General features: G+C 45.8%; 8 protein-coding genes and 1 pseudogene across 10 annotated transcripts; 5 read left to right on the top strand and 4 right to left on the bottom strand.

Annotated features, from left to right (window-relative positions):
* Positions 1-51,105: 51,105 nt before the first annotated feature.
* Positions 51,106-53,715, bottom strand: LOC133901658 (glucan endo-1,3-beta-D-glucosidase 1-like). Its single transcript, XM_062343094.1, has one exon. The coding sequence runs from the start codon at positions 53,520-53,522 to the stop codon at positions 51,315-51,317; it is 2,208 nt and encodes a 735-aa protein (XP_062199078.1). The 5' UTR covers positions 53,523-53,715; the 3' UTR covers positions 51,106-51,314.
* A 5,233-nt stretch (positions 53,716-58,948) lies between these two features.
* Positions 58,949-65,192, bottom strand: LOC133902099 (cytochrome P450 81Q32-like). 3 transcript variants are annotated; one of them, XM_062343681.1, is made up of 9 exons: positions 65,055-65,192; positions 63,578-63,779; positions 63,427-63,500; positions 63,298-63,337; positions 63,144-63,201; positions 61,745-62,433; positions 61,337-61,664; positions 59,510-59,868; positions 58,949-59,417 (listed from the first exon to the last, which is right to left on the bottom strand). In XM_062343681.1, the coding sequence occupies exons 6-9, from the start codon at positions 62,350-62,352 to the stop codon at positions 59,159-59,161; spliced, it is 1,554 nt and encodes a 517-aa protein (XP_062199665.1). In that variant the 5' UTR covers positions 62,353-62,433; positions 63,144-63,201; positions 63,298-63,337; positions 63,427-63,500; positions 63,578-63,779; positions 65,055-65,192; the 3' UTR covers positions 58,949-59,158. The 3 variants fall into 3 exon arrangements, with proteins under 3 accessions (XP_062199665.1, XP_062199664.1, XP_062199666.1); XM_062343680.1 differs by having other exon boundaries at positions 61,745-62,454; positions 63,144-63,192; XM_062343682.1 differs by having other exon boundaries at positions 63,144-63,192.
* Positions 65,069-66,707, bottom strand: LOC133902101 (protein PHOSPHATE STARVATION RESPONSE 2-like; annotated as a pseudogene).
* Positions 66,708-75,657: 8,950 nt separating this feature from the next.
* Positions 75,658-81,767, top strand: LOC133902013 (probable acyl-activating enzyme 17, peroxisomal). Its single transcript, XM_062343583.1, has 14 exons — positions 75,658-76,116; positions 76,210-76,339; positions 76,444-76,694; positions 76,809-77,013; positions 77,174-77,214; positions 77,299-77,424; positions 78,680-78,753; positions 78,925-79,145; positions 79,970-80,064; positions 80,175-80,391; positions 80,702-80,827; positions 80,904-81,002; positions 81,090-81,299; positions 81,405-81,767. The coding sequence occupies exons 1-14, from the start codon at positions 75,851-75,853 to the stop codon at positions 81,519-81,521; spliced, it is 2,178 nt and encodes a 725-aa protein (XP_062199567.1). The 5' UTR covers positions 75,658-75,850; the 3' UTR covers positions 81,522-81,767.
* Positions 81,768-82,909: 1,142 nt separating this feature from the next.
* On the top strand, positions 82,910-83,916 carry LOC133902216 (uncharacterized). Its single transcript, XM_062343817.1, has 2 exons — positions 82,910-83,084; positions 83,204-83,916. The coding sequence occupies exon 2, from the start codon at positions 83,227-83,229 to the stop codon at positions 83,476-83,478; it is 252 nt and encodes an 83-aa protein (XP_062199801.1). The 5' UTR covers positions 82,910-83,084; positions 83,204-83,226; the 3' UTR covers positions 83,479-83,916.
* A 4,169-nt stretch (positions 83,917-88,085) lies between these two features.
* On the top strand, positions 88,086-90,725 carry LOC133902103 (protein CHAPERONE-LIKE PROTEIN OF POR1, chloroplastic-like). The gene is made up of 5 exons (XM_062343686.1): positions 88,086-88,244; positions 88,347-88,489; positions 89,508-89,890; positions 90,280-90,356; positions 90,431-90,725. Exons 1-5 carry the CDS (start codon positions 88,189-88,191, stop codon positions 90,579-90,581), a joined length of 810 nt encoding a protein of 269 aa, XP_062199670.1. The 5' UTR covers positions 88,086-88,188; the 3' UTR covers positions 90,582-90,725.
* Positions 90,726-113,309: 22,584 nt separating this feature from the next.
* On the top strand, positions 113,310-117,646 carry LOC133901741 (nucleobase-ascorbate transporter 6-like). Its single transcript, XM_062343210.1, has 14 exons — positions 113,310-114,168; positions 114,645-114,742; positions 114,895-115,071; positions 115,176-115,276; positions 115,392-115,467; positions 115,540-115,599; positions 115,681-115,865; positions 115,949-116,045; positions 116,149-116,235; positions 116,329-116,387; positions 116,487-116,578; positions 116,698-116,775; positions 116,872-117,032; positions 117,121-117,646. Exons 1-14 carry the CDS (start codon positions 114,066-114,068, stop codon positions 117,337-117,339), a joined length of 1,593 nt encoding a protein of 530 aa, XP_062199194.1. The 5' UTR covers positions 113,310-114,065; the 3' UTR covers positions 117,340-117,646.
* Positions 117,647-129,798: 12,152 nt separating this feature from the next.
* LOC133901910 (uncharacterized) lies at positions 129,799-130,921 on the top strand. Its single transcript, XM_062343445.1, has 2 exons — positions 129,799-130,300; positions 130,434-130,921. Exons 1-2 carry the CDS (start codon positions 130,012-130,014, stop codon positions 130,694-130,696), a joined length of 552 nt encoding a protein of 183 aa, XP_062199429.1. The 5' UTR covers positions 129,799-130,011; the 3' UTR covers positions 130,697-130,921.
* A 4,057-nt stretch (positions 130,922-134,978) lies between these two features.
* Positions 134,979-137,164, bottom strand: LOC133901447 (zinc finger BED domain-containing protein RICESLEEPER 2-like). Its single transcript, XM_062342817.1, has 3 exons — positions 137,048-137,164; positions 135,998-136,130; positions 134,979-135,751 (listed from the first exon to the last, which is right to left on the bottom strand). The coding sequence occupies exons 1-3, from the start codon at positions 137,162-137,164 to the stop codon at positions 134,979-134,981; spliced, it is 1,023 nt and encodes a 340-aa protein (XP_062198801.1).
* Between the last annotated feature and the right edge of the window lie 5,511 nt (positions 137,165-142,675).

The following is a 142,675-nucleotide window of genomic DNA, read 5'->3' as shown; positions in this document are numbered from 1 at the left end:
TGAGCACTCCGAGGCTACTCACTGCTCAAGCACAGAAAAAATCCACATAAAGACAAATATCCTTCGTTACAAAGCGACCACTCGAATGTGACCCGGGGCTGGCCCTAGACGACCTCTAGACAATACTCGTAGGACCCAAAAATATCTCTAAGTGGGTCGAATAGGACAGTCCAAAGGCAAGAGCGAACAACATACAAAAATGAATCGGCACAGGCGCCAAGCTCTTCTAAGGTCATCCGAGTACCTTCAAAACCAGCACCGACTACCGACAAGAGGTCGAGGTCAGGGAAGCGGGTGTGGACGCAGGCAAGGGCAAGGCAGGTGCCGGAGACCCCGACCTAAAAAAGGTGGTCACCTTTGCTCGAGGCCACCTGCCTACTCGGAGGCTGCCAGAAACCACTCAATATGACCGGTCACGGTGTTCCCAGGTGTCGGGCGAACTTGAACACCAGCGGACCGGAGCAGGGAGTCAAAGGGGGTAAATGCCCGGCTAAGATGGTCGTAGAATCTCACTCGCCGCTTGCCGCTCTCCTTGCTCAGCTGCTCTAGGTCTTTTTGCGCCACTGACAGATCCTTTCGATAATGGCAAAGGCGGTCGCAGATGTCCTCTCTTTGCAGGACACATTCCCGGGTCACCCGCTCTAGTTCCCTCCGCACCATGAGTAGCTCCTCTCGGTAGGCTGGTCAAGAAATATGTCGTAGGCCACACAGGAGTCAGCTGGTTGAACCTTGCATGGGTAACCTGGGACCAGCACGTGGCTCAAGTGGTCGGAATAACACACCTTGACGGTCGCTCAGCGTACTCGCTCGCTCGACCACAAGCCCCAGCTCATGTTTGGCCACCGCCTCCAAAATACGCCGGTCAGTGGGATCATTGGGATGATGGATTGGGGGCTTGGCAAGAGCCCGGGGGCTGGTCGACGTAGGTGGGGGCTTAGTACGGACGGATGGTTCAGACACTCCAAAAACTCTATGACCACAACAACACAAACTCATCGGGGAACAAAAATGGGAGGCTTCATTAGAATATATTGCAAGACAAAAGTTACAATCAAGTTTTTACTCCTCGGTGGCCTCCACCCAGAAGACAGAAGTCACGTGGTCCACTGCTCCTTGACATTCCCGCTACAGCCACTCCTCAGCTTTGGGCCCGACCACCACGACCCCCTCCCGAATAAGGTCCAGGTGGAAATGGGGGTCATGACAGCGGTAGCACCGAAAAATGTACTCCGCAGTTGACCTCACTGCCTGCGCCACGTCCTTGGAACCCCTCATCACCAGGTGGCTGGGAGCTTAGAAAATTTGTCCGCCAGGACCTTGATGGTGTAGACCCAGGCTCGGGCTGTGCGGTTGTCCTTTGGCTCGGTGGCTCCTAGCCCGAGGCTCCCCAGGGGTTCCGCCAGCACCTTGAAGGAATCTTGGAGAATGCGGAGGGCGATGCATTCGTCCTCCTTGAGCTGGGAGTGCTCAGCGGAAAGCGCAGAGTGTTCAACAGAAAGCGCGACCTTCTCCTGCTGGAGCTTACCACACCTTTGCTGCAGCAGGTGCCTGGCCTCCCTTTCTTGGGCCAACTGATTTTCCAGCTCGGCACACCTGCTGGCCACCGCTTCCTTCTCTTCAACCAGCCTGTGAACAGAAGCAGGGAGGCGGCTGACCAGAGCAAGCAGGTCAGGGGCCGCCACGGACACCTCGACCAAAGCCACGGAAACGGGAACCACCGCTGAAGCCCCAGAGGGAAAAGCCAGGGCTGGCGGAGGCGCTGGGACATCCGACGGGGAACCGTTGAAGGGGTCGCAATGGGAGCTGTGGGGGCTACCACGGGCCTACGACAAACAACAAAGTTACTGGATTAGGAAGGAACAGAAATCCAAAGCATCTATACTGCTGACCGGCACCACTTGTGGTATTGCTACCCGTAATTGCCACCTGACCCCGAGTAGACTGGTCGCTTCTCTGACCTAACAGGTTGGGGTCACGTCCAGATCGGTGGGCGTCCGGGGCAGCGATAGGCGGCGGTGAGGGCTAGTGGCCCTCACGTTCAATCTCCCAGAAGGCCTGCTCTACCTTGTCGATTATCGGCCACAGGACATCTACCTCGGGGAGATGCTGGTTGAGACCATTACTTAGGAAAAGGCTCGAGCAGGAAATTTTGAAAAAAAAAGGCTAAACATACTAGTCTCATACGAGCCCTCTCTGGCAAGGGGAGCTCACACAAGGGGACACATGGTGGGTCACCCTTCCTAGCGGCCACTGCCATCAACAACCTGACCGGCAGGTCGAAGACCCCGTCGGGAAGATCTGATCAAAGAAAATAAGACACTGCTCGACCAACAGACAATGATAGAAGAACAGCTGTGATATTACCTGCGAGCTCTCCCAGTGTCATCATCACTCCCGGTATACAGATATGCCAGGTGGGCTCTCTGCCGTAGGGGACACAGCCGACACTTGATGAAGTCACGGACGACGTCTGACCCTAACAGGCTGGCTTCCGCAAGCGTCTTGACCCGGCCGGCAAGGAACAACAATTCGGCGGTCGGCTTGGGGGAGCTCCCCCGACTCTCCACAAGACGTGCTGGCGCCTCTGGCACGCGGAGGTTGTCCAAGGAGTCGTTGGTCGTGAGGTAGAACCATTCGTCCCTCCAGACCGACCACGAAGATTTGAGGTTCATGCAGATAAGAGCTCACGACACTGTCATGGAGACAAAAGCTGTAACTCCCATTGGTCAGCCCGGGCTGCGCCCAGACCGTGTAGAAAAACTGGAAGAGATTAAGGCATGGCTCAATCCCTATGAAGTTCTCACACAAGTGAGTGAAGATGCTCAACATGATGATGGAGTTGGGGTTGAGGTGGAGGTGGCAGATGTCGTAGAAGGGGATGACGGTGAGGAAGAACTCAGAGAAGGAGGGGATGAGACCCGTCAGGAAGAATGAGGCAAAGATCACGATCTCCCCCTGGCGGGGATCAGGGACATCTCCCCAGGGCGATATCCTAAAGACATGCGGCACGGAAGCAAGTGATTCTCGTAAATCTGCTTTAGCTTCACGGCGGTGCACTTTGACTTTGGGAAGTCAGGCTCCTTTCCGGTGTGCGGCGCCATGGGAGCTCAACAGAGGTTTTCGTAGGAAAGACGGGGTGTGGTTGGAGGCGATGGGCTTTGGCGCAGAAGCTTGGAGCGCGAAGGGGTTTCCAGGGTTTCTGCCTTCCGATTTATAAGATAGGCTTGGTCCCGCCACCTCGAAAACTGACGGCCGTCAAAGTTTTCTCTCCCCCACAATCTCTCTCTCTCTCTCTCTCTCTCTCTCTCTCTCTCTCTCTCTCTCTCTCTATGACGGTTAACCTCCCATCGGGATGCAGTTTCCCAAGCTAGACACGGTGGTAGGCCATGTCACCGACCACTCCCTGGGCAAAGCTCTTGTCCACCCAGGGTCCGAGTGGTACGACTAGGTCTGACCTCAACATGTCGAAAAACAACTAAGCTCATCGCATCCGCGAGGGAGCTTGTGGGCTACTGTCGATGTAAAAAATATAGGGGTCCCCCATCGGGATGGCCCGCCACGGTCAGCTTTGGGCAGTACCCACTTTTGATCTTTGACCTATGACCCCCGCGCAACCAGTCGACACCAGCACGACCACGACTAAAGCCTCCGCAGGGTTCCCCGTGACCAGTCCTTAGTGGTCGCGGGGCAGGTACTCATCTAGGCCAGTCAAATCTCATTTAATGCCGCTACTTACACCGTTTTCCTTCCCCGGGCAGTCCACTCCGGCTGAGGCGGCAGGGTCGGCACAGAGTCACCTTATCCCGTCCCACATACATTAATTGTTGCGAGAGGGGCGCGCATATGTGACAGGGGGTGCAACAGGCGCGCGTGGGAAGTCTGCGATAGGGACCCAGGGAAGGCACAGTGAATGTAGGCTTATAATGATTACTTATATCGTTTCTTAGGACAGGTATGAGTCTCACCGGACAGTATGATGAATAGGACATGAGACCAACAGAGTGTTTCTGATAAAGATGGAGAAGACTGAGGACATCAACGGATAGTCTAGTGATTTGCACTGGGTAATATCAGAGTATTTTCTGCAGAGAAGAATGCAAGTGCAGAAGACTGAAGATCAACCCACCGGATGGTCCGATGCTTGATTTGTGCACACCGGATTATATCACCAGAGTATTTCTTGCAGAGATGACTGCAAGTGTTTAAGAATGAAAAACAACCCACCAGAAGTCCGGTGCTCGTAAGATGAATGCACCAGAGCATTTTACACAAAGAGGCTGCAAAGGCTCGGATGGCTCAAGGTAACTGACCAGAAGGTTCGGTGATGGATTTGAAGATACGCCGTAGTGTCCGATGTTCACAGAGGCATTGAGTGGAGTTCCAATGGCTAGTTTCTGATGTTGTACTCACCGGACGATCCAGTGTTAGTACTAATGTTCTCACTAGATTATCCAGTGTTAATAGCTTTTCTGAGCCGTTGGGAAAACGGCTAATGTGCGAGTTTGAGGCTATAAATATCCCTCTACTAAGTCATTTGAAGCTGTGGCATGCTGCTAGAGTTTAGAGGAAGCTCATACACACTTGAGAAGACATATAAGCTACTAAAGTGCTTAAAGTGATCATCCAAAGTGATAAAGCCAAGATTAGAGTGTTTAGTGCTTATAGCCCTAGAGTGAGTTGTAGCTAGGTGTTGTAGCTTGAAGAAGAAGAAGGGATCAAGGAGTGATCCTAGCTTGTACCGAGAGGTACACCAGCACCTTGGAGTCTTGGTGACTTATTGGTATCTTGGATCTTGGTGGCTCAAGCTTGTTGACCCTCCGACTTGTTGTGGAGCGACGACAAGACACGTGTATGGGGACACAGAGACCCTTGCCTTGGTTGCTCAAGCTCCGAAGTAATCATAGTGGCAAGTGACCAGAAGAGAGGCTAGTGGTGAGACCTTACCTTGGTGGCTCATCCGGCTTGAGACCTTGCCTTGGTGGCTCAAGAGTCATGACCAGGTGCCGACCGGAGTATATTCTTGGTGGAGCTCCAACATGAACTTGGGGTGACATTCATACCATCGATACTACGGGATAAAAATCTCTTGTGTCAAATTTGTCTCTCTACCTTATTTATATTTCCGTATTTACATACTTGCAATTTATCTTGCTTGAGTAGATTGCTGTAGGGACCAATGACGTCCTAAGAGGGGGGTGAATTAGGACACTTAGAACTATTTTGGCTCCAAAAATAACACAAGATAAACCTATATCAATTTCTATCTAAATGTGTTTTAGGTTTATCTAGTGTGTCTACTCTACCGATTAAAAGAGCTTACAGCCTATCTAGGAAGGTAAATTGCAAGAATGTAAATACGGGAACATAAATAAGGTAGAGAGAGAAAACTCGGCACAAGGATCTTTTTCCGTGGTATCGATGGCATGAATGCCACCCCTAGTCCACGTTGAATCTCCACAAAGGATATACTCCCGGTCGGCACCCGATCACGGCCTTTGAGCCACCAAGTCACAAAGATAAGGCTCCACCCGGATGAGCCACTAAGCCACTAAGGCAAGGTCTGTGAGGAACCGTCTAGATAATATTCTAAATAATCACCAGGAGGATTATTATGCATAATCACAACCTTGATGATTAACCAGAATATCATCCCGGTAGTCCCGGCACGTGTTTTGTGCCCAAGATCAGAACACATGCCTTTCCAACATATACATCACAACAAAGCTTAAGAAAGAGCGAATAATTAACATTATATTACAGTTTTTAAGCATGCAATAAGTTATTACAATTTACAGCAAAAGGAAGCTAGGATGAGTCTAAAACCTGCTCAACTCCTAACCATCAAAAGAAACTAAGCAGCGGAAGACTAAAAGCTATGCAACAAAAGGAGGATGGAGCCATATGCTCTTAGGCTCCATCACAAAAGCAAGCCAACTGAGTAGGATGCACTAGCCAAGCCCACCACCACCCTCGGCAGGCGTGAAGTAGCCAAACACCACCTCTTCGTTACCTGTAAAACCTATAGAGCAGCTGAGTACGAAGGTACTCGCAAGACTGAATCCATATAGGGTACATATAAATAACCCGACTCCAATGATCATACATTGAGCTATTAGCAACGAAATGGCTACAAGGTTAAGTACATTTAATATGCTTAAGCAACCTAGACATATGTGTGAGCACCTATACTTAACCAATATAAACTGAAATTCAACAATTGCTACATGAGTGTAAAAGGAACCAAAGTAATATATCAGAGCCAACATCAACATTTTCCAAACCACCACTCGTACCACCATTTACCCACAACTTAACTCTATGATGGTGCACATAGACAGAAAGCATGCTCATGACCGAGAGCGTGGCATTTCGAAATGGTTTTACACCCTGCAGGGGATAGTCCTTTACCCACACAACACGAGGGCCATTCGGCTTGTGCCACCCACTAAAGTGCACACAAGAGGGGTACTCGTGACAACATTTCCCAATAAGCCCCAACCATTTGATACATGCATCGCTAGACGTGGAGGTATCCAGAACTACTCCCAGAGCAAACTAGATACCTCTACAAACCCGCCCGTTCACACCGTCGATGTTCAGGCCCAAATGATCACAGCTACAGAAGTATTAGGCTTACCTTACCATTAGATCAGTATGTGGTGAGTACGGTAAGTGCTTAAGCCAACAACAGCCAATGGTCGATGCTTAACCGATGCAAAGTGGTCTACGGTATCCGGGCTCCCTCCCCGTACTACCCCGGGAACCTCCTCCAAAGTAGATAATACCCCTAACACCGCCCAAATCTCATCCTCACCACTCATCCAACCATCATCAATATTTGCAGTATGAACAATAAGTAAACCTATAGCTCGCGAACGATGAAACAGTCGACCACTCGACTTCTACAGGTGAGCTATGCATTGCTAAGCATCCCGTATCACTCTTTTATTAACAACATTATATGAAGCTCAGGTTACAAGGATACGGATTCATCAATAAGCCAAGGTAGAGATCATGCATCAACATAGGTTCTACCCACATCGATCCGACATTGACTCACTAAACATGCGAATATACAATAAGCATAATTTATCAATTTATACTCCATAATTCATTCAAATGGTGCAATATGCTTAGATGTTTGCCTTGCTGCTCAGGTGACCACCTGACACTCCCCGCACAACACTCACAGACCTCGGGAAGGCTGACATTGCCTTCAACCACGACCGGGTCACGCGCCAGTTCTTCGTTCACTAAACAAGAACGCGTGCAACGATGAGCATGAATGAAGTGCAACAATGTATACCACCATATGCATATGAAGAAAAGTCATGGAAAGTATGCTTTATAATGCATAGACACCTTTTCTAGTTAGAACAAGTCATAAGAAGACTAGCAAAATTAGATTCACCAAGTTTGAACTTGTAAAGAATTAACAGTGAATTAATAAATCTTTAACCTAATTAATTCATCCCAAAATGTGAGTTAATTATTTAACAGCTGGGGGTTTTTAATAGGTAGAGGATGTTATTATGAAACCAACAAAATTAGTTTCATAATTTTTGGAGCTACAGAGAATTTATTATAAATTTAGCAAGCCTCACATCGCCTAATGAACAGTAACTGCGGAGACTCCGCATTTTTCGAAGAATCTACAAAATTTTGCGGAGTCTCCGGACTGCGGAGTTTCTGGAAAATTTTCCGGAGTCTACGGACATTCCAGAACAATTGTTCTTCACGGGGAAAAAGGCCAATTTGATTTGTGAGCTTCTCCAATCTAAAGGGGTACGTTTGAGATAGTTTAGAGAGTCTAGAATTCACCCATCAACCTAGCAACACAATTCATAACTTAAATCTCCCCAAATCCTTTAATTTAGTCCAAAACCTCAAGAACCCATGAACTTGACAACACTAACTCCAAATTCAAAATCTATCCAACCAAAACATGGATTCTTGCAATGGATGCCTAGGGGACTCACCTAAGATGCTTGGCCAAGCTTGGGGACCGTTGGTTGAAGGAAGAAAGCTCGGGAAGAGGAAGAACACTGATGCTTTTTGTGCTTCAACTATGAACATAAAAGACGTCAAAACTAGCTTGAATCCTTCGGGAAAACGAAAATGAATTGGAGGGATGAATAACTTACGAGCTAGTGATCGCATAGACACCACATGCGCACCTCGATTCCTTCTCTTGAGGTGGAATTTTGAGGGAGAAGGAGATAGTGCTTGAGAGAGAGGGAGAGAGGAGCTGCCCCTTTTGCTTGGCCAGTGGGAGGAGCACGGGAGGAGTGAGGGGAGGGCCTGCTGCACGTGAGGGAAAAGGGTGGGGAGTGGTTAGCTAGCTCATGTGGACCCCACGTGTTAGAGAGAAATCCATTTCGACTGTTACGAAGTCTCCAAACTTCTATGGAGTCTCCGCATTTCTCCGGAGTCTCCGAAGTCAGTGGTTTCGAGAAAGAATATGGTTCTCCGGAGTCTCTAGACTTCCTCCCTCTTCTAAATTTCTTTCTCTCATCCGATTGACTCAAAACGAATTGCTCTAGCGTTCCAATTCAAGATTACGCAGAATTAAACATAATGCCTAAGAAGCATGATTATGCTTAATTACGTGATTACGGATTTAGGACGTGACAAGGTCTTACCACTAGCCTCTCTTTTAATTCCTCACCGTCGTGATCACTTCAGAGCTTGAGCCACAAAGGCAAGGGTCTTCACGTTCCTGCACAATCGCCTTGCTGCCGCTGCACACCAAGTTGGAGAGTCAACAAGCTTGTCAGCGAGTCACCAAGACTCCAAGGTGCTGGCATACCAGGAGGTGCACTGTTAGATCACTCCTTAAAACACTCTCTAGGCAGCAATCACCTAGCAACTCACTCTCTAGACCTATAAGCACTAATCACTCACTAATCTTATGCTTAATCACCTTGGATGATCATTTTAAGCACTTCGGTGACTTGGATGTCTTCTCGGGTATATATAAACTTCTCTAGACTCAAGCACACTCAAATTACTAAGTGAATGGGTATTTATAGCATCAAACCCGCGCACTAGCTATGAACCCAACGGCTCTGAAAAGTTGTTAACAACGGATGATCCGGTGAGAACAATAGAACTAACACCGGATCATCCGGTGAGTACACTCTCACAAACTAGCCTTTGGAACCCCACTCAAGCCTCTGTGAACATTGGATACTCCGGTGTATACTCCATCTTCATCACCGGACTTTTCGGTGAGTATATCTTAGCCATCCGAGCCAACATCTTCTCTGTGTAAATTGCTCCGGTGTATTCTCCGACGAGGAGGTCTTCTGCTTCTTTTTCATCTTTACACTGCTCATTGTCCTGTGTATTATCCGGTGTTACCTTGCTTCGTCATCGGACTATGCGGTGAGGCTTTCATGCCTCTGTTCCCCTTTGACAGAGATGCTCCGATGAGTGCAAATACTCGGAACATCGGACCATCTGGTGTAGTTATTTCTCCTGGGACTTTTTTCAATTCAACTAAACTTTATCCCGACTTCAGTAGCTTCTTCATGTATTGTATTCATGAGATCTATTAACATATATTCTTGGCAAATATGTTAGTTCCAATAACTATATTATCATTAATCATTAAAATCACAATCATGATCTAATAAGATCATTTTCGCTATAGTTGCAATCATCTTGAGCGGTAGAGTAGATACACTAGATAAATTTAGATCACATTTAGATAGGAATTGAGATATATTTATCTTGTGAAATTTTTAAAGCTATTAGTTTCTAAATATACTAATTCATTCTCTCATAGGACATCACCGTTCCTCACATATGGACAATCAACCAATGGTTCATTTTCCATCTATCTGACGAAGGATCTACCAAGCTAATATATTCTGTTGCAGCGAAATAAAAGAAAGCCGACAAGCAAAGATCCACCAAGAAAAACCTGCAGTCACACACGAGAGATTTAGACCTCTGCTTAGCCTGTTTAACCCTTTTCCTTCCTCCAACCAGCTACAAGAGGTTACGAGAGCCACACACGAGAGGTTCCGGGAGCTCGCTCGTGCTTTTGTGACGGTGTCACGTGCTTCTTTTGCGTGTGAGGAGCACGAAGAAGTGGGGTTGGTGCCTCGGTGGTCACTGGGTTAATCAACCTGTCGCCGTTCAGAAGTTCAGTCGACTAGTGAGATAGATAGCATAAGAATGTTTAACAATTGGCAGTGATTCACACACGAAGGAGCAACACGACTTTCCGGCGTCCAGTGGCAGCTCGACAGCAGAGGATGGAAAGATACATATTTGTTTGCAATGCAACTGACGCAGGTGGGCACTGTTCTAGTGAGAGAGAGAGGGGCTGCGATTCAGTGCGAAGAGAATCATGATCTGGACTAAGCGACGCGCCCACGATCCGCAGCACAAGAATGAGCACGCCGCGTAACGAAAATGGCATGTGCTGGTGCAGCAATCCTACTTCCTCGATCATTGACTCTGTACATGGGACCAGACAAGACAGACGTGCAGCTCGTTCTCGGTAGTGCCTGTGCTTGATGCGTAGCATACACAGGAGTTGCTGTCGGTGAACAGCTGGGAGTGGGAGCTTGTGTACTGGGAGAAGGGTTGGTGCAGGAGAGCAGGCTTTTGCCTCTCTGGGCTGGGCTTGCATTGTGGAACGAATCACCATGTCATGAAGACGAGTTTTTTTATTTTTATATTTTTTAACATACAAATTTATTTAAATATACATCGGATGAAAAGATTTACGAAAATAGACGCCTACCACCCTCTCATAGGACGGTTAGACCCTTACCACCCCGAAAGAGCGGTAAGCAACCCTACCGCCCTCGCATGAGCGGTATAACCCGTGGTGAACAGTAATCCGAAGTTCAATTTACTCTTCTATCTTCTCTGTTTAAAATAGTGATGTTCTGTTGCTCTAAAAATCCTAAAACTTTTTGTACGTGTTCCATAATCCATGTGCAACCCATTTAAATTGAATTCACCCAAAAATTCTGTGTAGAATTTAAACTAAAAATCTCCAAAAAAAGACTACTTTTATAACTTCTAACAATTGTTAGGGCCTCAAATAAATTTCTAAAAATCTGGTAAAATTCACTAATATTCTTTTTATATGATGTGATAATTTATAAAATTATTTTAAGCCCTAGATTATGTGGTAAAAAAGTGAGTTCCTTTGTAATGCACCATTTATATGTATTTTTATAATTTCATGTGATATTCTTCTTTTAACTTAATTTTAATTCAAACATATATAAACCTAGTGCTGAAAATAATTTTAGAAATTATCACATCACATAAGAAGAATATTAGTGAATTTTACCATATTTTTAAAAATTTATTTGAGGCACTAACAATTGTTAGAATTTATAAAAGTAGTCTTTTTTGGAGAATTTTAGTTTAAATTATACACAGGATTTTTGGGTGAATTCAATTAAAATGGGTTGCACATGGAATATGGAACACGTACAAAATGTTTTAGGATTTTTGAAGCAACAGAACATCACTATTTTGAATAGAGAAGATATGAGTAAAATTGAACTTCGGAGTACTGTTTACCCGATACTGCTTATGCGCTGGGGGACGGCCCGCCCCACTGGAGGCCGGTAAGCGTCTGTGGCTGCGGACGGACTACTTACCACCCTTTTAGGAGCGGTAAGGGCTTAACCGTTCTATAAGAAAGCGGTAGACGTCTATTTTCACAAAAAAATTTATCCAAAGTATATTTAAATAAATTTTTATGTTAGAAAATATAAAAAAAAACTCTCATGAAGGCTCTCACGTTCATCAGGGACAGCCCATTCTACCGCTGCAATACATATATATATATATATGTATGTATGTATATATATATATATATGTATGTATATATATATATATATGTATATATATATATATATAATTTACACAGCTATTTTAAAAATTGTAATAATACATTACTGTCATCCGTTCATCGAGTAAGAGGAAGGTCTCGCACCATAAAAGAGCAACATATTGTGGGCCCTACCTGTTAGGTAATAAAAAAACCAATGACATGGGGTCCCACCTATTCAGCGGGCGATACCTTTCTCATAGTGACAGCGGGTAGGCCCACCCAAAAGGTGTCGTCTATTGTTCGGGTGAGATCTTTTGGATATATAAATCGGCCACGTAGGCCTTGCCGACGTCAGTGTGCCATTTGATTCCAATCCAGACCAGAGAGAGGGAGGAGGGGAGGGAGGAAAAATTGGAGGCGAAGTCATGCTAGAGTAAATAGGTACGTTTTTTGGTCCATTTTTTATTAAACCGGCAGGATAGCTATTAGTGCTAAATTTTGACATATGTTAGAGGTTAAATCTAGGATTTGTTTTACAAAATCAGTGATGAGCCCATGACTCCTCATATTATTTCTAGTTTATTCGGTGAGAAGGAATACGATGCATCAAATAAATTTATTATACAACTCGGTACATTTTCTTTTGCTGTGGAGGATGCCAAGGTGAGGGAAGGTGAAACCCTGGCTGCTTCTGATGTTACGCTGAGCACAAATATTTTTTGAGGAATTAATTTTTAGTGCAAGAACAATGAGGAGAACCAAGCAAAGAGGCCAACAAAGTTTATTCAGGTTGGTGCTATACGATTGGAGCTGTTGACTTAATTATTTTGCAAGTTTGAGTTTAGAGTCAACAGATCAGCTAGCTAGTTTAATTAGAGAAGTCATAATAGGAGTATTAGCAAGGTGGCCATATTATTTTATTCATGGTATGAGTTATGGTTGAGTCTGAATTCTGGTTGAGTACGCTTAATGCATGGATGAGTCAGACTTGTTCGAGTTAAGTTGTCTTTGGTCGTGTCAGGTCATGGTGTTCGAGTTGAGTTATTTTTGGTCGAGTTAGGTCATGGTGTTCGAGTCCAAGTCGAAGTCGAGGCCTACATGCCTATATCTGGGGCGTCATTTCTTGTATGAGGATCCGATTTGTTTTGCATGTTTCATCGAGGACGTTCCTCCTACGAGCAGAATAAATTCAGAATAGAAAGATTTAGAATAAACAAAGAAATGCCCAATATCCTGTTGGAACACGATATTGGGTATTTCTGGCTTTCCAATTGGTTACCTATTTCTATTTGTAAAAATAACAAAGATAAAACCTTGAATAACTTATGATGATCTCTCCAAACAGGAACAAGCTTATCGCCAAATGTCCTGAAGTAGGGTCACGAACAATGAATCTCAAGATGGAACTTCAAGAGCAGCTAGGTCTAGAGGGAAGTTGTGATTCCATCTTAGTGTCCGTCCACCTCAACGTGGGCAACCCAGGGACCATATTCTTCTCCAATCCGAGTTTTTCTCAAGTCTTGAATAAAGTCAAGGACATATTCGAAGAAATTCTGACCATCGGTCGGGATGGTTTGTGGATTTAAAGAATAGTTGGAAAAAAGATTGCGTCCAATAGGATTTGAACCTATACCAAAGGTTTATAAGACCTCTGTCCTATCATTTAGACAATGGACGCTTTTCTCATCTTCTACAGGTTACTTTTGTTGTATGTGTGAGATTAATCTCAAAGCTTGCACAAATTCTGGTACCGTTGTGCTGTTATATTTGATCTTGACAAGACAGATTGTTTGTCATTCGAGTAAAATTCAGAGAAGGAGTTTAGTGTTGATTTGTTGGTACCGTGAAAGAGAGGGCCAAATCAAGGCATCGGCGTCTGTGTCCTCATCACCCGGTAGGATAGGCACTAGATATGGTTAGAATGTAGATATAGGTTTAGAATTAGGGTTGGACATAATTTACCAATTAGATCCTGTTTGTACGCATATTTTAGCAATTAGATGTAGTATTTAGATATATTAGGTATTAGATGTAGGATTTAGACATAGTGTAGGCATAATTAGGGTAGTAGATGTACGATTTAGAAGTGTTTGATATAGCGACTCGGGGATATTTTGTTACAATATAGATTACATGTTGGACCATATTTTTAATGAATTTTGTATTATTGTAGATGTAGTTTTACATAATTTTTTATGTTCTACCATAATAATGTTAGGGATTTTATCGATAGTTGTCAGGTATGTCGGATAAGTGGCAGGTTTAAGATTTTTTATAGGGACAGTGAAATATTATATGGTCTGGAAGGGTAGTACTATCTATATTTGATTTAATGGATAAGGGTATCTTCAAACCTATGCATAAAAGTGTTGGACACTTGTACGCTTGTTTGATGCGGGGTTTCAAACTAGACCCTGATGTTCAAAAGATGACTATTAGCATTGTGAGAAACCATATGAGAGATGGTGTGTACTGGGAGGTGTACCCACTCAGGGAAGATCAAGTGTGGAGGATGTACCTGCATGATGTTGTGCAAAGAGGTTGGCCACCTTTGCTGCTTGTGCAATAGAAGAATAAGGAGGCAGTTGGGAAGATGTAATGTGGGGGTACATGGAGGAGGAGAAAGAGTATGATGAGGATGAGAGTAATGAGGATGTCGATCCAAATGTTGCACATTCATCGGATTATCCGACTGGTGAAGCAGAAGAGGAGGAATAAATCCCTTCTCTAATTGAACAGATAGAGTGGGATGATCTGGAGGTTGACGTATCTCCTGAGTATGACATGTCGGATGATAAGGACGATACTCCTATTCCTGCAAACTAGAACAATCCCAACTCTAACAATCTTGTGGTGAAGGAGAGGAATCAAGTGCCTTGGGAGTATACACAGAAAAAGGTGATCGAGGGTGCTAGGTATCCTACCAGTCAGGCTATGAAGGATGATGTGACTCAATGGGTGACATCGCTTTGATAGCAGTTTTATGTTGTCAAGTCAAGCAGGAAGGAATATAATGTCAAGTGCATGAAGAAGGGTTGCACGTGGCGGGTGCAAGGCTTTAAGGGGAAGTGGGTTTTTTATTGGGAGATGTAGATTGTGGTGGACCACACTTGCATGATGGACGACAGCCTAGCCATATGAATATCACATCAACCTTTGTCGCAAATGTGATGTATGCCCAGATTGTGAATAACATGAACTACAAACCAGGATCCATAATTAGACATATCGAGGAGTATAAGTAAACTACCAACTATAACAAGGTATGAAGAGCGAAAAGGAAGGCAATTGAGATGAGGTTCGGGACCTACAAAACGTCATATAACAATCTTCCACACTTGCTACAGACCATTGATCAAAGGAACCCAAGGACGTATTACGATATGGATAAATGCACATTATTGTCCTAACATGGCAAGTATGTCCTGAAGCAATGCTTCTTCGCATTAGGACCATGTATCAAAGCTTTCGAGCATTGTTGGCTCATCCTCTGCATTGACGGTACTTTCCTTACCGGCATGTATATGGGACAGATCCTGACTGCTATTGGGGTTGATGGGAACAAATAAGTGCTACCATTAGCATTTGCATTTGTGGAGAGTGAGAACACCACCAGGTGGTATTGGTTCCCGCACCATGTCAAGATGATAATTATTAGTGCTCGGCCGAACGTGTGCCTTATACATGACCAGCATGTAGGGATACTCAAGGCTATTCAATGTCTGTAAAATGGAACAAACGATGGCATGATGGGACTTGTGTGGCCAAATCTGTAAAGTATGTGGTGCATGAGGCATTTTGGTGCAAACTTCTTCCACCATTCAAGAACAAGAACCTCATAAATATGTTCAAGAGGTTGTGTGGTCAGAACGAGCAGCAAAAGTTTGATGCTCTTCGAAAGACCCTAGATGAGCTCATGAAGAAGCAAACATAGGAGCGTGCATGGAGGCCTATGAAGGGACCGAAGGATGAAGCAACACCTCTTGAGTCCCTGCCAATGGACAACAAAGCTAGCATAACATGGAGGACCCGGTTATCTACTAGGTCATTAGCGAGTGGAATGATAATGAGCTGAAGGAGAAGTGGCTTTGCTCTATGACACAAACGAGCTACGTACGGTATTATGACTACAAATGTAACAGAGGTTTACAAGTGGGTGATGAAGGGTGTGAGGGGGCAACCGCTGGTGGGGATTGTAGAGTTCATACTTTAAGGGACATGCAAGTATTTCAGGGAGCGCTATGCAATAGCTCACCCGACGCTAAATGATGCTCGTCTAATTTATACGACGAAGATGACTAAGTATAAAGAATACAAGACAGAGAAGGCAAAGACGCACTAGGTGAAGGACATGAGAACTGCACAACACAGATACGAAGTTCTATGTAGGGACAAAGAAAGGAGGGGGCAAGTGTGAGAGTGTTATCCAGGAGTGCACCCTTTTCAATGACAGATGTGTTAGCAGCTACTACAAGCCGATGCTACCGCACAAGCCATGCTTACATGTGATTGCCGTGCGTGCTATGATGGATATGAGGACTTAGAAGTACGTCTCCGACTACTTCAAGAACAAAGCTCTATTCAACACCTGGAACCATGAAGTTTTTGGTTTCATGATTTATGGTTCTTTCACAAAAAACCTGACCCGATTGTGTGTTCATCCCTGATCCTTAGGAGATGAAGTAGAAGAATGGATGACGCGGGACTACAAGACTCTATAATGACATGGACGAAGCAGAAGTTGATCGTCTTTTGAAATAGTGCAGCAAGTGTAATGAAACATGACACACTTACAAGAAATGCATTGTTGGTGTTCCAAGTATCAACCCCGCGGAAGCATGTTCTTCCGGCTCAGCTGCATATGGGAGATGTCTTCGTCGATCGTCGACTTCCTCGACTCATTAAGTTCGATTAATGTTGTAATTCGTTATGTGATGGATATTCGTATGCACAACATTGTAGTTTACTATCGTAGTATTGAGATTGTCACTATGTTTGAGGTTGTAACATGTTATATTTTGATTCGTTAATATATTTTTGTACGTTTTGAACAAGCTATTATCTCATGTTATATGTTGCATGATTACTTGTTGCTCTTTGTTTGTTTTGCTTATCAAACTATAAATAACTTGTGAACATGCATGTATGGCGCAACTAGAGCTGCTTGACCCTCAGCTGGATGTTAGGCACCGTTCGTACCACATCTTTGTGCAGGCTGAGGAGCTCCTGGTACTATGATCCCGTGTGCTAGGCGAGCTCATGAGGGTTGACAAGCATTAGATCCTGAGGTTTGTACCATTTGAATGTAACGTCTCATACGGCTTGTTATCGGTATTGCTCGCTAATTGTATTATGTTTTCAAGTTGCATGGTTCTGGGCTACTTTAAAGTGTTAGCTGGTGAAGGTGGACACGTTCGTGGGGGGGCTCGGAGGCACTCGTGCGGTTCAACTATGACAGGGCTCTGCTCGCGACCCTTGCTAACGGGTGGTGCCTCGAGACACACATGTTCCACCTCCCGTGCAGCAATATGCACCCACGCTCGAGGACATCTCCCTGCTGATAGGCCTGCCTTGCATGGGTGCCACTATTGGAGTAAAGGACATGGGCATGGCGTGGTGTAATGAGTTGTTGGGACGCTTCTCCGTCGTTCAACGGAGGGACGCCCTAGCCCCATTCAGGGCTTTTCCAGGATCCAAGAAGCACGACCCAACGAAGGTCTTTCTCATTCAATTTGTGGTAAGTTTGTCTTGTACTGTTTTGTCATCTCTATTATGTTATTAACTGATGAACACATTTGTAATTGTTCCTTCTTTGAAAGGCGGACAACATCTACTCACTTGTAGGCAATGAGGACGTCTCCTGCCACTTGGAGGCGTACCTCCTATGGTTGTTTAGGTAGATCATGTTCACCGAGATTCACAGTAATACAATCTCAAGGAGCATGATTCCCTAAGCCAGAGAGGTTGCTGACATCAACCCGGGGGAGGTCCCACAGTACAGCTGGGCTTCTGTTGTGCTGGCTACGATGTACCACAGCCTATGCAACGCATGCACGAAGACTGATGACAACGCGATTCTCACTGGGTGTTCCTGTTGCTTTAGATGTGGTCGTACAAGCGCTTCACCGTCAGCAGGCCCCTTATGAACCATAGCGCATACAAGTTCCCTACCGACAGTGTCGAAGGCTCGACCATGGGCTTGTTGTGGTGCAGACGTAGGGTAAGAGCTCTGAACTATGCACGTATTTGTTCATTATTTCCTTTTTTTGGTTTCTCTAACTTAGCTTGGTTGCACAACAGACTTGGTCTAGTGTGCATACACATCACACATACCCGGATTTCGTTTACAAGTTCGATGAGCTGACAGTGAACGACATCCATTGGAGGCCGTACATGGAGGAGGTACTTCAATGCACTCCGCTTGGACTTTTGGTGTTGTGCTTGCAGGATGGGAGTATTGGCTCATGCGGTGCGCCCTTGTCTGCAATATCTACATCGAGGAGTACTCACTGCACCACATGATGAGACAGTTCGAGAAGTTGCAGGCGTTCTCACTCGCGCTGACTAGGACGATGCCTAGCAATATACATAGGTGCGTAACATTGTAATTACCTTTTAACTGGAGACATTTCACCTTTTTCATGTGCTTATGTTTTTATAGGTTGACGTACAAGGGGGCTCATAGCATGAGCATGTTTGTGTCACGTGTGCACACATAGATTTTGACCAAGCTGTCAAGAACGTCATGGAGGAGGATCGATCGCACGCTGAGGAGGCGTACATGGAGTACTTATCCTGGTTCATGGCTCGAACGCGGATCTGAGTCATGTACACACCGACCGAGCTTCCACAGCACATGACGAATGCTCGTGACACATACCCAACGCACAGGGACCAGGCGCGTTCACTTGAAGTACTTATAGTAGTACGTGACTCCTCATTTACTACACTTGTTCTTACAAAAAACTGTATAATCAAATGAAACTTTTCTTTGCTAAGGGACATTATGCACCAGGTTGAGGTCGAGGCACGGGCGATGAAGGTATGGATCGATAGTGGCCTCGAGGTCCCTAGGGCTAAGGTGAGCATGGAGTTAGGCCGGATTATCCAGGAGGTGAACAAGGCCTTTAGATTGCTCAGCTGTAGGTCGTCCTCAGACGTTGCGACAAGAGCACGAGTGTCGCTCCACTCCCGTCACGCTCATTGGCCACGTTCATCGAGCCGTTGCACCCACCCGCAAGTTCGACCTTTGTCGCTGAGCCATCGAGGCCGTTTTCCAACCCGACATCTAACCCCAACTACGGCGGTGCCTCAGCGAGGCAGTCCTTCTTCGGGGCGAGTGACCCAAACTATAGTGGTGCCTGGGCTAGGCATTCTTTCTCTGGCACCGGTGACCCCCGCTACAGTGTCACAACGTCCGGGCCAACGTTCACCGATGCCGATGACCACTTCTACACTGGTAGCGGGTCTACACAACCTTCCTCCACGGACTTGGGTCATTTGAGTTCTCCTGCCCCTAGCTCAGGTACGATAGTCGCTTCGTGAATAACCAATTGTTACGTATGTCATGCTTTATCGGTGCTAACATATTTTCTTCATTATTCCATGTGCAGAGATTGATGATCTCGGGGATGTAAAGGCGCAGGGTAGCTACATGGAGTTACTCATTAGGGATGGTAGTCAGGTCCCTAGGTACTTGTACATCTTCAGACAGAGTGATGAGCTCAGTGCATCGTAGCTACCTGGCACGCTAATTACGAGGACATAGCCCTCCCAGGATGACTACATCACTCTACCACCCGCTGGATGGCCTGGGCGGACGATTGTTCCATCAGACCCATTGATGTACTTAGCTGAGAAGGTGAGAGCGCAGAGGCGCAGGGTCCCAAGGGCGGATGTGACCAAGAGGGTCGTTCCCAAGAGGGTATGTAACCTATAGGGTACTATGTTATTGTTACTTTCATGGTGCTAAATTATTGTCAGTGTTATGGTACTATATTAATATCATTGTAATCCTACTTTCTTCAAACTACTATGTTTTTGTTAGTGTCATAATATCTTTCATATACCGTATTTTTGTTTTGCGATTCTATTCAAACCAATGAGTCGTACCACAAGTATTTCATAACAATCATAATAAACATATCGATCTAACGTACAATGGCATATACGATACCTCTAGTGGTGTACCAGAGTTTCACCTAACATACCTTAGGGAATGTAAAAGGGCGAAGATCAATGGGACGATACCCAAATTACAACATCGTCTTGATAGTGGTTCTAATTGTACTAACTTGGAGTGAACTGCGAGTAGGCTCCTGATTTCTAATAATCTCTAGCACCATATTACACTGACGAAGGAGGAGGAGCATCCCTATTGTGGCATGGGCAGGTGCACCATGGATCGATGAATACAGAAGGGTCCTCCATGTGTATTACAGGAGGACTCGTTATATTCTCCACCTCGCTCTGCAAGTCGAAGATTTGGTCTCACAGGTGGTGGACGTAATATTGGATGTCCTGCAAAACATGAGGATCAACCTATCTCGTGTATTGGCAATTGTCGGGGTCATCGTCGGAGGCCTGCAGAAATGTAAAGGTCATAGTGTATAATGTTTTCAAAAAAGGATGCAGACGGTCATGGTGATATAGTTCTCACCCTACCAAGAGGACATCGGAAGAATCGACACCCTCCATGAATGCTCTCATCGTACATCTGAACAATGAAATTGTAGCCATGGGAGCAATTGGGCTAGGGCTCATTCCAATGTTCGTAAATCCTTAGGTGATTTGAAGGACAAAAATCACTACTATCCTGCAAATAGAAGTTGTAGAGAGGCTCTTCATACTCAGTTGAACTAAATGAACCCTCCCATCTCACCGCCGCCCGCACTGCCCCCTTCTTCCTCGCCCCCTCATGTCCCTACCACCCCCCTTCAGACCTAGCCTTCTTAGAACTAGCCTTCTCAGAATTAGCCTTCTCATTAGTAGCCTTTTTAGAGCAACCTTTTCAGACCTAGATTTCTTGGAAGTAGCCTTTTCCGACCTACCTTTTTAGATGTAGGTTTTTCAAAAGTAGGCTTTTCAGAAGTAGGCTTTTCATAAGTAGCCTTATCAGATGTAGGCTTTTCATAAGTAGTCTTTTCAGTTGATATTACCACATCTTACTGCATGATTAATTGATTTCCCAAGGCCAATTTCTGTGGACTTAGTCCATGCACCAGCCCAAATGCGATGTATAAATAGATGATCTCCTGGCCACATGTACAACCAAACTAATAGCCTCAACCTCCATAACTCCGATGAAAATGGCATCGATCCTTTCCCTAAGAAATACTTGGCGGATACTATGCCTGATGGGGTCAAAGTGACCATGTGCTAGTGTGGAAACCTTTGTAGGGTCATGAAGTACTCTGAGATCTCCTACACCTATGGAAGGAGGATCTTCATGTGATGCAACTACTGGTACGATCTACCGCAGAGAAGCACCAATGTTGGCTCCCGTCACTAGGTAATAACTTCTGGCCAAACTACTTCAAAAACAATTAAGATTTACCACTTAACATTTTGGTCTTCATTACAGTCCCGCCACCATGTGACTTCTTACAGTTGTTGGATACTGAGCAGTTAAAAGTGGATGTGCTCCTCCTTCACACTCAGCACCGCGCCGCTTGGAGACACTTCCATGAAATGTAAGGTGATGAGAGGAGGGAGGCTACGAGCAAGCGCATTCAGGAGGAGCAGTAGAAGATAAGGGAGGACCATAACCACATGATGATGGAGGCCTATGAGGCAGAGAGAGAGGAAGCGCGAGAGGGCACGTCGAGCATGTGAGGCAAGACCGGAAGCGACGAGGAAGGAAAAGTGCCTACGTTGCACTCAGTAGACCACATGTAGCAATCCTGTTGTTTATATTCCCTAAGGCATGTTACGTTTAGACACGGTACTTGTTTAGGTTATAATGATCATGTACCATACATGCCATCGTCAGTGTATGTCGCAGTTTCCATTAAATTCACCTTGTTGTCGCCCGTTCACTGGGTAAGACCTAGGTCACCGGATGACAACAAGGTCTTGCCCAGTCAACGAGAAACATGTGGCATGTCCCCAGATTTTATATTACCTGACAGGCGGGGCCCACAAGATGTCGCCCGTTCATAAGGCGGGAGACCTTGCCCTCACCCGATGAACAAGCGACGATAGTATATTGTTGCAATGATTTGAAATGGCCATGTAATACACACACACACACATAATCACCGTAACCATCGGCTGGCCCATGTAACACTCTAATTTTCAAATTTTTGAAAATAGTTATAAATATCTATTGTTTAGATTTATGGTGTTCTTCTTCATCTCAAAACCTAAGGTGAAAATTTACTTTCTAAATTAAATAATTAATTTAGGTTATATTTATTTTTGTGTTGCATTCATGCTGGTATAAGAGCATTAGAGTTTTATTGTGTGAAAAATAAATTTTTGAAAACAGCGAGGTGCACTGTTTAGTTTTTTTTTTTTGAAAAAAGTTGAAAATGTTTCATAAAAGAAAACCAATTTTTCCTTCCCGGGCCAAAATCCCTTCTTCCCCCTCCCCCTTTTCTTTTCTTTTTTCCTTTTCGGCCCGCTTCCTTTTCCTTTCCTGGCCGAGCCCATTTCTCTCCCTCCTCCCCCGCCTCCCTATCGTGTGGGCTGAAGCCACGCCCGACCCAACTCCAGCGCGTGCTTGCTGCTGCCCCCACACGGTCTCCCTTCACGCGTCGCCGCCAGGTGGGGCCCGTCCTCTTCCCCTATCTCCGACCCAAGCACGCCACATCGCCTTGAGTCCGAGCCAGGCAAAAACATCGTCGCCCTCCCCGAACCCAAATCCCAACGAACTCCGCCAAATCCGAACGCCCCACCTATGCAGGCAGCAGCAAGCACTTGCCGCTATTGCCGCCTCAGCCAAACTTGCCCCTAGCCGAAATCCACCGCACTTTGTCCCGTCCGGCCCACCTGCGAGCATTGTCGCCACCTCCTGAGTGCATTAGTGCGCTCGCCTTCACATCTCAGTCACCAGAGCATCGCCGTCGATGAAGAACCGAGAGCCCTCGACGTCCCTCCCGCTGCAGACCTCCTTCCTGTGTCGCGCCACCCAAGGTATGCCTTCAAATGGGTTTGTCGTGCCCCTCCTTCCTGTTCCGGCACTCGCCGTCAACCATAGTCTGCCAGAGCACCGTCCCGGCAAAATTCCGGCAAATTCGCCGATGCTATTCCCCTCCCGCCATCATCTTCTCTCTGCCACCAGCTTCGGTTGCATCTCCTTTCACCTCCACCGTCCGATCTCTAGCCGATGGTCAAGATTAGATAGACTCTTACCCATTCACCAACCTATAGTGTGATGCCACGTGTCGCGTAATCTAGTCAGTCGCCACCTGTGCGCCATGTCGTCCACATCATTGCTACCTCAGGCGTTGTGCCGATGTGTCTCACCACGTTAGCAGAGCCTTTACCCAGTCAATTTTTATTTATTTTAATTTGGGAAAATTTGCAATTCTTCATCTAAACCCCTAAACTTTTTTGTATTTATCTAAAAGCCCCTATCTTTTTATAGTTTAGTCCCTAAACTTTTCCATAATTACAAAATGGTCCCTCTATTTTTACAAAGGACCCTAACATTTCTATTTTATTCAAAATAGATCATTTTCTTTTTCATATTTAACCCTAAATTGTTCTGAGTGTAACTTTCTCGTTCTAGCTCCGATTTAGATGATTTTCGCGCTCGTAGTAGTGTGTACTATCTTTTAGTACCTTTTTTTTTTATAGATGTTAGCTATTATTTGGTGTACTGTTCTTAGATAGTTTTGTTGTGTATTTTTTGGTGTGTATCAAGAGCAGACGAGGAGCAGTTCAAGAATCTCCAGGACCAAGTATGTCGAGACCGGTCTAACAAACCTATCTCATCTATGTGCTGAGCCTAGGAATCAATCCCAACACATAACAACTTCATTGATGATAATCATTACAATATCTATAACTTAATTGACAAATTGTCTTACAAAAGACCTTCAAGGGTTGAAGAACCAATTAACTGCAGCGGATCCTAAGCGTAGTCTTCATCTTCACCGATAACTCCATAGGAGAATCGACGGAGAACACCTTCTTAAATGCACCTTCCACGAGGTCTTCAAATTATTTTCCAACTGAGTGTTTGTTATAGCAAGTATGAGCGCATGTTGTACTCAGCAAGTTGTGAAGGAATAATATGCATGTGAAGGTTTTAACAAGGATAAGGCTAATATGGCTCTTTTGTAGAAAAGAGCATTACGTATAAACTTTTGAAAAGCAATAGTAATTAAATAAATGTCTGTAAATAACCGACCACCTTAAGATTCCATCCATCCTGACTTAATCAACTGACCACCTCAATCAAGATACCAACCACCCAGGTCGAACAACCAACACCTCAAGCATTGCTCCCACCGCTAAGGTTGAACCACTGGCAAACCAACCTCAACCATGATTCCCACCATCATGATTGACCCACACCTCAACTATGGTTTCCACCACCACAATTGACCATACTAACCAAAACATCAAATTATAATCACGATAGGTTTTTCGTGCCACTTATTACCATGAACACGACTCAATATTCAGTTTTAACTCTGCAGATGTTGTACTTTACCCACAAGTCATGATTTTATTGCCCGCAAGCAGGTGACTAAGTCACCATTTTGCCCATGTTAGCTATACACTTACACACTTTCAAGGTGTGTGGTCAAGAGATCACTACAAAATCTTTACAATGCCCCTCTCAGCACATGTCTACCTACTAAGGTTTCACCGCCACGTGATTCCACCTCAACAATAAAAGTCCCCTCTTGCGCCTTACGAATCTAAGCAAGTCCTTCCCTTCCATCCCTCGTACCATTAAATGGTCTATAATATGCTAAGAGTAAAGCAAATTACTTGCCTAGGCCCATCTCATATCAGGCTTGTGGTTGTACTGTAAATATAGAAAGGTTACCTCATGAGCCGATCTTTTGATTTTGAGCAAGACTACCACTTTCTCAACCGTACATAACATACCAACCTTATCATACCACTTGCTCAAATCCTTATGCCATGTTGCTACAAAAATTATTACATCATATTTTATCGTTGTTGCATAGGACTATTATCTATTTCATAGAGCAATTATCGTGATTACCAATCCAAAGCAAGGCTAAGCATCATCCATCTTTCCATAACACAAAACCGTATTATGGCGACAAGGAAGATAAAGGAAACTAGGGTAAAGCGTGACTCTTGGGTTTCCATATTATTAGCATACATGTTTATTAAATAAAATATTTTAAAAACTAGAATAAATATGTTCAAGAACACAACTTGCCCTCACTCGATTTAGTTGGGTCTTCAGGGAAATCTGGTCTTGAAGTCCTTCTAGCTCCTCCAGAAGGTTAGCGTCTACTCGTGAAAATAAGCGAAAAAGGCAACACATAAACACCAACATTAAAAAAGAACCAAATATCTCAAAAAAAAACATCATCACATACAAAATCACACTTTTTCAAATAATCCGACGAAAGAATGGGTCAAAACGGAACTACAGTTAACAAGTTACGATTTTCTAAAGATCAAAACAGGACTAAAAAGATTAACTATAGATAAAAAAAATTATGTTGCTTGGAAATTTTCTAGAATTTTTCTAAAGTCGTGTATGATTTTCTAGCATTCTCTAAATTTTTTTAGAATTTATTAGCATTTACTTTAATTATTAAGCTATATGAAACATTAAACATAAGTAAATAATACCATAAACATTATTAAACATTGCTAAAACTATATTCAGATTTTATCCTATTTATAGAATATTTTTTATTCTATAAAACACTATTTAAACAACAGAAAAACTTAAATAGAATGAACAAACATTTATTTAAATTATAAAACTATAACAGAATTAAATAACATTACAAAATTATTATAAACATCATGAAAACATTTTACAAATGTGTATCCTCATTTAAGAATTATTTTTGTTGTAGAAAATATTTTTGTTGGAATTATTCCAATAAGAAAACATTAGATAGAATTACTAATCATTTATTTATCAAAGAACATTAATATATTCCTAACAAATAGATTACTAATTTTACAAAGTTATTGTATTTATTTTTACTAAAGAAAATAATATTATAACTATTATCTTTACCAAAGAAAACATTACTTAAACTATTTACTGATTAACATAAACAATTACTATTCATAAAATATTATATGAATTATTTCTCTACTGGAAAAAACACTTTATTGTATAACTGATCTCATATATGACGTCAGCAGAGCGCAAAATAAATAAAAAGGTATTTGATGCTGACTGGATAGGACACGTCATCCTTTATGGTGAGATGGAGCTGACACGTGGAGCGGTGTGATGATATGGCATGATGACACGGCTAGCTGATTGGGTCTAAATATCTTTGAATCTGGGCTTCTAATCTTAGCCGTGCATATTAGATCAGATGATAGAAGCTTACCCTCTCGGTCTCCGGTGGTTTTGAGGCATCAGCGAGCTCCTCTGTGGTGGCGCATTCGCCGGCGGCGGCCAAAACAGCACTCCGGTGCTCCCCTCGCTCCGACGTTCGGGGAAAGGGAAAGAGGGGCCTCGGGCGAATCCGTTTCCAAGGTTTGTGGGTGGCGGAAATCTCCGCAGGGATCGGGTGACGGCGATGGGCGAAGGAGTGCCTCGGAGCTCGTCGCAACAGAGTGTCCGACGCCGGATTGCTGATGAGAACCCCCAGGGGAGCTTCCTATTGCTAAGGCGACCCCATAAAGCTACTCGGCGACCTCGATTTGGTTCGGGTGGCTTAGATTGGTGCGATGGTGGCGGAAGAACTCCGACGAGGTGTGTGCTGCGGTACGGAGTTCCCAGATGGCGAAAGCTCTGCGCAGAGGCTCAGGAAGGAGGCAGTGGCTCTAGGAAGGGCAGGGGTACCTATTTATATCGGATACTGAGGTGGAGTCAGCGATTGGCACGACTTGATTTGCGGCGGCCGGAATCTTAGCTCCAACTTGGCTCGCCCATTAGAACTCGGCTTACTTAGAGAAAGATGGAGGAACATATGAGAAGTCCGTTTGAAAACTCTTCTACAGGCTTCTTGAAGCTCGTCTTTCCTTATCTGCAACAGATTTGGCAACTTGAAGATGGTGGTGCTGGGTCTCGTGCAAAAGACGGACTCCAATCCGAGGTTGTAGACGACCTGGCTTGTGGGGTCTGGCTGTCGGTGACCAAAAGAGAGAGAGAGGCAGGGAGGGCTGGGCTGGCTCGGCTGGGTGGATCGAAACAGGGAAAGGGAGAAAAAGGAGAGGTGGACTTTGGCCTTTTCAATCTAAAGCTTTTCTTTTATCTTTTCTATTTCTCTTAATGTATATACACATATATATTTATACATATAAGCATGTATACCATATATATATATATAATATATTAGCTCACAAAATCAATCAATCAATCAATCAAGCAATCACATATATGTGTATATGCATAAAGGAACACATACACACTTAGGAATTTTATTTAGTTTTTTTGAAAACTCATTTATTTTCTTTGAAAATGTTTTAAATTTTCTTGGTTTTACAAATTTGGGCTGTTACAAAATCTTTGAAGAGTCTGAGCAACAAGTTGGAAGCAGGGTTCAAAAAACCGTCGGTAACCGCCCAAAAATCGTGGCTACCGACCTTCTCGGTTCGGTCCGGTTTCAGAAACCGAACGGTAACCGAAATATGAATTTAAAAAATTCGAAAAAATAAAAATTTAAAAAAAAATTCAAAAAAAATCTTAAAAAAAACTAGACACAATTCTAAGACCTTCTGTGAAAAACCTTTTCAAAAATAATGTCGTTTGCATCATATTCTATAGGGAGAAAGTTTGAAAAAAATGAAAAAAATTGAAACGTGCGGCTCAGTTATTAACTCACGTTAAGGAAAAGTGTAACATGCAAACACATATTTTTCTTGTATAAAACATATTTTAAGAGAATCTTTAAAATTGATTTCACTTTATTTAGAGTTTTATTAAATTCTCTATGATTTTTACAAAGTTCACAAGCATAAAGTGAATATGTTAAGAAACATCACTGTAATTAACTTTTTCATGTATACTATTATTTTTTCTACGTAAATCATAGTATAAATAAGCTAATGAAAGTGGTTTCACTAATTTTTGAGGTGTGATGGGTCAGTTATGAATTAATCTAGTCGCAACACATTTACACAATCATGCATGTTACAATAACTAATTCATGAGTTCATGTATTTTTAAAAGACATAGGATCATGTAAGAAGACTAACAAAATTAGTTTCATGATTTTTGGATTAGCAAAGAGTAAACTATGCATTTAACTTGGTTTAACAAATACAATTTCTCACAGAAAATTTTGAACTTTTTTATGAGTATAAATACTTTTATCATGTAGATCATATTACAAGGAATCCAAAAAAATTTGTTTCACTTGATTTGAAGCTCAGATGAATTAGTTATTGATTTTACAAGGTTGAGCCCTTTTTTGGGTTTTTTGTTGAACTACGCTGAAATTCGATAAAACCGCTCGATAAATCAAAAAAACCAAGCGGTTACCGACCCAAACCGCTCAATAATCGACCAATTCAAAAATGCGAGAAAATCGTTCGGTAACCGACCCAAACCGCTCGGTAACCGACCAAAACCGAGCGGTTACCGAACAGCTAAAATCGCAATTTTTTTTTCCAAAATTCAAATTTTGCCAAATGAATTTTCTCCGATTTTTTTTTTTGAATTTTTGACCAGTAACCACGGTTATCGCGCATTTTCGGTTACCGCCGAGCTCCGGTCGGTAAATGGAACCTTGGTTGGAAGAGACAAGTGTTCTTGAACATTTTAGTCCAGATTTTAAATACGTTCTTTATTTCAAACATACATGCTGTTAATTCTGAATCGTATTTACTTATAGTAGCATGTTCCATATATCCCTTGTTGCCTTAGTTGTCAGTAGTGGTTATGTTGGGTAGCTTATGTTTAGCCTTGTACAAAGGTATAGTTGAGTTGTTGGTTAAATATGACTAATGAACTATGCAACTAAGAGTTAGAAATTCTGGTAATTATTGTAGCAACATGGAACATAGGGATGTTGAGTAGAAGGTTAGGTGAGGATGGTGCGGGAATGCACAAGTGCATGAAAGCACTATAGTTGGTGGTAGTGTCTGCTCAAAATCCTAATGACCGGTTCGTGGAATGGGTAACCCCGATTAATAGTTCAGCCACGATGCTTATATGGGTACGGTCTGATCAATTAATTAGTAGATCCTCAATATAATATAGGCCAATGGTGGTATAGGAAGGAAAGAGTGATTCTTTCTAGAGCTACAAGGCGTAAGAGGGAGCTTTTGGGTGGTGCGATGCCACTTTTATGGCAATAAAATCTCAGCAGACTTATTCTTGTTGGGAGGATGTTTTGTAACGGCTTTGTAGTGAAACCTAACTGCACACCTTAGAAGTGTGTAAGTATTGTGATGGCATGAGCATATGGGAATCACGACTCGTGAGTGAAGTTGGACGACCTCTGCAGAGTGTAAAACTGGTATATCAGTCGTTCTCACGGTTAACAGTGGCATGGTCTATTCACATGATTAGTTGGTTTGGGTTTTGGTTTGGTTGATGGTTGGTTACCTGTGATGGATAACAATTGGTGGTTGTTTACCTGTGATAAGTAATAGTGGATGTTTCTTGGTTACCTACGATGGGTATCAAGTTAGTTGGTTTGGAAATGAAAGTGGTATGGTCTATTCACATGATTAGTTGGTTTGGGTTTTGGTTTTTGTTTGGTTGATGGTTGGTTACCTGTGATGGGTAGCCGTTGGTGGTTGGTTACCTGTGATAGGTAATAGTGCATGTTTCTTGGTTACCTACGGTAGGTATCAAGATATTTCTAGAAATGAAAGTTTAATGATGATTCACATAGTTAAATATGATGTTTTTATAACTCTTGTGTTAGCATAGTTGACATTTATGAAAATTGTATCTGTTATAGTCTGTTCCTTTATTCAAGATTGCATGTCATTTATTTTTCACACTTGCAGAGTAAGATATGTACTCACACTTGCTATTTTTATATAAATGTACTTCAAAACGCTACTCAGACAATGAAGGAGAACCAGACTACTTCACGGACGAAGATGAAGACTGCTAGACTAATAGACCCCCGGTCGATTGTCTGTGAAAGATGGGAGCTTCACTCTGTTTTGCTAGTGTGTTTTGGTTAAGACCTTACAGTCCTTTCTATTTATTTAAGTTAAACGTTATAATAATGACATTGTGTATGATACACTAATGAAGTTATTGCATGTATGAAACTTGATTCTAGCATATATGTAATTTACATTTGGTTTTGATCCTTTATAAAACCGGGTGTGCTAGCCTATTGGTAAGCCACGGTGTAGTCCACATCACTGCTAAGCATCGCACTGTGTCACAGTACTCTCGCGAGGAAACTAGGCCATCCGACCCCCCCTATCTGCTCCATCTCCCCCCCCCCCTCACGGTTTTTTGTATTTTTACATTTTGAATATAAAAAATTGCAAAATATAAGCATCCATTTTAAAAATTGTAGAATTAGGATACTATCACACACTCTTCCAACGAGCGATGGGTTTTAAAAATAAGCATGTCTGCTTTCCAACGGACGACATGTTTCAAAGTAAAAATATGTCCACCTTCCATTGCACTCAAACTTCAAAACAACTGAACAATGGATGTCCACCTTCCATTGGACTCAAAATTCAAAGCAACTAAACATTGGATGTACACTTAAGTCTTAACTACTATGATTATTCAGAGCTTTTCTTTATTGGGGGACTAAATTGGATTGCTTGATCATGTATATGTACTGCAATGATAATTATGACTAAGTAAAGTTGGAAAGAAATGAAGTTGATAGTTTTGTCTCTATCCCAGGAAATTTACATACGCCAGAAGGTCCGATGTAGAAAAGGATATGCACACCGGATGGTCCGGCGATAAGGCATAAAGCACACCAGATTATTCAAGGAGGTGGTGCTCAGAAGATCAGTACACTGGATAGTCCGGTGATGTACCCTTGTGAATGCCGAACTAATTCTTGCAGAGAAGAAGTTTTCAAAGAAAATCAAACTTTGAATACTGGATGATCCGGCGATGGAAGTATTGAACGTCGGATGCTTTGCCGGAGCAATTCTTCCTGAGAGGTTGCAAAATTGCTGGTCTGGAGGAGTTGCATACGCAAAATGGTCCGACGATAGGAAGTGTGCACACCGAAGAATACACTGGAGCATTTAGTACAGAGAGGTTGTAGAAGTTGCTGACTTGGTGGTTTGCACAAGCCGGATGATCCGGCTCTGAGGAGGTGTGCACGCCGGACCATCTGGTGTTCACGTTTTCTTTGATATGTTCTTTAACTGAGGATTTTGATTATGGAGTAATCTATAATGGAATTGGGGATATGTGTTTGCTTGTCTAAAGTTGTGCAGATGATGGATGCAACTTGGTGACCAACGGTGAGATGATCGGGGCCAAGCGGGGTCCTTGGTGCCAGACGATCGAGGAGGCCGGGCAGAGTCAAGGGTGGTCCTAGCTATACACGTGGAAGTCAAGTAAAGCATGGAAGGACTGATGAAGACGGCGTGTTGACAAAGTCAAGCGAATAGGATGCCGATGCAAGTAGCAAGGCGACCCGAGAGATCGAGGGCGGGAGAGACTTATCGACGATCAAAATCGCAAGACATAGTACACATGTCAATATCGGGATGCTTGCTTGAGGTGAAAGCAAGCAATAATGAGTCATTCTTTGAGAAGCGTGTGAAGCGGTTTCACCGTTTGGCCTCAAAACTGTGGAAGGGAGAAGTACATGTGGCATCATCACAAAGCTAGTGTCGAGGCGAAGCTAAGTCATGAAGATGTCATGGCCGTCCGATGGATAGAGGAGAAAAATGATAAAAATATCCTTGATGGTAGGTAGAAGTGTACTACAAGATAGGAGTATTTTAGGAAAAAAAACTAGAAAACTTAAGGATCAAGGAACGTAGGCCTATAAATAGATGATAGGACTATAGGAGAGGTGGAACTAGCCTCTTGAGCCCCTTGAGCTATCCATATAAGAACCTTGTGCTAGGGTTTTAGATGAGAGGAAGAATAATGCTTAGCCTATGTATTAGGTGAGAGCTTTATGAAAAAAAAATCTTTATAATCTGCCTAAAATAGGGCTAACCTTTGGAAGTAATGGAGTTTATTTTTCTTCTCATTGTTGTATTCATCTCCTTCTAATTTTTCTCTATTTGTTCTCTTGCAAGTTTGCAAGTTTTTCGGTTTTCAGTTGTGATTTTTATTTTTGTGCTTATGCTAAAACTTTCCACCTTGTTGGAGTCATTCTTTTCGTTGCTAGAGGCATAAAATTCGCATACAAACATACACAATGGTATTGAATTTCCTTGCCTCTAAACCATCAACTTAGAGAGTTTCTTCCCCTAGTGTCTATCTTTTTGGATCAAAATGTTTATTTCTTCAAGTTGCAATCTTTTGTGGCTATGATGCGTGGAATTAGTTTCAATAGAACTTAGGGTTCATATAAAACCATGAGAGCCATGATTTCAATTACGTTCTTTATTGCTACTTGCTTCTATCCATATTTTGCTTCTGCTTAGTTTTGAGGCACGTTGAGTGAAATAAAAGAGAAGGTCATCCAATTCAAAAGAATTTGGTAAGGTGCCTATTCATCCCCCTCTAGTCACCGTTCATAGTCCTATAATTGGTATCTGTCGGTGTATTAGGAACCAGGGGTCCCTGAATCCCGAGACCGGGCCGGCCATCCGCCACATGTCACCACGCCGCGAGGTCCACCCTGCAGGATAAGAAGAAACTAAGTCCCGGGGGAAGGTGCTCGGGGCCGTAGCCTCTAGGTTCCCGAGCACCCCAGTTCCCCGATGATCCGCAGAGTCCAAGTACCGGAGCGAAGTGCTCGGAAGGATTCTCGCCTACCCCCGAGTACTGTATTCCCCCGATGATCCAAATAGCCGAAGTGCTCGGGAGAGAGTGCTCGGGGCTGCACGTGGCAGCCCCCGAGGACTCGGTTCCCCGAAGGTCTCCCCTAAGTGCTCGGGAGAGAGTGCTCGGGGCTGCACGTGGCAGCCCCCGAGGACTCGGTTCCCCGAAGGTCTCCCCCAAGTCCTCGGGAGAGAGTGCTCGGGGCTGCACGTGGCAGCCCCCGAGGACTCGGTTCCCCGAAGGTCTCCCCCAAGTGCTCGGGAGAGAGTGCTCGGGGCTGCACGTGGCAGCCCCCGAGGACTCGGTTCCCCGAAGGTCTCCCCCAAGTACTCGGGAGAGAGTGCTCGGGGCAGCCCCCGAGGACTCGGTTCCCCGAAGGTCTCCCCCAAGTACTCGGGAGAGAGTGCTCGGGGCTGCACGTGGCAGCCCCCGAGGACTCGGTTCCCCGAAGGTCTCCCCCAAGTGCTCGGGAGAGAGTGCTCGGGGCTGCACGTGGCAGTCCCCGAGGACTCGGTTCCCCGAAGGTCTCCCCCAAGTCCTCGGGAGAGAGTGCTCGGGGCTGCACGTGGCGGCCCCCGAGGACTCGGTTCCCCGAAGGTCTCCCCCAAGTGCTCGGGAGAGAGTGCTCGGGGCTGCACGTGGCAGCCCCCGAGGACTCGGTCCCCCGAAGGTCCCACCGGAGTGCTCGGGAGAGAGTGCTCGGGGCTGCACGTGGCAGCCCCCGAGGACTCGGTCCCCCGAAGGTCCCACCGGAGTGCTCGGGAGAGAGTGCTCGGGGCTGCACGTGGCAGCCCCCGAGGACTCGGTCCCCCGAAGGTCCCACCGGAGTGCTCGGGAGAGAGTGCTCGGGGCTGCACGTGGCAGCCCCCGAGGACTCGGTTCCCCGAAGGTTCGCGCAAGATCGTCCGACGACCCAAAGGGTCCCATCGTCGGGGTGTCAGCCAGTCAAAAGCCCAATACCGCATTTAATAGGCACGCACGGCCTGACATCCTGACATCCTGACATTCTCAGCTGCCCACGCCCCAGGGTCAGACCCTGCCATGTACTGGCAGGGGGGCGTGAGTTCATTAAATGCACGGGTCCCATTCCATTTCATCCGGGTGCCTCGGGATAACGTTGCCAGAATCGAAGCGCTCCGCCCGCCACCCTGTCCTGGCAGAAAAACAAGACAAGGCGGGCGCACCAGACACCTCTGAGGCTGCCCGGTGGGCCCCCTTAATGGCGCCCGGGGGCATCCACAGTGGCGGGTGGTCGGATGCGCGCCGCATTTTTTCACCGCCCCTGTCACTTCGCCAAGACGAAATGATGACGCCTTTCTCCGTGGCACCTTGGCACTCGCACCCTCTCTTTCCCATTCAGGATATGTCGAGGTCGGTGCGCCTATAAAAGGAAAGGATGGAGAACACGTAAAAGGGTGGAAAAGAGGAAGAGGACACAGAGGCTCACAGAAAAAAGCCCGACAACGCACACACTCGAACCAGTTCAAGCCAAACTAGAACACGAGAGCCTCAAGCTCTCTGTAGGCGTCTCTCTCTTGTAATCAGATACATCCTTGAAGAATTCCCTTCAAGGATAGATATAGCACACACACAGGAGTAGGGTGTTCCGCCCCCGTGCGGCCCGAACCTGTATAAACCCCAGTGCACCCATCTTTCTCGCACCCGGACGATCATCTGCCACCAGCCACTGCATTTCTTTCCGTTTCCCGCTTATTTCCCAAACAAGCTCGTTCAGGATCATCCCCCCGGCCGAATCTCTAAAAAGGGGTCTCTCGGGATCCCTGCGACAGGAGTTCATCCTCCGACAGCTGGCGCGCCAGGTAGGGGGGAATATCCCTGGATTTGTTCGTTTGCTTTTTTCCACAGGAAAAGATGACTGGTGGGCACCGTCTCCAGCGTTCCGGCTCCACTTCCAATGACGAAGTGCTGCCCGACGCTCGGGAGAGCCCAGTTGCTGCGGCATTCCATCAGCAGCCGCTATCCACGTGCGCGGTTTTTCCCGCTCCAGGGAATCAAGGCGCTGGGCCCAGCAGGGCCGCCGCCGCCGCTGCTGATGCACTTTCCGACCCCCAGCAAGAGGTCGGGACCCCGGCCACCAGGTCCGCCTCTGGACCACGTCGGGTGCCATCCCGGCGCAGGCTCGCTTTCAGCGAGGCCGGCCCGGGGAGCGCGCTGCTTGCAGCGCATGCTCTCCTCAGGTACCCGCCCGTTCAAGCCACGCCGAATACTCCGGAAGGCCGGTGGATACAAGATGTCGTCGCTTTGGTGGGCACTGCTCGCCGCCAGGTGCAGGCCGGGAGTCCTCGCACCCTTTCCCAGCGTGGTGCCGCCAGAGCCGGTTCCTCAACGGGCAACGCCTGCACGGGCCGAGGGGCCTCCAGGCGGAGTGCCGCCCCCCTGGCCGTGTCCGAAGCCCGGGACCTCCGCTTGCGCCTTGACGAGCGGAGGGGCCACGAGGACGCCCGAGTTACTCTCGAGCGCCAGCGGGAGGCCCGGCAGGGGGTCGGGGCAGAGGATCAGGCTTCCTCTCTCCCGGCCCAAGGCCACCGGGAATCCCCGGCTCGCCGCCACTCGCCACCGAGGACCCCCGCTCGCGCTGCGGGGTACGGCACCGGCTGCCGTGCCTTCACCGCCGAGCTCCGTCGGGTCAGGTGGCCTTCCAAGTTCCGCCCCGAGCTGCCGGAGAAGTACGACGGGTCCATCGACCCCGTCGAGTTCCTCCAGATCTACACAACGGCCGTCCAAGCGGCCGGAGGCAGCGAAAAGGTGATGGCAAACTATTTTCATGTTGCCCTGAGGGGCTCCGCCCACTCTTGGCATATGAACTTACCCCTAGGGTCTATCGGCTCCTGGGATGACCTGTGCCACTAGTTCGTGGCCAATTTTCAGGGCACGTTCACGCGTCCCGGTTTGGAGTGCGACCTTCACGCCGTCCAACAGCAGGAAGGGGAGACGCTACGGCGCTTTATACAGCGCTTTAGCCAGGTGCGCAACACCATACCACGAGTGGCCCCCCATGCTGTTATTGTTGCTTTCCGGCAGGGCGTCCGCGATGAGCGGATGCTCGAAAAGCTAGGTACACACGAGATCGAGACCACTGCGGAACTCTTCGCACTAGCCGATAAGTGCGCCAAGGCTGCGGAGGCCAGGGCGTGGCATGCTCCTCGCCCCGCCTCCGACCAGCCAAGTTCTTCCCGCTCCGACAAGCGGGAAAAGAAGAAGAGAACGAAGCGCGAGGCCGCCCCCGTTGAGCCGACCCAGGTCCCTGCTCATAAGGTGCCGCAAGAACCCGACCGCCGGCAAGAGCGCCGGCCGGGCGTCGACCGACGTCCCTCCAGGGCCCCTGCTAGGGCTCCTCCTCGGGCCTCCGTGCCCACGAGGGCCCCGGCACCAGCTAGGGCACCGGCTCCAGCAAGAGCCCCGGCCCCCGGCCGAGCTCCTGCTCCAGCGAGGGCCCCCGCTCCCGCGGGGCCCGAGCCAGGTAAATGGTGTCCCATACACCAGACCAGATGGCACGACCTCACGGAGTGTCGTACGGTCAAAGGACTCGTGGAGCAGCGCCAGAGGGAGCGCGATGAGTCCCGTGGAGGAGGCAATACTGAAGTCGCCCCCGACAACGCCGAGCTCGGCTTCCAGGAGCCCGAGCACACCGTCGCCTTCATCAACGGGGGCGCGTACACGCCTTCCTCGCACCGTGGCATCAAGGTCATGCGACGCGAGGTGTGCTCGGCAACCCCGAGCGAGGAGGCCGCAAGGCCCCTAAGGTGGTCGGATGCTTTGATCACGTTCAGCATGGCTGATCACCCCGCCAGTACTGCAGCCGTGGGGCGACTACCTCTGGTAGTGTCCCCCACTATCTGCAATGTCAAGGTCGGCAGGGTGCTGATCGACGGTGGTGCCGGCCTCAACCTCCTTTCTAAGGAGGCTTTTGAGAAGCTGCAGGTGTCCTCTAGGCGCCTAAAGTCGTCGCTCCCCTTCTGTGGAGTGACCCCCGGGCACTCCCTCCCCCTCGGGCAGGTCGAGTTGCCTGTAACGTTCGGGAGCCGGGACAACTTCCGCACGGAGTGCGTCCTCTTCGACGTCGCGGAGCTCCCTCTCCCTTACAACGCCATCCTCGGGCGTCCGGCGCTCGCCAAGTTTATGGTGGCCGTGCATTATGCATACCTTACGGTTAAGATGCCCGGCCCCGGGGGCTCCATCTCCGTGATCGCCGACTCCGGCGGCGCCGTCTCCTGCGCTGAACAGTCATACATGGCTCTGGTCTCAGCGCAGGCCGAGGTCAATGGCTCTACAGGGGGCCCGGGACCCTCTTCATCCAAACCCCGACTCGCTGCCGACGCCTCTGTTCCAACGAAGGAGGTCGTGGTGAGCGAAGACGCTACCTAGGTCGTCCGGATCGGCGGTGACCTGGGCAGCAAATAGGAAAGCGCGCTCGTCACCTTCCTCCGGGCTAACGCAGACGTGTTTGCCTGGCAACCGTTCGACATGCACGGGATCCCTAGGGAGGTAATCGAGCATCACCTGGCGGTGCATCCGGACGCCCGCCCAGTGAAGCAGAAGGTCCGGCGGCAGGCGCCAGAGCGCCAGGAGTTTATCCGCCAGCAGGTCAGCAAGCTCCTCGACGCCGGATTTATCCGAGAAGTCCTCCACCCCGACTGGCTAGCAAACCCAGTCATCGTCCCGAAGGCCAACGGCAAGCTCCGCATGTGCGTGGACTACACCGACCTTAATAAGGCTTGCCCTAAAGATCCCTTCCCCTTACCTCGCATTGATCAAATTATAGATTCAACTGCGGGATGCGATCTTTTATGCTTTCTAGATGCAAACTCTGGGTATCACCAGATTCGCATGGCCGTAGGGGACGAGGAAAAAACTGCTTTTACCACTCCGGTGGGGACTTATTGCTACATGTCAATGCCTTTCGGCCTGCGCAACGCTGGATCCTCTTTCCAGCGTGCTATTCGCATTACCCTTGACTCGCAGGTTGGTCGCAACGTCGAAGCTTACATCGACGATCTCATGGTCAAAACCCGAGACCGCGCCACCTTGCTCGAGGACCTTGCCGAGACTTTCAACAGTCTCCGCACTACCCGCCTCAAGCTCAACCCGGAGAAGTGTGTCTTCGGGGTGCCGGCGGGCAAGCTCCTTGGTTTCTTGGTTTCTGGCCGAGGAATCGAGGTCAATCCAGAGAAGATCAGGGCCATCGAGCAGATGCGACCCCCGGCTCGACTCAAGGAGGTCCAGCGTCTCGCCGGCTGCATGGCAGCCCTCGGGCGCTTCATCTCCAAGCTCAGGGAGCGGGGGCTCCCCCTCTTCAAGCTTCTGAAGAAAACCGATCGTTTCGACTGGACTCCGGAGGCCGAGCAGGCCTTCCGCAACCTAAAGAAGTACCTCACTTCGCCACCCATGCTAGTGGCTCCCTCTCAAGGTGAGCCCCTACTGCTCTACGTTTCGGCCACACCTCAGGTCGTGAGCATAGTGCTGGTGGTGGAGCGCGACGAGTGTTCAGGACCAGGTGCTGGGTCCCAGTTCCCAGAGGTCCCTGACCACTCACCTGTCCTCGCGGCTCCCCCTGGGCAAGGGGTCGAGCCCGAGCACACTGCTCCTCCCAACCAGGGAGTCGAGCCCGAGTGCCCGGCCAGCCCCGACCGTGCCGCCAAGCCTGGGGGCTCCGGTAGGCCCCCGGGTGGAGCCGCCGTCCGGGCTCGCCGGGTGCAGCGACCGGTGTACTTCGTCAGTGAAGTCCTCCGGGAAGCCAAGACAAGATATCCCCAGGCGCAGAAGCTGTTCTATGCCGTGCTCGTCGCTTCCCGGAAGCTGCGCCACTACTTCCAGGCGCACAAGGTTTCGGTGATTACCACTTATCCACTGGGGCCCATTCTCCGGAACCGGGAAGGCACCGGGCGCGTGGTCAAATGGGCGGTAGAGCTGGCAGAGTTCGACCTACACTTCGTCAGTCGCCAGGCAATCAAAAGCCAGGAGCTCTCCGACTTCTTGGCAGAGTGGACGCCCGTTCCCTACATCGTCCCGGAGGAGATCTCTGCCTATCCCGGGCACGACGCGCCTGGGTACTGGGTCATGCACTTTGACGGCACCCTCTCGCTTAAAGGCGCAGGGGCCGGAGTGGTTCTCACCTCCCCAACAGGTGAAGAGCTCCGGTACGTCGTGCAGTTGCAATTCCGCGCATCCAACAACATGGCGGAGTATGAAGGTCTCATCGCCGGCCTCCGGGCTGCGGTGGGGCTCGGGATTCATCACCTCCTGGTCAAAGGGGACTCCCAACTGGTCGTCAACCAGGTGTCTAAGGAGTACCAGTGCACGGATCCTCAAATGGCGGCATACGTAGCTGCAGTCAGGAAGCTCGAGAGACGCTTCAACGGCCTCGAATTGCGGCATATCCCTCGCCGCGACAACGCTTTGGCCGATGAGCTCTCCCATCTGGCCTCCTCGCGTGCGCACGTCCCTGCCGGAGTCTTTGAAGAAAGACTCGCACGGCCTTCCGTCCTGCCTGCCGAACAGGATGAAGGGGAAACCTCGAACTCAATTCAGGGGACCCCGGCGGTGCCCTCAGTGGGAAGCCCCGTCAGGGCGCCGCCGTCCGACGAGTGTGCTGCACTCGCCGAATGTTCTCAAGATGCCTCGTGGATGTCTGACATCCGAGGGTACTTGAAAGAAAAGTTCCTACCCGGGGATGAGGCGTCTGCCGAAAGAGTTGCTCGGCAGTCCAGACGCTATGCCATAGTAGATGGGGATCTCTACCGGCGTGGCGCAGGAGGTGTCCTCCTGAAATGCATCTCCCGGGCAGAAGGCGGCGATCTTCTCGCTGAGGTCCACGAGGGCGAGTGCGGTGGCCATTCATCGTTCCGCACGCTGGTCGGGAAGGCCTTCCGGCAAGGTTTCTACTGGCCTACAGCTCTCCAGGATGCTTCCGAGCTGGTTCGGCGCTGCAGGGCGTGCCAGTTCCACGCAAAGCAAATTCACCAGCCGGCTCAGGCTCTTCATACCATTCCCCTGTCATGGCCTTTCGCGGTCTGGGGTTTGGACATTCTGGGTCCATTCCCCCGAGCAATCGGGGGCTATGCATACCTATATGTCGCCATCGACAAATTCACCAAGTGGCCGGAGGCGGCCCCAGTCATCAAGGTGACCAAAAACATGGCGCTCCAGTTTATCCGCGGTATCACCAGCCGCTTTGGCGTCCCGAACCGAATCATCACCGACAACGGCACCCAATTCACAAGTGCCCTGTTCGGAGACTATTGCGAAGACCTTGGCATCAAGCTCTGCTTCGCCTCCGTCGCTCATCCTCGGAGTAACGGGCAGGTCGAGCGCGCCAACGCGGAGATACTGAAGGGCCTCAAAACCCGGACCTATAACGTGCTCGCCAAGCACGGGAAGGGATGGGTGGACGAGCTGCCAGCCGTGCTATGGGCTAACCGGACTACGCCAAGCCGCGCCACCGGGGAGACTCCGTTCTTCCTCGTTTATGGCGCCGAGGCAGTCCTCCCCTCCGAGCTCACTCTGGGCTCCCCTCGAGTGCATGCATACTCTGAGGGTGAGCAGGAGCGGCAAAGACGCGACGACGTGGACTACCTGGAAGAGCGCCGGTGGCGTGCCGCCGTCCGGGCGGCTCGATACCAGCAGAGTCTGCGGCGTTATCATCTGCGCCATGTCCGGGCCCGATCTCTCGAGGTGGGGGACCTAGTTCTCCGACGCGTCCAGTCGCGCGAAGGAATGAATAAGCTGTCCCCTGTGTGGGAAGGTCCCTTCACCGTGATCGCGGTCCCGCGGGCAGGTTCTTTCAGGTTAGCAACGGAAGAAGGACAGCCACTCCCGAATCCGTGGAATATCGAGCATCTCCGACGCTTCTACCCATAGATGGTTGTGCTCGCAGCTCAGGTCGGCAAGGCCGGGGGCTTCTCCCCGTCCAAGCAGTCCAAGGGCTCCGCCCCTTGGGTAAGTCGCTATCACCCAACCTTGTAAATATTGTACATTCGGTATTTCAATAAGCAATCGCTATGTCAAAATATTTTTTCTGGATTCCGTATGTTTAATCTGTCTGGTGAGGTGCTCGGTTGTGCGAGAAAAAGTTCGCTCTCTCATTTTCCCCGCTGATAAAAGAATCTCAATCGGTATGCATGCGAGCAGTCGCCGCTGACTTACGTCCGGCGTGGTAGGCTGTGGTGTTCGGTGTCGTGGTAGGCTCCTGGGCACTACCGAGTTTCGGGGTGCTCTGTGTAATCCCATCGCTCGAGCTGCTCAAGTAGTCCGGAGCCCAGGCCCCAGGAGCGGGCTGTCGGTGCTCGGTCTGGTTTGTCATACCCGGGCGCCACCAGACCATAGGACCTCTGGGTTATGCCTCTGTCCGCTTTTGTCCGCCGGTTCGGGTATTCAAGAGGTCTCGGGTCGAAAATGAGAGTAGTCTATAACAAGTACCGCACTAGCAGAGCGCGCCAAACAAAGAAATTCTATATTCTCTCTTAAGTCACAGGCTGGCGATCACGAGCAGTTCGGCCGCGAGGGCTTCACTGCCCTGGTCTCTGGTCGGCCCCAAGGGTTCTCGGGTGATCCTACCACTTAGGCAGGGTGGTCGAGATCACCCGACCCCAGGAGCCTCGTACGCCTCTGGGCGCTCGGGCGCTCCATTGAAAGAATCAAGTCCCCGGGCACCCGAGCTCGGAAGCACATCCCTCCTGGATCGGTGGGCCGGAAGGCCGACAGCTGTCCGGTGAGTGGTTACATTCGGGCAAATCTGCTTTCAGTAAATTTATGTTCCCGAGTCATTCTCGAGGGCTCTCGCGCTTTAATCTGTTCGGCGAGGTGGTCTCCTCGCACGCAAAACCCTGCCACGTGTCTACTTTTTTCCTAGAATGACAGAGCGGTTTTTGTAGAAAGGAGAACCGCGCGTGCGGTAGTATCTGACCAAAGCCCTTCGTGGTGGTCGTGGTGTTCGGTCCGCTTTTAAGGACCCCGAGCACTACCGAGTCCCCGGGTGCCCTGGGTAATCCTATCGCTCGAGCTGCTCGAGTAGTCCGGAGCTCAGGCCTCGGAGGCGGGCTGTTAGTGCTCGGTCCGGCCCGTTTTAAGCCCAGGCACCACCGGACCACGAGGACTCTTGGTCACATTCTCGCCCGCACGTGTCTCCCTTCTACTAACTGAGTGGTCGCAAGGTGAAAAAGTGTTCACTAGGCACGGCGTGTTCCGAGCAGGATCGATCTATCTCCCGGGCAAGGAAGTCTGTGTCTTTGTTTCTTAACTTAGGCAGTGCGGACTCGCAAGAGCTCGAAGGCCGACTACGCCAGAAACAGCGATCAGGACAACTTCATCCTCAGGGACGGGAAGGTCGGGAACGGCCCGACTGAGTACTCCCCGGGACTTCAAAGTGAAACACCAGAAGAAACATCAAACACTCAGAGAAACTGGAGTTGCGAGCCCAAGGAAAAGTTGCCATTAATATTCACAGGATATATACAAGGCATTTTCTAAGGGTTCACTCCTATCGAGACAACAAAAGAAAAAAGGCTACAAAAGATCTAGTCGGCGGCAGAAGCGTCGGCTGAATCCTCTGAGTCGTCCCCGGGGGCTGGCGGCGGCGGCACCTCTCGCCTAAAGCCGGCCGCCACCATGGCGGCGGTACTCCGGACCGCTACCCGGGCGGCCTCTCCCTCAGCCTCGACCACTCCCTCCCGCGCTGGCTCCAGCGGGAAGTTTGGGTCCCTACTTCGGTAGCAGGCCAGGACGTGCTCGGCCACTGCATGTGCCAAGCCACATCCCTCCCGGGTGGCAAGTTCCTGGACTGCCCAAGGCAGGGCCTCGAGGCGCTCGCAGACCTGCTGCAGCCCCAACACTTGTCATGCGGGACCGTCGCCCTTCTCACCTTCAACGAGCCGTCCGAGACCACCCTTCTCTACGGCCCGCCACATCCGCCGGAGTATGTCTTCCAGCATATGCTCGAGGTTGACCCGCGAGACAAAAGCGGTCTCGAGCTTCTCCTTGGCGGCCCGCAGCTGCGCCTCAAGTCCCTAGTCCCCGGCCTGCTTCGCCTTGGCCACCATCTCGGATAAAGCGCGTTCACGGGCGGTCAGTTCCGCCTCGTGCTTCGCGTTCTGCTCCGCCCTGGTAGCCGTGGCCGCTGCCGCCGCAGCAGCCTCACCCTCTCGATGACTCAGTTCGCCTTCTCGGCGATTCAGCTCGCCCTCCTGCCGGGCCAGCGCATCCTCCTGCTGGGCCACCGAATCCTCCCGAACACCGAGATCCGACGCCGACAACTCATTGTCCACCTCCCGGATGGAGACGTCCTCCTCCCAGCGGCGGATCTCTTCTCTGATCTTCCGGAGGTCGTCTTCCCAGCGCTGGAGGTCGGCACGCGTCTTCTCGGCCGCGCCCTCCCGGCGGGTCAGCTCGGCTTGCCGCTCCTCCGCCGCCTGCTCCCGAGCTGCAACAGCCACCTCCCTCTCCTGCGCCTGCCCCATCCTGGCAAGGGCCTCGGCAGCTTGCTGCTTCGACGCCTCGGCCAGGCGGGCGGCGTCTTCTCGTTCCCGCGCGGCTTCTGCCCGCACGGTCTTCAAAATTTCTTGTTCCCGCGCGGCTTCCGCACGGATGTCTTCTAGGAGCTTCTGCTCCCGCGTGGCCGCCGCACGGGCCTCCTCCTGGGCGCCCGTCAGGTGCGCCTTCTCCAATGCCAGGCGGGCGCGCTCGGCCTCGAGCTCCCTCGCCTTAGCGTTCACCGCTGCGCCCAGCCGCCCAACCGCTACCTGGAAGCCTTCGATGGCGGCCAGGAAGGGATCGGCGGGCTGGCCGGGCGCCGGTGGGGCCCAGGCCTCACCGCAGAGTGCCTCCGGGGGGTCCGAGCTCTCTACAAGGCCCTGCCCCGTCATACGCCTCGGGCTCTCCGCGCCCGGGGTAGGTTCCGCCGGCGCCGAAGACTCGGACGGCGGCCGCGTTCCCGCATCGGCCGCCCTGTCCGCCGGCCCCGGCAAAACATCCATTTCCACCGTCCTCCGCCCTGGGCTCTCCACGCCCGGGGTAGGTTCCGCAGGCGCCAAGGATTCGGACAGTTGCTCCGTCCTCCTTTCGGCCGCCGCCTCCGCCTCCCTCCCAGTGGCCGCCACGACAATAGGCGCCTCCGCTGTTCCTGTGCCCGTCTCCGTCGACACAGCCGGCGGGATCGGCCCTGGCCTTGGCACCCGTGCCTTCTCCGTCGCAGTGGCGCCCGCGGCCGGCCTACGGGAGACAGATGAAAAATGTCGAAGCTTAGTTCGGGTCAGAAATGCCCAGGAAAAAGCAAGAAAGGAGACTCACCGATACTGCCACTTAGCCGCTGGGAGCCTGAAGTCCGGGTCCGGCGCTGTTGGTCCGGATTCCTCCCGCCGCCTCTTCCGCTGGGGGCTCGGCTGAACCCCTGCGCGGGCCTCGGGCGCCGCCGTGCGGGCCTCGTGTGCCGCCGCGCGGGTCTCGGTTTCCGCCATGCAGGTCGCGGGCGCCGGTGCAGGCCCCATACGCACCAGGCGCGGCTCCAGCACTGGAAATGCCGCTGCTGCCGTGGGCGACGGCGGAGAGTCTGGCACCAGGATCAGGGCCCGGGGACGCTTCCCCCGATCTCCCGGCGCCACCTCTTCGACAATTTCGGTGGCGCCCTCCTCCCTAGGACGGCGGTTGCCGTCTGCGGCGGCCCCTTCGCCAGCCCGCGACGAGCTGCCAGCGACCTCCTCGCCAAGTAGCTCCTCCAGCCCGGGGAGTTCGGAGGCCTCGGGACTCCGGCTTCTTGGCCGGTCCACCGGCCCCTGGGCGTCGAACTCCGGTAGCCCCGCCATAATGGCCACCCGGTTGGGGTTGGCGCAGAGCGCCATCTCCGGCCACGGGAGCTCCGTCCGGCCCATGTCCTCCGTTCCGGTGATCACCCTTGTCATCCCCCGCAGTTCCGCCTGCCCCAGATCCCAGCTCGCGCCGATCTGGGTCCTGGTGATGTCCTCCGGCCCGGTATAGAACCAGCTCGGCCGGGCCCGCTCTCGCAAAGGCGCCAGCCGACGGCGCAGGAAGTCCACAACCACCATGACGGAGGTCAGCCCGGACTCGCGCAGCTCCAGGATGCGCTCCAACACCGGCTTCAGCCTCGCGTCTTCTGGTGGCGGCGCCTCCCACGTCGATCGCCGAGGTTCCACCGCCGCCTGCGGCAGCTCGAGGCGCTCATGGGGGTCAACGTCGACGAAGAACCAGTCCCGTCGCCACTCCTCCCACTTGCTGCGCAACACCTGGGGAATGTAACGATCCCCCAGGCCGTCCCGGAGCTGAAGGTTGCAGCACCCCGCGACGTCCGCCGTGGAGTGCCCCCTCTTCTTCCCCACCGGCCGAAGGACGAAGAAATGGCGAAGCAGCGTCGCCGACGGCATCACCCCTACGAACATTTCGCAGAGATGCGCGAAAATCGCCAACACCACCACAGAGTTGGGGCTTAGGTGCACCAGTTGAATGCCGTACGTCTCCAACACTTGCAGGAAGAAGCTGGAGAACGGCGGCACCAACCCCGCCGCCACAAAGGAGGTGAAGAGGACGGTCCGCCCAGGGACGGTCGTCGCCGGCGTCAGGCTCGCCGGCCTCACCACCACAGCACCTTCTTGCCCCTCCGGCACCAGCAGTTTCCTGATTTTGTCCGCCGCCTCCTCGTTCCTCAGACGAGACTCCGGCAAGATGCTGGCCGAAGCCTTGTCCCGGTGTCCTCCTCCAACCCTCGTCATCTCGGCAAAGATGGAAGGTGTCTTGGTGGTGGAGAGAGAGAGAAGGAAGGATGCTCCGGTCGCCTAAAAATTTCCTAAGGGCTTCGGAGCACAAAGAAGGCAAGAGCACAAGTGCAAGAAAGCGTAAAAAGGGGAACGGACCGATCCATTCCCCCTTTTATATCTCAAAGTTCAAAAACTGCCGCCCAAACGGTTCGCTCGGTGAAGCGTCGCCTCGATCGACGCACCTGCCAGGCGAATCTCCCGCCGATCGCGCGATGCCAGCGGCTGCCAGGCGTATTTTCCTCGATCTGCGCGGCGACCGGGCGTGCCGCCCGTATGGTCATCATACCCTTCAGAAGTTGTGTGGACACGCGTCCACTCATTTTCCCGTTGGGGCATACTTGAGGCCTGGGTCCGCAAGGGCCACCTCTCGAAAGGGTGACGCATGGCGTCTGCGCTAGCCTCGGCCTCGGCCGCGACGAAGGGCCCATTCGCAGTCTCCGTCCCGTCGCCTACCAATGGACCCGGGGGCTACTGTCGGTGTATTAGGAACCAGGGGTCCCTGAATCCCGAGACCGGACCGGCCATCCACCACATGTCACCACGCCGCGAGGTCCACCCTGCAGGATAAGAAGAAACTAAGTCCCGGGGGAAGGTGCTCGGGGCCGTAGCCTCTAGGTTCCCGAGCACCCCAGTTCCCCGATGATCCGCAGAGTCCAAGTACCGGAGCGAAGTGCTCGGAAGGATTCTCGCCTACCCCCGAGTACTGTATTCCCCCGATGATCCAAACAGCCGAAGTGCTCGGGAGAGAGTGCTCGGGGCTGCACGTGGCAGCCCCCGAGGACTCGGTTAAGGTCTCCCCCAAGTGCTCGGGAGAGAGTGCTCGGGGCTGCACGTGGCAGCCCCCGAGGACTCGGTTCCCCGAAGGTCTCCCCCAAGTCCTCGGGAGAGAGTGCTCGGGGCTGCACGTGGCAGCCCCCGAGGACTCGGTTCCCCGAAGGTCTCCCCCAAGTGCTCGAGAGAGAGTGCTCGGGGCTGCACGTGGCAGCCCCTGAGGACTCGGTTCCCCGAAGGTCTCCCCCAAGTACTCGGGAGAGAGTGCTCGGGGCAGCCCCCGAGGACTCGGTTCCCCGAAGGTCTCCCCCAAGTACTCGGGAGAGAGTGCTCGGGGCTGCACGTAGCAGCCCCCGAGGACTCGGTTCCCCGAAGGTCTCCCCCAAGTGCTCGGGAGAGAGTGCTCGGGGCTGCACGTGGCAGTCCCCGAGGACTCGGTTCCCCGAAGGTCTCCCCCAAGTCCTCGGGAGAGAGTGCTCGGGGCTGCACGTGGCGGCCCCCGAGGACTCGGTTCCCCGAAGGTCTCCCCCAAGTGCTCGGGAGAGAGTGCTCGGGGCTGCACGTGGTAGCCCCCGAGGACTCGGTCCCCCGAAGGTCCCACCGGAGTGCTCGGGAGAGAGTGCTCGGGGCTGCACGTGGCAGCCCCCGAGGACTCGGTCCCCCGAAGGTCTCCCCCAAGTGCTCGGGAGAGAGTGCTCGGGGCTGCACGTGGCAGCCCCCAAGGACTCGGTCCCCCGAAGGTCCCACCGGAGTGCTCGGGAGAGAGTGCTCGGGGCTGCACGTGGCAGCCCCCGAGGACTCGGTCCCCCGAAGGTCCCACCGGAGTGCTCGGGAGAGAGTGCTCGGGGCTGCACGTTGCAGCCCCCGAGGACTCGGTTCCCCGAAGGTCTCACCGGAGTGCTCGGGAGAGAGTGCTCGGGGCTGCACGTGGCAGCCCCCGAGGACTCGGTTCCCCGAAGGTTCGCGCAAGATCGTCCGATGACCCAAAGGGTCCCATCATCGGGGTGTCAGCCAGTCAAAAGCCCAATACCGCATTTAATAGGCACGCGCGGCCTGACATCCTGACATCCTGACATTCTCCGCTGCCCACGCCCCAGGGTCAGACCCTGCCATGTACTGGCAGGGGGGCGTGGGTTCATTAAATGCACGGGTCCCATTCCATTTCATCCGGGTGCCTCGGGATAACGTTGCCAGAATCGAAGCGCTCCGCCCGCCACCCTGTCCTGGCAGAAAAACAAGACAGGGCGGGTGCACCGGGCACCTCTGAGGCTGCCCGGTGGGCCCCCTTAATGGCGCCCGGGGGCATCCACAGTGGCGGGTAGTCGGATGCGCGCCGTATTTTTTCATCGCCCCTGTCACTTCACCAAGACGAAATGATGACGCCTTTCTCCGTGGCACCTTGGCACTCGCACCCTCTCTTTCCCATTCAGGATATGTCGAGGTCGGCACGCCTATAAAAGAAAAGGATGGAGAACACGTAAAAGGGTGGAAAAGAGGAAGAGGACACAGAGGCTCACAGAAAAATGCCCGACAACGCACACACTCGAACCAGTTCAAGCCAAACTAGAACACGAGAGCCTCAAGCTCTCTGTAGGCATCTCTCTCTTGTAATCAGATACATCCTTGAAGAATTCCCTTCAAGGATAGATATAGCACACACACAGGAGTAGGGTGTTCCGCCCCCGTGCGGCCCGAACCTGTATAAACCCCAGTGCACCCATCTTTCTTGCACCCGGACGATCATCTCCCACCAGCCACTGCATTTCTTTCCGTTTCCCGCTTATTTCCCAAACAAGCTCGTTCAGGATCATCCCCCCGGCCGAATCTCTAAAAAGGGGTCTCTCGGGATCCCTGCGACAGGAGTTCATCCTCCGACAGTATCAGAGCTAATTTGATCACCTATTAACCTTAACCGGCTTTGTGATCCATATGCGATAATGGAGAGAAGTGGAAAGATTTCACTGTTTCATGTCCATGATTTTTCGTATTGGAAGGTGCGCATGGAGACTTACCTTCAAGGAAGTGTGATATAGGAAATAGTATACTCCATCTATGAGATTTCTACTGCTTGCACGACTCAGATTCAAATGGAACGGCATGAGGCCAACAACAAAGCTAGAAATATTTTGTTCACAAGCCTGAGTCAGAATTAGTTTGACAGGGTTCAACACCTATGTACTACCCGTAAGATCTGGATTACCCTTAGTGTCTTTCATGAGGGTATCAACCAAATCAAGGTTAGGCGTCAGAGCATATATAACCAGGAATATCAAATATTTGTGCAAGGGTCTGGTGAATTCTTAGATGCTATGTTTGCTCGATTTGATGGAATTATTAGGAACCTTAGATCCACTGGTGTTTTGCCCTATTCTGACCATAAGAGAACGATCAAACTTCTTTATGCTCTTGACCGTAGCATATGGGAAGTTAAGATCTCGAGCGTTGAAGAGTCATCCAGTTATGATACATTACTTGTGATGAACTCTTCAGCATGCTCAAATCCATCGAGATAGCCAAAGCGGCTTGGATAGGTCTTAGAAATCCCCTGTCTCAGACCATAGTGTTGGTTTTCGAACCTAGTAGTGGCAATCAGATTGGAGCTAGCTTTTCTTGTGCTAATGCTTCACTGAGTGAATTTACTTTGTCTTCCTTGGTTTCTATCTTAGAGGAGCCGGTGGATGTTCTTGATAATGAGGATCTTACACTAATTATGAAGAAGTTCACCCGCTTCTACAACAACCACCGATATCGGAGAAGGGGTGGTTCTCGGGCCTACTTTGAGTGTGGTGATACCACCCACTTCAAAGTGGACTACTCCAAGCTCAAGAAGAGGAAAGACCTCAACCACGACCACGATAAGCATAAGAAGTCTAAGAAACCCTTCTTCAAGAATCGTGATAAGATGTCCAAGAAGGTGACCAAGGCGGCTTCAAGGGTATTTATGGCGGCGCTCAACGACATCGACACTTCCTCAAGCGAGTAGGAGAGCTCAAAGGAGGGGGAACCGCAAGTGAAGAACAAAAGGAAGAATAAAGACTTCACTGGCCTCTGCTTCATGATGGACTACAACTATAGCAACCCCGAGTTTGACTCCTCTGAGGTACCACTCACCTATGATCAGCTTTCCGTTCAAGTTGATACCTTGAATGATATACTTGTTAGCTAGGATAGATTGCTTAAGAAAGCGGTTCGTGAGGTTAAGGATAAGAAAGCGGTTTGTGAGGTTAAGGATCTCAAGTCTAGGCTAGAATGTTCTTCTTCTGAGTTTGAGTTGCTTAGGTTTAGAGCCAAGGTTGAGGATGAGGATTGTGAGAGTTGTTTGGTTATCATGAGTGAGCTTGCCAAGCTTTAGACTGTGCATGTTCAAGTTGCCAGTCGGCTTGAGACTACCGAGAAGAAGCTCCTTGAGGAGTCTAGATCTATTCTCTTAGGTACTTGCAAGAATTATTCTTTGCTCTCAAAGGATGTTGATGTTAAAGCTAAGTGCATAAATGAGCTAGAGTCAAGAATGAAGAGTGTTGAGAGTTCCACGGATGTGCAGCCAAACTATCCTACCTGCATCATCCTTAAGGACAAGCTCAGTTGGGTTAGAGGGCAAATTGAAAATCTCATGACTGAGAATAAATATCTCTTTTCTCTTGTGGAGAAGTGCTCAGAAGGTAAGGGCAACATAGATTTGATCTTGGCCAAGACCAAGATATGTGCTGATAAGGCTGGGTTACCTTTGATTTTAGACTTTGAAAGAATTGCTTACACCAGTTCTAATAAGACTGTCTTCACGTACGAATGTACACAATTAGGTATTAAATTCTCTTACCTCTAAACCATTAACTTGAAGAGTTTCTTCCCATGTTGTCTATCTTTTAAAATGTTTCTTCTTTCAAGTTAAAATATTTTGTAGCTATGACTCATAAAATTAGTTTTAATAAAACCTAAGGTTCATATATAACCACGAGAGCTATAATTTCGTTTATGTTCTTGATTGCTACTCGTTTCTTTTTAGATTTTGCTTATGTTTAAGTTTTAAGGTATGTTGAGTTAAATAAAGGAGAAGACTATTCAATTAGAAAAAGTTTGATAATACATCTATTTACCCCTTTTAAAGGTCATTTTTTGTCCTACTGAAAGAAGCTTAGCTGAGACAATCATTTGGCTACCGGTATAAACCAATCTGGACAAAGGATTCGAGTGACCAATTGATTCCAACGGGCAGGTTTATTTTCGAAATATAAAAATAAAAAAATCCGCGGCCGCCAAGCACCAGGCAGCCCTAATGAATGCCTCCGCGGGCCGCGCACGCCAACGCGGGACGCAGCAACCGGACCGCAGCCGCGTGCGTGTGACGCGTCTCGGCCGCGTCGCAATCCCTGCGCCGAACGTGCCCGGCCGTTCCGGCGCTTGCTTTGTCGGGCTTGGCGCGCGCTGTCGACGACGACTTGGCGACACGAACAATCGTCTGCTTCCACTTGAAGGCAACGAAGCGGATGGACAACAACCCCTTCTCATTGGGCTTCAAATCGGACCGCCACACGTCTCCCTCTCCAGTTCAGCATCATGCATACAGTACAGGGACGAAAAGAGGTCGCGGAACAGCTTGCAATGCCATCAGCAATCCGGGAATTCCACAGAGAGAGAGACACCTGATTTGCCAAGCAGAACAGCTTGCAGGCACCAAGCAGCAAGCTAAACATGACAACAGAAACACAGATTGATTTCATCGTCAACTCACGGCAGTAGCTACTTTTATTCAAGTAAAACGGGATAAAAGTGTAGCATCGTGACGTATGTGTAAATAAAGCACAACGAAGAACAACCACTCCATCTTCTCACTGTACCGACTCAATTGTCCCTTCACTGGAACCAGAACGCCTGCTCCCCAAGCAGATATGAACATGAAGAGCGGTCACTCTGTTGAGCACTTTCAGTGGCAGTACTGGCGGTACCAGCAGCACCGGCTGAACCCGGCAGCGCCATCTCCGACCACGCTGCCGCGGCTGTGGAGCCACCACAGCAGGTTCGTCAGCGTGTTGCCGTCGTCCTGGCCCGTGAGCGCCCGGGTCTTGGCCAGCGCGGCCTCCTTGTCGTAGATCCCCTCCAGCGCGTACACGAACCCCTTCCACCCTTCGCCGACGCCGTCCCTCGACAGGGCCGGCAGCGTCCAGCTCACCAGGTCCTTCACGAAGGCAATGTCCGGGAACAGGGCCTCGCTGATGGGCAGGAGCGGCAGGAGCTGGATGCCCAGCCTGCACTCCTTCCACTCGGGCGGCGCGAACCAGAGCCCGCTGTCGCGCTTGTTCGCCCACAGGACGCCCACCACGCGGTTGTTGCCGCTGAAGTCGTCCTCGTAGATGCCCTCGCCTGCACGGACGTGCCACCACGTCTGCGCCGCCAGCATCTCGAGCGCGGTCAGCGTCGCGCCGACGGAGACGAGGTGCGTGTCGCCGTAGCTCAACCCGAGGAGCGCGGCAGAGTAGTAGGCGTTCACGGCCTCGCTCGTACTCTCCTGGTTGCGCCCGTCGGCGAACTCCGTGAGGCCGCCGGCCCAGGAGTGCAGCTTCCAGAGATCGAACGTCCGCAGCCTGGTGAAGCTTGCGCCGGCCTTGCGCGATAGTGTCATGAAATCGGCGACCATGGAGTAGGCCTGCGGCATGTACTTTCTCCCCCAGCACGGGTCAATCTTGGCAAGGACCGCAATGGCGTATAGGAAGTACCCCAGATGGTAGTGGTGATCGTTGTAAATGCCGAACCCGAAGTCCGCGCCGGAGTCCTTTAGCCCCTGCAGCGTGACAAGGCCGCCCCATTTGGAGTCGTAGAAGAACCCGTTCCCCAGGAAGCTGCCGTCCAGCCACGGCGTGACGGTGGCCTTCAAGAACCGCTGCACCGCCGGGATGGCGTCGGGGTACCCGACCTCCTCGGCGATCAGCGCCAACCTCGCCGCCCTGGCGATCGCCTTCCCGTAGAAGTAGGACGAGGTGGTGATGATCGGCGTGGAGGCGAGGCCATCCACGTCCTTGCGCAGCGCGGCCACGACCTCGTCGACGCCGTCCTTGCTGACGCCGCGCGCCGAGTGCCATGTGGGGGACACCGGGTCCGTCCTGAGGACCCAAGAATCGCCGACGACGCCGACCAGGTCACCGTCGATGCTCCGGTACCGGAAGTCGTCGAGCACCCGGACGGCGCACTCGTCGGCGAGCAGCCGGAGGTGGAGCGGGTGGGCGAGCATGAGCAGCTCCCCCGGCCCTTCCTTGTGCCAGGTGTAGTCGACGCAGAACGGCCTGTTCAGTGCGGCCTCCCCGGCCGTCGGGTAGCAGCCGCTGTACCGGTCAAGAACCAGCTCCATGGACGCGTCCGGCAGGTAGGCGACCCGGATGGCGCCGGCGAAGCCAGGCGCCGAGAGCTGCGTGGTGCCGGCCTGCGCGAGGCGGATCGGCGCGGACGCGTAGAGGAGGAAGGTCTGGCCGCTGTTCATCCGGAGGCGCCACTTGGTGCCCGTGTCGCCGCAGGGCGCGACCTCGATGAAGGCGTGGACCGAGGACACGGAGATGTCCACGGGGCCGGCCCCCTCGGCCGTCGTCACGGTGACGTAGGGGCATCCGCGGACGAGGTGCGCGCGGAGGGACGGGGAGACGTCGAGCGTGACGGAGAGGTCATCGAACGCCGCAATGCGGTGGCGCTGCGATCCGCTCCCCGCGGCGTCCGAGATGGTGAGGTCGGCGACGAAGGTCTGGATGACGAAGGAGGGGGAGTGGTTCCGCGCCGGGTAGCAGACGTCGAGCGCGGCGGCGCCGGGGGACCGGACGGAGTACGGGTGGATGTACTCCGGCTGGTCGCCGTTCTTGAGCGCGAAGTTCTGGAAGAAGGAGTTGGTGGGGAGCGGCGCGGCGAGGAGTCCCGGCGCGAAGAAGCGGGCCGGGTCCGGGAGCACCGTGGACGCCGCGCGCGGGAACACGTGGCCACCCGGGGCCGGTGCCGGCGGGCGGTGATCGCCGTGGTGCGGCATGGGCGGCGGCGGCGGCGACGGCTGGATCGAGACGGGAGGAGTGGGCCTGGGCTGGGCGAGGGTGAAGGGGTGCTTGCAGGTGAGGAAGCGGCAGAGGGCGTGGCCCAGCTTCTTCTTCCACTTCCACATCTCGCCGGCTCGGGCTGCTGCTTATGTACTGGTCGTGGACTCGAATGGGCTCGGCTTGATCTGAGTTTTTTTCTTAATTTTCCGGGGTTGTTTTTGTCAATATTTTCGATGACTTTGACCGGGCCAGTGCTCAACTAGGAACGATCTGACAATCCAACGCATCCGAGGCGACACGTCGGAGCGCGTTCCTGCGTGCACCAATAAGAAACTATATATATAAAAAAACTACAAGTTCTTAATTCTGATTGATGGACAGAGATGATTACCGGCTAAGCGTAGGAAAAGTATACTAATTTGCTTTGTACCAACTGTTGACCTTAAGCGAAGCGACTACGAACACGTCGCTAGAAAGAGACGTACGCGTAGAGCAGAGGAGCAGGTTATGGCCAGGTACCTTGCGATCGGAACCTGGAGGCACGCGAGGCGATGTGACGGCGGCGTGGGCCTCGATGGAGGAGTGGTTGCGAGCCGTGGCTCGATCTGTGGCCGCCGAACAAAGCTGGATGAGCAAAGGGTGGGTGGGCAGCTGCCGGAGGTCAGGTATGACGGGCGCAAGTGCCGGGAAGGAAGCACTTGTCCCGCGTCGTGGGATTGGCACCGGCACCGGCGCCGGACGGGACGAAGCGTGCTCTCGATGTGGTCTCCGGGGGAGGCAAGGGATGGCGGGCCTGCCGTCGCGGCAATTGCTTGTTCGCTAAGCGAGGGCAGGGCAAAGCTGTTGGCGTTCGGTCGTTACGAGTACTTGGTTCCAGGACAGGTCGGCTGCTTGTTTGCGAAGGATTGCTCCCTCGTTTGCGCAGTTAAGTTTGCTCCAAATTTTGCTAATCAAATGTTGTTATTTAAGTACTTACAAAACACGTCTAGGATGTCATAAACATTACAAACTAACAATTGAAACTTAAAGGAACATGCAATATGAGGAATATAATTGAAATACGGCTGCTGCTTGACCTGATCATTGTGCATTGTAAGTTGTAAAAAACTAACAACTACCATTAGTTAATATTCAGTAGAATGTATGCATTCACACTTGCACATTTATATTTATATAATAATCTCAATCAATGTATTCATAACACGTGCAATAAAATATCTGATTGGTTTATATGACAATCGGAGTGTTTTGTTCACATGTGGTCTAGGGGCTACTCTCATTCTGGCTCAATTCCTCTTGATCGCTTAGTTTTCCCCTTTCACAATCTCTAAATAGCAAGCGTGATTCTGGCTCAATTCTTGATCGCTGCTCCTTTCTATGTATTTGTACCACCTAGTTACCTTATACCTCTCTCTCCAATCATAGCTTATTTAGTTTGCGTTACGACATCAAATAGTTGGTCGTGTTTTCTCTGTCGGCACAAGTATCTTCCTACGTCTATTGACATATCCTCTGGTTGTTACACATCTTCACTTGAACTCTTTGTGTTTGTTTTTTTTTTCTCTGGGTATGGTTGATTTTCCCCAGTTTTTCGGGTAAGTTTGGAGTATTTTTCGCTGGTTTTGTCAAAATTTTGGTTTTTGTTTGACCGGGTCAAAGTGTCGTAGACGACGCCTTGTCAACATGGCGCCAAGATCTGGCAACGCTCCGGCTGTCCGGCAACATTGTCGTAGACGTCGAGAGCGTGTCCCTGCGTGTAGCAGTACATTAGCGACACACTAGAGCATGTTTTGTACTGGTTTCTGGATCTAATCGGGAACTAAGAACATGCAGATCGAAAGCTTGCGACGGGCACGGCATGTCTCGGCGTACCTCCCGCGTTTATCACGACCACGCGCGGCGCCACCGAGATCTCCAGTGGAGGAGAAGCAGCGCAGCGAGGAGGCGAAGGGGGTGGTGGGTAGGTGAGGTGGCCAGCATCCATCATCACGTCGGATACGGACGGCGCGCGCGAGAGACCAACCAAGAAGAAAGCAAGCTCTCGCTTGTCCCGCGCCGCAAGGCTGGCAGTAGCCCCGCGGACAGCAAGGGATGGCCTTACCGTCGCGGCAACTGCCTGCCTGCTTGCTGTCTTGGTCGCTAGGCGATCGGGGGCAAGCTGGCCGGCCGGCGACGGCAAGGCCGTTGGTGTTCGTTGCAAAACGGGTCGTTTCGTTGGGCGCGGCTGCAAGGAAGGAAGCCATATTACGCGATGCTGCTTGTCACTTGAAGGGGAAATCCATTCAAGACCGGTGGCACGGCTCCCTCAAATCCGTATCGACACCGCAGAAACGCACCGCTGCAGCTGTCATCATGTATACGGCATGAAACATTTGGAAGGGACGCAACCAAAGAGTGTTCGACGCTGCATCCCTGCCTCCACTTCAAGCCTTCAGCTTCGTCAAAAGAAGAAATCTCGCTAAATACGCTGATCATAGAGTCTATGTAATCACAACTCATGGAACCATGGATCTCTGCTTCTACTTAAATGAAAGAGCAGCGCTTCTGCTCATGGTTTTTTGGGGAAAAAACTTACAAGTTGTAAGATGTCTCCACGGATAAGAGTCGGGAGATGGAGCTTACAGAGCATGTGTGTGAACTTCCTACACAGACTGCCTGCGACTCCAGATAATCTGTTCTAAGCCGTCAGGCATATGCTGCATATCTAGGAAACAAAGCACGGATAGAAATTTGTTTAGCCCAAGTTAAAATTATGGCAAACCTATCTACAGGTTTGCCGAGACTTAAAATTTCGGCAACACTTTTCCGGCAATAAAATGGAAGCCACAAACACAGAGATAGATATATATAGATAACAGTATCAAATATCCTAATAAAAGAGTAACATGTTTCTAACCTATACGAACGCCATGACAAAACACTCATACAGCAAAACAACTCAAAGTTGTAAAATTGTCATCCAGATAAACAAAAGATAGAGATGACCATACAAAAGTCGTTATGTTACCCATCCTACATGATCATCATCACTTCATGGTGCACCTAAAAAGATAGTAATGATGAGATTCGAAAATCTCAGCAAGTGAATTGCTTTAACAATCAATTTAGCTACAGTAAATTAGATATTTATCTTTAACAAAGACAAGAAGCTGAATATGTTAACATTGTCTTAAAAAAACTAACTAATTAAGCATGACAATAAGTCATAGCAACATGTTATCATCCACTAGCTTGCCTCAACATAGCAACAACATCTAAGACAATATAAAAGACTTCCTTGCAATATGAAGCACAATATTGATGCGATTATATAAAAGAACACCATATGAATATGTATGTATGCACATAACATGCTCTTTCTCATCCTCACTCCTTCTCGAGCAACGTAAGGGTGTACACCATACTCCTTAGGTAACATGCGACGTTGTAATGGTATGATCGCGAACGCTGCGGGACAAAAAATTTCATTGCATGAGATGCATATGTCATATGTCATACGTCATGCATAAATGAAAAATATAACTTTGAACATGTGTATGTACTTCAAGAATTGCATACGATGACAATGAACAACTGCAAAGCGACATAACCCGCTTCCTCTATCTCATAATCCGAGAAATCATCAAATCTTCAGAAGGAATAAAGTAAGTAACATGCTCACATTTAATTTAATAGATTATTAGAAAGTGCGGGAATTAAAAGATGGAGGTAACCAAATAACAAGTTAAAACATATCATGTCCACTACATTCACTTATCTTCACCGATGATGAAGACGGGCACTATTTATGTCTCAAAGCAGCACCACCTGAACAAGTGCATAATTAGCACCAAAAATACCACAACAACATAAGCAAAAGAAGGCACACACTCTTACGCCTGAAATCCCGCATACAAGACATCACCGAAATCTATAGAAAAGCACCTACCACATTGCTTGCATGATGTTGAGTGGGAATTTCCTCTAACTAAGTCAAAGACGGAACAAAAACATCACGTGGACTAACTCTTGCCAGACAACACCACCACTTTATCACCTTATCAATTACTCATAAACCGCTTGACCAAAGAGAACAAGACTAATGCCATCGAAAAGACTAATGCCATTGAAAAGATATCGACGAGAACTACAACTTTCATTTTAACCTTAAGATCGAATTTGACACCTATTACCCTCAGCTTTCAATTTTTGTTATTGCACGCAAAGCTGATTGACCAAATCCCAAACCTCAGGACTAAAACTTTCATATAATTTAATCTACGATCATCTAGGGACTACACAGGGACTACCCTTGACACATGGATCATGATTTGGCGATAAATTTGGTGAAAGCCCTAAAGGTTTTCTTCTCTTTCCTTCTTCTCTTCTCTTCTTTTCTTCTTCTTCCTTGCTCCCCCTCCCCCCTCACTACTCCTTGGCTCCTCCATGCTTCTTGGCCTCGGCTTCCCCCGACCTTGGCAGGTCGATAGTGCACCGGCGGGTGGCCAGGAATGGCGTGACACAGCGGTGGCGGCCAACGGCGCCGGCGGACAAGTGGGTGTAGTGGCAGCAACAACTAGGGTTTGGGCAGTTAAGTAGTGTTAGGGTGGTGACCAATCCCATCCCGATTTATTATTTTTTATTTTCTTTTTCATCCAATGGTCTAAATTTATTGGACTCACTACGGATTCACCAGGTGTACAAATGGAACGTTTAGATAGCAAAATGGAATCGTTTTGACAATAACTATGTATCTGTGGTCTCCAATCATCGATCCGAGCAACGGATCAAAAGGTCAAATTTTCCTCTCTCGTGAGTCTTGCAGTCAACGTCTTAATTTGTAAATATTCGGTATTACAGGAAGGTCTAAGATAGCATCCAAACTTCGATAAAATAAAGGATAACTAAGAACGTACATAAACAGAGCCAAATCCGTTGAACTCATCATAGCCGAATCAACACGATGATGGGATTATTCAGTTACATATTGAACAACGGATCAAATGCAATTTGCTAATCGGATTGGGAATGCCATCAGTTGCTAATTAATGACGTCACCATACAAGATCCTTATATGTGGGGCCCCAGTAACGAAAAATGTAATGTACCTCTCTGCCATATATTTCTCTTTTAAAAAAAAAATTGAAATGGTGGTAACTCCTCAGTGTATTTCCTTTTATTGTTGTGCCGTCTTTTTTTAAAAAAGTTTTCCTGCAAACCATTTTTGTTACATTATTGTTGAGAACATCGTCTTGAATACACCATCTCTAATAGAAACCGGAATATGCTTGACGGCCAACAAGTTTTTGATGGTTACTACAATGCCATCAAGGAAAATGGTAATTTTAATTGTCAGTTGTGGTGAAACTCTCGGGATAATCGTTGACGGTGACGGTTTTGCCCATCAGGGATATTCTCGTTTCCAGTAGAGTGAACAAATAAATAGATTGTTTGGACATGTAGCAGAAGTTGCTTCCGTAAATAGCGCAGCAACATCATGTCAGTAGCGGAATCTCCCTCGGTTAATAATACATTCTGAATGACCAAGTGAGAAAAACTTTGCTACGGAATCACATTGGAACCTTGTGTTCAATATAATATATGTTACGATGAAACATTTTCAGGACTAGTTCCATTCTGTTTTGCAGTGGATTCTTGGAGGCATTACTTGGATGAAAAATTTATTTCACATTACTGAGATGCACATACCCACATCTATTTGACATGCGATGACCTTAGAACACAAAGCTAAACAAAAAGAACAATGTGTTCCACAACAGTACTATATCTCCGAAAGAAGATTAATCGCAGAAGTGCGGGGTTGATAGAAGGCATCCAAAGGCACCTCCTTTGGCATAGTTAGGCCAGAGCCCTCTGTCATGTCCACAAGCTTCTCTTCCACTCTTTCCCAGTCGAAGCACTGGATCATAGTCCCAAGAGCAAGACCTACCATCTGCATGCCCAAGTTCTCTGCTGGGCATCGTCGTCTGCCCATACCAAATGGGATGAACATCTTACCTTCGCTCTTGTCATCCTCAAATCTATGAAAATAATGTGCAGAGTAAGATCATTGCTACCAAAATAAGTGTTTTGACAAACTATAGGTAGTAGAGAATAGTTCCATGCAGAGTACCTTTCTGGAATGAATTTTGTTGGATTATCCCATAGCTCAGGATCCCTGTGAATCACAAATGTATTTACAAGAAGAATCGTCTCCTTGGGAATATGAAACCCATTGACAGTGCAGTCAGTAGAGGATTCATGAGGAACAAGAAGAGGTGCTGGCGGATATAGACGAAATGTCTCCATGATGATGCACCGAAGGTATTGCAGCTTTGGGAGATCGGTCGCTTCTATTAGGCGTGCTGGTTGCCCTATGCATGCATCAATCTCATCCCGAGCTCTCGTCATCAAATTAGGGTTGTTTAGCAAGAGGGACATCGCCCACTCAATTGTATCAGCTGAAGTAGTTGTTCCAGCTTCAAGGGAGCTCTAAATAAAACATAGAAAGAAAGCTTGAATGTGTCTCTCTCTTTTTCCATTCATCGAAGGAAGGCTCATAGATATTTTAAAAAACTTCAAGAAACACACAAGGTGTAAGGCTGCAAAGATCAAAGAAAAGGGGAATTCTCTCCCCACGATTACATTTAAGGTAAACATAATTTCGTAAAATTTCAAAGACAGGTGAATAAAAACACCCAAAAAAATTTGTTGACTTCGAAAAACTAGAAGTCTTCAAAAATTTCACCACAAAGATTTTTAATATAATTTTTGAATTTCTGTTGTCCGAAAAGGAAAGCAACAATTAGCTAGTAGTTGCAACATTTGTGCTGGCACTCCCACACTGCAAAGTCTAATGCTTGCCATAAGGACATATTTGTATTTCTGATATTGACATGGTTGTGAGCATTGCGTTTCTTAAATCTAAATTTTTATATCCTAGGTTAAGATCCATTCACATATATTTCATGCTCGCCGACAAAACTAATTTTGAGGTTTTTGTCAATATTTCAATCCCTCCCTTTCAAAATGCTAGGGAGAGACTTAATAATAAATTTTATTATAACATAGTGGTATTAGGCGACTTCATTACAACACACATGTATGTAGCATATTTTTAATGTGGGTGTGTGGGTGTGTGGGAGGGGCATGGTTATAATGAAGTGGATGGGTGTCTACATGTGTACTCCACTCGTAGCCTACTAATAGATAATTGGGTTTTGATAACAGTAACCAAAGGAAATCTAAAAGAGTCATCCAAATTTGACTTTGATACCAAGCGTGATTCATGCCTAGTGTTGGGGTTCACCAAGAGTGACCTTATATTTGCTTGGCTTGTGGTAAATCAACAATGGTGACGGTGATGGTGGTACTGTTAGCTTTGGGACCAGCGACGGATCTTTAAGGGGAGGAGCTTAAGCCCCCTGACTATCACTCCCCTATAGTCCCCTCCCCCCTCCATTTTTGAGGATGAGAAGAAGAGGGATATAAGGTGAGGAAGGAGGGGGAGAAGATCAGTCTCTCCCCATGACTTGTTGCGTCCGTCACGATCAGAGACCAGAGGTTGACCATGAGTACGGTAAGCAAGCAGAAGCTTGACAAAAGTGAAGTAACAATGAATGAGGTTGCTGGGGGCAAAGCCACCGGAGATTGGGAAAAAGTTGGCGTTGCAGCATGGGAGAGTGACTAGGAAATGCAAGAGTAGGGAAAGCGAACAAGCCCAAAATGGCAGCCCTGCAGCAGCGTTCGCATAGGTAGAGAGCTAGGGTGAGGGATTTGGGAGATATTGGAAAATGGGTTTAGATCCATAAACCATAAATCTTATGATTTTAAGTGACAGATAACCATGTGCGTTAGACATAAGCAGTTCCATGTGGATAATCAAACAAGCTAAGACTTGAATTTTCTATAGAAGATTCCTCACAAAAAATGTTTTCTTTTAGAAGGTGACTATACTCACGATGCACAAAGAGCGGATGAGCTGGTCCGGGCAGGCCTCGGGATCCTTTTTCTGCAGCGCCAGCAGCATCCCTATCATGGTCCTCCTCTCCGGCGCGCCCTTCTCCATCTCCTTCCTCTGATCCTCGATCAGGCCCTGCAAGAACCTCGTCCGGCTCTCCCGCAGCTGCCACAGCCGCCGCCCCACCCCACCCATGTCCAGCCACCGCACCGGCGCTGGCAAGAAGTCCCACACCGTCGACGCGCCGCTCAGCGCCATCGTCTCCTCCACCATCGCCCTGAACCACCGGGCCTCCTCGCTCACCTCCGTTGTCTCCTCCTCCCCATCGCTAGCACGACACAGCATACAAATGCATGATGCATCGGGTGATCGAGACGAAGTAAATGTATGCATATCGATGGATCTTACGCGGCGATGTAGTATGTCCTCGCGCACATCATGCCCATCATGGCGTTCATGAGGAGCTCGAACAGCCGCGACTTGAGCTCCACCCGCGCGCGGCCCCCTGGGGCTCCGCGGGCCGTGCGGTAGAGGTGCCGCGCCATGGACCGCGCCTCGCGCGCGTGGACGTCGGCGAACTGCTGCACTCGGAGCGCGGAGAGGATCTCGGTGACGGCGATGCGGCGGACGTGGCGCCAGTAGGGCCCGTAGTTGGCGGTGCCCATGGTGGTCCAGTCGTAGGAGAGGATCCTGCCGGACGGCAGCCGCGGCCGGTTGGCGAACGCGACATCGCGCGCGCCGAGGCACTCCTCGGCGGCGGGGGCGGAGGACACGACGACGACGCGGCGGGAGCCGAACCGGAGCCTGAAGACGGCGCCGTGGCGGGCGGCGAGGCTCGCGAGGGTGCGGTGAAGGGGCTTCTTGAAGAGGTGCAGGTGGCCGACGACGGGGAGAGCGATGGGCCCTGGCGGGGGCGGCGGGTTTCGGCGAGTCCCACGTCCAACGGCTTGCGCCAGCGTCAGCAGGGGCAGGAGTACGAGGAGAGTGATGGCGACGATGCTGATCAAGGTATCCATGGTGGACTCACACTACTCTGAGTGAGTCTGAGAGGAAACTAAGATCCATGGATCTGCTGCTTTTTTCTTGATCGGGATTCTCTGCAGTTGCCACAGAGAGAGCTACAGTAAAGTATATTATGATACTTCAGATAACCTGTTGATTTCGAGTAGATGGATAGGATAAACTGCTACATTGCTGCTACAGTCATAATTACAAAGAACTGTAGCATTAAACTCATATTATTATTTAAATAATGATCCTCTGTATTAATCGTCATTAATGCAGAGGATCAGTGTATTTTCCATGTGTGCTTGGTGGCATGGTTGTTGTGCAGCACCTATACTCATTTATTATGCAGAAGTCGATGGATCGAGCACTCGAACTCCAGGACTGACGCCCGACACCAATGGAGCCAAAATAAACTCTGAATCCATGTCAATGTCATAAATTTGGAGTTGTCGTCGAACGTCTTATGAAAAAAAAATGGAGTTGTCCAACTAAATAGCGAAAAGAATTTAAAATATCTGAACCGAAAATAATTTATTATGCCTGTTCTCCAACATTTTTGCACACTAGTAAGCTGCACGTGCTCTGCACGTGAAGGCTTAATGTTAGCATTATATTTGATTGTATGAGCAAATGTTTTGGTCCAAATGAAAAATGGAGAATTGATCTACCATATGTTATTTGAGTTGTGGGGCACTTTATATATAGAAACAAAACACAGGTCGTATTCAGTTTTCTCGTCGTATTGACATCAATATTATCAACACAAGCTAAATCAGTTTCATGTAGGTTGTAGACTTACCCTTTCAGGTCAATAGATGGTATCTCATCTTTTGATGCCACCTTCTTTTCTGAAGAGCCTAAAAATCACAAATTGGTGAACATGGTAAACTCTAAAGAAATCGCAGCAAGAAATACACAAAAACAGAACATATGGGAAGTGGAACATGTCAGACCTTCAGATAATTCTGGTCTGTATCGGGTTGTTCTGTATTTCTGAAAAAAAACAAGTTAACTCAAAATCAGATAGAGAATGATTTTTTTTCTATTTCAATAATTTCGAGCAATACAGCAAAATAACAGACCTGGAGATGACTTTTTACATGATAAATGGTTAAATTATCTGCCTTCATTAGCTTCAGCACACCCATAGGAGTTGCTTCTGCAATAATTAAGAAAAATGTCAAAATGAATAGGTTCAATCATGGGAGGAAAAAGTTGTATCCGAGCACGCACTTTCACTACCACCGAGTTGATTGACAGCATCCACAATGCGCTCGTGAAGCTCAGGAGTCCATCTCATGCGTGGCTTGGCAGTATTGGAGCCGGTACTTGGTGAGGATGCCGCAGCTGCCAAAGGTTGTCCAGATTGAGTCGAAACTGTTTGTTGGGTAGCTGACTGGTGAACTGAGATAGATAATTGCGCAGGTGGTCCAACCTATGTGAAGCATCAACAAAGCAACACTCAGTCCCATGATTAAAACATATTGAGCTGAACAAATCCGCATAAAGTTTGTAAACAAAGAGCATGGTGCAGTTAAGGATAGCAACAAAAAAGTGACCCTGCCAAGACAAGATTGATTTTTACCTTACCTGGAAATTGAATGTATTTTTTTTAGATGGAAATTGAATGTTGCACAAAAAGAGGTAAGCTTGTCCCTCATTTCAACTTCAAAACTAATTTGAGAGAAACACTGAGCTCAACCAAGTTTGACATGGATAAGTTCATAAATTGTGTTTGTTAAAACTGAACCGTAAGGCAGCAAATAGTCGAAGCCAATTCAAGCAAAGCAACTTGGCCATATTGGTGTTGCCGTTTGCAACAACAACAAAACATTTTAGTTCCAAGCAAGTTGGAGTAGCCTAGAGATGAAACCCAACAAAGAGGATATAGAAAGTAAAAAGGTAGTAGTAATAATAAAATAGTAAAAGGAGATTGATAGCCTAGGTCATGTTTCGGGCACGTGGGTTGCTGATTTCCACACGCTCCTATCCAGGGATAATGCCATTTGCAAACACAAATAATTAAGTTCAGCAAACCTGGAGCCTGCTTAAATTTTCCTCAAGTGAAACTCCGAGACGTGAGCTTAGACAAAAGTGAAGCTAAAGTCAGTAGTGAAACTCGAAGCCTGGTTGGGATAGTTTGAGATTTATTGACAACTCTAGATGCAGCTTAGTCATCATGTGTGTTGCTTGTTATATGAAACTGAGAAAAATATCAGGTAACACATGATGCATCATCTCATCCTGTGATGCATAATCAAGCATTCGAGAACTGTCTAGATGTCAAACAACAACTTAGCTGTAAGGATGCCTTGTTGAAAACTTTTTGTTTAGTCAGAGTCTAGTAGGGAATGGTTAAAGTAGGAAAAAAATGCAGATACTGTATGGCTTGCATGTCACTTCTAAGAAACGTAAAATATATGATGTGAACCACTATCTTTAATGGGAAAGCATCAGTGAAAAGAGGAAGCTTTTTATGACTTCCATATACACAAGCAAACATGACGAATAATAAGTTTGCAAAATACATTTTATGGAAAATAATAGGTCTTTTAGAAAATTAACAATGTAGTCACAGACTTGTTGATTCATCATCAACCAGCTGACAAAGAAGACTACACAATGAACTATTGTACAGTTAGGAAATAATTAACGCAAATGGGAGTTCACATTTCAAAGAAGAGCATCAATTACTTCTCGAGCCACTCACCAAATATGGCAGAATCAAGCAGCATACTGTTGGATTTCAGTAGAAGCTTGGTTATCAGCAATGTCCTTCCAATCATCATTCATAAAATCAATCCACCATTCACTTTGCTTAGTAAGATCATCTGATCTGAAGCTCCAATAGAAGTGCTCCCAGTTAAATTGATCCCACCAGGGACATCTCCAGAGTATCCGGGCATGCTATCAACTGGATCAGGGCACCAGGCTGATCCGACATCTCTTGGAAAATCGGTTAGGGAAGGTTCAAAGCCTCCATATTGTGATCCGTAATTCAGCGCTGAAGAGCTTGCAGTACTTGGTGCTTGAGAATTATAAGGATTGGCGCTCGAGCATTGCTCAGGGTTAGCCGGAGGCGAACACAAAGGCCCAACAGATCCAGTACTGGAGTGAAAAGATAGGAGCAACAGTAGTCTGATGAGGTGGTAGTGGGGCGCTCCTCGACTCTCTCTCCATCAAAACATTCTGCGCATCAGGAAGCCTTGGGAAGCTTTCATCCAGAGATGCTGGTATTGTAGGCAGAGATGCTGGCACAGTTACAGGAACTCCAGAACTGCAGAGGCGGTTTGTGGTTAATCTCTCCATCTATAAATGCGCACAAACTTCGGTTACCACTGACACAATGATCCAGCTCCTCCTCACCTAGGATCAACGCATCTGAAATGGAAAAGAGATCTTTGTTTATCATGACAAAGAAATCTTTGACCATAAATTGAAGCATAAATTGAGCAGGAAACTGAAAAATCCTCCTTTGAGGAACTCTCATGTCTAGTAAAAATGTAAAGTGGAGTAAATTGCACGTGGCACCATCCAAATTGACTTCACAGAACACCAGTTCTTATGTGCCAGTGCGCAGGGGAAGAGCACGACCATGCCGGCGGTCAAGGATACGGCCGATTTACTCAGCGAAAATTGCGATTCTTCCTTACAACTCTACAAAATACAAGCCTAATAGTATATCCACTTTCCTCAGAAATATACCCTCCATCAAAACTGAATCGCACGTCGTGCAAATCCTCCTACGCAAAAAAAAATGTTCAAAACGCTAGGCATATGAATCCAACCAATCAGTCGGTAATGACAGGACCACCTAATCGACAAGTCCACAAATTCCACTGCCCCCACGAGCCCATAGTCCCTGCGAAGAACTCGCGCCTCATACCAATCCATCCTGCAATCTTAGACTAATCATACCACAGCTCCCGGAACAGCCGAACTGCGCCACCGCCCTAATCGTAATACAAAATTCGACTCCCCGGAACAGCCGAAGCAATCCAACCAGACGGAACCCAACCGGACCGAACACAATCGAATCCTGAGGCCTGAGCCTACCCGAGCGAGGAGGAGACGGGTAGCCCGAATCTCAGGTGGAGAGAGTGAGAGAGACGCCTTACCTCACCGCCGCTGACGCGTCGCGTCGCGAGACCGGCGGGTCGAGACGGAGGAGGAGCAGGCGGGCGAGGAGGAGGTCGGGGCGGCTCGGCGGCGCTCAGCTGCTGCTCCGGCGTGGGTATCCGACGGTTGTTTCTTCTCCGTGGAGAGATCCGACGGTTCTTCTCCGCTGGATTCGCTCGTGTGCTGGCCGTCGGATCTAGTCTCTCTGCGTATCCTGGCCGTTCTTAGTTGCTTTATAGTAGTAGAGAAATGCATGAATACTTAAAATACTTAAGCACATGAACACAATCCATATACGATTAAAGGATCCTACCCACATCGCTTCCGGTAATGCCAACATAGCACGTCTTAGTAAATGGGAGAAAAAATTGAGATACTTCAACAAAATATCAGAGGGGTTCAACGGCAAATTGCAGCTCAGAGCTGGTGCATGGCGCCCAATTCCTTGAAACTCCCCGTCCTCTCCTCGAAGCAATAACGAGAGACTGAAGACAACAATAGAAATCAAGGAATGCCAATTCCTCAGTTACATACATTTGAACAGCAGATCAAATGCAAACAGCTCAATGGAATAGATGCATTAGTAGTTGCTACTTAATAATGTCACTGTAATCACTTCCTTGCAATTGTTGTATTTATGCAATAAAAAGTTCAGGCAGTCTCCTTAAAAAAAATGATGTCACTGCACTAACTTAAAAGTTTACAAGAAACCTGGCAAAGTCATGGGGTTCATGCTAGTCGCGTTTCAACTTTCCGAATTTCAAATACCAGCTTTCTCCACAACGAGATGACGAAGTTTTCTGTACGATCATCCAAAAAGGATTCAAGGAGTTCCATCATTCTAGGTGCCATGACATGTTCTTTGGTCGATGAAATAACATAATCCACAAAATTCTGTAAATTCCTCACCAAAATATTCAATGGTCTTCTTTGAAACAAAAGGCCTCATTCTCTTATGCAATTTATACTGTAGAAGAAAGGGTGAGAGCAGTGCAATGTAGTTAATATAGCACAATCGATTAGGCAAAAATTGGACAGTTCTCTTTGCACCTACTAAAATGAAACATGGTCTTTTAAGTGCGGATTTTTTATTAAAAAATAAAAACGTGGATAATTCAATCTCACCTTATCGTAAATTTTCCAATTAACATCATATGCAAATAGTTGGTCCTTTGTTTTAGGGACCGTTCCAAGCAATTTTTTTTTTCAGCCATAGCTTTCTTTTCCTGACTTGAGTGCACTTTGCCTTTCTTTCTCCTGAACATTGATCTCTTTCATTTTCTCACTAAGCGCTGGAAGACCACATCTATCATTTAGTTCTCTCTCTCCTCCATCCTTCTATTGAGACTTCTCTTCGTTAACTTTAATTATGCCTTTAGCAAACTGAGATGTTGCCGTGAATTTGGGTGTTTTAGTAGAAGAATTGCCCTGCAAATTGTGTAATTCCTCAGCAGAATAACTAACAAGGTCACTACTCCTCTGCCTTCTTTTCAATCCTTTACTAGCACTACTAGGTGATTGTTGAAACTGTTAGAGTTGATGGACTTGATAATTTATTCTTTATCCTCTCTTCATTCATAATATATATCTTCACCCTAGCATCCCTATCAGCGTCAAAATCTTCTATGGCCTTCTTTTCACCATGGTTGTCAAGGTATTCTTTGGTCGCTTGATTGATAGTGAGCTAATAGTATTCACAATATAATAGAAAGAATTACAATTGAAAGCTTGACAAAGAATAAAATATATCACATCTGAACTTGCAAACAGAGCTAGGCATTCTTAGGTTCATGACTCATACGGTGCTCTTAGCCCATCCGCTTTGTAAAATAACAGACACAAATTCTCAAGGTTACCACCTCTTTGTGCAAAAATATAAAGCAAATAATAATGCTAAAGTACACAATAAAAATTTCAAGGTCACAGAGATGCTCACAAACTGAAGTATAAAATTAACTTCAAGTAACATTTGCCAGCTACCTAGTAGAGGTTGTAGATCACAAGACACAAGCTTTTACCATTTTTTGTAAAAAAAAAATCACCTAAATTGATCACAACTTGAGTCCTTCGGGTTTTTGTAAGGTTAAGGTCCTTAAGTTTCAATAATAATATATTAATAAACGATCCACATCAAATTTATGAGGCTCGTGTATTAAATATGAGAAAAAATAATAAAATACCATAAGTTTTAGACAATCTTTCAAAATATAATATGCTCAATATGGTACATGATTTTAAAAATATAATAAGGCACAGCTATGGACAAATAGAGAATTTAAGTGGATACTAAACAATATCGAGAAGTAATAACACATTTTTCAAACTCATGCACATAATGCATACACAAATCTACAAAGATGTACCGACCACACAAATTATTGATAATGTATTAACATGATTTCTCTAAGTAAGGTAGTCTTATTTATACTTAATGCAACAAACATTGAAAGGTGTGATTGGTTGGGTGTCCAGCCCTTAGTTAGATTGGGGTGCTGAGCCAGGCTGGCCACAACCTGGTGTTACACATGCAACATGTTTGGTTGGCAGGTTTAGGTGGGGTGGGTTGTCTGAAGTTTGTGTTTGGTTGGATAGTTTGTGGGTTGGGTTGTCATGGAGAGGAGTGTGGGATGTTATTTGGTTGGTTGTATATCTGTTGAATATGGTTTGTGGATTGGTTATATATCCATTGGATATGCTAAACTTGTTTTAAAAATAGTATGGTTATCCCAAGTCTGTGATGTGAATTTTTTTTTTTTTTGCAAAACTTAATATTATCACATCATCATGATAAATTGAAATTCAAATCCCAACACACAAATAGCTTGTCACAGCTATCCAAGTTACAATATAACATAACTTGTCTAGAGTGCCTTTCATATTATAACATTAATTAATACATTCATTTGTGCAACAAGATTCCTTTCAAGAAATGATTTTAGTTGGAACAACAGTGGAAGGTGGCTGTATCATCTAATTTCATAGCTACCAACATCAAATACAACCTCCCTAAAGTAACTATTTATTGTTTCAATTGACTTTCTAAAGGTCAATGTTAACATTTACCTTAAAATAGAGATAGAGTCCTAGTTGGATACGTCCAAAAAGCACATATAAATATGGGTCACCCTTTTACCATGTAACATGTACTAACATAATAGAAATTTGTTACCTCCGCATTGAAGGGTTTTTCCACGTTAAATCTTATGCCTCCCATGTCCATAAATCCAACAATCAATTTGATACATCTAAACCTTTGGTTATACCTAACAATGTGGAGGAACATTGACACTTGATCCTCAATTGTGTTATGAATACTATCACATAATAGTTGACTACTACGAAACAGATCATACAACTGGAAAAAAGAAGCCTTTCTCAACCTAAGTAGCTCGACACACTGATGAAAAACATGTTAGCTTATCTTTCTTGGTCTCTTTCAAGCATAGGTTTGTAGGTCACAACAAGGCGAGCATTTAAATGACACCTCAACTCATGAACATCCAAAGCAGAAATGACAACCATGAGAGATGCAGACCTCACAACCAGTCGACGACACCTAGTAGCAACATCCATTTTTAAAGCAAGTTGAACGCATAAATATTAGTGAAATCGAAGGATGTGACGTAATTGTACTATGAGAGTTGCTGGAACTCATATGAAAAACCAATTGAACAATGACACATCAGCGATGCTCAAAAGGATGTGCCTCCCAGTGCTATTATTATATAGCATCATCGACCATGAACTAAACTAAAAAAATATAGAATACTTTCATCATATAGTGAGTGTATTCATGTACACAGAAGGTGCAGATCTGAAAGTAGGGTATAACAAAGCTAAAACAAGCAAATATACACTAGTTAATATGACATTTTAAGGCTACAATTAGTGTTCATCCATCAAACTTAGGGAAAGAATCAAACAAATACACGAGTAACTATTTGAGGTGCCACCATCCGAAGGTAGGCACAACCACACATAAACAAAGAGCTAAAACAGTAGATCTAAGCATGCACTTATACACTACTAACAATTCAAATAATCATCAACCTGATCTAAGCACAACTGCACATAAAACAAGGATCTAAGCACAACCACAAGTACCAAGCAGATCTAAGCATGCACATCCATACAGAAGAAACTGAAACATAACATGCTAAGATGAGGAGATGAGGAGAAGCAACACAAGAGATGATGAGTAGGAGGAAGGTACCAATTAGGTGCGCCAGATCTACTAGGTCGAGGTGAGGATGAGCCCAGTGGATGCGCACCGAATGAGAGAAGGGCCCTCCGGCAAGCACTACTTGGAGAGGGCTGGATCTGCGCACAAGGTGGAAGAGAATAGTGAGGCCGGGTCTGAGGCAACACAAATGAGGAAGAGTGGTAACCTTAATGCACAAAAGGGCGGACAGTGGAATGCTAGTTGCATGAGTTGGGACACCTGTGAGGGCTTAGGTTGCATGATTGGAGCCAGGTCGCTAAGAACACAAATTTCTGGTATTTCAATCTAGCCTGACTTGGAGGTATCTTTTACATGAGTTGGGCCTTGCTAGAAAGGTTAGTCTGGTAGCCAAACACTGGGAGATTGAATCTGAGGAGTCTGGTTGGGGGTTTGGCCACCCAACCAGTGACACCCTAAGTGTTGAGGGTACATACTGCCAACTCTTGCCAATCAAGAGTCACTTTATTGAGCAACCGCATTGCACGAAGATTACCTTCAGCAGCTTCAAATTCACAAAAGCTTATTAAATGAATTTTTGCTCTCCTTTTAACTTTTTACAGGTCCACATATGTGTAGAAGATTAGCAAAAGAGAATTACATAAACATTATAAGCACAACTAGTCATGCCATTGCTTTCTCATTCAAAAAAATGCATGCCATTCCTTCTAAGTAAAAAAAAATACTTGTCATTCTAGACTCTTCTTGTTAACAAATGTATGTTTTTCTTCATCAATGACTATGTCTCACAAGCTTTCTTTTTGTACTTCTTCTTTTACTAGTTTATTCTAACCATAGAAAATATTTATACATAGTTGTGCATACTTCGTAGAGTTAGTAAGGTTAGAATTGTCGGTTTGAGCACTATTTAGTTCTTGTGCTAGGGTCTAAGTTGTATCCTTACATAAGGAGTATAAGTTATAAGTTAATAGAGGCAAAAGTCACAATACCTAAAGAGGAAAAAGAAGGAAATCAATGTCGACTATTGCTGAATATTGCTAATGTATACTAAATTGTGGTTTATTAGCTGGATAAACAATTTTACTGTGTGTTGTGGGTCATGGGCCATGGATTGCACGAATCTCAAGTCTCAATTGAGGTCCGAAAACACCAATAGGAGGCACAAGGCCTAAAGGGGGCCATGGATTGAACAATAGAATATGATGTGGTGTATCTAGGATCTCTTGCAACAAAATACTTTTTCTATATTCATAATTCTTCATATTTAGAAATAATGAATAATACATCCTTAAGAAAAAAGGAACTTATTATCAGCTATAGGAACAACAATACAAATACAAAAGATTAATATAAGGACATGCAACAGACATGCGAGAATTGCATTCCAAAATAGTGTGAGCATAGTTAGACTAAATGACAATTCTACACGTAAACTTGTCCTTACTAGTAGTATTCTTTGGATGAATCAATGCATTTGTAGTGGTTATTTGCAAAATCAAGAGATAATGAATCATTACAATACAACGCCAAATATAAAAGATACATCACAAAATGTGTCCACTATCAATACAAATAGTGTATAGAATCTTCACTAATTTACACATGAAATGATCTAGAAGTGTGTAAGCTATTAGACTAATCCAAAATTAAAGTTGTCTGAAGCTCCATACATCTTTAGTTAATAAAGTCAAACAATCAACATATCAAACACATGAGCTTGTGGCATCATAACAAACACATCAAAGTTGTATGAGATTGTTAGAGATTCTAAAAAAAAACATGATCCTGCCTTTCGCAGAGGTTATTGGATAACACAACAAAGATTACATCGATAAGTCAATATGAAGAAAATTGTACCCAACCACCCAACTTCTCTAAACCGTATGACTAGAAAATGCATTGACACATCCAACTCTTACTCTGAAGGCACATGAAACCCACCTCCGAACACATAATCCCCTTTGTGTTTCCCAGTTCAATCGTAACTCGAAAACCATAAATAAACCACATCAGCATTTTATGGCTTTGCATGAAAAGAAGGATGTGGAAATCATATGGCGAGGGAGTAGAGCAAGCGTTGGGCAAAATGTTAGATTCATTGATCAAAGGCTAATCAAACAGAGAAAATGAATAATCTTCTTTGTGTCTAGATCTTGTAAACTAGCATACTCCCTAGGACTATACACTCTTTGCTATGCATCGACTCTGGTGGCTATGGATTTGGATGAAACAAAATCTAGGGTTAAGACTATCTAGGTAATTTATTTTGAGAAACTAGGTAGATATGTTTGGGGAAGTGTTCGGCTACAACTCACCCCCTATGATGCCAACCGAATTGTCTGTAGGTGTCGCTGTCGTAGGTATGTTCTGGCAAAATCTTTGTTATGCACGATACTGGCCTTGTTTAAGCCTTCGCTTTAGCCTTCTCCTTGAGAAGAAAACTCGACTAACTTCGTTGGTTAATCCATCCTCGTTGTCATCTCTGAGATAACCGTCACCAATGTTGTATGCTTCTCAAAGGGTTTCTATTGTAACAACATCTGTTGTAGGCTCCGACGTCGCCATGGATTAAGCTCGAAGCGACATGGGATTTGGGGTAAGTTGTTTTGAAAAAGGATGGTGGACCCACTTATGGATGGTTTTGTAGGGAGTAGAATGCTCATTTATAGGAGTAAATTAATGACACATGAGCTGATGTTTATCTCTCTAAGTAAATGTTAATGTGGCACTCACCATGACTACTATGATGGTTGCCACACACCAAACTGTATGCCAAAAGTGTGGTAGCCATAATTTGTTTTTGTAGAAATTGGGTATTACACTGGCGAATTTTGGCTACAAATTGTATATGTGACATATATGTTAGATGACTACGAAATTGTGTTATGCCATAACCAGTAGGTCCATAACTATATCCATATCCATGGACCAAACCCTAGTCATAAATGGTTAAATTTGCCTAACTTGAATGTGACAGAGTTTGGCAATCATCCGAATATGCTAGTGCAAGGTTTTGCTCTTGTTGCGTTCTCATCTAGAACTCCCCTTGAGCTTGCCATCAAGGGAGCACAATCTAAGTTCTAAGGTATCTTAATGGTGTTATGAAGAAAATGAGTCCCTGCAAGAAAAGAAAAAAGTAAAATGAAAAAAAAAACTGAGATACATCATGGTTTGTTTTTTCCTTTGATAAATTCTTTTAGATAGCTGAAAGTCTAACAAGGGAAAACAAAAATAGTTTAGAAATGGACAGAAACAAATGAAAATCAAAATGACCATATGGCGGGGTAGCGAAACATTCTCAATGATCCCTAGGCCTAGGCCAAAAAAGAATGAAACCGAAGAACCGAACCCAAACCACCAAAATTGTTTGTTTTTTCCGTGTTAGGTAGTCGGTTTGGTTTCTGTTTCAATGTTGTTCGGTGGTTAGTTCTCAGTTCAGTTGTCATGTGCCCAAAACCAAAGAACCTGAAGACCCAAAGTCTCTTCCCATACTCCCCCCCGATGGCCTGACGACCCACTCCCCCCCCCCCCCACTCGATGAACCCTAGCGCTAGTGACCCTGACTCCCTGAGCCGCTAGGCGCCAACCTTAGCTGCCCTAAAGCCCCGCCTAACCCTAGCGCCAGCCTGCCACGGCGCCGAGCCAGGTACCAGCCAGGTGCCCATCTGGCCACCCACCTATCCCTAGCGCCTAACCGCCCGCCTCTGGACTGCCGGACGCCGCCCGTCGATGTACACCTACATTGCCGGACGCCACCCGCTCGGTCCCTGTACCTAGCGACTGGACGTCAATTGCCAACACGCCGTCAAACCACCGGACATCGCTTGGTGCCCGCCCAGCAGAGAGCAGACGAGCACGACTGCACAACTTGTCGAGCTAGCCGGCGCCCGAGGCCCGAGCACGAGCAGACTAGGCGAGCTTTCTGGCAAGGACAGCAACGGCGGCGACAACCGAGCACTCCTCCAACGTATGTTCTTCCAATCTTTCCTCTGCTGATATGCTCTATTGCTTCTTGCTCTGTTTGTGTTTGTAAACGTGGAACTTTAGGCTTCTTGCTCTGTTGTTTCTTGCTTTGTAGATGGGGGAGAACGATGAAACACTTGCAAATCAAGATCGAGAGGTCGAGGTAGAGAGAGGCAATGGGGAGCCGCAGCCGCAATAGTAGCAATCTTTTGAAGCTCATCCTGGTAGGAATCTAAGTCCACAGATGGACATATGGTTAATGGGTAAGAGTACCACACTTCCATATTTCAGATTTGTCACAAATTGTTCATAGTTCATGCTGCATTGCTGTTCCAAAATAATGTTAGTCCTATGAGTCATGAGTACAAATAGGCTAGCCTGATGTCATCAGTGCAAACATGCTTCATCTCATGTATGTTAGTTTTTTGTCGCTGTTTGAATAACCATTTTATATAGGTTAGTGATCTATTCAATTGTTAAGTGGGTATATTCAGATGTTTTCTTTAAAACTAGGAGGCTGATTTACATCTGGAAGAAATTAAGATTATTTAGGTTGAAATTTTGGTAGCCATTGCTCATCTGTCCATAATCAGTACCCTGCCATCAAATTATGCATTTTGACTTCACTACCTATCTGAAATTCGGTTAAAACCGAAACTTAAAAACCAAAACCGAACTAGACGGTTTTCCAGTATTTTCCATCCACTTCGGTTTGCATATTCTTAGAACCGAATTGTTCATACACTGAAAAAAGCAAACCGAATGCACAGGCCTATTGATCCCACATATGCCGTGCCGTCTTTGGACTATGATTTTCATGCTGTCAAGGCTCAATTGTAATTCAGTTTTCTTTCGAATTTGAACCCAGGAAAATAACACCTTGAACTCCAATTGAACAGAGTAAGAATTACAAGCGCGAAGGTTATCCAGTCGTCAGAAAACAAAGAGTCTACTTCAGCAACGACTGAAAACTGAAGACGTTGCCTGAGCAAATTCTTCGTCGTGCTGGTTAGAAATTGCAGGATATTTATTACTGCCATCTGAAGGTCTGAACTGCATGTTGATCCGACAAGAACATCTCCATCTCATCTCGGCTGTCCCCATTGTTAGTTTGCTCGCAGTTTGGTACACCTGCCCGAGTTCTTCCTCTCCTACTTCCCGCATCTACCCGGAACAGCCGCAGCGGCAGCGGCGGCACAGCTCGCGCACGAAGCCGCGAACCCACGCGCACGGCACGGCACGGCATGGCCGCCGCGGCGCACAAGCCCCTGGGCGCGATCACCGCCGCCGACCTCGCCGCCGTGGCGCCCGGGTCGGACGCCGCCGCGCTCCACACAGCGCTCCGGTGCGCGCTCGACTCCCACGGCAGCGCCGGCGCCGGCGCCGTGTGGGGGGAGCTCTGCCGGTTCGTGCTCCGCCCGGACGTCCCCTTCGCCATCCACCGGATGGTGTACTACGGCTGCTTCGCCGAGTTCCCCTCCCCCACGCCGCCCGCCTGGACCCCCGATCCGTAAAGCTCAAATCTTTACGTCGAACCAACTCGCCTCAAGGATTGTTTTTCCATGTCCCTACTAATCTGCTGATTTTTGCAAAAAAAATTCAGCGAGGCGGCTTCCCTGACCAATGTCGGCCGCGTCCTGGAGGCACGGGGGAAGGAGCTAATCGGCGAGGCGTACAAGGATCCCATCACCAGCTTCCCTGACCTCCACAAGTTCTCCAACGAGAACCCAGAGGTGATAGAAGACTTCCACTTTTTCTTTGCTTGGCTGCTTATTACTGTTGTAGAGTGAGCTTACCGTCTCAGTTCGATCTGGGATTCTGTGTGTTCAAAGAACAGGTGTACTGGAAGACGGTGTTCGATGAGATGGGTGTTGAATTCAATGCGGAGCCATCATGCATCTTGAAAGAGAGTGGTGCGTATCCTGGTGGTGAGTGGTTACCGGACGCTGTGCTGAATGCCGCTGCGAATTGCCTGAGTGCTAAACCCGGGAGGAGCTCCGATGATGCTGCCATAGTGTGGAGGGATGAGGGGAAGGATTCTGAGCCTCTTAACTTTGTTACTCTTGAGGAATTGAGGAAGAAAGTTTGGTAACTATATTCTTCTCTAAAGAGTACTGCTAGTTTTGATCATAGGCATAGCTATTCTTTTGCTTCATTGTAAGCTGTCTCCATAACCAATTCTTCTTGCTTTGTCTAGAGCAGCCTAGTGGCGAATGCGCTTGATGCCCTGGACCTGCCAAAGGGATCTGCTATTGCCATTGACATGCCTATGAATGTGAATGCTGTCGTGATCTACCTTGCGATTGTGTTAGCAGGCTATGTGGTTGTGTCAATTGCAGATAGTTTTGCTGCGCCTGCAATATCAACAAGGTTAAAGATATCAGAAGCAAAGGCAATTTTTACTCAGGTAACTCGTAATCCAATTGCTGCTTCAGTCAATTGTCTGATATGTTGTTTCTGAAAAGAGTTTGTGCTTCAATTAAAGCAATGATCGGTCGATACTGAAAAGAGTTTGTGCTTCAATTAAAGCAATGATCGGTCGATACTGATAGTCTTTTTCTTGCTAGGATTACATCCTTCGTGATGACAAGGAACTGCCATTGTACAGGTGCGTTGTTTAAGTACAAAGGCTATGCATCAAGAGTCTAGATTATTATAATATATTTCTCACACCAAATTTTTGGTTGTACAGTAGAGTTGTGGAGGCTAAGGCCCCTATGGCAATTGTGATCCCTGTCAGGGGATCTTTGCCAATAAATGAACTGCGTGTTGACGACCTATCCTGGCAAGATTTCCTTGGAAGGGTTAATCATACCAAGTAAGTTATTTTCTTATCTTGTTTTGAAATTTTGGGGAAACCCCAAATTGGACAACAGTCTTTCCTGTGTTAACTGGACAGTCAACAATTTCTGGAGTGAATCATATTGAACTGTCTCTAACACAATCATCAAACTACAGAACAGTTTTATATTTTTTTACTGTGGCATGTTCATAGTGTGCTCCAGCGGGCCATGTCTGTCGCCTTCAACATGCTCTCTATGGTCTCAAACAGGCACCTTGTGCTTGGTTTGAGCATTTTACCTCAGTCATCATTGTTGTTGGATTCTCTGTTAGTGCTCATGACCCAGTCCTTTTTATTCACACTTCTTATCGAGGAAGGACGCTTCTTCTTCTTTATGTTGATGATATGCTCATTACTGGGGATGATCTTCAGGACATCACCTTCGTAAAGCAACACCTTAGTGAGTAGATCATGATGTTTGACCTAGGTCCACTCCGATACTTTTTGGGGATTGATGCCATCTCTACGCTTGATGGCTACTACCTGTGCCAACAAAAGTACATTCAGGATCTTCTAGACCGTTCCGGTCTCACTAATCATCGCCTTCTTAATCTTCAGCTTCGTGCTTCTAATGACAAGCCTCTTGAGGACCCCACTCGTATCGTCATCTTGTTGGGAGTCTTGTCTACCTTGGCATCACTCGTCCTGTCACGCTGTTCACATTCTCAATCAGTTTGTCTGTTCTCTCACTCAGCTCCACTACAACCATCTTCTTCGTGTTCTTCGCTATTTGTGAGGCATCTCACGCCGTCTATTCTTTTCTCTCTCTAGCTCACTAAAGCTTCAGGCATATTCTGATGCGACCGTGGAGATCACTTGGTTGAGGTGGCTGCTGGCTGATTTTGGAATTTCTGATCCGGGTCCTACTACTGTGATGCCGGATCCGGTGAAGCATGAGCTAACGAAGCACATTGGAATTAATGCTTCGTACATATGCTCTCAAGTGCAAGTGCGTGTTATCACTCTTCAGTATGTGCCCTTGGATTTGCAAACTAGGGCTCGTCATATGTTCTATCTTTCCAAACTCAGTGTTTGTGAATTTTGACCCACCATGAGTTTGAGGGGGGTGTTAGATCTATGTACCGGTGTGTATTTTCTCCCTTGTATAGGGATTTCTTTGCATATGTACACACACATACACTCTTGTATATTTGCCCCTTTGGGCTAAGGAATTGATGTGTGCTGACATCCAAATACTATATGGCATTCACTAATAGAAAAAAAAATGCAGGGCGGAAAATTATATTGCAGTTGAGCAACCTGCCCACACATTCAGCAATATCTTATTTTCGTCAGGGACAACAGGTGAGGTTATGTTTTGATAATTTAATGGTTCATCCATACAGTTATCAGTTATACAGCTATATACAGCAAACTGACTGCAGCAGATCTTTCTTATGATAATGAGTTGATCAAAAGGTGCTTTTTTAAAAAAAAAATAGTGTACAAAAATTTCTGACACTACTTCATATTCAGGGGAACCTAAGGCAATTCCTTGGACACATATAACCCCCCTAAAGGCAGCTGCCGATGGATGGTGTCACATGGATATTCGTAAAGGAGATGTTGTTGCATGGCCAACGAATCTTGGTTGGATGATGGGTCCCTGGCTTGTTTATGCCTCTTTACTGAATGGAGCTTCCATGGCTCTGTATAATGGCTCCCCAAATAGTTCAGGCTTTGCAAAGTTTGTACAGGTACAGATGACAACTCAATTCACAAAGTGTATCATAAAATGTGGACCAGTTCACGATTGTGTACAGATACAGTATGCTTGGAAAATCAGAGTTATCCCAAATATCAACGCTAAACAGTTAAATCATAACCTGAATGCGCAAAAGTTTCCTATGCGCGGTTTGCTATTCCAGTAAAGCTCTTTTGTGTATTCGCCATGAACCTCGATGGTTTGGCATGCTTCATTCATATGCTTGTAGATCCTTAGGAAAAAGGAATGGCGTGGACATGGAATTGTCCTATTTCTTCTGTTTCTACGAATATATGGTGAAAAAGTGAGTTACTTAGTAAGTATATAAATGGAGCATTACAAAGGAACTCACCTTTTAATCATATAACCTAAGGCTGGAAATAATTTTAAAAATTAGTCCACAATATTAGTGAATTTTCTATATTTTTGGGATTTTATTTGATGCCCTAACAATTGTTAGGAGTTATAGAAGTAGTCTTTCTGGAGAATTTTAGTTTAAATTCTACACAGGCGTTTTGGGTGAATCCAATTAAAATAGGTTGAACATGGATTATGGAACACGTAAAAAAAGTTCTATAATTTTTGGAGAAACATAAGACCGTTTTTTGGGTAAATCTAATTAAAATCGGGCTTTGTGTGAAATTAGTGCACAATACCTGTAGTTTTGTGTTACTAAGTACAATACTTGTAGTTTTGTGCTACAAATGGCACAATACTTGTAGTTTATGCAATTCACTCTAAAATTTTTATTTTGCTGCTATTCTATCTTCATTTCATTATAATCTCAATCTTACTTATCATTACATCAATTTCCAGGATGCTAAGGTGACAATGCTTGGAGTGGTACCCAGCATTGTTCGTACATGGAAAACAACAGATTGTACAGCTGGATTTGATTGGTCAACCATTAGGTATTTTTTGGATTGTGCAGCTCTCCGGACCTTTTCTGCCTTGACTGGCATATTATGTACATCTTGTACGGCATATGGTTTCTCACTGGTTGTGTTGTTCATGTATACAGATGCTTTAGCTCAACTGGGGAGGCATCCAGTGTGGATGACTATTTATGGCTGATGGGAAGAGCTTGCTATAAGCCAGTAATAGAGTACTGTGGAGGTACCGAAATCGGTGGCGCATTTGTTACTGGATCCTTGCTGCAACCTCAAGCGTTGTCTGCATTCAGTACACCTGCCATGGGTTGTAACTTGTTCATTCTTGACAGCAGTGGGAATCCCTTAGTAAGTATATCACGTAGTAGCATTTGTCCTACATGCAGCTTTTGTTTCATTATTTATACATGTCTTTTTTCTACCAAGTATATAGAGTAGCATGCACTACTTGGTATTCAACTGATACAGCAATTTCAAATAGCATACGCTCCATGTCAGCACTAACCTAACATTAGGTTCTACCGTGTCCATCTGCAGCTTGAAAATTCTGTCACAAATAATATCTAGATGCTTGTTTGCTCTAGTAACTTTCACAACTGGTACCTCATGAAAAAGAACTATCAGAATTGACGTTACTGCTAATTTTGAAACTGTGCAGCCACAAGATGCCGTGGGTATTGGTGAACTAGCACTTGATCCAACTCTATTTGGATCATCATCAACGCTGCTAAATGCTGATCATTACGACGTTTACTTCAAAGGAATGGCAGAAAGAAATGGCAAAGTATGTATGTCTGTTCTTGGCTCCTTGCTGATTTGAAGGTATAGATTTGAGACCCTAACCCCTGTAAAAAATGTAGGTTCTCCGTAGGCATGGAGATGAATTTGAGTGCACTTCAGATGGATATTATAGGGCTCATGGGCGTGCAGATGACACAATGAACCTTGGTGGCATTAAGGTATGCAATACAATGTGGTAATATGCAACTACATATTAAAATTTGGCTTTTCGCGGTCCATTCACTGGATTTTATGATCACTTTCAGGTTAGTTCCATCGAGATTGAGAGGATCTGCAACAGAGTAAATGATGCCATCCTTGAAACAGCAGCCATCGGGGTTCCACCTATAGGGGGTGGCCCTGAACAATTAACCATAGCTGTCGTCTTCGAAGACCACAACTCGCAAGCAGAAGACTTGAACCAGCTGAAATTAGCATTCAACTCGGCTCTGAAAAAGCTGAACCCTCTCTTCAAGGTGCGTCCATAGTTCCTGTGAATTTGTCACTAAGTAAATCGAGTTTATGTATGCCAAACCACGCAAAGATCACTAATAACTTCTTTTGCTCTCCTCTGTATGCAGGTTTCCTCCGTCGTTGTAGTCCCCTCGCTACCTAGAACCGCCTCTAATAAGGTCATGAGGAGGGTCCTGCGCAAGGAGTTCACCCAGGCAACACAGGCAAAACAGTCAAAGATCTAGATAGTTAGAAAGATTGTGCTGCATCTGTACCACATTACACAAAGTTATACAGCAAACTGCGCATATCATCGTACATAGGCCCTTCAAAATTCATTTGCTTACCTCAAAAAGGGAAATGAGCTGTATTTATATTCCGAGAAAAGAAATGACCTATGTTTCCTGCCATGTACAGCAAGGCTTTGTTCACTTTGATGTGAGATGACAGATGAGGTACTAATAAAACGTGAATGCTATCACTTGCCTGTATTTAACTCTGGAGAGTTCCTAAATTTCTGCTAGTTTTTTGTTCCAGTCATTGTACCATAGTACCATTTGTGCGCCTACTGAAGTAATTATTAATCAGTTGAGGAAAGAAGAAAGAGGCAGTCTTTTGGAAGTGCTCTACTGGTTCTTCACTTCCAGGAGATCCTGTGACCAGCGGCAGGTGAAGAATTCAATCCGAAGCAAGGAGAGGAGTTGTGCGGATGGAACGGTCGTCGCTTTCAAGTTCTTGTAGTCCGACCCGCCGCAGCCGGAGATGTTAGGTTGCCGGCAGTTGAAGGCTGTGACCAGGCTTTTGTGCCACCAATGAGCAGACGAAGGATGCCTGCCTTATACGCCGTTGTTGATGAAGAAGAAGGCTCTCGTTGATTTGAGAGACCACCTATATGATGTGTCCTTGGTCGTCATATGATCATATGATTTAGGTGCGACAATCCCATTCCTCGCTTTTGGGGAGCATTACCTACCTACCTTTTACTACCGATGGGATGCTAAGGGCATAAATAATTCTAGGTGTTTAAGAAAAGGGAGTATTAAGTATCTATATAAAAACTATAATTTTTAATACAAACAAAGACTACATATACTTAAATATGATTAACTATTTTGTTAATACTAATATAAACAGCGGTGCTTAGGTCATCTCTAGTAGATACTTAAAAATTCATCTCCTATAATACTATTACAGTATCCTCTTACACTATTACAGTACTCTTTATTTTTCTATCTCCAACAATTACCATATTTTCTACCTTCTACTACTCTTCTCCTCCCTCCGGACCCACAGTTAACTTCTATGAACAGTATTACGGTTGCTACAATGTTTCAACAAATTTAGAATACCAGATTCTCTCTCATCTCGGAAGTACTGTAGCAGTAGAAACCTCCGGTTGGAGATGACCTTAGTTACACATTATTTCGGGAGTACTGTAGCAGTAAAAACCTCCTGTTGGGGATGGCCTTAGTTACACACATTATCCTCCGTCTAAGCACATGTGCCAGTATAGTTGAGCCGTAAACACCTCCTCTAAACACTCCATTATACGTGATCTAATGGACCAATCATTCCATTCATTAAACCAAACAAGTGTGCTACGTCCGGAGCTCGAGTGAACCAAACAAGCCGAGGCAGAACCAGGCTTGCAACGGCAACGCCTCAGTAACCGCACCCGCATGGCCAGCCTTTGGCCCCTTCCCGGACTCAACTGCATATAAACGGGCGCATTTGACCGACGGGCGCCGACGCGTTCGCCAACCGCGTCACCGGCCCGCCGAACAACGTCGTCGTCGGAGGCGGCTACCGTACGCAAGCATGAGCTAGCTCCTTCGCGTTTGCACCCATGCTTGATGGCGTCTCGACCTCGTGCCATGCGTGCTCACGACCAAGTATCGATTGCGTCGTGTTCAATCTTTTGTTGCAGGATCTGAGGCGGCGGAGGGGGCGATGGGGAAGCTCGCGAGGCTGGTGGACGGCATCAAGGAGAAGCTGGCGGGGAGCGGCCGGAAGAAGACGAAGGCGGTGTGCTACGACAAGGTGGACAAGACGGAGAGCATGAGGGTGGAGATCAGGAGCCGCCGCGCGCGGCAGCTCATCGCCAAGAACCTCGCCGTCGCTGATTCCATCGCCGGGAGCAGCAGCCCCCGCGGCGACGGCGGCAACAAGAAGAAGAAGAAGAAGCGATTCTTCGCGTCCTGATCGACAAGATTGATGATTCGGTTCCCTTGCCGTCGATCATCTCGTCAACAATGCTGCTTATTCATCTGTGCAGCTAGATTGCGGAAACCATGCATACATGTGTGCACATGCATTCTCTGTATGCGATCGATTTTTTCCTGGGAATTTTATTTTGAAATAGTCGATTCCTGATTAAGCGTCTATATCAGAATGGATTATTCAAATGCTGCAGTTAGTAGAAGTGGATTTGGGTACTTATGAACTGTAAAGCGGTTGGTCTTCTTCTTTTTTCACAATAGAGACCCACACTCTCAGCAACAGAGGTCTGAGCGTTGAGGATCGAATCCGGATCGACTGCCTGGGCCTGGCTCAAGGAATGGTTGGTCGTCTTTTTAGGTGGAGGCTTTAGATGCACGTGCTCTGCACATGGAGACCACAAGCGTTGGTGATCTTAACTGATAGCAGCCATTTTCTCACAAAACATGTTGGCGCAAGAGCAGTCGTTCAGAAACAAGATAACATTTTGATCTTGGATGTCACTTTTTATAGGCAACTTTTGTCTCAAGTTTTTCCTGTTACAATAAAAGAATTCAATGACCTTGTTAAGCTGTACTTAGGATCCTTCACTGATCAATGCCTCAAAATATTTATAACGTTAGTATATTCACCAGGAGGTATGTCACTTGAAAAATCAGTTTCATCATCTTACATATACTTGAGTTGTATGGTTGAATTGCTGCAGATGTTTTATTACATGATTCAGCTTCGTGTGATTCAAAGTTTGGGGAACCGGATCTTGATCATTTTTATGTGATGCAACTTTTGAAGCACCTTCTTTATCAAAGATCTGATAGTTTTGTCGGAAGCTCCGATATGTCGGGTGTTAAAAAAAACCGAAACATTGGATTATTGGGTTGTTGTATTATTTAATTGGATATTCCGGTGCATTTGTTGGATCTTTTGAAGTATTTTTAGACCGAAAGTTCTGACCTGAGTGTCATAACATGCGGTCAGACATCTGTGGCACCACTCTTTTCTTTGGTTGGGATTCCATATTCCTAACTTTCCTAAAAACAATGGTTCTGTAGAAATTAATAAAGCTTAAAGGGTTAATTAATGATTTACCAAGAATTTGTGTTAATCAAGTGTTTCATGACTTGATTTCTTTTTTCCCTGCGTAGAGAATGATAAGACAAGCCTAATAAAGTTGGTTCCATCATTTTTGGATTTTTTTTCCTTAATTAATTATGGAATTTACAATTTACAGCACAAATAATTGAATAAATGAATTTTAGTACATTCTTCATGAGTGCATGTATTTCTAACATGTAGAATACATCAATACAAATACAACAAATTGGTTTCACATTTTTCTAAGCTATATTTAATTTCCTATGAATTTTACAATTCTAAGGCGATTTAATAATACAGCATAAATTCATTTTCAGCATTTCTATAGGTTTTTCGAAAACTAATACAACCTAAAACCTTTTTCTTACTCAGATCTGCTCAGCCCTATATATGACAGTGGGTCCTGGGCACATTGACCAAGCATATTTGCAAGTGTGTAGTAATTTCATTCTTCCTGTTGTGCAATTTTGAAATGCAGGAAAATTAATATAACTCAAGTTATATTGAAGCGTAGCATGATTTAATGGAAACCCAAGGGTTACAGTGCAATATATTTAAAACCAGAGGGTATAAATGTAAAAAAGGACAGTATATTGTATTTTTATGACGCAACTCAACAGAAATTCAGGGTATTAAAAATCACACAATTTTATCTTAAAGCTGAGGGCTTACATACAAATATTCCAATTGTGTAATAATTTCTTTCTGTCTGTTTGCAATTTTGAAATGCTAGAACATTAATATAATTGAAGTTATATTGAAGTGTAGCGTGATTTAATGGAAACCTGAGGGGTTTTATGCGTTAGTACACGTCACTATGCATTTTTTTATGAACTAAGGGTTGGAATGTATATTTACACGATGTAAATATAATACAGTGCAATACATTTGATATTAGAGGGTATAAATGTAAAAAGATAATACATTGTATTTTTATTATACAATTTAGCATAAATTTAGGGTGTTTCTGTAAAATTGCATTGGCCTCAGGCTGCTGGCCGAATGGGCCAAGCTAACATGATCTGAGACCCATTCGGCCGGGTGGGCGGAACCCGTGGCATATAAAACAAATTGGTGGGGGAGGGGGTTAGGGTTTCCACCCCATCCGCCCTATGCCCTGGGAGCCGCCGCCACTTAAGGGCAGGGTCACCAGCGTCTGGCCGTTGGCTGGCCGCACTTGGATGCCGGTAGTTGGTCGCTACATCACCGGGCTTGACCAGCTGCCGGGCAAAAGCAAATGTCGCCGCCTCTTTACCACCCTTGGGTAGGTCAGGTCAATGGCTGGGGAAGCCAAGGCCATCGCTGGCTGAACAAGGCGGACCGCCGCTGAAGGGAGGAGAGGAGCCGGGCGACTGGCCCAATGCGCTGTCGGAGGGCCGCTCGCTGGGGTGGGCAAGCAATGTCGACGACTTTGGGACTTCGGCGACAACCTTGTCAACTTGTTCTGTGGTAGCGGCCTTTGAGCCGCTCGCACGTACACTGTGTGTGGTGGCAGCCTTCGAGCCGCTGCATTGTAAGCTTGCGGTCGGGAGTTTAGCGGGCATGTGCGGCATGAGTAGGTCGTGGTGGCGGCCGGCGATGGTTGAGCTGCGGTGGGGAGGGGGTCAGTGTGTCTTCTAGAATAAATTGGACGGCTGTTTTTCTTCTCCGTGGAGAGATCCGACGGCTCATCTCTGCTATATTCACTCTCTCCTATCCGTTGGATCAAGTGAGATGAACGGTTCAAGTTTCTTGGATTCGCTACAGTGTAGAATTTTGGCGGGGATACTGTTCATGAGATGCCAAACCGAAATTTAAATAGTTGCATTATAGTAGTAGAGATAATCGTCACTTGACGAGTTGGCGTACCTTCCCAGTCCCAGGCGAAAACTCGGGCACGTACGCACTGCATCCGTGCGACATGCAACTATAACAAGGTGAACCGATCTTCTGCTACCTGTACGTGCACGCTTATTAGTTATATATAATGGCCGATACAATTGGTGCTAGCAATATCCGCGGTTATACTCGCACAAGGAAACAACCAATGTGGTGTTTGATTCATTTGTTGGTAACGTAAAAGGTAATGTAATCAAATCACAGAGAAAATGAGAAGGGAATGAGGGAAAACGATATTTGTTTGGTTCAAGCATGTAACGGTATCAGAAGACCTTACAAGATCTAGTCCACCTCAAGCCACACTGAAGTGCAAAATTGTTGTAAAAACGAAAAATTCATGAAAGCTTCAAAATTAACTCTTCCAGATGCAGAAAGAATTCATTAGAATGAGAAATCAATCACGAGTACAAGATCATCATATTCTAATTGTGTAATAATTTCTTTCTGTCTCTTACGGTAGAGACATGTGGCCGCCGAGCGCAGATGCACTCAAAGGGCTAGCGGAGGTTGGAGACGTCGCGATGGTCGATGGGTATCTTATCTGATTACGGAGGGGTAGGAGGGGTATCCGATTTGTACAGGCAATTATCTGATTACGTGGGAAGTGATTACAACCGATGCTTAAACAAACAAATTTTAACGTATCTTTTAACACTACATCCAATTACGTTACAAATACTCAAATGTCAAGTTTTTTACAGTGCTAACGATCAGTCGAATACAGTTTCATTGAGCTGACTCAGGTTCAGACCGTGACATCCTCTTAACGAAATCGTAGGAGGACGTCTTTTCCTTTATGCTTATTTAGCCAAGTCTCTTACGATATTAACGATCAGTCGAACATGATTTCACTTAACTGGTTCAAATTTAAGATGCGACATCCTCTCGATAAAGATACGTCCTCTCCTCGATACATATTTTTACAAACACTCGAACCAAATACTACCCGAGTCTATATGCATGCCGTGCTCATAATTGATATACAAACAACACATATTACTCCACATATGTTTATGTGAGATTTTTTTTTATTTGCGAACGTTTATGTGAGAGATTTAACCTTGTACTTCATCGTGAATCTCAAAATGTCGAATATTCCCACGATTATTATGCACAGCATTTGCTACGTGATATCTGATGCATAGTAGCCGATCCGCTGTGTTATAAACCGTCGAATACTGCTTTATCAATTCAGTCGCAGTTGTTGGCTCGAATGGGGAGTTGTCAGTTGTCACATGGATAAGCCCATACCTCAAAAGGCATTACGCAGGTCTTCGTGTTCCTGCACCGAACATGGAAAAGAAAGGAAAAGGTGCATCATCAAACTAATCAATATTTTGGTTATACATATTTGAATCAACGTTCAGGAACGATTCTGAGCCATAGCGTCATTAGCGGAATTTACAGGTTTAGCTTAGTGATTGGGCGGATATTTTCTTTTTTAATGTTAACAGTCAAACTTGGAGCGATTAGATAGACTTTTTCCAAAAGAAAAGGCTAAAGAAAAAGCTGAGTATGGCCTCATCCAGAGTACAGGCCCAGCCCAGATCGGCCCAGGCATGCTCGGCCCAGTAAAGGCCCAGACAGACCCACCACCTATCTCCCTGTCCGTCCCCGTCGTCCCCCGTCGCTCCCTATCCAATCTCCCTTCCCTCCCCCGCGGCGAGCGCGCCCGAGACATCCAATCTCGCCGCAGCCGCCGCCTCGCCGAAGGCGCCGGAGATGCAGGCGACGGCCGCAGCGGCCTTCCTCGCCCGCCCGCTCCCGCGGCTCTGCCGGTGCGCGCGCCAGCCTAAAACCCTCGGCTCGCCCCGCCTTCTTGTTCCTTCTGCTTTTCTTGCGGGATACTGATACGGTCTCGCGGGTTTTGTTGAATTCAGCGTCGGCGTCTGGGGCGCGTATGGGGCGGCGGCGCGTGGGGGTGCCGTGGCGCTCCCGCCGCGTCTGTGGACCCCGCGGTGCTCCATGAGCCTCTCCATCGGCGGTGGCGCCGGCGCCGGAGGAGACCGCGGGTTCAGCTACGGTTAGAGGCCTTGAACTCCTAGTGTTAACATCTTTGACGACTTCGCTGGTTTGAAATCGGACGGTACAGTAGGGTTGGTGGCTTTTGGGTTGCCGATGAATGGAGCAAGGTATAATGTGTGTGGGTCAGTGTGCTGGCTTCGTTTTGGGGCTAACTAATATTGTTCTCTGTTGATTGGCTGAGTATCACTGCAATGCATAATGCACAACGCGATCAGCTGATCATGATGGAGAATGAGGTCGCTAGGTGGTGCTGGATGTTGGAGAATTGATTCGGGAGGACCTCGTGATTTTGCCAAATTTTCCACTTAAAGCTTTGTAGTGGCAATCTTAGAAAGGGGTAAAATGCTTTTATGATGACAACTATCTTACTAGCGGGCACTAGTTTGGAAGGGCACTGATGCAAAATGTGGCTGATGGCTTGTAGTTGGTACCATGTCATTGTTATTAGATTGACCAAATCGAAGGAGGGCATGCTTGTAAGAGTGTATGTTTAGCCAAAATAGATCAATCAGGAGTAAGAAAATTGCTTTTTTCTAGTTTTAGATTAGTGAACCTAATTGATTCAGTTTGATTGCATTCCTCGCTAAGTTTACACAAATATTGTCACTTAATTAATCAAACACTTGAGGTTACTGCAAAATCTTGATAACTTTTTATGGTAGCACCGGTAATTTGTGAATCTTCCCTTTTTTAATATAGATTATTGAATCATTGTTTTGTACCAACATTAGCTGGCTGCTCCTTTCCTTGGACCTGAAAAACAGAAGGCAAATATACAGAAAAGACAACTTGCGTTCATTGAATTGTGACAGTGTATATAGGTTCAAATTTAGTTGTTTGCACAGTTATACTTCTCGCAACTCTCAGTTTCTATTTTGGTTTCTTATAATATAAAAGAGTTTTAGACTCCATTTTGTATGGTTTTGTTCGGTTATTTCTGGATAACAGTCGGCTAATACGAGGACATATGCACCTTTTCTTTTTTTTTGTTGGGGGGGGGGGGGGGGGGTCAACAGAGCATGTTCCAGTGTTCCCAAGATACCGTATGCGGGATCCATACAAGCTTCTTGGCGTTGATCGTGACGCATCTGAAGAAGAGATTCGGGGTGCAAGGAATTTTCTTATTCAACAGTATGCCGGGCATGAGCCAAGTGAAGAAGCTATTGAAGGTGCTTATGAGAAGATAATAATGAAGAGCTACCAGCAGCGGAAGAAGACAAAAATTAATCTGAAAACCAAGTTAAAGAAGCGAGTAGAGGAATCCCCTTCATGGGTCAAGGCACTGCTTGGTTACTTTGAGGTGCCATCAATGGAAATTATTTCCAGAAGATTGTTCTTCTTTGCTTTCATTGCTGGATGGAGCATAGCGACTTCTGCTGAGAATGGACCCGCGTTTCAGGTATATGCTTTGGTTCATCATGACCTTCTAAGGTCTGTCTTTTCTTTTTTGATGACATGTTTAAACTCCATGGCTTGTGAGGAAGCTGGCATTTGTAGCTTGTTCATTTCACAGTACCTGCTAGTTAATTTGTCACTGAGCACCATAGTGTTAAATCACAGTTGCTACCATGTACATATGTTTGTCCATGTTCTTGTCTAACACCTAGACAGTATAGTAGCCTGAAGATTTTTATCACTTCCATTTAATGATTGATATTCTTCAACAGTGTTGACATCTATTATCTAGTATACTATGACAATACAATACCTGATAAATCCTGGATAGGTAGACCTGAAATACTTGCCATCTTGGGCATCACTAAACTGACAAATGATTTGCTTGCGCAGCTCGCAATATCGCTCTTCTCGTGCATATATTTCCTCAATGACAAGATGAAGAACCTCCTCAGGGCATCAACCACTGGGTAGTGACAGTTTCTTACAATAACGCCTTGGCTTGTCATTAACAGCATGTTTACTCACTCTTTTGTTCTTCCAGGTTTGGAGTACTTGTTGGTGGCTGGATTATCGGATCTCTACTGGTCCCACTGATCCCAACATTTATCATCCCACCTACATGGTCCCTTGAGCTCCTCACCTCGCTCGTTGCTTACGTTTTCTTGTTCCTGGGAAGCACTTTCTTCAAATGAAACTCTTTCGGTCTTGTAACCAGAAACTGTAGAATCGTTTGGAAAAGTTTTGTGATGACTGACATCTCCATGTCTGAGTTTCAGAAGAATTTTGCATGTACTGACATCACCCTTGAGCATGAAATCTCGGCGTTTCTCAGTTCATTCACTATGTTTACTCAATGGTGACGGTGCAGAGACAAAGGTGACATTCCTACCAGCAGTCTATTTTGTACTTTGCTTCAGCTTCTTGTATGTTTGTTCCTCTTCTGCAAGCATTGAGGCGAGGTTTGGTTATGTCGAATTGGTGCCACTTTAAACTGTCTGTGTATGGCATTTGCAATCCTTGTACCAATTAGCCGTGCTCATTGTGTTTCTATTTTGCTAAACTGTTGGTATTCCGCTGCTTCTCTTCTGGGAACCAGCCCGTGGAGCCAAGCCATATTTTCAGGTGAGACGAAAAGCTCACGAGATGTTACATAATTCTTTTTGGACTGGGCTAAATTCTAGTAAAATATTGTCTACATAATCTTCACCTTTTCCACTTCTAGTTATTAGGCATTCACGGGGCGAGGAGGAGAGCAGCTCAGAGAAGCGAGACAGGGAGCAAGACGCACCCAAATATATAAAAGCAATTATATTAAATATGTAGGCAAATTAGATTAGATTGTGAAAGCCGTTGATCGGGTGCTGGTCGGCCGGCGAAGCGTCCTGGGGATGTCACTGGTCTGCATTTTCCTCGGATTCTCTTCCTGTTCACCGTCCAACAATTATCCGGCGGTATGAGGGGTCGCGTAGATGAAGAGGAGGGAGACCTGGAAGTCAAGACACCATCAACGGGCGATTTCGTCCAGATGGCGTCATTGGCTGTGGCTTCTCGATGGAAGATTTGCTTGAAGCGGAAGATCAACTTCAACGTGCGGTAACCGGCTCCGAGACGAGGTGCAAAGGCAAGGCGGATGCTTTCGAGTCACTGGCGTCAAAAATTATTGATGCCATGGTGACCAACCCGGCCAAAGCCGTGGCAAGGCCCACTGCCAAAGCCGAGGACGACAGTTTCACCCAGGATCTGCGTGACCAGTCCAGTAACCATCGCCGTGGGTGGAATTTGTGGTCGGACCGACGGGCACACCCCAAGAGATCTCCAAAGTTGACGACACTTGCGACAATTCTTGCGGCTGATTGCTCTAAGGCTCCTGGTAGGTCGCCTGATGGCTCCGGGAATGGGTCCTCTGTGACTGCTATTCAGGGTCTATATCAGGCGCCGAAGGTGAAGGTTTCCATGCCTGCTCGCAACCCGAAAGGAAGCCCCAATCTGGGAGTTTTGGATTTGGAAAGTCATAGCAGGCCAAGAAGGAAAGATTGGATTGATGTCTGTGAGTGATTTTGGAAGTTACAACAATCATGGGCTGGCTTGCCTTCTGAAAGAGATGGGCTATGGTGCCAAATCATCCAAAGATAACCCTATTCGGCTACGAAAAACCTACGCACAGTCGCTCAAGGCTGGACATTCTGGCTCCAACGATGTCAGGACAGGTCCACGGGCGGGCAGCAACGCCGGCTTTGGCCATGTCGGGCCGGGCGGTGCTCAACCTGGGGGCGCCAGTGACAAGCCAAGAGAAGGCAGTAGCTCGCTGGGCAATCGGAGCATTGGGTATTCGAGAGACCAACTCCCATGGCGACTCAACAAGGTCACCAATCTTCTCCTCGTTCAGCGATGCCGGCTCCCGCTGGGGACTCGATGGGCAGTCTAGTCCAGGAGCCTTCCACGCCGGCGCTTTCTCCTTTGGTACAATTGAAGCTAGGCGGCAGCTAGCGGGTGGGAGCAGAACCATTGGCCAGGTTGGTGGGCACGGCCGTGGCCAAAACAAAAGCTCGGATCGCCCCCACATCATCGTTTAAGAAGGGGCCTCTGCAAACATCGGAAGCCTCTGATCAGAAGCCCAAGGTGTCAAAAACTCCATATTGCTTCCGCTGAAAAACGAAAGGCCATACTCAAGATGAATGCACGGCGGTGCTTTACTGCGACATATGTGACAAGAAAGATCATAAGAATTCAAGGTGCCTTATACTAAAGTTCCGCAAACCAAATGCTTCAACTATTTGGTTTGGCGCGAGTAAACTGGGGTTATTGAAGCTTCCCACCATCGGTTCAAAAGGTGTAGCTTCTGGTCCTTCTCCGAAGGCGTTGATAAAAAAAAAATTGGGGGGGTGGGGGGGGAGGTGTCTATCCTGAGGTTGTATAAAATGAGTTACAATGTCTCACTCGTCTAGACTAGAATCGGGAGGCAACCGTGCAGGAAGGAGACTTTCTTGTGGCCTTCCCATCTATGGAGGAGCTTCACAAGATGGTCGATATCAAATTCCGGCTAAAAGCACATGGTGTCACTTTAGCAATCAGTGAATGGGTACAGTTAGAGGACCCCAAACTGTCGTTTCAACTAGAGAAGGTGTGGGTTCAAGTCACCGGGATTCCGTCTGTACTTCGTCACTATCTAGGAATTTGGGTAGTCAGTACAATCCTCAGAGCCCCACAAGAAGTTGACATGCAGTGTCTGCGGAAACATGGTATAGTGCATCTCCAAGTTGCGATGATGGATGCAAATCTGCTCCTGTTCAGGTCTGATGTCATTTACAGTATCAATGGTTATTATATCACTTTCTCACATAAACCATCGGATTTCTAGGTGTATGTTGGTCCGCTCGTTCCGCAGGACGGGGATACGGATTTCGATGATGACGATCTCCTGGAAGAGGAAGAAAATCAGGAACAGTCGAATAAACTGAGCAAGAAACTAAAAAGCTTCCCCTAACAACAATACAAAGCATTCAACAAAATCTTCAGACTCCATGCAGGTTGACTCGAAGACCGCAGCATGGAGCTTCGCTACCAATGTGCCATCCGCCAACGTCACTCGGGGCGGTCCGCAACTCCTTGCCGTCACGCCTTTCAACCCAAGGTCGAATAGGTGGACACAGGAGCCAAGCCACTATGAGAAACACACCTCGTCCGTGGGCTGGGCGGAGTCCTAGTGCTGTTCGGGCGACAATTCCCCTACGACGTAAAAGAGCGATGCAACAGCTAGGGAGTGCCTGTTTTAGGTGGCGCTCTAATCTTTGTATTGATGTTCCACTATAATAATCGGCTCATTGAAGACATGTTCTCTTTTATTTTAGCTATGTTCCTGTTTTCTTTGTTCCTTTTGTTTGGTTGTGTGCATTCTTATACAAAAGCTGAGGGTAAATTCTTTTACGTTGTATCATTTTGATGTGACTGAGAGTTAGGGTATGTTTGGTTCCTTTGCGAACAACCGTGACTTAGCAAGGTTAGAGGACAAGCAAGCATGCTTGGTTACTTTGATTGGTCTGAATTTAGGCAAGGTGGGTAAGGATTTTCTTACTTTGGAGAGAGAATTGGCTCTTTTCTAACCACGTTTGTTTTGTTTAACCTTGCCAAGCAAAACTAGTGGACAAAGAAATCAAACATACCCTTAATAAAGCTTCCCTTCTAAAAAAATGTACAGCAACTGCCGGCAGAGTTGCGTCAATGAGTCGTGCGGCAATATGTTCCTGGTCACCATGGCTTTCCACGATCACACTAGAGGATGGACTTCTCCGCGCCGGCACGGCGTAGAACGGAAGATGTCAGCGACCGTGTCTTTTTGCTTGGCTTTTGTAACTTTGGGGCCTCCTGCTCCGCTAATGACCGTGGGTTGAAGGCAAACCACTTTTATTGGCTGAATCGCATGCGCAAGACAACCATGACCGTGGGTTGAAGGCGAACCACTTTTATTGGCTGAATCGCATGCGCAAGACAATCATGACCGTGGGTTGAAGGCGAACCACTTTTATTGGCTGAATCGCATGCGCAAGACAACCATGTACGTATTTATTTTTTGAAACGAAGAGAGCTGTCAATTATATTAATAAGGAAAAAATCTCGATAGTTGTTTTGAGCTAGTTTAGCTAGATAATTTGTTCGTGGTGTTGTGGTTTTGAGCTCAGTTTTGCTTAAAAACCAAGCCTGGTGTGACAATCTACATGTTTTATGACTTGAAGGATGGCAGCTTGGAGACTTTCGAGACGTTTCAGAGTGCATCGGCTGGTCAAAATCCGTTTTGGATTGTTCCGATTGCTTCTTAGTGCAAGTGCTCCTTATTTCCTTAATTACTATTTAGATAAAACAGTGAAAAAAATGTTTGTTCATGCTGGATTCTGCTGGACAAAGCACTGGTCAAGATTGTGTCGTAGTAGTAGAACAGTTTTTGGGTTATGCTTCCACTACGCCATTGATCTTTCCTACGCACTATATCTCTTCTTTATTTTCCCTCCCTTTTCCATGGTTTACTATTCTGTATTCAATTATGTGTTCTCTATTTGCATTATTTTTCCAGAAGAAAGCAGCGATTGATTGGCTGAGTTCAAAAGCAAGACATCAAAAGAAACTGGGGGCAGCTGGAACCTAACATGCAACAGATCGAACTAGTAGAAACTCTTCTTGTTCCTGCGTTGCACTTTCCCTTGCGATCTTGTAATTGTGTTATGGACTCATGTTGACTCTTTTGTACCAGAAGTTCTATCCTTACTCTTGGTTTTCCTGATTGGGTGCCATTTAATTTTTTTAGAGAATACAAGCAGAACATACACAACCGACCCACGCTCCACTTACACCACACGTACGCGAACACGCAGGCGCTTCGCTTACGTACGTTAGGGACAGATTGTAAAAGTACTCGAGACTGGTGATGTATTGGGCCCGTGCTACACGATCATTGGCCGAGGTCTTTTCTTCTGTTCTTTCGAAAATACAGCCCAAATGTCCTGTTTATTTGTACCAATTTAATTTTTTTTTCATCCAGTTTTCTTGGGAGTCCTAAATGCCTCGTCGGCTTGATTAAGCTGATGAACTTGCTCTATGGTCTCAAGTATTACTTCGCTTTTATTAGTGGGAAAAAAGGGGATGACTTAGTCTTAGAGCCGTTGTTCGTCTCTAATCTCTATTTGCTCTTAAGACTGAACCGAGTTTTTTATACTGAAAGCACTAGGTCGCTTCTAAGCGCAGAACCGTGAGGCAAGCGTTGCTTCATCGACATTGGTTGAGGGACATCTCCGGCCCCCTGAGCCTTCCAGCGCTGGTGTAGTACACTCGGATTTGGTCTGAAATAGAGAATGTCAGCCTTTCCGAAAACCTTGATCAATTGCTTTGGAAATGGTCGAACAGTGGTCAGTACTCGGCCAAATCGGCATATCTGGTATTGTTCAATGGTGCCCTCCACTTCGCAGGAGCCAACCTCATCTGGAAGTCTTGGGCTCCCCGAAAGGTGAAGTTCTTCTCATGGCTTGCGTTGCACGATCGGCTATGGACGGCTGCTCGACGTCAAAGTCATGGTCTCCAATCCGATGATCTCTGCGCCCATTGCTCCCAACAAACCGAATCAGTCGGCCACATGCTACTTCATTGCACCTATGCTCGGGAAGTGTAGTGGGGAGTCCTTGGGATTCAAATCCCCTCGTCAGATCTTCCTCTCATCGACTGGTGGACTGATCTCCGGAGTCAGGCATCGACGGCGTTGCGCAAGGGCCTCGACACTCTAGTTCTACTCTCCTGCCGGAGGATTTGGCTCTCTGAAAATGCTATCACCTTCAACAACTACCGAGTACCTGCTGCACAGCTAGTGACCACAATTACGGAGGATGCTACAACCTGGAGACAGGCAGGAGCGAAGAACTTAACACCGATCTTGTAACGGTTGAGGCATCTTAGGACAATCCTCTGACCTTCAACCGATCTTCTGCGTTGCTTCTATGCTTGTAATCGCTTCTATCTTCCCTAAGCTCTCCTAGCCGTGATCCTGCAGGATCGTTGTTGGCTTCTTGTAACAAAAAAAAGAGGAAGTGAAAAAAAAAGTCTGAAAAAGAGGAAGTGAAAAGATTGTTTGTTCTTTCCGGTTGCTGGTGCAGAATGCACTCGTCAAAGTTGTGTCATAGCATTAGAACAGGTTTGTTTTTGTTATGCTATCACTACTCTGCTGATCCTGTCGATGCATATTATCGCTTCTTTCCCTCTATTTTACATGGTCTACAAGTCTACATCTGATCACGTCTTTGCTATCTGCACAATTTTATTCGGACGAAAGCAGGGCTTCATAAATTCATTCACTAACCGAGTCACAAGTTCGACATGAAAAGAATTCGGGGGCCGATGGAACCAAACATAAATACCAAGATTCAAATTATTACTGCAGAAATTTTGCTCTCTGTACTTACGCCATCTCTAACAGCTACTTTAAATTTTTATCTAAAAAATACTATTACAACATCCCCTATCACTATTACAGCATCCTTTATTTTTTCATTTCTAGCAGCTATCCTATTTACTATCTTCTACTACTTTTTTTTCTCTCTCCGGTCCCGCTGTCAACCTCTGTAAACAGTACTGCTACAGTATTTTCCATCTCCGTATCGCTGGCAGCCGTAAGAACAGTACTGCTGCAGTGTAACACTACAGTACTGCTACAGTGTAACACTACAGTACCCGGCAAAAGTACAGTCAGTTTCTCTCGTAACACTGTAGCGGTACTGTGCGACACTGTAGCCCCAATGTGTTAGCTGCTGGAGCCTGATTTTCAGTACTGCAGTACTTTAGGGGTACTGTAGCACGGGGAGGTACTGTAGCACGGAATAACTCCTCTGCTGGATTTGCCCTTAGCTAGCTGGTCCAGGATTACCTGATTATAAATTGAGCTACTACGCATCCCATGCTCAGATAGTTACTCTAGACTCACAAGGGCCAACTCCCTTATCACTTTGCACATCTTTGGTTTTATGTTTATTTTTTCTGATTATAGCTTCACTGAACGTTCATATATACGTTACATACGTATATCCATCGTACTTGCTTATGTACTTATGCTCCAGAGTAGATTTTTGTAAAATACAGGCTCATAAAATAGTTTTAAGTGGTTTTGTTTTTAGATACTGGAAGTACAATTTTTGGTTATAAACTTACTTTTTTCGAAAATAGGGCAAGAGCTCTACCCTTGGTTAAAGAAGAAGAAAATAGTTTTTACAACATGAAACGAAACCGACGAACCGCATTAGCGGCAGGAAGAAGAAGGAAAGAGAAACTAAAAAAGGAAGGAAAGACACCGGCATTGTCGCTCCAACACCAATACAAACACTGAAGACTAGCTAGAGATGATCCAGGCCTCTGCACCTAAGTTGTTTTGTTAAAAAGTAAAATGATAGTTTTAAGTGGGCAGGTCGACCCCTTTGTAGCGCAAATAAAAGATCATCCATTATGTCTTACAAGAATAGTCGTTTCTACTAATCTCATTGAGCTTAACTGAACCGATAGCTTTTACTGAAAACACTGGCCCATTCTTTTGTCCCAAAAGTATGAACTGTTCGTCGCAGGTACAGACAGACGTACAGGAGTAGATAGTACTACTACTCGTACTAGTACAATATGTCTGCAACGACTTGTCTTATCGAAACAATGGCTGCAGCTTTCGCAGATGGAATAATTGTAGTGACGGCATGTACTGCTGCAGAAGAATACACTTCGGGCTTTATCATGTGAAGCAACAGTTATCCCATTCTCCGGATGAAACAACCATCGAATCTGCTCTGTCGTGCATTGCATCCGTGTTGGTTCGTGTCAAGATCACGCTCTGTAGCCTGACGTGGCCGTCGTGCGGGAGGTGAACGACGTATAGATTTGGCAATGAGCAAAGTAAGAATTGTAAATTATGTCTGGATTGGCGGCACTCCGATGATTTAGGCTGACTTCACAATGATCATGGCTCACTTGGTGCTTGTTTGGTTTATGGCCAAACAATGTAAAATTGTTTAGGTTCGATTAGCCTGTCATGGCGCTCACTGGGAAAGCATAGAGTGATGACAATGTCGAGTCCAATGAAATAGCTCACCAACAGGCCTTGGTTGGTGCACAAGTGTATGGGTTCGGGCATTATCTAGCAAGTAGGTATAATTTAGTTCTGTTTGATTGAGCTCTAGTTTTTAGTTTCTATTAGATTTTAAAATTATAGGTTAAAATAAAAGTAATTTAAATCTTTATTTTTATTTTAAAATAAAAATAAGATAGCTAACACAAATACTCTTAATATATTTGTAGCTCTAGCTCTACGAATTATTAGAATTAGAAATATCTAATTTTAAAATATTTTAAAGCTCAAGCTCTAAGCTCTGCTAAAGAGAAAGATAAAGTGACAAGTCATTGAACGTGTCTCCTCTCCTCTACTGGCACCGAAGCATGCATGGAGCTGCGCTCGAAACCACCGACTTGTACGCTTGTCACCGCACCGATGTGACCATGTCTTTCGCCGGCCGGAACATGAAACCAACGAACAGCGTTACCTAGCGCGTTGCGGCTGCGCTGGCCGGAGGAAAGCCGCTGACCACGAGAGCACAGAAAAACCGCGATCCCCCGGGAATTTGACAGTGCTTTTTGCGCATTTTGGACCAACCAGTCAGACCTATGGCAGTCTGGATTACTGGTCATCGGTTGGGATGCTTTGCAGCTGACACATCTAGACCAACCGGTGGTCAGACCTTTGGCTTCACAAATGCATTTTCATTTTCATCTTTTGGTTGAAAATTTTGGTTTGATGACCCAAAATGAAAACGAAATCTTACCACCAAAGGTTGTTGATGGTTCCACTCAACAATAGTTTATTGTAAGCTACAAGTTAATGGCTAAAGCTTCTAATAACATCGCTGACCTTAGTTTATGGATCTGCCCTTGATCCTCGGTGAACATCGCTTGTTGAGCTTCTTCCTCCTCGACCTGCAAGGCAAATCATGGGTCAAGCTACGAGCGCTTGATGATGATCTCCTAAGGCAATACAGATGTGGCTTGTCTAGCGACAATTGCACCTCGAGCTCCTGCGTCCTCTTATTCGACCTTAAGAGCCGAGTGAGTTTGTTATACCGCGTCTAGGGGCAAATAGTGGCCCATACATTACTACGATATCATGGAGTACTGGCTGAACTGTAAAAAGAGGCAGAAAATTCTACGATATCTTTCATTAAAAGACCTCTATAAAATCCTGATTTACGTCGTTCTTTACTGATTCAACGGCTGTCATATGTAATTGAGAGTAAGGAGGGAACACGTGAAATATATAAAAGGGGATCTTTATATGAGATCAGATTTTATAGCATTTCCTTACCAAAAAGAGGAACTTCTTTGATGTCGCAGCCATCCACAGGAGCTTATTCCTCTTTTGGGTCCAACTCCAACTCCAACTTGTGACTGCTAACAAAGTTGTATCACGGCGTCGTATTTGCTCGAGTCTCGCAGCGATCTGTTCTTGTACGCCATCGTCTTCCATAACTTTTGCTTCGATCGGACAGGAAAGATCGCATCTACAGAGAATGTATAACATATTGTGCCATGGTTAGAGATCTATTGGCTACTTCGAAACTCCACATCCCTCAATCCGTCGGTCGTCCTGCCGCAGCCGGCGGACGTGGTGTCGTATCTCCGGGGAAAACCGCTGAGGAGACCGGGGCACTAGTTCTCTCTGGGACAGCGTCGTAAGAGACGTGCTTCATCACACGATGACTCCGTACGTCGTCAATCTGTGAGATTTCCCTGACCTCTACTTATATCTACCATGGTTCATGAACTAGTTCCTGTGCATGAGCTACAACGATGATTATTATCTCTGAGTGATTTATTTTGGCAATTTGCTTGTGTCAGTAGCTCTTCTTCTAGTTCAGTGCTACAACTTTCGCGTTTTCCGTTCTCAGTTGTATGTTCATGCAAAGTTCAGTTCAGATCATTGGTAAATCTTGTTGTCTAGCTCTAAGCTCTCCTAGTATTAGCTGAATTTTGAGGCATGGCTTACAAAGTTTGACTTGGCCTAATAGCACTCCTCTAGTGTGATCAGTGGTATGTGCATATACCTGACGGCAAGCAGCTGTGTTAAGCCAGTGCTTTTCCTTGACTTGGTAGAGAGTTTCAGTGTTAAAGTAATTTCTGCATAGTATTAATCTGAGTTTTAATGCTACCAATCTTGAGTATGATGCAAGGTCTGTTCAGTTTTGTTTAAGAGCTCAAGGCTTTGTTGTTCGGTACCTGTTGACGTCAGTACGTATATTGTGAATCATTCTTAATGTCGGTGGTAATGTCAAGTTCTGATAGAGCTTCACTTCGAGCTTATGCATGGAGTTATAGCTTTCCTTGTTTATCAGTTATCTCTGAATTTTTAACTGAACAGATTGAGAGCTGTCCTAGTATCTTGTGTTAGTGAGTCTTCATCTTTCTTGCTCCTTTGTTTGGAGTTAACATGTACACACTGTGATTAGCATAAACAAGTACCTTTTCTGACAAAGTATGCTTGTGTGTGCATTATGCCATAGCAGAGTATGGTTTAAAATAATTTGCAGCGCATTTCTATGCCTAATGCCACTATAATTACAACACATACTACCCAGATCGAAATTACTGCTACAGAAACGTTTGCCGGTACGCATCCATGTTCTAATAGTTACTTAAGACTTACAAGGCCCAACACCCTTATCACTTTCGACCTCTTTGTTTTATGAATTTTTTTCTTTGTTCTTTGGTGTAAGCTTCATCGAACGTTCTCATATGTACGTTTGTCCATCGTGCTTGCTTATGCTCCTGATAGTAGTTTTTGAAAAATACGATCCCCATGAGATTTTTCGGAGCCTTGGTCCCCATGAGATTGTTTTAAGTTTTACGTGGTTTTGCTTAAAAAAAGGACAGAATTAAGTGGGCATGTCGATCCCTTTCACCCTTTGTAGCGCAAATGAAAGGCTATCAGTTAGTCTTAAAAGAATAGCCGTTCTACTGTGTCTACAAAGGGTTTGTACTGAACACACAGGCCCATTCTTTGTCTGAAGAATATGAATTATGAAGTGTTCTTGTCTGCGGGGAACAGACCTGCCCGAATGCAGCGACTTGTCTTGTTGAGACTGTGGCTGCAGCTTTCGCAGCTGGAATAACTGTAAGTGACGGCATCGCTGGCTACTAGGAGCAGTTGGAGAAGAACACTGTCCGAGTGGCCGATCGAATCTGCTCAGTTACGCATCACATCAGTAACGCTGGTTCCTGCAAGATGTGTCTGCCGAGTGATCATGCTCTGAAGCCTGGACCGCTGGACGTGGCCGCTGTGCTGGTGGTGGACGACTGAACGTGAGGCCCGTTTGGATTGAAGGAAAATAACAGGAATCGTCATTCCACTGAAATGGCAGAGTTTTGAGTGTTTGGAATGGAGGAACATCGAACAGGTGAGAAACTTTGATGCGGAAAGGTTTCCGGCAGCCCGGCATGAGTTCTTATAGAGCAGCCCTCCAGCCCCGAATGCAGCGGCACATCGCGGAATCTGCTACAAAGGTCACCTTGGCTCTCGTGTTGCCTTTGCTTCCCAATCGGTGATAATCTTGCCGCTAATCAGTAGATCAAGCCGTATCGCCTTGCCGATAAACCAAAGATCAAGCATCGAGGGTCATGTAGAACCAGAGAGAGTGGGCTGACTAGAAGATGCAGAAGCACGAGAACTAACAGAGAAAGAAACTAGTGGAGGGCAAAGATAAGATCCACTTTCACCGAGGTTGACACGTGGGGTCATCAGTCGAGTGGGCCCACTTGTCTGTGATTCAAGGGTGAAATAATTTGAGCAACCATAAGCAAATGAACTTACTGTGCATGTTAAGTTTTCGTGCGCGCGTCCAAAACACATATTCTTGTGAACACTTTCAATCTTCTGTTTTGTCAGAGCGTTCCTATCATCATCATATTTCTATGTTTCTCTCCCTTCCTACGTTTTCTGTTTCTCTGTTCCAAGAGGGAACCAACGACGTAAATTATGTGTTGGTCTGTAAAAGTCGAGTGGTTTAGGTTGGCCACGATTATGGCGCTCACTCGGAAAGCCTAGAGTGATTACAAATTGACAACGTTGAGTCCAATCAAATAGTAGCTCACCAAAAGGCACGATCGTAGCAGAGCAGGTGTAGCTGGAGCGTTCTTTCTGTGGTGGGAAAGAGAACCCTATCAAGCCGATTAAACGCGTCGGCTCTGCTGGCACCGAAGCATGCATGGCGTCGTGCTCGTGCTCGTGCTCGTAACCACCGACTTGTACGCTTGCCATCGTACCGATGTGAACAGTGACGGCGCAGAACCAAGTGCAGTGAGACTCATTTCTTCTCTTTTTTGCCTCCTGTTTTAATGACGTTCTAGTCAGTAGCGGAGCCTGAGGCCCATCAGCCACTCCTATGAATCTCCTCGCGCCGCTGACGTGTGAGACGGGATCCATATGTTAACGATAAAATCATCGTGATATCGATATTAGAGGATCCGGATCCGGCACTGCGTGTGACCATGTCTTTCATCTTCCGGGACCTGAAAGGAACAGCGCGTTGCGCTTGCACTGACCGGAGGAAATGAAGCCGCTGGCCACGAGAGCAGAGCAAAACCACACCTGCTGGCCACGAGACAGTGGCGCTGCGAGTTTGACGGTGTTTTTTGGGCCAATTTGGACCGTCGCCTGCCGAGGCGGATCCAACCAAAGCTTGAAGAAAGCTTTCCTCCGCCTTCTCTCGCGTCGCAGCACGACTCCCGCCTCAAAAGGGGCGCCCGACCACCTGGTTCTTGGCTCGCTGCTGCAGCACTGCGCCACCCCAGACGCCTACTGTTGCTACGGCTGGTACTACTGCATCTGCAACCACTGCACGAACGACTCCACTCCGTTCGTCTCAATACATGGGAATTTTGTTTGTACGTGTCGGCGCGATTTGATCGCGGCCAGAGGTGTTCGGAGATGCGCTGCTAATACAGTAACAAATGTCTGGAATTCAGTACTATTTTTATTAAAATATAGTTATAATAGTATCTAATAAAAATATAGTACCATCCAAAGAAGAAATAAGCAAGCAACCAGCCAGCCGGGACCGACCTTGGCTCTCGCCAGACGAACCGGACGGCACAGAAAAAGGTAAAACCTTCGTTGCAAAGAACCGAATGCAACGTGGCCTGCAGGAGACGGGCCTGACTGACAGACAGATGCGCTTAGGCCTACACTGATAGTCTCAAGGCGACGTGTTTGCTCGGGCTGAAACTGAACACGTCGTGTTGCTCTTCTCCCTTTGGTTGATCCATGCATCGAAGAAGGAAGGAGGCCATGCCAGGATAAGGGTGGTGGTTGCTGCCGACGGTGAGAAGCTTGACTGAGACGAGCTGACAGGGACGTCTTCATCTTGGGCGGCTACTTCTTCTCTGCTACTGGTAGTGTCTATCTATCTATCGTCGCCGCGCCTTTTCCTCGGTAAATTAGTCTTGTGCGTGACACTTGGAACCAGTACGTCTTGTTGGCAAGATAAGCAAGCATAGGCACAGGAAGTCTTTGTCTTGGCTCTTTTGATTGGATAACTATTATTCGTTGGCATGATCACGTGGATATAAAATATGTTATGTTCATGTTTCCTTTGGATTCTGCGTGAATTGATCAGTCCCTTTGTACGTAAATATATGGTGTGCTAGCCTGCTAGGGAACATCGCGCCAAACATGTCTAGCTTTGATCATTAATTGAATAAAAATCTGTTTGAATTGGTTATACGGACATAGTATCATTTGACGTGAAAAATATTTCATAATATATTATTTTTATAATTTTATTATTGCTCACATATAAAAAAAAAGGTAGGGATGAAAATTACGTATGAAGACTATAACAAGCTTAAAACATCGTATATTTACGATAGAGACGGCTATCAAGGAACAAAACTCTGTATCATTAAGGTCCCTAACTTCGAGTATTCACGGTCTGCAGGTAACTAACTACTCTTGATAAAGTCTACTCTATCCGTCTAGTTCGCCCTGATAATTTGATCGAATCATTTGCCCAATGTGCATAAGAGTTCTAGCCACAAATTTCTGGAAAGCAAAACAGAAACCTTCATAGGTGCGGAGGAGTGGGCAGATGAAACCGAAGGAGGGAATGATGTTGCTCAACATTGACGCATCGTATGATGATGAAACTAAATCGGGAGCTATTGGGGCTATCATTAGAGATGGTAAAGAAAATTTCATTGCTGCTTGCAACAGGAAGATCTACTATGTTTTTGAGGCCTCCATGGCAGAAGCGGCAGCTCTTCGGGATGGCTTGGATCTGGCGATTAACACTAGTTGTAATAAGATCATCGTCCACTCTGACTGCATTGAAGTTGTCTCGACAAAATTAACGGGTGTGGGGTCTCAGCTACGCCAGCAGCAGATGTTTATGAGGATTGCAAATATCACAGTAGGAGGGTTTGACTAAATTGTAGTCAAGTATTGCCCTAAGGAATGTAACATGGCAGCTCATGTTTTAGCTAGTAGGAGCAGTGTTTCCAGGCCAACTGTTTAGCGCGAGGAACCACTGAGCTTTTTAATTTCAACTTTGGTAAACGATGTATTAATTATTTGATAATTAATAAAGCATGCCATGATAGCTTTGCTAAAAAAAAAAAGCTGCGAGCATTCATGACACGACAGAACCGGGAACCTACATGATCGTAATGCCTCCCACACTGGTCTTGGCTCACAGGGCCACAGGAGCCATGAGGCTGCCGATTGATTTGAGGCATGGATCCCCGGGCTCTGATTGGTATCGACCACCGTCATCAATTCAGATGGTGATGGGTTAAGTACTGGTGCACCATAACATTTTCTATCCTTTTTGATGTCTTTATTTTTGCCTTTTCCATCTATCATGGCACAAAAAAGTCACTCTTGGAAATTGGAATGGAAGGGGACAATGGATGGATTGGCTGGAAATTCAGGGCAAACGATGTCCTCCTCCAAGCGACCATGTAGGCTTGGTACCAGAGGTTTGTTGAAACCAACACACAGCAGGAGTAGCAATTTTTTTTTAAATGAATTAGTAGGATATCTGCTTATTATATTAAAAATAAAAAAATTCATTTTAGTTCGAAAACCTCTCGAACTATTAAACCATTTGTTTAACCTCCGGGAATCCAAATCCGAATCATTTTGTACATTTGATAGTTCACCTACCCACCACCGCAAGCTGGCTGCCCCAGCCGCGCTCGCCTGCTGCCGTGCTGCCCCGCCTGCTTCTGCCTGCTGTCGCGCAGCCTTGGCTGCCTTGTGCTGAGTTGCCGCGGCCACCCATGTGCTGAGCTACCCGGCTGCCTAGTGCAGACGCCAGCGGGGGGGGGGGGGCGCAGCAGGGAAGGGCTAGCTAGCCAGAAGAAATGAAAAAAAGAAAGAAGAAGAAAAGAAAAGAAGAAGAGAAAGGGAAAGAAGAAAGGAGAAAGAAGAAGGAGGAGGAGGAGGAAAAGGAGGAGATTTCGTGGGATATCATCGAATCCGTCGTCGATTCAAGTTCTTCGTCGTAAAGATGACTTCTAATTAGTCCTTAGATGCTTATGGATAGTTGGGAACAGACGTTTTCAACGCCAGTTTAGTGTTTAATGATCTGCCTAGCGTGCATCAATGTAATTATGAAGTTTGAGGTTTAATCGGTATCGAATGTGACCATAAGCTTAAAATAAAGGTTGTAGGTCTGGTCGTTATCTTTCCGTTGATGCTAGCCTTGTTCGTTTTGGATGAGTGGTTTAGGAGTATTTGTTAAAACGATGATGATGTCCATCGAAAGTTGGTTCATGTGGTATTTTATTTTTCAGTTCTTCGAACCTTGACCTATCTAGAGAAGGATCTCGCCCTTTGTCACGCTAGCCAAGCGGTAGAAGTTTCTTCGTCGTTTCGTTATTGCCTTGTATGCGGGGTTCCTGGGCGTAGGAGCGTGTCTCCGTTTGCCTTTGTTATTGTGGCGTTTTGGTGCTAACTTATGCAGTTGTTTAGGTGGTGCCGCTTCGAGATGCAGCTAGTTCCCGCTTTCGTCGTGTGAAGGCAATTGAATGTAGTGGTTGCATTATGCTATAGTTTATTATTTGGTTGCCTGCATCTTTTAATTACCACACTCTCTAATAATCTTTTAAATTGAATGTGAGCATATTATTACTTTTACCTTCTGAAGATTTGATGATTTTATAGATTATGAGGCAAAAGTAGTGGGTATGTCATTTACCTGTAGATGTTCATACTCTTCGTATGTAATATTTGAAGTATATTCATATGTCAGAAATATGTCTTTCGTTTATACATGAGCTTGTTGTCTTAATATTTACTTTTTCGAAGTTTACTTGAATCTTGAATTAAGAAGTGGATAAAGTGAGTTTCATGCATAGGAAGTTTTATCGTCATCTTTTGTCCACGACTGTACTGGTATAACGCCGTATGTTATCCGAGAAGAGGTACGGTGCACACCCTTACATTACGCGAGGAGGGGTAAGGGTGAGGAATGACATATCATGTGCATATGTCCGCATTCTTATGGGAGTATTTTATCTTGAAAGTTATGCTTTTACTTATGCATGAAGCATGTTATATATATACATCTCTTGCATTGTAAGTTATGTCACGCAGCGTTTGCGACGGTATCGATACAACACCGTATGTTACTCGAGAAGGGTACGATGCACACCCTTATGTTACTCGTGGGGAGGTAAGGGTGATAAAGAGCGTGACATATGCATACATAGGCATTTATATATGGTCTTTACTTTAATTGGCATCAATGTTGCTCTTTATAATGCGAGGAAGTGTTTAATATCATTTTGGATGAGGATGCTATGATGAACCAAAGTTAGTGGACGATGGCAAGTGGTTGATGATGTGCATCATGCTTAGATAGATTTTCAGACATTGTTAACCTGTTAAGCGTTCTATCTTTATTAAATATGAATGCATGTTCAACTGTAGCTAAATAACTTGTTAAAATAATTCACCTGCTGAGATTTTTTAATCTCACTCTTGTTATCTTTCTATGTACCATGAGGTGTTGGCGATCATACGGGATGGGTAGATGCACGTCGTTTGTACTTTCACTTTTATCTTTTTATTAAACTTGTTATGGTGTCAATTGTTGATTCTTAGTCATATGATGTATGTTCGATCTATTATGGCTTGAATGTATGATTGAGTTGTATTCCTCTTGCTAGGATGTTCGTTACTGCTAGTGTGATGTTTTATATATATATACCTAAAGATTGCCAAATGGGCCAATCGGGCCGGCCCGGCACGGGCCCAACTCGGCACGGCCCGAAATCGGCACGGCCCGATTGGCCCATGTACTGTTACGGGCCGTGCCATGCCGGCCCGCGTGCCGAGCCGTCGGCCCACGGCACGACCCAACTGTCACCGTGCCGTGCCGGGCCGGCCCACGGCACGGTCGGCACGATGGGCCCGGCCGGCACGATGGGCCCGTTCGGCACGGTGGAGGCACGACAGGCCCGTTTGGCACGACAGGCCCGACCGGCACAGTGGAGGCACGACGGGCCCGGCCGGCACGGTGGAGGCACGTTGGGCCCGTCAACACTCAAAAAAATAGGAAAAAATCAAAAATAATAGCTAAAAAAAATCCAAAAAAACAATAAAAAATATAGAAAATAAATACATAACATCTTTATTGATTGGTTGCCTCGTTAAAAACCTTTCTACTAGAAGGAAAAAAGAGTACAACCTATGATTATGCTCCGAAAATTACATGGTTTCATTAGAAACCCCAGAATTTTGCTTGCAATTTTTAATATGCTTTCTCAAGTGTCCCGTTCCATTTGGAGATCTGGCACCTATTTCTATGCTGCATATATTACACTTAGCAAATCTTACCTGTTCCCCGTTAATTTCTCTGAAGACCTTTTCAAAATATTGCCACACCCATGACCATGCACGCGAGTTCTCGGCGTCTTGATCCATGAATTGAAATATGGAATTGGTTTCTTGATGTGAAGTGACTACTGGCTACTTGGCTGGCAAATAGGAAAAGAGAGATGGGTGGGCAGGGTGGGTAATGAGAATACATGGAGTTTGAGATGGAGTAGATGGTATTTATAGGCCACGATGAGAGGAGAGGTAGGTGGGGGTGCGGCCGTGGGGGGTATTTTAAAAAAATAAACAAAAAACATGAATAAAATAAATAAAAAACTTAGAAATAATAGGGGCACATGATTAATTCTAAAAATGAGCTTTATTGATAGGAAAAAAGAGTACAACCTAGCTCAGAAAATTTAAAATTACACGTTCTCATCAGCATCTAGATACAAATTTTGGAATGATTCTTCAAGCTCAGTATTTTCTGCAGTCTGTTGCATTCGTGCTTCAGCTTGTTCCCAATCCTTTACTATGGTGAGTATTTCAACCATCTCACTTGACAGATTTGTTCTTCTCTCTTCGATTATCCTTCCTGTAAGACTGAAGGCAGCCTCAGAAGAAATTGTAGATACAGGAACCGTTAACAAATCTCGCGCTAACAGTGAAAGCACTGGATAATTCGTCTTGTGCTCATGCCACCATTGCAGTATGTTGAAGTTTTCTTGTTCGTGGCTGATAACGTCACTGTCGATGAAGGTAGTTAGCTCCCCTCCGGATGTTGGAATTCCGGTGCCCGTAGACGATAGTGACGAAGAGTCTAAACTTCTTGATGAAGAACCTGCACCAAATATTTTCTCCCACGTTGTCGTCTTCTTACTTGTTGTGGGTGCTAGTGGAGGTCGTTGCAGACGAACTCTGCCATACTTTGTTTCATATTTACTATAAACTTTAAATAACTTAGAACGAACATTAGTATAATAATTAGAATAATCATGGCCAAGAGCATCACCTAGAATTGCGAGAACTCTACAGAAAGCTGCAATTTTAGCTCTAGGATCTAAAATAAAGGCAAAGGCGTATAACAAAGGAATTTCTTTCCAATACTTTAAGAATTTAGATTTCATAGGAACTACATAATCTCTTAGAAGATTGTTATTTTCATAGTTGTTTAAATGAGTAGCAATTTCAACAATGTTATGCACTACTAAACAAGATGTTGGATAATAAACTCCTGATAAACTCACAGTTGAATCATAAAAAAAATCAAGAAACTCCAGTATCCTTTCAGCAACATACCAATGCGCTTCCGTGAGTAAAGTTTGACCCCCATGCTGATGGTAATGTGTATGAATAAACACACCAAATGTGCTCTTATATGGTATAATATTTTTAAGCATAAAAAAGTAGAGTTCCATCTCACCGGCATGTCCAGAGCAAACTTACGTGGACGCACACCCATTGCAACACAATACTGTTTATATGCTGCAATTCGTTGGTTAGAGGAGTTCACAAAAGATATTGTAGTACGAAAATCTTCTAAGTATCGCGACAACCTCTTCAAACCAGATTTTACTATAAGATTGATAATATGACAAGCACAACATTGATGTAACAAGAAAGATTCAGCATAAGTACTAAACAACGGAGTAAGAATATCCATTACTCTAGAATTTACACCGGCATTATCTAAAGTGATAGAAAATATTTTATTCGTGAGGCCAAAGTCTGCAACTACTTGAGATATTTTTTCAGCAATATTTTCACCGGTATGCGCGTTGTCAATCAAACGAAAACCTATTATTCTCTATTCTAATTCCCAATCATTATTAACAAAATGAGCAACCACACTAAGATAATCCTCTCTAGCCCTACCTGCCCATATGTCCGAGGTCAAAGCAACTGAAAATGTATATATTTGCAATATTTCTTTAAGCTTACTACGACATGCATTGTAGTATTTTACCATATCCCTACTAGTTGTCTGTCTAGAAACATACGTGAACCTAGGATTATGAGCTTGCTTAATGTAATCTTCAAATGCAGCAGACTCACCGATATTGAGTGGTAGATCCGCTCTTGCAATGAAGCGACATAGCTCTTTTCGAGCATTGACAGAGTCGTACTCCCAACGATGAACAGAGCCGTCGGGGTTGTACTGCAACACCGTCTGCTTCATGGCTGCTCCACTCTTTCGCTTGCAACTTATGGCGTGCCTCTTCAAGTGCCCCGTTCCACCCGAGGGTTTTGCAGATAATTCATTTTTACAAATATAACACCTAGCATACCTGACACTTACCCCCTCTTCCTCTTTGTAGATCCTTTCAAAGTCTTACCAAACTTCGGAAGTACCGGCTCTTGATCTTTTAGACCCGCTGCTTGCTAATGTGTGCGCACTTGTAGAGCCTGACGATGGAACTGCTGCTGCATCACCTGGATCTGGATGTGAACCAACCGGAGGTTCACCGTCGGGTCCATCATCACTTGCAGCACTGGTATCAAAGGGGCCGTAGTCCCCTGTGAGTCATTGGAGAAAAAAAATCATGATCTATGGATATATCATGATCACCGGCATCCATGATCAATGTCGAATGACACTACAAAAATTGCAAATATTCAGAATTAGAAATAATCAAGTAATAAAACTAATAATAAAATAAGACTCAACAACGATGCAAAAAAATCACCAAGATTTCTTCAACTTCAAGATAGCAAGTCAGCAGGATGAAGATTTTGGAATTGCTCGGATTTTTTTGCAACAATTCAAACTAATTTTGCCAAATTATCGTTAATTCTCACGAACTTTGAGACAAGAATGAGAGGAGGAAACAAGAGAGAAAATGGTGTTGCTGGTGTGGAATGGAAGGGCAAGGTGCTCCTCTATTTATAGGTAAAAAATGGTGATTTTTGTAATTTTTTTTGAATTTTTTGGAGCTCAAACGGTCACAAAACGGCTATAAAATTCAAAAATATCGGGTTAACGGGTTAAACAGCCCGTTTAACCTGTTAACCCGCATGCCCCCGCCGGCCTATCGTGCCCCCACGTGCCGGCCGGGCCGTGCCTCCCGCGGTGGGCCGTGCCGTGCCGTGCCGGCCCGGCCGTGCCGTGGGCCGCCGCGTGCCGAGCCGGCACGGTGGGCCGTGCCGTGATGGGCCGTCGCGTTCCCGGGCCGTGCCGTGCCGGCCTGGTCCGGCCGTGCCTCCTGGGCCACTCGTGTCTGAGCCGGGCCGTGCCGGCCGTGGGTCGGGCCGTGCCCGTGCCGGCCCGACTCGACCGGGCTGTGCCGTGCCGGCCCGCCGTGCCGCGCGCTCGGCCCAGGCACGGCCCGTGGCCTCGTGCCGTGCCGGCCCGGCCCATCTCGGCTCGAGCCGGGCCGTGCCTGGGCCGTGCCTACAGTTCCGTACCTCGGATCGGCCCAGTAAGCACGGCCGATATCTTTATATATACCTTTTTTTTCAGAGGAGACGCTGTAGGATTTTTTTTTAAAGTTCAACGGCTCTTAAAGTTTAATTTTAATAGCATTTTGGGTTTATAGTGATCTTGGAGGTGTTACATAAGGGCACATATAAAAATGTGATTTCAGCTGCATATAAAGAGTTGCGAACTCTTTTTTCCTTTTTTTTAAATAAGTGTGAAAACAGCCGACGTGCAATTTCTGTCTAGTTTTCACGCAACAAAAAATTCAGAACACATTTCTTGGTCTTTACAAAGTATTTCATGAGGACTCATTTTGCAGCTGATGTGAAGAGTCCTGTCGTTCGCGCTGTGATATGTGGAGCTAAGACTATCCCCAATCATATTCTCTTCATTTCGTTCCCTTCCTGATTCATTTTCTCGTTCTCATTCCTTTTATTTTCTCTTATTTTCAACAGCTTCCCTTCGAGCGGAATCGTGAAGGGAAAGGAGAGAAAATCCCGTCCTGAAGGGAATGACTCTGAGAATCCTGTCGTGAAGGAAAACTGTTGGAACGCTGAAGAGAACGAAAATCCCTTCACGACAGGAATCTCGCTCGCGAACGAAAAGCATCTATCCTGTTTCCTTCCTAATTAGGATTCTGTTGCAACATTCGATGATGTATGAAATTGAGAATTTTGACACGATTACATGTTTTTAACAAACCATGGGCTGAGCATTGCTCTCTCATTTGAAACTAGGCCATCTCCGGCGTGCAACACGCAAAATTCTCAAGTTTCTTTGATCAACATGAAAACTTTAAACCGCTCGACATTGTGTAGGTCACTTTGAAGGGTGTATTTTGAGACACTCCAAAATGCCACTTTTGAAGAGTCATATATTACGACTTATTTAAAATACGTCGGTATATATATACAAATTCCTCTGATGAGAATCAAAAAGTAGTATGTGGATTAGAAGACAATATATATTTTAATTATTATATGATCAACTATAAATCAAATCAAAAATACATATTTCAAAAGTATAGAATAATTTTCCTATATATTTGATATCGTGACGTTAGGGAGGCGAAGGTTCTACTCCTTCGTCTAAAAAAATGAATCTCGCGTGCAGAAATTTTCGCACGAGCAGGGGAAAACGAACCAGAACTGCTCGTCATGGATGATACAGTGACGGAAGTACATTTATACTGTGCATGCCCGGTTTTGGAAGGTAACGGTAACCCATCCTAACTATATTTCTTTTATTTATTTCTTCTTATTCTTATTTTTATTTTTTATTTTCTCATATTTAATAGTTTTTTTCCGAAGGTATTTATGAAAGGAAGAGGAAATCTTGTTTTGAAGTAAATGATCTTAGAAATAATTTTATAATAGAAATTGTGAAAAAAAACTGTTAAAATACTAAAAAGAAAAAAATTCTCTTACGAAATTTTTTTTGTCCGCGAAAGGAATCATTGGGATGTCCTAAAACGAGCGGGGCGCAAACTAGGTACCGCTCTGGCGCTCTCTCGGGTAGTTGAAACTTGAAAGCCCCAACCTGGCACGCACGGACGCACAGCACACATCACACTTCCGGACTTCCCCCTCTCCTCTCTCACCCTGCGCGCGTGACAGCGTGAGCCCGCTCGCCTCGGGAAGCGAGCGTCGCGATCCATCCCCAGCGCGCTGCCTCCGCTAGGGAGTGGCAGCGATAAGCACAGCGCAGCAACAGCGGCGAGGCGAAACGAAACGAAACGAAGCAGCGAGAATCCGAGCGAGGAAAGCAAACCCAACCCAGGGGAGGAGTGGAGGAGGGAAAGGCCGGCAGCGGCTTGCTAAAGGCGCCCGTTTAAAGAGAGAAAGCGAGAGAGAAAGAAGGAGGGGGAGCTGTCGTTTCCTCCTGCTCGCCTCGCTCGCCGCCACCTCCTTTCCGCCCTCAGAAAGATTTCCCCTTGGGATGCCCAATTGATCGATCAATCCTGCGAGTGTTCTCCGCTAAGCTTTCCTTCATCTCGTCCTGCCGCTAGTTAATTCCAGTGGATCAATCCATCATAGAGCAGAGTGTGCCCGTGGGCGTGTGATAAAGGGGGAGAAACAAAGAGTGTTGCGAAAGGTGGCCCTTTTTCGGGGGAAGATAGATTCCATTCCTTGAGCCGTAGTACTAGGCTAGTGTGGAGCTAGAGCTAGAGCAGCAGCAGCAGCAGCCCGCCATCTCTCTCTCTCTTGGTTCTTGCCCTTCTTGCAGCGAAAAAGAATCCATCAGATTTCATCCGTTTGGGCCGGAGAAGTTGATTCTCCAGGGAGTTGCGTGGGGCTTGCTTGTGTGACTGACGGTGTCAGTGGATTGAGGTGAAGTGAGGATTTTGGGTTTCTTGGGAGCAGTAGCAGGAGGAGGCAGAGGATGGCAGCGGCGCCGCCGCCCAAGGCTGATGAGCTGCAGCCGCACCCGCCCAAGGAGCAGCTGCCCAGCGTCTCCTTCTGCATCACCAGCCCGCCGCCATGGCGTACGTGCTCTCTGCCCACTTTTAACTCGGGGAGCTCTTTTGGCTTCGTTGTTGAAATGTTCTCTGTGCTTGTCCTCTAGCGGTTTTTTTGTCCGTGCTTCATTTTCGATGCTGAGGCTTTGACTTTTGGAGACGTCTGGTGATCCCTTTTTTTGTTCATGTGAAGTATTATTAGTGAACCTTTTGTGTTCTGTCTTTGCCACTCTTTTCTAGTACTAATTATAAGTGCACCTCAGTTTCTTCATATTATTATGCTATGTTCAGTTTCTTTATTTGGGGAAAGGCTTTTCTTGATCAAGTAGTCTGGGCAGATTAACAGTGAAAACTAAGAAAGGTGTGTGGTTGCACACCTTTTTTTTGTGTAAATTAATTTTTTATGCAATTTCCAACTATTGAAATGGTATGTGTGGTCAGACATGTTGCGTTCAAGTATGTTAACTTTTCTCATAGTCTTACCCTTGCAATTCTATATGCAGCTGAGACCATAATACTAGGATTCCAACATTTCATTGTTATGTTGGGCACCACTGTCATCATACCGAGCGCGCTTGTTCCTCAGATGGGAGGTGGAAATGTGAGCCCCAAAGCTTATGTGCTGAATCCTGGCCATATTCACTTATTTGGCCTTTGAATTTTGATAGTACTGAAGTAGCATCAATGTTTGCTCTAAATTTGCCGAGTTATGTGCATACCAAACATCTGAATGATAGATAACATTTCTGTCAGGAAGAGAAAGCTCGGGTAGTTCAGACGATACTATTTGTTGCTGGAATAAACACCTTGTTACAAACATTCTTTGGGACTCGTCTTCCGGTTGTAATGGGTGGCTCATACATTTTCGTCGCACCGACCATCTCAATCATCTTGGCTGGACGTTACAACAATGAATCGGACCCTCGTGAGGTACCCATCCAGTAGCCTTTTCTGCTCATCAGTCATCACCCTTGTTTTAGTCTCTTCACAAGTTTCTTGAGGAATGTTGACAAGCTTCTATTGCTTCTGTGAAGAAATTCTTACGGACAATGAGGGGAACGCAAGGTGCTCTCATCATTGCATCAACAATTCAGATCATACTTGGTTTCAGTGGGCTCTGGCGCAATGTAGTTAGGTTGGTATGATTTAGACCTTGTCTTTTCAGTGCCTTTTATTTTCCGTACCGTGTGGCATTTCAGTTTGTTGTTTGTACAAGTAACTATCTCTAACAATTCTTTTTTTTTTTGAAGATTGTTAAGTCCATTGTCTGCGGTTCCTCTGGTTTCACTTGTTGGCTTTGGGCTCTATGAACTTGGCTTTCCGGGGGTTAGTTTGCTCCATCTTTTCCTCTCCATGTTTCTACATTGGGGGGTGACAAAAAATTGTACGTGATTGTAGGTAGCCAAATGTGTCGAAGTTGGCCTTCCAGAACTCCTCCTGCTGGTTGTATTTTCTCAGGTACTCATGCATCCTAGTTCCTGCATGACTATGTCTATTTTGAACTGTGTCGTGTACTAATCATGTTTGAATTTGTGACAGTATTTGCCTCAACTTCTGCATTTTGGAAAGCCTGTCTTTGGCCGGTTTGGTGTTCTTTTCACTGTCTCTATTGTGTGGCTCTACGCATACATTCTCACTATTAGTGGTGCTTACAAGAATGCTCGACCAAAGACACAGGTGCATTGCCGTGTTGATCGTTCAGGTCTTATATCAGGAGCTCCTTGGTAGGGTCCCAGGAACCATAATCTTACTTTAGAGTGCTATGTTGGTGACATTCCTTAATGAAGGTTTTGAACAATTGTTGTAGGATAAGAGTTCCTTATCCGTTTCAGTGGGGTGCTCCAACATTTGATGCTGGAGAAGCTTTTGCAATGATGATGACTTCGTTCATCGCACTTGTAGAGGTTTGTTGGCAATACTCTGACCGAAAATGAAAGAAATACTAGTATATTATATTCACTATCCATTTACTGGTAGTATCAAATCTGATAAATTGTTACCTTGTAGTCAACTGGCGCCTTCATTGCTGCATCAAGGTATGCAAGTGCGACTATGATTCCACCATCAATTATTAGTCGGGGCATTGGGTTTCAGGTAAGGAATAAAATATTGTACTGTGGACTCAGTGATCTGAGTTTGTACCGTCCTTAGTTGGTAACATCGACCACTATGAAACATCATCTCCAGGGTATTGGTATCTTGCTTGATTCATTTTTCGGGACAGCCAGCGGAACCTCCGTTTCAGTGTAAGTATAATATCAGTGAAAAAAAAATTAGAATTGTCAATCCTTGATTGTTCAGATCAATTGTTTTGCCAATAAGTGTTATGAATTTTGTGCTTACAGGGAGAATGTTGGTTTACTTGCTTTGACACATATTGGCAGCCGGAGAGTAGTGCAAATATCTGCTGGATTCATGATTTTCTTCTCTATCCTTGGTAATTTGCTGTACGGATTTTATTAGATACTGCCACACAATTCTTTGTTGTGTACATAACTACATATATATTTCCCTGAATGTTGTGATAAATTGTTTAAATTTCTTTTGGCAAACCAGGAAAATTTGGAGCTCTATTCGCATCAATTCCACTGCCCATATTTGCTGGCATGTACTGTATCTTCTTCGCATATGTTGGTAAGTCCAAATACCTGAGACCTCTTAGACCGTCTTCATTTCATAATTTTCAGCACCTAATGCTGCAGTGTGACTTATTGTTGCTTCCATTTGCAGGTGCCGTTGGCCTGAGCTTCCTTCAGTTCTGCAATCTAAACAGCTTCAGGACCAAGTTCATTTTGGGTTTCTCTTTCTTCATGGGCATATCAGTTCCTCAGTACTTCAACGAGTATACTGCCGTTGCAGGTCACGGTCCAGTTCACACTGGTGCCAGATGGGTATGAGAAAGAAATCCTACACTCAAGCCATTTTCCTTCATAGCTTTTGCTTCGACAAAATAACTGATTCTTGTTTTTGCGTCGACAGTTCAACGACATGATAAATATACCATTCTCGTCGAAGCCATTCGTCGCAGGGCTAGTAGCCTACATCCTGGACAACACCATCAATACCAAGGATAACGCGGTGAGGAAGGACAGAGGCTACCACTGGTGGGACAAGTTCCGGAGCTTCAAGAAAGACGCCAGGAGCGAAGAGTTCTACTCGCTGCCGTTCAATCTGAACAAGTTCTTTCCTTCGGTCTGATCTCGATGGCGCTGCGAACTGCTTTTGCGGACCGACCCTTGTTCATATGCTGAACATAGTTCTGCTGGCCTAGTCTGTGGAAACTTTCTGTGTTGCAATTTTGTGTATTTTTCGGGCGAAATGGAGTAGTTGGACAGTAGAGATGGGACTAGAATTGAAGTATATCGTGTTCTTTTTTCGGGTCGACACGGATCGATGTCTGATAACCTGGTAGTTCCTTTTGTCGAGCTGGCAATGTACATCAGTATTACAGTATATGTGGCTTTCCTGGCCCGGGTAGAATTATAAATAAGGGAGTTGCTAATTACTTGATAACAGTAACTGTTGGAGGAAGATCTAATGGTTAATAAAAAATTGATTTACAAGTGAACAATAATTTTTTACAGTAGAGATATATATAATTTTCTGATGCATGTTAGATAAAAATCTCTGAACCGAGTATAAGAGATCGGATGGACGACACGTCGAGTGAAATAAAGTTTTAATTTTAAACGATTGAAACATAATAAATCTATATAAATAATGTGTCATAATTGTTGCTGGTTTGTTTCCTAGAAGTGATAGGGAAGCGGTTATTTCTGCTATTTGTTGCTGCGTCTCAAGTGTTCATGTGTTTCTGCAACTACAGTGTTACACGGTGAACTTCGGCCGCTCAATTGAAACGGGAAGTGTTGCACAGTCTTGCTACGAGAGGCCATGGCCCATTGGGGCCATCCGAGTAACAAGCCTGGGCCTCCCCCTTGGTCCCAATGGGCCTTGGACCTTGCAGTCTTCTTCTCTGCGAAATGATTGTGACAAGCAGTAGTAGGCTAGAGAGGCGGTGAAAGAAGTTGTGCACTTTTCTTCGGTCTGATCTCGATGGCGTCGGTCTTTCTGTTTTGAACCGTAAGACAAAGAAAGGTTTATGTTGCCTAGCAAAGGAAAATAAAAGCAAGCTTGGCAAAGATCCAACCACTTCTCTTCAGAAACTAGCCCCGGTTTCAAATTCTCTTTCCAAGGCAATTTCAGCTGAAAAGATCGCATTACAAACCATTGTGTCCTGAATGCAGAGATATCACAACAACAGCATGCCTCTGACTTGCAAAGATCTCGTGGTCGTTTTGGAAGTTTCAACGGCTTTTGCGCAGTTTTGGACCTTGCAAAGATCGCAACAGCATGGCTGAAAAGACCACAGTTTCCGCGTCGAAATGCCCTGGAGAAGATGAGTTGCCATCTCTTCCTTCTCTCTCGGCATGTCACCGTCGTCCAAATGGCGTCTGGCCCTGCTCTGCAGAACGGGAGATGGTGAGTCAGCTTTCTGAACCGGACGCCCGAAATCTGCATGCAGTTGAGCCCCAACCGAAATGCTGATGCAAATTGTTTTATCCCTATACGGAAACCCCAACAAACCGTGATGCTGTGAGATACGTAGTTCCTTGGAGAAGAAAGCGAATTGCTTACAGTTACGACAAGGCACACACTAGAAGTCCTTCATACAAGTCTCACGATGGCTATCATTCTATCAACCGTTTCTCTCAGCAGTGGTTTCACACAATGTTCATGGAATTGGACTGTCTAGAATCATCTGGTCCTTGCACCATGTCTATACGATAATATGGGATAACAAGGATGAGAACACGGAGGGGAAAACATTTCCCGTGCTTCACTAAGTTGAGTGTGATTCTTGACTGGTAGGTTGGATGAGTTTTTCCTCAGACCGCTAGACCCCAGATACAACCCCAATATGATCTTTTTTTTCAAAAAGAGGACATGAGCTCCTGCCCTCTTTTCGAAAAAAATTGGCATAAAAACCCAATAGAAAAGCGCATCTATTTTTACATGACTGCATCTTTCAAGATGTTGAAGTATGAGCAAGATGCCTCGCTTTAGTCCAACAGTTCATGTTCACAGCGGCCATCACTGAACAGAGTTGTAGGAGCCTGACTTGTATGCCACAAAAGTTTTCCGAAGTGACTGACCGGTCAAATGCTCTGATGACCTTTCCTTCAAGAACAGACTCGACATTTTCTTGGGCCCACCTGCCACTCACAGATAAGAAAACACCTGCAGGTGCAGGACAGGAAAACAAGAACTAGTGTTCCATGACAGCAGACTCCTTTTCCTCTGCTTTCCTGCAACGATTCCTCTCACCCCATCATTCCTATCCTACACTTGAATAGGATGGAGACACGTTGGATTTCAAAGCCATCTTGTTTGCATTGCGACGCATTGCAGCCTAGAAAGTTGCTACTGCCTATGTGTGTTGGCTCATTGTCAATCTATCCAGGAGCAACACAGAGAAAGCTTGCAACTTTTGGCTCAGAGATTGCTCGAGACATGTGAGTTGGAGCTAGCAACAACTAATCATCTCTCTCTCTCTCTCTCTCTCTCTCTCTCTCTCTCTCTCTCTCTCTCTCTCTCTCTCTCTCTCTCTCTCTCTCTCTCTCCATTTTCTTTGGTCTTCTCAATGATGCATTCTTACTTGCTCTCAACACTATTGCATGCTTACGTTGCTTTAGAAATTAGAACCTTTGTGTACATGTCTGTGACTTGCTCCCTATGATTGCCCCATGAGAGGGCAATCCATGGGACAAATGCACATAGGCAGGATCCATGTCGTCTAACGAGACAAGGCCCAACCACAAACCACACAAGATTGATGTGTCAATCCACTAGGGCTAGCTGCTTCCTGCTTGCACCTTTTGCGAGCTGGTATATGCTCGTTGTGTTGTCACAAAAATGCAAGTGCATGGAAACAAAGAAGAAAGTTTAGTGGTCAATCAAACTGGATTTTGTGTGTATGTAGGCTACGGTATTCAAGTAGGCCAAGTGTAACAACTTCCTGTTAACAAACTGGTTAAATATTAACTGGTCCTGGTTGGAAGGTGATATGAAGTTCCCTCTTGACCTTTAATGCGTGTGGATGGCTTCCTTTTTTTCTGCCGTGTGAAAGGTGATCTTGCCGTCTAGTGTGTGTGCAAGGTCAAGTTAGTTGATGTTTAGACCATCTCCAACCAGTGACTACCCTTCAGCGTTTCAACGGTTTTCCTTTACGGTTTCTATCACGAAAAGATTCCCAAAATTATTCCTTTCAGAACGGGATTATCTCTCATTTACCTTCACGAATCCCTTCGAAGGGAAGATGTTGGAGATGAGAAAAAATAAAGAGAATAAGAATGAAGAGGGGAATCAGAAAGAGAACGAAATGAAGAAAATATGGTTGGAAATGATCTTATAGGATGTAAGCATCAAATTGCTTTCAGTTGTTAGTTTGCCTGCCTGTCTTGCTTAGCTATATAGTAATCACTATATCACTTTCACAAAATTTAATTCACTCCTCTAATTTATATGCGAAGGTATACCGGATTGAGGGCCTGTTTGGAACGCAAGACCACCCAACTAATTTCTGAGGTGGTATATATATATTTTAGTGGCTATGCCATTTTAGAGCTCGTTGCTGTCTTACAATATCATAGCATTGGCTTTCAAACCCCTTTAGGGCCTTGTATGACGAGAGAGAATCCTGCAAATTGACCTGGCAACTACATGCATAATCAATACACTCCATCTGCGTCACGATACAGAAAGTCCGTCCTTGCATTGCTTGCTTCATATTATTTCCATATATATTGCATCCTTGCCAAAAATTTGGATAAGCAAAAGAGGGAAAAGGAGGTGATGACACCAACTTGTCTTTAGCTCAAAGATGAGCTTACATCACACGGAACAAGCTGCTTCCATGTCATCCTAACCAACACCCAACAGTGTTTGCTGTGTCGTGTGTGTGATGCAAGGCCAAATGGCAAGGTTAGGTGTGTGTTTGTCACTAGCGTGAAGGCCATGTTGGAGTTAGCTCTTGGGGGCATAATAATTCTTTTCTTTAAAAAAGGATGAGAATGCTTAAGAGTCGTTAGGCATCTTTTTCATTGATAAAGAAAGGGATCGTCCTTGAGTCTGAGTTGATGAGAACTTGAACCTATGCGGTAATTAGGTAGGCACAAATATGTGTCGTGATCTCAGGTCTCTTGCAGCAACATGGAGAAATGCACACATGTGATCTCCAATGAGCATTGGGATTATTAGTATAAAATCAAATTCAAAATTTATACTAGCACACCACTATCGTCTATCCCCCTCGTCAGAAAAAATTTCCACTTTTCAAATAGGAACAAGGCACACTCGTGGATGTGTGAGCGCCATGGCGAGTGTGCGCCAACGATGAACCTCACTAGAGTTCCACTCGCAACGCAGAACCCTTTGGCTCCCGACGTCCTACGCTTGGAGCCACACGAATACCGCCACCGCCGATGGGCCGGCCGGCGACGGAACATCTCAGGAGTAGAGCCGACGGACGGACGCCCGCCCGGCCGTGTAGTAAAAGAAACCTCGGGGTTCTGAGCGGCGAGCGCGTGCTCGGGTTTCGGCCAGAACAAGAAAAAAGCACGGCGTACACACGGAGGGCCTCGTGAACGGCGTTCGTTCCGCGGTGGCGTAGCGCGCCATGCACGACGACGCGCGCTCACAGGAATTTTGACCCCGGGGACAGCTTCGATGCAACCAAACATCGAGGCTACCTGTGGATTGAGCAGCCGCTCGTAGACCGCCTGAAAAAGAATATTTTTTTTCTTTTTTTTTTATAAAGAACTAACGCTCCATCTGATCTCTCTCTCTCTCTCTCTCTCTCTCTCTCTCTACACACACACATCGATCTCGAAGCTGCCCTAGTGCCATGTATGTGCCGACCTGCACTCTCGTAACATCTGATTTGATGATGAGTTCATTATCGAGCCAAATCGAATTTTAACCGTATTGTGTATTTAATTGTCTGGATTAGTTGACTTTGCGTGCTCGTTTAAGCCCTAACCCACTCCCGATTGCTACATGCCAAAATCATGTGACACGAGTCGTTATCTTCTCCGTATGCCTTGTTTAATCCTCTTGATTATTCCCGTGTCGGAATTTTCTGTGAAATGTGCGTTAGAAAATACAGAGTCCATCAAACTTTATTTATTCTACAAGCTAAGCACTTCACAGGAAAACCTTGCCCTCAATTCATCTTTAGTTAATTTGTCAATGGAATTATGCCGTACTAAGGACGAAAGCAGGCACATTAGCCTTCCTGTTTTTGAAAAAAGAACTAAGGCATGTTAGCTTCCACGAAGTAAATTCGAATATCTCACCAAACGCGAGTCAAATTCACATGGAAATACTGAAACGCGTGCGTACAAAACAGTACCGGTTACTCTGAATCATGTACGTCGACAGTTTGGTGGCAAGTCCTTGTAGTATACCTACGTGTCGACCTTTAAATTTGCAAAATCAACAACCCATGCATGATTGTATTATACGTGAACCATTTCCCGCTAATCCAGCCAATTCGTGTGCCGGCCGGACAATATAGCACAGTTGTTGATCATACACCAATCGACCTTAATTTTTTTAGAGTGCTAAGTCAAGCTATAGCAAATTAAAAGCTCATGTATATTCAGTTTAAATAATTTGTCATTTTTGCTTTGGTTTTTACAGAGCATGGAAATAGTAGGGCGTGCCGAATATATGCATTTTGGAAGGATTTTATAGGAAACAATTCTACTTCTAGAAAAGCTAGGAAATTACTAAAAGGCTATTAATATATAACAGCGTTGGGTGGAAATGACATCAATTTATATTTATATATATATATATATATATATATATATATATCCAAAACGGCATCTATTTGCGAACCTAACCTAACTATTTGAAATGACATCAATTTGAATTGGAGGGAGCAATTAAGAACCATTTGTATGATATCCGTATTAGTTTATTAGAAAATATTACAAGTGACTCCACCATTGGAAACAGTAACCACACCGGTCGTGATCTCCCCTAGGTTTGGCGACTCGCTCCCTCCCTTAGGGTTATTGCGCCGCAACCTCTCAGGTCCCCCTCTCCTTCCCTCCGGTAATCTTGTCAGTGGCGAGAAGGAGCGGGGAGCCCCCTTCCTCTAGATGTAGTATTAGTTGGTAGATTAGTCACCAATAAAGCACCCAATTTGGCCATGGTGATGTGGTCGCTGGGGCAATCTGTCTCCTCTCATTTGTCTTTGAGCTTAGCGTGATGGGTGGTGTTATTTGTGACGATGGTACTGCCGGTGGTGCTCCAATCGGCGAGGATCTAGTAAGGATTTTGCTATCCAATAAGGTTGGAGTTGTCTTGTCTCTTTTTTTGGGTTTGTGGATCTGGGGTGTCGATAGTCTTGTCGGTGTCGCTGGTTGCTTTTCTAGGTTATGGCTTCGATTGGAACAACGACACCAATTCTCATTCCTCCCAACAAGGTGGAGGTAGTCGTTGATGCGCTTTCATTGAATTTGCATGGGCCAAACTAGGTTGCTCGTGTGGCGACGCTTGTCTGCCCGCATCTCTTGTGGCAATCCATGTGTGGGACTACCTTTCCAAGCTGGGGAGGCCTATGACATCTCGTTTTTGGCGGCTTGTTCATCCAACCAGCTCTAGAGGCTTGGATCTGGTAGTGCAACGTGAAGACGAGGATGATGAAGAAGGCTCTTGTGTATTTTTTATAATTTTATCCTTTCTTAGGGACTTGTTTGCAAAATGGGGATGTACTATTTCTATATCAATATAATATAGGGTTTCAGCCCTTCCAAAAAAAAAAAAAAACAAGAAAAGAAAATGTTGCAGGTGCAAATAAAGCCTGAGCAGCAAAGGAGCGGAAGTTGTTGACCTCCCAACCTTGGTTGGAACCCTAGAAACTTTACACATTTTCGGACCACACCACACCATGATCCGCTAGATCGATCATTCTGCCAGCTTATACTAATCCTCGACCAAAAGCAACGATAGTATAAAAGGAAAGCAAGAGACGCACTAGGTGTGATTAACTGGTACACCCCTCTTGCCAGACTGATTAAACTTAATGAGGGCTTAATTTGGTCTTAAGTACACTGATTAGTAGTTTATATACGCAGATTCGCATCATGGTTTACTCAAACCAAGGTGGCCGTTGATCATCAAGTGGTGCACTAAGCAACAAATCCTCCTTTGGTTGGGTCATGTGTGAGGGTGGGCTATTGTTACTTTTGCTCGATCCATGTTGGTGACATCATGGACCCTTGCGCGCATGAGCCGTCGAGTCCTAATTATAAGCGAAAAAAAGTTCAAAATTTTAAATCTTTTGTTGGCCAACTACAACGTTACGCTTCAAATTAAATTTGAACCAACACTTTTATCGGGCTCAAACTATAGCAGTGATCTAGAGGCAAGCCTTGAAACTCCAAACTATTTGAAAACAATGAAACCAAAAATCGTGGGTCTTATATATCAGCCAGTTCATTAAAAGTCTAAGCTGATGATAAAATATGGTGGTATATATATATATATATATATATATATATATATATATATATATATATATATTTCGAATGGATTACTCGAAATGTTAAGTGCAAGTAGAGTGACTAGAGTGTCTATTGTTTGTCTGCAAATGAAAATTGTTGAGTTGTGTAAGCATGGTCCTTGCAGGTGTCAAAACAAGCACATATAGTTGAGATCTTTTGTGTGCATCGACGAGATTTGAGCAAAGCGTGTAGAGATGGGCTTGCACCGAGAGTGGCACTCTACTGCCCCTGGCTGCAAGTCGTTTCTTATACGCTTCAGCAAAAGCGTCGGCATGCCTGCAATGCAACAACCTGACTTTATAAACAAAAACTTTGTCCTAGGTTGGAATGCGTGCATTTATCTTGATCTTCGTGGGAATTAAATTGTTATCTATGACATTTCTGTTTCTAAACAATGCAATTGTATAGTTTTACGATCACTCTGTTAGAATGGCAAAAAATATGTGAGAAGGAAATTATAATGGACCTGAGACCAGGAGCGAAACTCCCACTGAAACAACCGGAGTCATGACTCAGATCACACCCATATTCTATGCTTAGTTTTCCTCAAACTTTCATAAATCATCGAACTTGATCCGGATCTTAAATCAGGTCTAATTGAAAGTAAATTTTATAGAATCTTGTTTAGAAAGACTATAAAATCTTATTTATATCATTTATTTCGTGATCTAATAGATAAACTGAAAAAATATATATATATATCATCTCAGAATTTTTTTTATAGAACCAAGTTCTACAAAATTTGTTTGCCTGCACAACACGCGGTCAGTCAGCACTTTTGTGCCCATGCCGTGGGACCCACGTGTAAGCATCTGACTCTGACAGCGGGTCCGCCGTAAGTCACGTCACTCCCTACGTGCTACAGCCATCAATGCCATGCATGGCCCATCAATACGATGGCTCGTGGCGAGCCGGCCACCAAATTACTCTGGATTTTCGTATATTTTTTCAGTTCAGTTTCAGTGGAATTCATCTCAGAATCGAGATCAAGTGAAAGAAAAACTGAGAAATTAAAATATATCTTAATTTATATACTATGAATGATTGATATTAGTATTTATTTGGTTTAATAATTTTTAGTTTTGTATGAGTTTTGATATGCTGATTCTGATAAATCCGAAACTTTCGATTCAAACCTAGAACTTCCAGTTGACCGGTGCTCAGAGTTTTTTTTTTCTCACAAGAGCTAGTTGATCGGTGCTCAGAGTTTTTTTTTCTCACAAGAGCTAGTTGACCGGTGCTCAGAGTTTTTTTTTTCTCACAAGAGCTTCTGGGGTTAAGTTTCGGCAGCCAACCCGGAACTTACGGTTCAAAACGAGACTTTTGGTGTTATGGGAAAATTGAAATAGAGAGCCCGTTCGGATTGAACTCAGAACTCCTGGTTTTGACCTAAAACTTCCGGGTACCTAAGTTAAAGTTCAGATGTTCGGTGTTCATGATTTGTCTAATGAGTTCTTCAACAAAGAATTTTGATTTTGACTAATCTATAATGGTGTTAGAGATACATGTTTGCTAGTTTAGTGTTGTACATGTGATGGACACAACTTGAAGGTTGACGGTGGGATGATCGGAGCTAAGCATGATGCTTGGTGTCGAGTGATCAAGGAGGCTAGACAAAGTTAAGGGTGATCCTAATTGTGGACGTGGATGTCAAGCAAAGCGTGTGAAGATAGATACAGATGGTGTGTTGACAAAGGAAGAAGGGGATGCCAATGCAAATGGCAAGGTGGCTCGAGGGATAAAGAGCGGGCGAGATTTACTGGCTATCAAGATCGCAAGATGAAGTACATGTATCAATATCGGGATGCTTACTTAAGGCGTAAGCAAATGATAGCGAGTTACGCTTTGAGAAGCATCTAAGGTGGTTTCGCAGTTTAGCCTCAAAACCGTGAAAGTATGGGGTGCACATGGTATCATCGCGAAGCTTACGTCGAGATGAATCTAAGTTATGAAGAAGCCATAAATGTTCAATGAACCTAGCGAAAAATAGACCAAAATACCTTGGCAGTAGGTAGGAGATCATTAGAAAAGAGATATATTTTAGGAACAAGGAAACTTAAGGGCTAACATACCTCTCTATGCCTATAAATAGAGGGGTAGGGCTATGTGGCCGGTTTGAGCCAATCATTTGAGTTTATATGCTAGGGTTTTAGAGAAAAGGTGATATGAGAGCTTAACTTTTGTAATATGTGAGAGTTTTTTTTTTATGAAGAAACCATCTTGTAATCTACTAAAAAGAGAGCTGACCTTTGCAAAAAATGAAGTGCATGTTTCCTCAAATGCTCGTGTTCATCTTCCAAAAAAGTGAACCCATAGTTGCTAAAGTCAACATGATGATAAAATGAATTATAAAGAAATATATACCTAATTGTTCAATCTTTTTAAGCACTTGATTTAACTAATTCTTGATTTTGTATGTGAGCATTTGCAAATTCTATATCATGAATGCTTGTTTGCCTAGTTTGAGATCAAAGTTAGCTACCTCTTAATGGTTGTATTGCCTCGGCACGAGTGAATGCTTATGTGGTAGTCATTTTTATCATGATTCGGCTATGTGAACTTAAATGCGTTAATAATTCTTCAGTTTAGCTTGTGTAACTTCATGTTTTCGTGACACTGTATCTTTTTGAGCATTTGTGCGATTGTGAGCTCCACATTCTACTCTCTATAGCCCTTTGACGTTTCTAACATTCACAAATGCTTTGTGGTATATTTGTGAAAGTTCATTAGGATTCAATGTTCATGCACTGCATGGTGTTTTGTCTTTGATGTTTGCATTGCCAAAGGGGAGAGAAAGTTGCACTAAGTTACAAAGAAGAATCTTTTATGATGAAAGGGAGAGAAAATATGTGAAAAATGTGCATTCATCAAAGATGAGCATTTGTGCTTTTATTGGGCTTTTGAGGTTTTTGACTTGTCTTTGCTTCGCGAGCTTTTGCAATCTTTCTTATGCCAAGTGACATGCTTTTGCTCTTTCTCGAGTTTTTTGTCACTTGGATGAGCTTCTCTTGCTGAATTTCTTTAAACCAATTTCTTTGTGCTTTGAGAGTTGTTAATGCATTCATCAAAGGGAGATTGAGAAACAAAGTTGAAATGTGTCTTGGTTTATATACGATGATTGATTGATATAGAAATTTATTTGGTTTGATGATCTTCGGCTTTGCATGAGCTTTGATGTGCTGATTCTGGTGAATCCTGAACTTCCGATCCGAACCCAGAACTTCTGGTTGAATATTTGGTGTTCAGAGTTTTTGTCTCGCTGGAGCTTCCGAGGTTAAGTTTCGGTAGCCAGCCTGGAACTTCTGGTCCAAAACTGAAACTTCTGGTGTCATGGGAAAATTGAAACAGAGAGCCTCGTCTGGATTGAACTCGGAACTTTCGAGTACCCAAGTTAAAGTTCAGATATCCGATGTTCATGATTTGTCTGGGATGAGTTCTTCAACAGAGAATTTTGATTTTGACTAATCCATAATAGTGTTGGAGATACATGTTTACTTGTCTAGTGTTGTGTAGGTGATGGATGTAATTTAGCGGTCAACGGTGGGATGATTGGGGCTAAGAGGGGTGCTTGGTGCCGGACGATTGAGGAGGCTGGGTGGAGTCAAGGGTGATCCTAGCAAAGTGTGTGAAGATGGATGAAGACAATGTGTTGACAAAGTCAAGCAAAGGGGATACCGGTGCAAGTGACAAGATGGCCTGAGTCATCGGAGGGGTGCTTGGTGCCAGACGATCGAGGAGGCTGGGTGGAGTCAAGGGCGATCCTAGCAAAGTATGTGAAGATGGATGAAGACAACGTGTTGATAAAGTCAAGCGAATGGGATACCGGTGCAAGTGACAAGATGGCCTGAGTCATCGGAAGCGGGAGAGACTTACTGATGGTCAAGATCGCAAAACAGAGTACACGTATCGATATCAGGATTCTTGCTTAAGGGATAAGCAAGTGGCAATGAGTCACGATTTGAGAAGCATGCAAGGTAGTTTCGCGATTTAACCTCAAACATGGATGGGGTGTACGTGATATTATCGCGAAGCTTGCGTCGAGGTGAAGCTAAGATGAAGAAGCCACGGATGTTCGAAGAATGTAGCAAAAATAGACCAAAATATCCCGGTGTAGGTAGGAGGTCATTGGAAGATAGGTGTATTTTGGCTAAGTTACATCTCTATGTTTATAAATAGAGGGGTTTGAGCCAGTCATTTAAGTTTGTATGCTAGAGTTTTAGAGAAAAGGTGATAAGAGAGCTTAGCTTTTGTAATATTTGAGAGTTTTTTTTACGAAGAAACCATCTTGTAATCTGCCGAAAAGAGAGCTGACATTTGCAAGAAATGAAGTGCATGTTTTCTCCGATGCTCGTATTTATCTCCTTCTAGTTTTCTTCTTTTGGCTAATTTTCTTTGTTGTGAGTTTTTACTTTTTGGTTATGATTTTTGTTATTGCTAAAGAGCTAAAATTTTTATCTCTGGTTGAAGTTGTTTTTCTTGTTACTAGAGACATAAAATTAGGTCTTAAATTCTCTTGCCTTTAAATAATCAACTTAGAAGAGTTTTTTCACAGAATCTATCTATTTGGATCTAAGTATTTGTTTTTTCAAGTTACAAGCTTTTGTGTGCGATAACGTATGAATTAGATTTCAATGATGAAACATAATATTCAATTCCAACAATAAGAGCTTGCTTTCTTATAACGGCTTGTTTCTCTTCAGTTTTGTTTTCGTTTTAATTTTGAGATGTATTGGGTGATCATAATAGAAGAAGATCATCAGTTTTAAAAGAAATTTGTAAGATGTATATTCATCTATTTCTAGTCGCTATTCTTATTTAAAAATAATTTTTTTAAAAAAAAACACAAAGAGAGAGAAAAAAAAAGAGGAAAGCCAGATAACAACTAGCAAAAGGTGCAGAAAAGTGAACGAAGCAGATAAGAGCCAATGCTTCCTTTTCCCAGGTAAATTTTCTGTCGTTATCGACAAGAGTTGTACAATTTGCTCGTGAAACTTCTGCGTCGCGAAGTTTTACTGCGACTGCAGTGGATACGAATCCTTCACGGAAACCCGGACCCAAGACCCAAAATCCCTCAAAAACAAGCTCATCATCGCCCACCCCTCCTCACATTTAACACCACCACCTCAAAAACGGCAAGCGCATGGCATGACCACCGCCTCCTTCACCACCACCACCACCATCACCGCCTCCTTCTCCATCTCAAGAACTCACACCACCACCGCCACCGGCCCACCGGCACTGCTCCTTGGACCACCACAACTGGTGCAGCAGAGGAGGCGCGTGCGCGTGCGCGATGGGCAACTGCCAGGCGGCGGAGGCGGCGGCGGTCATCATCCAGCACCCCGGTGGGAAGGTGGAGCGGCTCTACTGGTCCACCACCGCCGCCGAAGTCATGCGGACAAACCCGGGGCACTACGTCGCCCTCGTCATCCTCCGCATCTCGGCCTCTGACAAGACCGCCGGGGACGGCGCGGCGGCGGCAGGTGCCGCGGCAGGCGGGGCCAAGATCACCAGGGTCAAGCTCCTCAAGCCCAAGGACACGCTGCTCCTCGGCCAGGTCTACCGCCTCATCACCACGCAAGGTTAGCACCCACCTATTCTGTCATCGGTTCATGGCGATGGGATGGCTTGGGACTTGGTTCTTGATTGCGCCTGGAATTTTCGCCACTCGTTGCGGCGATTTCAACCCGATTGTGTGTTGTGTGTTCCGCGCAGAGGTGACGAAGGCGCTTCGGGCGAGGAAGAACGAGAAGATGCAGCGTTGCGAGGCCATCAGGCAGCAGCACGAGCAGCTCCGGCGCGGCGACCTCGGTGACGGGGCGGACCAGCGCTCTTCCAACCGGGACGGGAAGATGGAGAAGGACTGGCACCGGGGCGCCGGCGCGTCCGGGAGAGGCCGGCACTGGCGCCCGGCGCTGCAGAGCATCGCCGAGGCCGCGAGCCAGAGCAGCAGCTTCTCTGAATCCAACACGAGCTAATGCTACTGACCAGACTGTACCATCTGGTTTTCTTTCTCCTTTTTTTTTCCTTTTGGTTTATGCTTGCTTGTTAGTATAAAGTACTTGAACCAAGCCAGAAAAAGAATGTAAATCAGAGTGTCAGAGCAGGATCAATAGGAAGCTTGTTTCATCTCTCATGTAATTTGGCATGGTGAAACTCAAACTCAGTGTTCAAATCAATGGAGTGGTTTGCAAAAGTTGCAACTAAGCAGTGCAGGAACATTGAGCAGAAAGGGAGAAAAGGAATGCAATTCGTACTCTCTGTCAGTCAGTCTTTCATATTAATCTTGGCATAACTAGCAGAAATGATACAAATCTGATGGATAAGTAAGTTAAAAGAATATTAAATTGTAGGATCGAAAGTGACGACTAAAGAGAGGTGTAGACGTCTCAACATTTTTTTTTCCGAAATAGATAATCTTCTCCTATATTTAATCACTCAACGCACCTTAAACTTTGAGCGGAAGTAAAATACTCAGAGAGACAAAGTAAGATAAAAAGTTTCTAGGCAATATGACTCCATAGATGGAATATGAATCATATGTTCTATTTAAACCATTTCATATGTCTTTGTGCCCGAAAGCTCGTAACTTTGAAGATGGACGAAACATAGATAAGATCACCGAGCAAATAAAATCTCCAAGATGATGGTTTAGAGGTAAGAGAATTTAAGACCCTATCACATATGCATGTGTATGTAAATTCTACGCTTCTAACATAAAGAAAAATAACTTTTCAAAGTGTTGAAATTTCAGCTCAAAAAGAAAAACGAAAGCGGTGGGCTTCCCAACAATTCAAACCCCTCTATTTATAGCATAGGAAACTTAACCCCTAAGTTTTGTTAGTGTTCCCAAAATACTACTCTCTTGTAGTACATTACTACCTACCACCGAGGATATTTTAGTCCATTTTCTCCTTCATCCATCGGACGATCGTGCTGCCTACACGACTTAGCTTCACCTCGACGCAAGCTTCACGACGATACCATGTGCACTGCATCTGTCCATGGTTTTATGGCCAAACCGGGAAACCGACTCGCACACTTCTTAAGGCGTTACTCACAGCTGCTTGCTTTAACCTCAAGCAAGTCTTTCGATGTTGACGCGTGTTCTCTGCCTTATGATCTTGACCGTGACAAGTCTCTCCTGCTCCTGATCCCTTGGGTCGCCTTGTCACTTGCACCGGCATCCCTTTCACTTGATTTTGTTAACACGTCACTTTCATCAATCTTCACCCCGCTTAGCCCTGATCACTCGTCGTCGATTCCCAAGTTGCATCCACTACCTGCACACCATGAGACTAGTAAACATGCATCTCCAGAACTATATAACATCATCACATGTTAGTTCAAATCGAAATCAAGATGAAAAAGATCAGATGTAACAAAAATATGAACACTGGATGGTCTGATGTTCACACCAGTGCAACACTGGACCATCCGATGAGTATAACTCTATTGTAACATGCTTTGCATTCCTCTCTGAAAAATTTGTCCGGTGATCACAAAATCTCAATATTGGACAATCCTGTGAACATCTCAATATTTGCCTCAGAACTGAAAAGCTTCGGTGATACTCTATGGTGTTCACACATCAATTACCGAACCATCCGGTGATTACATCTTCACTGGAACTTAATTTTTCAACCTCTCTGAAAATCTTTGTTCGGTGAAGCCTCTTGTGATCACTCGTGCATACACCGAACCACCCGGTGAGGCTACCGTATTAGACTTTCATATTTACACCATTTTCTGAAATAATAGTCGAGTGCTCACTCTCAGTTATACCGGACCTTTCGGTGAATAAATTTTTCTCTACCTCTACGCTGAAAAGCTCTGGTGCTCACTTCTATTACACACCAGACTATCTGGTGAGATTAAAAACCCTCACACCGGACTATCCGGTGAATATAGGCTTACTGCACCGAGACAAAGATACCAACTCTAATTCTTTTCAAATTTGATTAGACAAAATCAACATTACAGCATATAACCATGCGTATGCTAACTAATAAAAATCACACAAACGCTAACTACTCATCACATAAGATAAATCAAGATATATTTTAACTTGGCAACTATAAACCGGAGATAAGTGTTTTTCACAGTCACTACTCAAGAGATAAATACCAAAACTGTAGCAGAGATCATCATATCTCCCATCTTCTGTTTCGCTCGAATCCAAATTACTCCGGTACCATACTTCGTCTGTAATTCAAGATGTTCGAGGCGTCTTCTTTTTGAATTTCAGAACCCAGAGGCTCACCAGTGACTGTCAGGTGCCGTGCACATGCAATGCAGTGTAAAATACTCGGCAGACGAGGACAACACTGCTGTTGATGAAATGTTTAGGGCGCTAAGCTCCATCAGACCACTTGGGGGAGCTCCTGCCAGTGCCAGCCCGGACAGACACCATCCACTGCTGCCAGTGGAGCTCCAGCGAGCCGCCCGTCGAGGGGAGGCAGTCCGCGCACGTGTGGCTTGCTGCTCCGGCCGTCCACCGCTGCGCTCTCGGGATTGAGTCTCACTGTCCTGCAGTCTGCACGAGGGTCAGCCTGCATTGCAAGAACTGAAACTGAAACTGAATTGAGCTAAAAAAGTATTAGTGGCTGTACAGAGATCCGGATCCACAGGCCACAGCCAGTGCAGCAGGATCAGCTATCATGTTCAGTTAGCTCAGTTCAGTTCAGTTCAGCAGGTGAGCTCTGAAAAATGGTATTGCAAAGAGATCTGATGTTTTCCAAGATCATCTGAACATTTTGTCAGTCGCGCCTCAAGGTTTGTGCAATGAAATCAGTGGCAATCCAGCTGATAATTTCTGTGATCGGCCACTGTTGTTTCAGATCCAGATCTTATCGTGCATGGGTGGGGGATTGTTTGATAATTTGGTCCGGGATCCATGCATCCCGGCTCATGATCTGGAAGTAGCGAAAGCCTGATTAGCAGCGTGCGTGCGTGCTGCAAAGGCAAAAGTTGTGTATCATTATTCAGAGAAAATCTCAACTTTTGGAACAACAGATCAAACTGGTGCAACAGGAATTAGCAAAGCACGCTATACATTCTTAGCCTAAGGAGACCAAAACAAATCTGGAGAGAGGAAGCACCCGAAGAGGATATAAGGAGTAAGTGAATATCCGAAAATAAAAACAAAAGATAGAATGTTGACAAGGTTCTAGTATCCGAAACTAGAAGCAGGGACTACTGACAAGCTCCACACGACACATATATACAAAAGCCCCATTACACTTCCATCACTAACTAAATCTAGTAACCCAAAATTTCCTGAAGCTCCACCTAAAGTGTCCCACGATATCTCATCTTGGAATCCTGCATAGGAGCGGCAACTAAATGAGGCATTTTTTACAGCACCAGACTAGCAGAGCGTAAATTAGGAGAGCAGCTTACATGGAACATTAGGAAGGATGACGTCCTCATTTTAAAGATCATCGGTTAACTCCTCGCTCGTCGTACTAGTACCTATCAAGACATGAGAAGTTCTGTTAGTATAAGAACGTAATAGGATAAAAACAAGAAATGAGATATATATTTTCCCAAATAAGGAAAAGGAAATTCTTGAGTACAAACAAGCTCTTCAATCAGGTGTGTGCTATCAGACGCAGATATTGCAGGTCTTGCAGTCCTTGTTGCTAACTTGCAGTTGGTGCTGCAGGGTAGTGCCAATATATCGCGTGCCATCCGCGCAATTGTAGGATAAGTCAGGCTATGTTCCTTCCACCAGAGAACACTGGGCTTACCTGTTGAAATATGTGGCTCTTGCACGTATTGATCAAGTTCAGTCATCGGTCGCTCACTATATTGATTTATAGAATGATTATAATACTCCACCAGCATATCCCTATCTGCAACAGTTCCCTTACTAGTTTTAGACCCAGACGTGCAGCTAGGGTCTTCCACCTGATATGAATATTCATTGAAGAGGCTGAGAAATGTATCATGCACTTCGTGTGGAAATAGTCTTCTTTGTCAAACATATATCGAGTGTGAGCCTTGATGCGTTTCAGACGGCAATTAGGATCCATGGTCATAGGCATACAGAAATGAAAGGAACAGAGTTTCCAGCGTTCCTCGAACTTCTGTGTATATTCTTCACCACATTGGAAAATGCTTCATTGTAACTGTATTTAGCTTGACGGTGCACTTCTTTCTTCGCATCCCATAATGTGTCAAAGATACTACCTGAACTAGGTGAGATGTGCATCAACTCCATGTATTTATGGAAATCTTCCAATATCTTCCAATATCTCACAAATTCTTTTTGCTATTCCCCACACTTCCATTGATGGTGCATATCTGCAATTGGGATACTGTACTGCTGAAGGGGTAGGACGGTTTGCATGCTTGGAACATTTTGTCAAGCTCATCCAATCCCACCTGAATAACCTGATCAAGTACTACAAACAAGCTCCGATTCGCAGCGAGTGGGTTCCATTCCTGGAGGATGGCTTTGACATTTGAAGCCACTGAATCATCAATGAATGCATCATCCAGTATAATGCTGAAAATTTTGCCATGAAGACCCCATTGTCCAATAGCTCCCGATATGATATCACTCAATTCCTTTGCATTGCAAGAGGAATCCACAGCACGGAATGCGATGACCTCCTCCTGCTTCTCCCATTCATGATTGATGTAGTGAACTCTCAAGCACAAGAATGCCAACACTGGATCATAGTGCCACATATATACACTCAAGCAAACACGACTGCATAAGGATGTTAAATTCTCCTTCAGCTTAGATTTTTCTTTCTGAAACAAGTTTTGAGTGTTGACCATCAGGTCGCAGTGGGATGACACCTTGACCGTAGGATTCAACCAAGCAACTAACTTTCTGAATCCATCTTGCTCTGTCATCCTTGGTAGGTGCCCGTGCATGGCCAATATCCCGATGAGTTCTTCATGAGAACCGTCCTGATCAATCTCCTGATTCTTTTGACTCGTGTCAGTAGGGATGTCCTTCTGCTCAGGTGATGCGATTTCCCCATCAGACTGATTCTTCGTATTCATGTCAGCGGAAATACCAGACAAAGCAAGAGTATTCTGCTCAGGTGCTGCAAGTTCCTCGCGAGACCCCTTCTAATCAACCTCCTGATTGATCCTAGTTATGTTGGTGGGAGTGTCAGGCAACGCAAGCTTCTGCACAGGTGTTGCATCTGCTGTGCCTGTCCATTTCTTTTGGCTGGATAGCAGGAATGGGAGCTTCTTCTGTTTCGGATCAGAACCAGCTGCTGCTGCACTCTTCTGTGTAGATGGCAAGGACGTATGCTCCTGCTGCCTTGGTCTCCTCCGAGTCCCAGGGCGGCACTTGGCCAAGTGATTTCGCAGGCCGGTAGTGCCAGTGGCGCCGGTGCAGTTGAAGACCCGGTGGCAGCGCATGCATTCAGCCCAGGGCCGGCCCTGAGGGTGTCAAGCGGGGCGGCCCTCCGGGCCCTCAAACCGAGGGGTCCTTCTTATATATCTATATATAGTATGTATACTTAATAGTTTGTATGACAATAAATAGAATTAGGTTTATAGTAGTAGTTAGACCTAACAGTCCGTACGGTAAGATACAAGCGGTCTGGTTCCTCCGGTCCATAAAAATCAAGTGACCTGACTGCTTAATCTATTTGGTTGTTTACCTTTTTCGTATTTTTTTCTATCTAGACCGCTAGTTTCCTACTTTCCATGAGACTATGACTCCAAAACGTTCTGCATGCTCACAACTTCGATCGAGTATATACATCAACCATTACCATATGAGTTTTGTCACCGGTTTTTCTTCTCTATAGTTTCCACTCCACTTAAATGAATCCAACCCTTGCTGAGATTGCACGTTTGAAATATGAAAAGGTCTCCGCTTGCTCCGACGATCAATGGGTCCAGCGTTTGTATTGTGGTGCTGGTACCTGCGAGCAGATAGCTCCAAAGCTACTATAGCTGCAAGCTACCTGCTGCATATATCGATGAGTAACTAGAACTGTACGCAACAAGTTGTACATAGGCATGTGAGTATCTCTAACTAGCTAGCATGCATTAACGCAAGCATACGTATGTGTACTCTGATCCCTCGTAATTTTGTTCTTGTGAGCATTTACGATAATTTTGTTTCAACTTGACTAACAGACGCATTCTAGATTGTTCAAGTTTATCGTAAATGCTCATAAACTTTACTAAAATATTATTTTTATAATTAATATATAAATATTTTAATATTTGCATTCGATGAACTCCGTTTTTAGTTTCGTCCCATGTCATTTAAATCTCAGGGCCAGCCCTGATTCAGCCCTTCCGAGCTTTCCGTCAACGAAGGTGGGTATGAACTCATCCCACACCTTCGACCGGAGCCTTTTGTTCGGCTTATTGACCGAGAACAGTGGGCTGGAGACGCTGCCTGTGCTCTCCTCTTGTTCAGCTATGTCGTTGTTGGCATTGTCAACCACATCTTCCATGCATAGCAGCCTAGGCATAAAGAGACACACATTGTAAATATGGAGAAATTTTTTAAAAGTTATCGCAATTTAACGTTTTTCTAATGCAATTAAACAAACTTCTATTCGGGAAGCTAACTGGACGAACTTATTTACCTAAGAATAACTGAACACACTTATTAATGAATGCAATACTTAATTTGGGATTTTTAACATGTCGACTAAGTTGTGGTCGTAAAACAATATTAAAGAACCGAGAAAAGTAGACTAATAGCATTTGAGGGAATAATCATGAACAGAAAATGTCAGACTACACAGCCACCATGCTATCATCTTCTTTGCCGATGCAGTTTGGGACCCTGACCCCCTACTTCCCGGGCGCACTTGGGAGGTCCCAAGCCCCCAGTTAAAAGCAAGATCTAAAAAAAAAAGAGAAAGCGGTGCGTTATCTACCAAAAATCATCAAGAACTAGAGAAAGCACATACCGATCTTCACAATCCCATGGCGCAAGAGAAGGATCTGTAGAGCTGGGTTTTCGGAGGAGACTAGAGGGAAGCGTAGCGTTCTTTATCTCGCGGCGGAAGATACGATACTGCAATGGAGGGAAAAACGAAACGAGCGGAAAACCTTTCCCGCCGCTTCCCTTCCCCGCGAAACTCGCCTCTGCTCTGTGCCTGGATATATATATATATATATATATTTCAAAAATACACCGTTATTTAAAAATAACAGGAATAGTCTACTTTCATCTGTTAGGTATCATCTATCCAATAGACGATATCTTGTGCGCCCCGCAGTCAAACAGGAGGGAATTAAACACTTGACATCTTGCTATCATCCGTCTAACGGGTGATAAGAGCGTTGCTGCGCACCTCTGTTGACCGGTTGACACCTTTTCAATATATAAATGGCGTCGTACGGCCGATCGGCTATCGAGCCTCATTTGCCTTAGTTTCCAGCCGAGAGAAGAGATGGACGCAGAGAGAAGAGAGGAGAGGCGAGGAGAGGAGGGGAGATGGGAAGGAGTAAGAAGAAGAGACGAAGCTTTGCTGAAAAAAGGTAAAAACTTTTCTTCGATTTTTTTTTATAAACTTGGTAGGATAGCTACTAGTGTTACATTTTGATATAGGTTAAATGTTATATCTAGGGGTAAGACGTATATTAGAATATAGATGTAGGTTTAGAACTAGGTTTTGATATAGTTTAGCACTTAGATCTAGTATGTAGGAATATATTAGTAATTAAATGTAGTATTTAGAGATATGTTCGAAATGAGAATTAGGATTTAGGCATAGTTTAGCAAATGTAGTTTTAGATAGAACTTAGTAAATAGAGGTATTAGATGTAGTGTTGTTAGGTCTACTTTTTTATAATGTAGAGTAAATGTTGAATCATGTTTTTAATCAATTCTGCACTACTAGATGCAGGATTGCAGAGTATGTTTATATATGTTTTTTTTATGTTATGTTGGAATAATGGTAGAGTGTTATGTTTATTGTTGGCATGTATATCAGATAGATGGCAGTTTAGGATTTTTTATGGGGATAGTAAAATTTTTTTATGGTACAGAAGGGGTAGTAATGTCGGTGTTTGAGTCAAGAGACAAAGGGTACATCCAGACTTATGCAGAGAAGTTTTGATCATTGTACGACTGGTTGATGTGAGGTTTCAAAATAGACCACGAGATTCAAAAAATGACTATTAACATTGTGTGTAACCATAGAAGTGATAGTATGTACTGTGAGGTATACAAGCTCAAGGAAAACCAAGTTTGGAGGAGGTATCGCAAGATATAATGGAAAGAGGTTATCCACCTATATTGCTTGTGTAATGCAAGAATAATGAGTGAGTTGGGGATATGCATGGTAGGGGTATGTGGAGGAGGAGGGTGATGAGGCTGGCGAACTAGATGCTGGATAGTCATTGACTGTTCCGATTGAACCCACTGATGAGGCATACAAGGGAGAACATATCCCTAGTCTAATTGAGAAGATGGAGCGGGATGATCTTGAGGCTGACGAAGCTACTAAGTATGGCATGTCAGATGATAAGGATGATGCTCCTGTCCTTGTGGACTGGAATAATTCGAACTTTAACAACCTTGTAATGAATGAAGGGAATCAGGTGCCAGGGGGTATACCTAGAATGAGGTGACAGAGGGGGCAAGGTACCCTACCCGTCAGGCTATGAAGGATGTGGTGACTCAATGGGTGATATCGCTTCAACGACAGTTTTATGTTGTGAAGTCAAGCAAGAAGGAGTACGATGTGAAGTGCATGAAGAAGGGTTACCCGTGGCGAGTGCATGGCTTCAAGGGTAAGTGAGTTGACTATTGGGAGGTATCGATTGTGGTGGACTACAATTGAACACTAGTCGAACTTGAGCCAAGCAACCAAAACCTGACATCAGCCTTTGTTGCTAATGTCATGTATGCCCAGATTGTGAACAACATGAACTACAAACCAAGATCCATAATCAGGGCAATTGAGGAGCAATACCAATATACTATCAGTTACAACAAGACCTGGAGGGCGAAAAAGAAGGCAATTGAGATGAGGTTCATGACATACGAAGCGTCATATAACAATCTTTCATGCTTGCTTTAGACCATTGCTCGAATGAACCCAGGGAATTGTTATGACTTCGATAAGTACCCATTGTTGTCTAAACCTAGCAATTATGTCCTGAAGTGTAGTTTTTTTTTTGCCTTAGGAGCATATATCAAAGCTTTCAAGCATTGCCACCCTATCCTCTGCATCCAAAGCACTTTCCTTACCAACATGTCGAGGACGTTATGGACGAGGACCGGCCGCACTCTGATGAGGCTTACGCTGAGTACTTGGCTTGGTTTGTGTCTCGCACGCGGATCCAGGTCACGTACACACCATTAGAGCCTCCGTCCCATGTGGCACACATGTGCGACATGTACCTGGTGCACAGGGACCAGACACATTCGCTAGAGGTACATACTTCATTACGTGACTTTTCTTTTACTATAATTTTAGGTTACAATTTTTTTGGTTAATCCAATGAAACTTATGTTTGCATAAGGACATGCTCAACCAGATAGGGATCGAGGCACGGATGAACCAAGAGTGTTTGGACAGTGGCCTTGACATTTCTAGGCGCGAGTTGAGCACGACGTTCAGCCAGATCTACCATCAGGTCCAGAAGGTGATCAGGATCACCAGCTATAGGTCCTTTGCGGACATTTCGACGGGACCACGAGCACCAGCTTCTCTTTAGCAATGCCCCATGGCCACATTCACCGCCCTGCCATAGGCACCAGTACTTCCGATGTACATCGCCGATCCCTTAAGGTTGTCTTTCACCGTATCTACTAACCCCTACTGTGGTAGTGGCTTGGCGAGGCAATCTTTCACTACCGGTGGTGACTCGCACTACAGTGGTGGCTCAGCGAGGCACTCTTTCTTGAGCACTGGTGACCCCCGCTATGACATTGTAGCGTCGAAGTCAACATTCACCAGTGTCGGTGACCACTATTACGACGGCTGCTCGTTGAGGTAACCTTCCATTGTGGACCCGAATCCTTCCTCTTTTTGCGTCCCTACCTCAGGTACAACAACCACTTCATGACTAAGTAATTGTTACATATCTCAGGCTTTATCAGTGCTAATATGTTTTCTTCATTCTTCTATATGCTGAGATTGAGGATCTTGGGGACATAGATGCACAGGCCCACTACATGGAGCAGTTGACTAGGGATGGTACTCAGGTCCCTAGGTACAACTACATCTTCGACCATGTGGACGAGATCGGTGCTTCGCATCTACCTGCCACACCAGAGACAGGGAGACAGCCAACCAAGACGACTATGTGATGCCACCACCCCTCGGATGGCCTACGCGACTGATTGTTCCACCTGACCCGCTAACATACTCAACTCACCACGTTAGAGCACAGAGGCGCAAGGTTCCCAAGCCGAGTGAGACAACGGAGGTCGTCCCCAAGACATGCCAATTTTAGGTTACTATATTGATGTATGTAGTTACTAGTTATGACGTTGTTGTATCCTACTGATCTATCTTCATGTTACTATCTTATTGTTAGTTTCATATTATCCTCTATCTACTATGTTTGTTTGTGCTGCTATTTGGACCATAGAGTCATACCCCGATCATTCCATAACAAACATAATAAACACGTCGACCTAAATTACAATGGCATGTACGATACACCTAGTGGCGTACCGGAGTTTCGCCTAACATGCCTTAGGGAATGTAAATGGGCACAGATCGAAGGTACGCTACACAAATTGCAACAACATCCTAACTGTGGTTCTAATCGTATTGACTTAGAGTGAATTGTGAGAAGCCTCCTGAGTCCCAATATGCTGTACCATCATATTGTGCTGGTGGAGGAGGAGGAACGACCATTTGGTGGCATGGGTAGGGGCACCATGGTTCGATGCATATAGTAGGGTCCTTGAGGTGTATTACAGAAGAACTTGGCATAGCATCCACCTTCCTTTGCAAGTCGAAGATATGGTCTTACAGGTGGTGGATGTAATCTTGAATATGTTGCATAACAAGAGGATCGACCCATCTCTTGTATTGACAGTCGTTGGGGTCGTCGTCCGAGGCCTGCAAAAATGTGGAGGTCACAATCTACATTGGTTTCAAAAATATGATATTAACATTCAAGCTGATATAGTTCTCACCCTCCCAAGAGGATATTGGAAGAATCGACGCCCTCCATGAATACTCTCATCGTACATTTGGACGACGTAGTCGTAGCCATGGAAGAACTTAGGCCATGCCTCATTCAGATGGTTGTAAATCCTTACGTGACTTGGAGGATGAAAATCACTCTTATCCTGCAAAGAGAAGTTGCGGAGAGGTTCGTTGTACTCTGTTGAACCAAACGATCCCTCCCATCTCACTACCAGCCGGCCCGCTCCCCTTCTTCCTAGGCCCCTCCCACCCCTAGCCTCCATTGATCGCTATGGGTTCAATTTGAAGATACATGGGCCTTTTATAGATGCGTGGTACCAACATAGCTCCTTTTACTGCACCACAATTGTTTTTGTTATGCCAAATAGGAATTTCCTTTTCATCCGAAAGGACTTGGCATACTGTTGTGCTATAGCTGACACCACGCATAATCACTTTTCCAACCGAAATGACTCCACATTCCTTCCTTTTGCTTGCTAATTGTTTAGTTTTGCCGTCTCGAAATAGGTCATCATGGATTCCTAGAGGAACCAGCCCATGGGAGTGCCACAATGGCACGAGAGTCCATTGTATGGGTGTGGCGTCTAAACTCGAATGTTGACGTCCTTCGAGGTCAAGACTCTTGGTAGGAGGTTCTTCATGTGTTCGAAGCTTGATGACGATTTCATGGTGCATCCCTCTTTTTCCATTCGTTCACACCTCCCAACTATATATTGTACAGAGCACTACTAATGCCAGGGTTATTGTCCCAAGCCATGTCGTTTCAAGGAATGGATTGACCTCGCCATGCCACCATACAATGGGTGCTACATCAAATAGGTTGAAACCAAATGTGAG

Source organism: Phragmites australis, chromosome 20, assembly GCF_958298935.1.
Source record: "Phragmites australis chromosome 20, lpPhrAust1.1, whole genome shotgun sequence".
Taxonomy (NCBI): Eukaryota; Viridiplantae; Streptophyta; class Magnoliopsida; order Poales; family Poaceae; genus Phragmites; species Phragmites australis.
This window is presented reverse-complemented; position numbering and strand designations above follow the sequence as displayed.

Excerpts from the sequence above, each read along its gene's own strand:
- LOC133901658 (XM_062343094.1), bottom strand. The coding sequence starts at position 53,522 with ATGTGGAAGTGGAAGAAGAAGCTGGGCCACGCCCTCTGCCGCTTCCTC.
- LOC133902099 (XM_062343681.1), bottom strand. The coding sequence starts at position 62,352 with ATGGATACCTTGATCAGCATCGTCGCCATCACTCTCCTCGTACTCCTG. Across the intron at positions 59,869-61,336 it reads TCATCCGCTCTTTGTGCATC|AGCTCCCTTGAAGCTGGAAC; the intron begins GTGAGTATAGTC and ends TGTTTTATTTAG. Across the intron at positions 59,418-59,509 it reads ACAAAATTCATTCCAGAAAG|ATTTGAGGATGACAAGAGCG; the intron begins GTACTCTGCATG and ends TTATTTTCATAG.
- LOC133902013 (XM_062343583.1), top strand. The coding sequence starts at position 75,851 with ATGGCCGCCGCGGCGCACAAGCCCCTGGGCGCGATCACCGCCGCCGAC. Across the intron at positions 77,014-77,173 it reads CAAAGGCAATTTTTACTCAG|GATTACATCCTTCGTGATGA; the intron begins GTAACTCGTAAT and ends TTTTCTTGCTAG. Across the intron at positions 77,425-78,679 it reads GGAAGGGTTAATCATACCAA|GGCGGAAAATTATATTGCAG; the intron begins GTAAGTTATTTT and ends AAAAAAATGCAG.
- LOC133902216 (XM_062343817.1), top strand. The coding sequence starts at position 83,227 with ATGGGGAAGCTCGCGAGGCTGGTGGACGGCATCAAGGAGAAGCTGGCG.
- LOC133902103 (XM_062343686.1), top strand. The coding sequence starts at position 88,189 with ATGCAGGCGACGGCCGCAGCGGCCTTCCTCGCCCGCCCGCTCCCGCGG. Across the intron at positions 88,245-88,346 it reads CCGCTCCCGCGGCTCTGCCG|CGTCGGCGTCTGGGGCGCGT; the intron begins GTGCGCGCGCCA and ends TGTTGAATTCAG. Across the intron at positions 89,891-90,279 it reads AGAATGGACCCGCGTTTCAG|CTCGCAATATCGCTCTTCTC; the intron begins GTATATGCTTTG and ends TTGCTTGCGCAG.
- LOC133901741 (XM_062343210.1), top strand. The coding sequence starts at position 114,066 with ATGGCAGCGGCGCCGCCGCCCAAGGCTGATGAGCTGCAGCCGCACCCG. Across the intron at positions 116,046-116,148 it reads CGTTCATCGCACTTGTAGAG|TCAACTGGCGCCTTCATTGC; the intron begins GTTTGTTGGCAA and ends GTTACCTTGTAG. Across the intron at positions 117,033-117,120 it reads TTCACACTGGTGCCAGATGG|TTCAACGACATGATAAATAT; the intron begins GTATGAGAAAGA and ends TTGCGTCGACAG.
- LOC133901910 (XM_062343445.1), top strand. The coding sequence starts at position 130,012 with ATGGGCAACTGCCAGGCGGCGGAGGCGGCGGCGGTCATCATCCAGCAC. Across the intron at positions 130,301-130,433 it reads CCGCCTCATCACCACGCAAG|AGGTGACGAAGGCGCTTCGG; the intron begins GTTAGCACCCAC and ends TGTTCCGCGCAG.
- LOC133901447 (XM_062342817.1), bottom strand. The coding sequence starts at position 137,164 with ATGGAAGATGTGGTTGACAATGCCAACAACGACATAGCTGAACAAGAG. Across the intron at positions 136,131-137,047 it reads ACAAAAGGCTCCGGTCGAAG|GGCCGGCCCTGGGCTGAATG; the intron begins GTGTGGGATGAG and ends TGACACCCTCAG. Across the intron at positions 135,752-135,997 it reads GAGACCAAGGCAGCAGGAGC|TTTCCGCTGACATGAATACG; the intron begins ATACGTCCTTGC and ends CTTTGTCTGGTA.